Source organism: Hyaena hyaena, unplaced genomic scaffold, assembly GCF_003009895.1.
Source record: "Hyaena hyaena isolate Hyena2069 unplaced genomic scaffold, ASM300989v1 scaffold_284, whole genome shotgun sequence".
NCBI lineage: Eukaryota > Metazoa > Chordata > Mammalia > Carnivora > Hyaenidae > Hyaena > Hyaena hyaena.
The window spans coordinates 212379-354756 of NW_024080913.1; the positions used below are offsets into that span (position 1 = coordinate 212379).

Sequence of the window (142378 nt, forward strand, 5' to 3'; positions counted from 1 at the left end):
AGAGCCCCAATTCTACCACCTGACTGCATTGTTTACCAGATGTGTGACAACGGGCAAGCTACCTAACCTCTAAGTGTCTCTGCTTCCCCACTGGTAGAGCAAAAGTAATCAGTGTAGATAGGGTGCCTGGGTGGCTTAGTTGGTTAAGTGTCAGACCTCAGCTCAGGTCAGGGTCTTGTGGTTCATGGGTTCCAGCCCTGCATCGGGCTCTGCGCTGACAGCAAAGAGTCTGCTTTGGATCCTCTGTCCCCCTCTGTCTCTGCCCCTCCCCCGCTCACTGTCTCAAAACTAAACAAACATAAAAAAAAAAGTAATAGTAGGTACTTCATGGGGCTGTTGTAAAAATTAAAAGAGTTCATAAATGTAAACCATTTAGAACAGTACCTAGCACCAACATACATAGCAAGGGCATCCAAAAAATTCTCTGAACCAATTTTTCACTTCAAAAATAAACATCAGGAGGACGCCTGAGTGGCTCAGTCAGCTAGGTGTCTGACTCTTGATTTCGGCTGAGGTCATGATCTTGGTTACAGGACTGAGCACGCCAGGCTCTGCTGAGCACGGAGCCTGCTTGGAGATCTCTCCCTCCCTGTCTTTCTAACCCCTCTTCCTACTTGCGCTCTCTCTGTTTCTCTCAAAAATAAATAAATAAGCTTAAATAAATATATACATACATACATATATAAAAATAAACATTAGGTTTATCATATGACCTAGGAATTCCACTCCTGGATATACAGCAAACAGAAATGAATGTTTGCATGTGACAAAAGCATGTATGAGAATGTGGTTTATTCTTATACTGCCATATTATGCAACGATGAAAATGAGCACGTGACTGCCACACACACGGATGAATCTCACAGACAATGTTGACTGAAAGAAGACAAACACAAATGAATTCATGCTATGCGATTCTGTTTATATGAAGTCTTAAAATGGGCAAAACTAATCTAGGGTGATAGGAGTTAGAATAATGATTACCCATGGCGAGGTGGTATTGACATCCCTGAGGCTGGAAATTTTCTGTATCTTGATACGGGTGTATTCATACATAGAAGTAAACTGTACACTTAAGATTTCTAAATTCCTTATGTGCAAATTATACATCAATAAGCACAAATTAAGTTTTTCATGATCACAAATTGAAGTGATCATCATGGGGGGGAAATGAGTATTTTGTTAGACACCCCATCCTCATGTTACAAATTAGTGTTTATTGGCATTTTGTTTTGTTCTGTTTTGTTTTGCCTAATTACACCTGAGCTGGCCACCATAATCTTTTGATGTTCAAAGCCTCAAAGTCTCAATCTGGCCAAGACAAACCTTCACTAAATAGGAGATATAATTGTACAATGTTTTTATTAGAAACAAAGATGCTAGGGGCGCCTGGGTGGGTTGAGCATCCAACTTCGGCTCAGATCATGATTTCACTGTACCTGAGTTCGAGCCCCACGTTGGGATCTGTGCTGACAGCTCAGAGCCTGGAGCCTGTTTCGAATTCTGTGTTTCCCTCTCTGTCTCTGCCCCTTCGCCGCTCGCTCGTGTTCTGTCTCTCTTGAAAATGAATAAACATTAAAAAAAAACTTTACTAAATTTTAAAAAAAGAAACAAAGATGCTAAGCTTGCTCTATGGAGTTTGCAATTTACAAAGCTTTCATTTATTTTTGCAACAGAAATAATAATGACATCAGCCCTCTCTATTTGTACATTAGTTCACACATCCATCTGATACATTTAAGAACAGCAGGTATGCCAACGCTGAGCTTAACATAACACATTCAGAACATAATGAATACATTCCCTCTGCCCAGATCTCTCTTTCCTTGTGGTTAGTTCGCCCTAGTAATTCAGAGCTCTGATTAAATCATCTCCCTAGCAAGGCCTCTCCGACCACAGCCTCTGACATTCCCCATCAGTTACTGGATTAGCAAGTTGCAAAGTGCTGACCAAAAGCAAGTCATAGATTCCATCTTTTTAGCAGATTTCTGATCAATTTACTTCTCTCTAGCCCATCTCCTGCCTTCACTCAGATTGTCTTTCACCAGACTACTGCAAACGGCTTCTCTATCCTTCCTGTCCCTCTAATACAATCTTCACATGCTAGCTAAAGTGATTTAATAGAAAATTGGATTCTTTTTCACCATATACTCTCTCCTGAGGTGATTCCACCGCCCCTACCCACTTCCCCACCCACCCACCCCTGATGATCTCATTCCATCTTCAATAACTCCTGCTTCAGATATACTTCTCAGATGCTAAAATTAGTAGACAGAAGCTTAACGAGAAACAAGATAACACATAGACTCAAAGTATAACCCACAATTGCAAATGGAAAAAAGAATAATTTTACAATGGAGAAACTGAAAGATATCACTTAAAAAATGTTTTTAACATTTATTTATTGCTGAGAGACAGAGAGAGAGCATGAGCAAGGGAGGGGCAGAAAGGAAGGGAGACACAGAATCTGAAGCAGGCTCCAGGCTCTGAGCTGTCAGCACAGAGCCCAACATGGGGCTCAAACCCACGAATGAGATCCTGACCTGAGCCGAAGTTGGATGCCTAACTGACTGAGCCACCCAGGCGCCTCCAAAAGTTATCACTTTAATCAATGATCAGAATTATCATCAGCAATAGGACAAATCAAGTTAATGGCCACTGGTATGGTTCATGGAGAAGGACTCAATACCATTTGGCAGTATTCTTGCCAAAAATGCATATCCTAAATCTGAATCTTAGAGAAATATCAGACAAACCCAAATCAAGGGACGTTACAAAATATATGGCCTGGCCTCTCCAAAAATGTCAAAGTCATGAAAGGCAAAGACTAAGGAACTATTCCTGATTAATCAAGACCAAAGAGATCTCAGAACTGAATACAACATGTGATCCCAGATTGGATCCTGAACCAGAACATTTTTTTTTTTTATACAAAAGACACTAGTGGGAAAATTAACAAAGTTTGAGTAAGATATTAGATAACAGTACTGTGTCAGTGTGAATTTCCAGAGTTTGACAATTATTTTGTGGTTATGTGAGAAAATGTCTTTTTTTTTAAACTAAATACACTTTAGTAATATAAGAGTTTTCCAGAGAAACAAATACATAAGATATATATGGAGAGAGAGAGAGAGAAGGATTTATGATAAGGAATTGGCTCACATGACTATGCAGTCTGACGAGTCCCAAGATCTACCAGGTGAGCCAGCAAGCTGGAAACCAGGGAGAGCTGATGGTGTAGTTCCAGTCCAAGTTCAAAGGCCTGCAAACAAAGAGAAACAATGCTGCAATTCCAGGCTGCAGGCCAGCAAGCTGGAGACCCAGGAAGAGTCAATGTTTCAGTTTGAGTCCAAAGGCAGGGAAAAAGCCAGGGTCCAAGGTCAAAGACACCCAGGCAGGAAAGAACATTCTTTCTCAAAGATGGTCAGCCATTTATTTATTTATTTATTTATTTCTGCGAGAGAGGGAGAGACAGCGCAAGCAGGGGAGGGTTAGAGAGAGAGGGAGACATAGAATCTGAAACAGGCTCCAGGCTCTGAGCTGTCAGTACAGAACCTCATGCGGGGCTCGAACCCACAAACTGCGAGATCATGACCTGAGCCAAAGTCGGACGCTTAACTGACTGAGCTACCCAGGTGCCCCGATGGTCAGCCAATTTGTTCTGTTCAGGCCTCTGACCAATAAGGCCCACCCACATTAGGAAGGGCAATCTGATTTGCCAAGTTAAATGTTACTCTCATCCCCAAACACCCTTACAAAAAGACCCAGAATAATGTTTGGCCCAGTATCTGGGTACCCTATAGCCCAGTCAAGTTAAGACATGAAATTAGCCATCCCAACTACTTAGAGGTAAATGGGGCCTTCTCTCTGAAACTTATGCTCAAATGGTTCAGCAAAAAAATTATATATGTGTAGATATGTACATAGAAATAAAGCAAACCTGATGAAATGTTAACATTTGGATAATTTGTGTATCAGAATGGGGAACCTGTATTGGAAAAACTGAACTTTCCACGTGTGTCAGGGAAAACCTTACTTCAGTCTACATCCTGTGTGGTTCTTCCCTGTGAATCTCTTTCATTAGCCACACAAAACACTTCACTTCCAAATGTGTGGCTCTTCCCCACACCAAGCAATTTTCTGTAACATCAGCTGGGTGGCCTACAATTTTTTATAAGTTTATTTTTATTTATTTTTGAGAGATAGAGCACAAGTGAGCAAGAGCAGAGAGAGAGGGAGAGAGAATCCCACACAGGCTCTTGTACTGTCAGCACAAAGCCCATGCGGTGCTCGAACTCCCAAACTGTGAGATCATGACCTGAGCCAAAGTTGGGTGCTTAAACGACTGAGCCACCCAAACACCCCCGTGGCCTATAATTTAATTCAGTTCTGACACTATCTACCCAGAGACAGCATCAGATCCCATGGGTTAAAGGGCTCAGTCCCACAACACTGTGCCTGACCCACCCCAACACACACACACACACACACACACACACTTAAGATGCCAGCCACAAGCCCAAGTTTCCTGTCACCTGTGCTTTTGACCAACTGATTATAAATTGAGGTTCCACTGACCTCCTTTGGGTTCTATAAATTTGCTAGAGCAGCTCACAGAACTCAAGGTAATATCTTACTTACATTTACTTACATTATAATACCAGTTTATTATAAAAGGAAATGATAAAGGATACAGATAGAAGAGGCAGAGCAAGGTGTATGGGAAGGGGTCGCCAGCATGCCACTCTCCCAGAGCCTCCACGTGTTCACCCACCCAGAAGCTCTCCAAACTCCATACTTTTGGGATTTTATGGAAACTTCATCCTGCAGGCATGATTGATCATTAACTTCATTTTCAGCTCCTCTCCCTTCTCAGGAGAATAGGGGCAGAACTGAAAATTCCAAGCTTCTTTTTTAAAACAATGTTTAGTGTTTATTCTTGAGAAAGAATGAGCACTCACATGGAAGCCCACCAGGGGCATGAGCGAAGGCGAGGCAGAAAGGGGGGGTTGGGTGGCAGGGAGAATCCCAAGCAGGCTCTGCACTGTCAGCACAGAGCCCCACTCTGAGCTCTAACTCATCAACTGTGAGATCATGGCCTGAGCCAAAATCGAGAGTCAGACGCTTAACTGACTGAGCCACCCAGGTGTCCTGAAAATGCCAAGCTTCCAATCATGGCTTGGTCTTTCTGGTGACCGGCCCTCGTGCAGGAGCCCACAGAGAGTTGCTCTATTGGAACAAAAAACACTCCTATGATCCATCAGGCACTGGAGTCAAAGGCCAACATTAGAACAAGAGATGCTTCTAGTCTTCTAAACTTAGGATCTTACAAAGTTTTTAGGAGTTCTGGGGCACCTGGGTGGCTTAGTCGGTTAAGCGTCCAACTTTTGCTTAGGTCATGATCTCGCGGTTCGTGGGTTCAAGCCCCGCGTCGGGCTCTGTGCTGACTGCCAGCTCAGAGCCTGGAGCCTGTTTCGGAATCTGTGACTCCCTCTCTCTCTGACCCTCCCCTGCTCACGCTGTCTCTCTCTCTCTCTCCTAGAAATAAATAAAGCATTAAAAAAATTTAAAAAAAAGGCTTTAGGAGTTCTATGCCAGGAACCTGGGCCAGAGACCAGTATATATTTTCTATTATCTCATGGGGATATATAGAAATTATTTGTACTATTTTTGCCATTTCTATAGCTCCGAAAGTATTTCAGAACAAAAAGTTAATAATAAAATACATGCACACATAGAACCATATATCCAACTTGATATCTCTCCTAGGGTATCACCTAGACTCTTCAGACTCAAGCCCAAAACCGAATTGGGCACCTAATCTTCCCCTTTGCCACCCTTCCGAAGCTGATCTTCTTCCAGTAGTCCATATCTTTAAAAAAATTATTTTTAATGTTTATTTATTTTTGAGAGAGAGAGAGAGGCAGAGCATGAGCAGGGGAGGGGCAGAGAGAGAGGGGGACAGAATGTGAAGCAGGCTTCAGGCTCCAAGCTGTCAGCATAGAGCCCGACGGGGGGCTTGAACTCACAAACCGTGAGATCATGACTTGAGTCGGACACTCAATTGACCGAGCCACCCAGGCACCCCCCCAGTAGTCCAGATCTTATGGAATAAATGCTATCCATCCAGATGCACAAACATGATACCCATCCTTGACACTTCCCCTCCTGTAACTCATCTAATACCACATCCTATGAATTCCCTCCTAATATGTATCTTGTAGGCACAATTTCTCTCCACCTCCACCGCGGCCACCTTGATCCAGGCCATCATCATCTCTCACCTAGACTGCTACTCCCGGCTGGTCTCCCTGCTTGCCCTCTTACCTCTCTGACAATTCACACTGCAGCGAGTGATCTTTGCAAAATACAAATTTAAAGATGGCTTAATGCAATGCATGCATGATCCTTGATTGGCTTTCCAAAACTAAAAAGCTATAAAGAATGCTAATGAGACAACTAGGGGAATTTGACTGTCAACTTTTTTTAGACAATAGTATTATAGAAGATTAAATGTCTTGAATGTGGTAATGGTATTGTGATGATGCAGGAAAATGTACTTGTTCTCAGAAGATATATGCTGAAGTAGATAACGGTGCAATGTAAACATTTTTGCAACTAACTCCCAAATGATTCAGCAAAAATAACCACTATTTTATTATTGTTATTACATAAGTACAAATTGAAAGAGAGACAAAGCAAGTCAGGTGAAATGTCAGTGAATCTGGATGAAGGGTAAACAGGGTGCTCATTGTACTAACCTTGCAACTTTCCTGAAAGTTAAAAAATTTTTTTTTCTTTCTTTTTTTAATTTCTAGGAGAGAGAGAGAGAGAAAGACAGCGTGAGCAGGGGAGGGTCAGAGAGAGAGGGAGATACAGACTCTGAAATAGGCTCCAGGCTCTGAGCTGGCAGTCAGCACAGAGCCCGACGCGGGGCTTGAACCCACGAACCGCGAGATCATGACCTAAGCGAAAGTCGGACGCTTAACCGACTAAGCCACCCAGGCGTCCCCCCCAAAAATTTTTTTAAGGCTAGGGAAAACATATGTCATTATGTTAAATTACTTGAGTGTGATAAGTTTAATGTTTATTTATTTTTGAGACAGAGTACAAGCTGGGGAGGGGCAGACAGAGGGAGACAAAGAATCTAAAACAGGCTCTGTGCTGCCAGCTCAGAGCCCCATGCGGGGGATCGAACTCACAAGCTGTGAGATTATGGCCTGAGTGGAAGTTGGATGCTTAACCGACTGCGCCACCCAGGCGCCCCGAGTGTGATAAGTTTATTGTGGTTATACAGAACGTTCTTGTTCTTAGGATATATGCGTTGGAGTACCTAATGGTGAAATGTCTGTGCTATCTGTAACTTATTTTCAAATGTTCCAACCAAAAAAAGTATATAAATATATTTTTAAAAGTATATAGGCATATACAAAGTACTTAAACATATATGTATGTAAGTATATTATATACATAAATGTAAAAAATAGTGAAAGGTAGAAAGACGTTGCTTTGGTTTCAACTTTTCTGCAGCTTTGGCATTTTTCCCGAATTAGAAGGTGGGGGAAATACTTAGAAAACTGTGAAGATATAATCGATTAAAGATACAAAATAAAATACAAATTGAAAGCTTAGACATCATCTTGGAAAAAATCCCATCCTGTTACAGCTCTGCTTAAAATCTTCATTAATACTGCCCACTGCTCCCAGGATAAAGAGAAAGCCACCTAATAAGGCCTACAGGGCCGGGCCGGTCCAGCCCCTGCCTTCTCCCAAGCAGGCCTTCCTACTCACTTCCCATTATCATCATCTCTGACCCCTGGGCTCCAACTACCCCCGACTTCACCTAAAGTAACCACTCCCCCAAGGTTCCCTCTCCTGGCCTTTGCCTGTGCAGCTACCACAGCCTGACAACGGAGGGACTGAGATGGGCTTTCGTTCTGTCTCTTCTAGACTCTTACCCTAAAATCTCCTCTGAAGTTTTCTCTGCACCCCCAAGGCTGGGCGACAGGACTCCTCGGAATCCTGCTCTCTCAGTGCCATTGAAGAGCCAAAAGTTAAGTCCTCCATTAAGAGAAACCTCGGGCTGCACGTAGCCCCAGTTCCAGTCCCAGGAAAAGCCTCAGACTGGTCAAGGCTAAAGCCATCCTCAGACCGCCCTCAGTTCAGTTAACCAAAAAGAAAAAAAAAAAAGAAAGAAACAGTCCTATGGTCTGAGTCAAGGCTGGAAACTGCAGATACAAACTAGCCAATTTCTCACTCCTTGTCTGAACCCCACATGGGCCCTTTGAACTCACCTCACAATTGGTCATTTTCAAAGGATTCTCAAAAGTCATGATTGGGTCCCACCAAAAGTAATGAACACCTCACAGATACTGAATGGTCAAAGCTGTAATTGTAATTGGTGCTTATGTGATGATGCTACATGTACTGTAACACCCCCATCCCTTACTCCTTAAAAACCCTGTTCGCTAATGTTCTTCACTTCACCTTGCTGCCACGACACCGGTAGGCTGGTGAGCCCCTGCTCGAGCTTGTAATAAAGACCCTTTTGTACTTGCATTGGTGCCGGCTCCTTGGAGGTCTCTGGGACTCGCGATTCGGGCACAACATCATCACAGCACTTAGCACATGGTGTTGTAGTTGCCGCTTACGTGTTCATCTTCAGTGTTCTGTACGCTCCTTGAGGACAGGGCCTGCTTTATTCAGGACTGGTCTGTGCACAGTAATTCTGTATCCGTAAATGAAATGGGCTTCTATTTTCTTGTATATACAATAAAAGAATTCGAATAGATGACAATAAAATGCAACAAATAACAGCAGTCCCAACTGCGCGGGAATTCCCGGGGTGGTTTTTTTTGCATCACTCTGCTTCAAATCCTAAAAGCACCAGGGGGGCGGGGATCTCAGACTACAGTTCCCGTGAGACCTCGGGGCGTCACGTGGTGTCCGCCCATTCTCCTATCGCGTAGCCAGAACTCCATTTCCCAGCGTGCCTCACGACGCCGCGGCCTCGCTCCGCAGAGAACTTCAGGAGCCGGGTTTCTGACCGACGGCCGCGGGAGCCAAGGCTGAGCGGAAGGTAGAAAGGGCCCAGCCTGGGGTTCAGAGGGGACACGGGCTCCGCCACAAGCCCGGAGTCACACCTACCCTACGTTTGCAACCTCCTGCCCACTCTCTGCTAAACGTGCCTCTCGCGGGCCCTTTCCAGCCCCTCCCTTCCTCCCCCAGTCCCCTCCTGTCCCCTTCCTGTCTCCTCCCCTTCGTTCTTCTGCGGTCCGCGGTTGGGGGCCAAATCCCGCCCCCACCCCCATCCCCCGCCTCACACAGGGGAAAGGGGCGGTGTCTGGAGTCGCGGCGGGCACCCAGCGGGAGCCGGGTGTGGCTGTGGGCGGCCGGAGATGGGGGACTGGGCGCTCCGCAGGTGGAAGGCCCAGGTCCTCACTGTTCTGCGCCCTGTCTCTGCAGTAGCCGATGCTGAGGGTGCAGCTGGTCGGGCGCCTGTTCCCCATGGCCGGCCGCGTCTGTCTGTCCCGGAGCAGCGCCGGCTTGGGGACTGCCGGTCCCGTCGAGGCAGCCATTCGCACGAAGTTAGAGCAGGCCCTGAACCCCGAGGTGCTGGAGCTGCGCAACGAGAGCGGCGGCCATGCGGTCCCACCGGGCAGCGAGACGCATTTCCGCGTGGCGGTGGTGAGCTCTCGCTTTGAGGGACTGAGCCTCTTGCAGCGCCACCGGCTGGTCCACGCCGCCCTGTCTGAGGAGCTGGCCGGGCCGGTCCACGCATTGGCCATTCAGGCACGGACCCCCGCCCAGTGGAAGGAGAACCCGCAACTGGACACAAGCCCCCCTTGCCTGGGTGGGAGCAAGAAAACTCGGGGAACCTCCTGAGCCCGCAGAGAGGGGAGACCAGCATCCCGATGATTTGGAAATAAACCACGGGCTTTCTTCCCTTCAATACCGTCTGGTGCTTGTGAGGGAGGAGGCTCCTTGGGCCCCGTTCAGCCAGCACATGCGTCTTCCCTGGAGATAGCAGCTCATTTCTGATCAAAGCTTGTCTAAGGGCAGAGTGGAATCACTCACCTGCCCTTGCCTTGGACTATTTGGGAAAAGCTGCCTCTCGTTTTATGTTAAATTGGGACTAAGGAGACCTGATGAGTTGGAAATAGTCCTGTTTATCAAAAGATAAATTATCATAGGAGACACACTGCTTTGTGTTGTTCGTGGCCAGTTGAGGAGTGCTACGATGTTCTTGGGAGAAGATACCTGTAGCCTAGGGTAGGCATGAAGGGTTTCATTGTGGGGAGTGGTCTAATTGGATCTTTAAAGGAAAGCACAGAATTAAACCAGAAAGGAGAGGAAGGATGTTCCAGGGAGGGGCATAGAAACTGGACTGAGCAGCAATGAGTGGAGAGGCAGGAGTTATAAATACATTTGAATTTCATACTGGCGGCATGTTGGGCTTTCTATCAGCCTATCCATTTCCAAAAGGATTTGCATTTGTTTCTCAGAAAAATCCTTAATGCAGGGCGCCTGGGGTGGCTCAGTTGGTTAAGCACCTGACTCTTGATCTTGGCTCAGGTCGTGGTCGCATGGTTCGTGGGTTAGAGCCTGGCATGGGGCTCTGCAGTAATGATGCAGAGCCTGCTTGGGATTCTGTCTCTCCTCCCCGCCCTTCGCCTACTTGTGCTCTATCTCAAAATAAATAAACTTTGAAAAAGGAGAAAGAAAAATCCTTAACAAGACCAAATGAAAACCAAAACACACTAAGGCAGTGAAAAGATGACAACATGATGGAAAATAAGTATAGAAGATGGAGAAAACTTTGTATAGCCCCCCCTTTTTTTTTTTTTAATTATTTATTTCTGAGAGACAGAGCATGAGCAGGGGAGGGGCAGAGAGAGAGGAGAAACAGAATCTGAAGCACACTCCAGGCTCTGAGTCATCAGCACTGAGCCAGACGCAGGGCTCAAACTCCCAAACTGCGAGATCATGACCTGAGCCGAAGTTGGACGCTTAACCTACTGAGCCCTTTTTCTTAGGAGCCTTCTAGAGTCCTGTTTCTGATGGGAGCTCAGGTGATGTCTAGCTAAGCACCTTTGATGACCTTCATGTGGCAAGAGAATTCATACTAAAGAAAAAGATTAACATCCATCTTGAGCATTTTGAGCTCAAGGTTAGACTGCCAGGTTGGACAATAGGAAGTCATTGAGGAATGACATGCCAAAGAGCATTTGGGGGCAGATCCTTCTGGCAGTGATGTGTAAGGGGGTTGATAGGAGATTGGAGGCATAGAGAGCAACCAAGAGTGTAGACAGAACCCTGACTTCAAGGTGAGCAGTAGGAATGGAAAGGAAGGAGTTTTATTTCAGAGCTACCATAAAAAGTCAGAAAATACCTTGATGAGAACAGAAATGTGAGGGGAAGTCAAGGGTAATACCCAGGCGGTGCTTTCCAGATAGCCTAACAGATAAGAATTCCCACAGAAACTTGTTTCAAATGGGGATTCTAGGTCCCCTCTCTTTACGGGAAAAAAAAAAGATTCTGATTCCACAAGAACAGAATCTGGAATCTGTCTTTAAAAGACAAGCGAATTCAGAGGAAAGCTGGCTCTATCCTCAAGAAATATTCATAAAGGGGTTTTAAATTTTAGTTTTGTAAATTCTGTTTTATTATGGTAGTAACACTTAACATGACGTCTATTCTCAACCAGTTTTTAAGGATACAGTTCATTATCGTTGACTATAGGTCCAGAGTCATACACTCTAGGGCTTATTCCTCTTGCTTAACTGAAACTTCTGCTTTTTGATGAGTGACTCCCCGTCTCCTCCTCTCCCCTGCTGCTGGCAACCGTCATTCTACTCTTTGATTCTATGAACTTTGACTATTGTTAGATAACTATTGGAATTATTTGGTATTTGTCTTTCTGCGACTGGCTTATGTGACTTCATGTCCTCATGGTTGGCTCATGTTATCACATGAATTCTTCAAAAAGAATTTCCTTTTTAAAAGCTGAATAAGGCTCCCTTGTACATATATGCCACCGTGTCATCAGTTCTGCCAACGATCATTTAGGTTGTTTCCATGTCTTCGCTCTGGTGCATGGTGTTGCCAGGAACACGGGAGGGCTAATGTTGCCAAGGTCCTTGTTTCAGTTCTTTTTTTTTTTTTTAAACGTTTATTTATTTGTGAGAGAGAGACAGACAAAACGTGAGCAGGGGAGGGGCAGAGAGAGAGGGAGGCACAGAATCCAAAGCAGGTTCCAGGCTCTGAGTGAAGTGTCTCCTTGTGGTTTTGGTTTGCATTTCCCTGACCGGTAGTGGTGTTGAGCATTTTCCCATATACCTATTTGTGTGTCTTCTTTGGAGAAAGGTCTATTCAAGTCCTTAGCCCCCTTTTAAAATCAGGTTATTAGTTGCTTTTGCTATTGACTTGCAGGACATTACTCCTAAGTTTTCAAATCCCAGAGACTGGGAGGGCCCTCCACCTGCAGAAGCGAAAAGGTCAGGAGAGAGGGGCCAACTGAGGAAAGACACGTGGTGCATCCTATTATCCTGGCTTCCAGTTTGGGGAGAGAGGAATAGCATTTCCGTCTCTCCACCTTTCCCTCCAGGCAAGCAGAAGGTTGGTTGTAGGTGGAGAGGCAAAGAAGGCGATGTAGCCATTTTGGATTTTAAGGATTTGTTTCTTTTTTTTATTTTTCATCAATATTTTTCATTTCATTTTTCACAACAACAGAGTTGGGTGTAGGGTTCCCCAGGAGCACAAGAGAGATGGATGGGTCCCTCCGGGGTGGGTAGAAGGGAGAAGGCTGCGTCCAGCAAATGAAGGGTGAGGAAAGGGGGCACACACTCATACACTGGGCACAGGAGAGGGCAGTCCTTTGAGCACAGACACCAAAGAGTTAAACAGTCCCCACCTGGGTCAGTGTTACAAAATGGGGGGAGCGACTATAGGGTGAGGGCACCGGACGCAGCGCGAGGAAGGTGAATTTGGATTTTTTGTTGTTGTTTTCACTTTTTTTTTCCTTTTCACTTGTTTTTTTTTGTTAACATTTTACAAACAGCTAAAAACTACAACACATCACAGCTACAGTGGAGGGCAGTTGGGCACCAAAGAAAGCAGCCACACAGAGTGGGGTGGGGCAAGGGTAGCTTAACCTATGGGGGGTTCCGTGTAGAAAGGGTGAGATGGGGAAACTGAGGCTTCTGGTCCCACACTAGGGGTCCCCGGCTTATTGCCCAACCTCTTCCCACTAGAGAGGCGTTGCTGGGAGGGCCCCTGACTCCTGCCCCCACCCCAGCCCCTTGTGCTTTTTGATCTGCTGGTTTGACCATATGCCTGGTTTCTTTCCCTCCACTGCTACCCTGCGTGTGAGGGGACAGGCTGGGAGGGGGGGTGGCAGCTGTGCTTTCCCGGTCTGTGCTATAGTGGGTGGAGCCTCTCGCTCCAGGGGCCTGTGCTTCTTGAGAGGAGGGGATGTGATGGACCTTGTCGGGTGCCCTCAGGTCTCTCTGGACTGTGGGACTTTTATCCTAGCCTGGCCTGGGGCGCCTCCCTCCCAGACCTGGCACAGAAATAAGGTTAGGGGCGGTACTGTGGGAGGCAGGGTAGTGTGTGTGTCCACTGAGATTACCCTTGGCTGTATCTTAGGACAGTACAGTGACCCCCTGCCCCATGGCACATACACACACACACATAAGTGTTCCACATGCACTCACACACACAGGCCTGCTGAGCTGCCTCGGAACTTAATGTATAAGTAAATAAGGATCAGAACGCTAATTTCATAAAATTCAGGCTTCTTACTTCTAGCCCAAATTGAGGGGGAAGTGGAGGCCAGGGGGCTGAGGTTTATTGCTACTCCCCCAGCATCCAACTGGTGTGAGAGGGCGCCCGTGGCCCTTCCAGCTCTTAAGTTCTTTTGGTCCATGGACGACACCAAGCCCCAGACCCCGGCACAACCACAGGCCCATGGTTTCACCAGAGCATAGGTGGAGGGAATGGGGGAAGGGCGGGAAGCCTGTGCTGGGGCCCCTCACTAACACTGGGGGAGAAGGGTGTGCACGTCGGGGGGGTAGAGCTGCATCCCGAAACTGGGATGAAGGGGCCTTCCCTGTATCCCTGCCCACGGGGTCACACACATGCACACGCGCGCACACACGGCGAAGACACTGAACATGGGCGAGTGGGGAGTGGGGGCTCTGGGGCCAGGGCGGCAGGGCAGGGAGGGAGGAGAAGGGGCTGTCGGTCTCACAGTGTGCCTGCCACCCACAGCGCCCTGAGACCCTGTCACTGCAGCACCTGCCCCCGCGTCTCGGGCAGCTTCAGGGCCAGAGAGCTGCCGAGGGCAAGGGCAGCCGAGGCAAAGAGGATGGGGGCGGCCTTGGTGATCCCCACGAAGGACGTGAAGATGCTGATCCCCAGCACGGCTGCCAGCTTACAGAGGGCGTTCAGGAAGCCGAAGGCGGTGGTCCTGCTCGGCCGGAGGGGGGTGGGTCCATGCGGTGCAGAGGCAAGGAGGATTTGCGGGGGACAGGTGAGCGGGTGGGAAAAGTGAAGGAGAGACCGCAGGCCGTGTGCAGAAGGGAGATGACGACGGACAGAAAGATCAGAGAGGTGCGGGATGTACATGGGGGAATACAGACGGGGAGGTATAGGGAAAAGAAGACCAAAACATTAGGTGGATAGTTAAGACTTCAAGGAGTGAATACAAAATCTAGAAGCTCTTGGAGGGGAAACTCAATGGGGATATGTAGCCTTTTAACCCCGCAGATGGTTTCCCACTCAGCCTGCTTCCTCACCCCACTTTCCCGCCACCGCAGAGACCCTAAACCGGCTGCCCTGCCCCCACGACACTCCAGCTACCTCTTGTCTGAGGGGTAGAGTTCAACAGTCAGCACGTCCAGCGCGTTCCAGGATGCAATGCTGACCCCCCCAAAAAGGCAGAGCAGAGCGATCATGGCTGACTCGCTGTTCCCAAAAGACAGGAAGAAGCAGGAGACACAGGACATCACGCTGGAGCCGGCTAGAGCCAGGAGAGGAGGGAGCGGCTTGAACCCAGGCAGGTGGTGCCCACCCACAACCCGCCCTGTGCCGTCAACTAGGTGAGCGGAGCCCTGGAGGAGATTCTTCTAACCAGAGTACTCAAAAGGAAGGCTCTTCGCTCCTCCCCAGCCTGCCTTAGAACTGTATTTTTATGAATAATAGCCATAACCACCTCCTCAACGACAGCTATGGGCCAAGCAGCTTGACGCTTTACATGCATTGATCTAATAGGTCAACCCGGCGAGGGAGGTACTGGCCTCACCCCCACTTTGCAGATGACACAACTGGGCTCATCAAGTAACTTGCCCAAGGTCAGAAGTGAGCTGAGGTTCAGAACCCATAACCTCGAAGCCTGTGCATTGCTGTGCTGCCTACCTCCTTTCCCCCTCAGAGAAGCTTCCGTACGGGCCCCATCCCCCCATCTTGCAGCCAAGACCTAAGCGGAAGACAGGAGAGAACCTTCTCTAGCTGAGCTCCTCCTTCTCAATAAGGTAAGAAGCCTGTTGACAGCCTGGCCCTGCTCCCCAGGGCCCCCATTCGTGCTGACCCACCACCACCCACCCGCCCCCTTACCAAGCATCCGGAGCCGGCCAATCTTGTCCATGAGCAGGGCAGACACGATATTCCCAGGGAGTACAGCCAGCGTCCCCAGGAAACTGACAAAGTACACCATGTAGGCGCCTTCGCCAGTCCCGGTCACATCCAGGGGGCAGCCCTCCTTGTTGTGCAGGAACGTGCTGTTCACCAGACGGCTGTTCACGAACTTGTACTCAAACAGGTCTGCGGGCAAAGACCAAGGTAGGCAGGCAGTCTCGGCAAATGGGAGACAGAGGCTACGCCTCGGGGCTCTGCCTTTGGGGGATTTGTTGGAGGCCGGGGGGAGGGTGGGGGGAGGCTCCCAAAATTGCTCAGGGCCTTCACTGCAAAACGTCAAATCCTATCACCATAGGAACTAGAAATCTTTACAGCAGAAAATGACCACAGTCTATGAAACGAAACAGTGGGACTGGCTGTTTCCAAGCTTTCTCGTTAATAATCTTCACTTCTTAGTCATTCTTTTTGTCTGTCCTCGCTGACTATAAGCAGCAGTACCATGGGTTTAGGAGAAATCACTAAGTAAAGTATTAAAAATCATTAAAAGATCCTTCCCGTTATGTTTCCCTGCAAGTCAGGAAAAACTCACCAGGTGCTCCCTTAGAGGCAGGGCCTCAGTCTAGGTGGCGAAGCATTTTGGGTGCATGTCGTTTGAGAATCACTGTTTTAAAGACTGGACTAATGCGTTGATTCCCAGCCTTTTACCCACCAAATAGTCCTTTCATTGTTTTTTTTTTCCCCCTAAATACCCTGTTTGAATGAGTTTTGCCCTCTTCAAAAGTACACCGATAACAACACGGATTTGCTTTAATTCTAGCTCAAAGGTAAGGAAACGATGTTTTTGCCAGATATGCTTAAAGCCATGACAGAAACCTGTTCAGTTTCCATTCGGTTTCTGGAATTATTGGTGGCAGCTAAGAGTCCCCCACACCACCTTCCTACAGGGCCCCAGAGAGCTCAGCGGGTGAACCCCGAATAGGGAGTGAGGAACATTCCTTCTCCCCTCTTCAAGGTCCCCTCAACCCTTTGGTCCGACAGGCCCCAGCCTCAGTGCCTTACCGGTGTTATAGAACACAGTGTTGATGAATGTGCAGTTGCGGAAAAACGTGTTGCTCGAAGTGACATCCTCGAAATAACACTCCTCAAACAGGGAGTCTTCAAAGGACACTGACTTCAGACGGAGCCCAATGAACCTGCAAGGCCAGGACACTGAGAAGCACTTCCCCCTCATCTTCATACCCTCCCCCAAGACTCACTCCCTTGGAATCGAGGAGGAACCGCGGATATTTACTCCCACACACCCTGTCTCCGAACTCCCAGACTCACAAAAGAGGCAAGGGGTAGAAGGGACAGGGAAGAAGTGGAATGTAAAGGCCCCCACATACTTGTCATTGAAGTACTGCCCCCCTCTGTGGATCTGATTCTCCAGGGTGAAGTTAAAGGTCACATGCTCTACATGCTCCCCGAAGAATAGTTTGGTGCGGGCTTTGTAGTCCACCGCCTGCAGATGGCGGATCATGTCGGGAAACCAGACGGTCAGGCCGTAGTAGCTGAAGAGGCAAGCGCGATTGAATCAGCCAGGGCTCGGGGTTAGGACCGAAGGGTCCAGAACGAGGGGGTGGAAAGTCAGGACCTTGCCTCTCCAGTCTCACCCCTCACCACTCCTCCCTTCACCGAGGTCTGGGGTGACTGTTGGTCTGGGGGACTTCAGGTTCTTGTGCCCACCTACCATACCCACTCATCTCCCGGCCATTTGCTCCCCCGATGGCCCCACCTAGCCTCCCCGGCGCCCCAGCCCACCCCAGCCTGTGTAACCTCCATCCGTCCTGCAGGACGTACAGCCCACTGCCCCCACACAGCCCCTCACCTGAATGACATGGTGAACCACACACCCATCATCATCAGAGTGATGCGGCGATATTCCGGACCAAAACAGGAGAGGAAATTCCCCCAAACCTGGGTGGAACGAAAGAAAGTCAGCTGGCGGCTGCACTGACTCCCAACACTCCCAGCCCAAGCCCCTCATGTTCTTCCTTTACCCCTTCCCTTCAGTTCACCCGTCACCCCCCAACACACACAGGCTCACGCCCTGCCTGAGTCCCCGCCTCTCCCGTTCCCTCCTCTCTCTCCACCACGCCATCCTTCATTACCTGGCCCCCCAGGCTCAGGGCCCGGACCCCCCAGCGCTGGTACCAGGTCCCTGTGTCTGACTGGATCTCAATCAACTCATCCTCCTGGTGAATTGTCTTAATGTGGGTTACCTGGGGTCAGAGAAGGGGTTAGCAGTCACATAGTCTGTGTTTCCCAGCCCCATCCGGGTGCCTCAGTTTCAAACCAGTAGCCAAATGGGGGCAGGGTGTGGATGCGATGCCCTGAGAGAGGTCATTGAGGGAGAATGTGGTCGGGGATGCGGGGAAGGCAGGGGCTGGGTGGGGCTGGGCTGCAGGGCCTGGGAGGATGGAGGGGAGGGGCTCTGGCTCACCGAGAAGACTCGCTCAGGGTGTCCCTTAGCCCGCATGTTGGTGTCATGAACCTGCTTCAGCACCATCCAGGCCTCGTCGTGCTTCCCGTTCTAGAGCCACAGACACAATTCCCACCGCCAGGTCAGCTCCTCCCTGACCCGGGGCAACAGACCCCCTTCCTCCAGTGTGGCTTCTGCAGTCACAGGACACAAAAAGGCTCCCACCCCTGCCTCCCACCCACGGGCGCGTGCATCAACCCACAAGGAAAGAGCCCCAAGTAGGCGTTCGGCAAAGTCTAATTAGACTTGGGCAACCATACGGGGAGTCTGGGAGACAGATACAACTACAGGTCCTAGGGACCCCCTGGTCCAATGGAAAGGGAAGAACTGAAGACAAGGGAATTGCTGATGAGGGGCAGGCAGGTTGTCAGTAGGGGCAGCATCCTAACGCTGCTGGACCAAGATCCACTTGCAGGGGGGAGAAGTAGAGGGTGGGAACTTCTCCTGAGCGATAAAGTCGGGGGCAGGGCGCCTGCCTGCACGATCTCTGGCCACCCATGGTGGGCAGGTACCCTAGCTCCTCCACCCACACAGCCCCTCTGTAGGTGTGTTATAAGATGAAGGAAGCAACATAAAGTCCCCAGGAGTATGGGCCCCATGAGGGTCCCACAGATCAAACCCACCGCTAGCGTTTGAACACCGAGCCCCCTGACGCCCCTCCCCCCACCTAGCCCCAAACACCCTTCCTCCCCAGGAGCGGCCCCCCGGCCCCCGCAGGCCAGGCACGGGTGTCAGAGCCCGTGGCCCCCTCCCCCCACCTAGCCCCAACCCTATTCACCTCCAGGAAGAAGCGGGGGCTCTCAGGCTGTGTGGTCAGAGCCCCGATGGCAAACACAGAAGGGAAGGCGCAGACGAGGACAAAAACCCTCCAGCTGTGGAACTGGTAAGCGGACCCCATCTGAAAGCTCCACCCTGGCAGGGACAGTCACAGCATCAGCAGAAAGGCCAGTGGCTGGGGGCTCCCACTGCCAAGGCACCCGGGAAAAGAGGGGGAGAGTCTGGGGTGCGCTCCCCGGGGACTGCTCACCGTAGTGGGGGATGATGGCCCAGGCCATGGCCGCTGCATACACTCCACCAATCATCCAAAACATGCAGAGCCAGCTCAAGTGCTCCCCGCGCTTCTCCTGGGCCAGAAACTCCGAGAAGTAGGAGAAGACAATGGGGATGGACCCTCCGATCCTGGAGGGCATGGTAAGAATTCAGCATTGGAAAATGGCCCTATCTCCGATCCCCTGCCCCAGGGCTCGGGGTCCCCAAGTGCCTTTCATCTTCCTAGTCCTCATCAAAGAGACTTCTTCTCACACAGTGCCCTATACGCTCCCTCACCACCAGCCATTCGGCACCCATCCTCGGGACCCTGGGAAACAGCCAGGGAGGTCCGAGGCAAAGGGAAGGAACAAACGCTGAATCTTGACAGTGATACTGAGTGTCAGGAGAGGGAAGCTGATGACGGAAAAGCGGGGAAATCCCCGCAGGAAAAAGCTAGGCAGAGAGGTGTCTGGGAGCAGGCATGTGCGAGCAGGCCGGAAAAGAGCTGGCAGACAGCAAAGAATGCATGCAGGTGGCTCAGGGGGTGTGGGGGTGTGGCGGTCCACGCTCCAGATTTCTGGCAGTGGCGCGTGTTAACGGCAAGGTCTGTTGTCAAATGCAGGAAAGATGGCAACTCGGAAGGGTTCACAGGCACCCAGGGGTGAGGCTGAGACCCACCAGGCCTCTTCATGGAGCCAGGCTCAGAATGGAACTGGAGGGTGGGGTGGAGGACTCAGGAGTGGACGAGACATGGAATGGTGTTCTGGACAGGCGGTAGATGGGTCCAGGACAGGGGGTAGCAGGCCTGAAGATGGTAGGAGAAAGGAATTCGTTCATTCGGTGCATACATATTTGAGATGCATCTGGTGGGCCTGGCACCGTGCTGGGTTCTAGAAATCTAACAGTGACACGGGCACGGTCCTCCTTCACGCGTGCCTCCTGGGACTTAGGAGGTGGCCACTTACCCAACCCCAGAAAGGAGGCGGCAGAAGAGGAAAGTGCCATAACCCTGGACGAAAGATGAGAAAAAGGCGAAGATGCTGTTGACTGAGAGCGAGATGAGCAGACATTGCCTCCGACCCAGCCGATCAGCCAGACCTCCCCAGAGAAAGGCTCCCACCATCATGCCCAGGTAGACTATGAGGCCTGCAGGGAGGGAAACAGACAGCAGAGGTGTGAGCAGACACGCTTCCATCCTCTCACTTTTGGGGCATTAAATGAGCTAGAACTGCAGCAGAATGGATTGAGGAAGACTTCTAGAATAGGTAAGTCAACCCAGAGGTGAGAGCAAGTGAGAGTTCCGTCTTTGCTCACGGAGCATCATCGCTGCAGACTAGGGGTTCAAAGGCAGGAATGCAGACAGACATGGGGGACCCCCAGAATTCTTTGTCTCCTTCTCGCTCTCTTGCTTGCTGTTACCTCTCACTGTGTCTCTGTCTCCCTGTCCCTGTCTGTCTGTCTGTCTCTCTTTCTCTCTCTCACACACACATACCACCCCCATCTCTGGCTTGCCTAGATGGAGGAATGGATTTGCCCCAATTCCCAGACTTTCCCAGGGGCCCCTCTCCCCTTCCTGCCTTGACGTCCTCAAAGCAGCAGGAAACATCTCATGCGCGCCTGGAAGAGCAGCTCCGTTCCTTCAGTCCCCCCACAAAATCCCGCACACAGAACCCGTGCTTTACTCCTCCCAGCTCCAATGCTTCTGGTCCTGAGACTCTCCTGTTCTTATTTCCTTCCTACATTCAGAGCTAGAATGGTCCTAAGAATCATCTACTCTGAACTCTGCATTTTTACCCACCCTTCAGCCAAGCACCAACCAGTGGGGATCTCCCCACTCCTCATGGAGACGTGGGGGCAGTGCAAGACCAAGCGATCCTTTGTGGGTGAGTGCAGGCGGTTTCCTCCCCCAGGGTCCACACCAGGAAGAGCCACGAGAGACCACTTACTGGCCCTCGAACCTCCCAAGCCTTGCCAAGAGCAAGCGTGGCCAGTTTCTCTGGCTGAAGGCAGGCCTGGGATTCCCCGATGCCCACCCCGCTAAACTGACTCCTCATTTAAACCAGGGAGTCTGGAGACTGACTTCTTATTTCCCCAGTCAGGGAAAAGGGGCGAGATGACAGAAGGGAAGTCTCGGAAGAAACACCCAACAGGGGCCCCTCCCACCATGGCGACCGCCTGCAAAACTGATGGAGCAGACCACCCCCGGGCCACTGCCCTTCCCCAAGCCTCTCTTGCACGAACCACCTCACTGTGACTGAACCCCAAGAGGAGGGTTCGTGAAGGATGAGCACGTAGAGGAACTCCACGCCCTTTGGGGACATCTTGGGATCGGGGTCCCAGGGAGCCCGGCAGCAAGGACAGGGGTTCACGGGAGCAGAGTTTGGGGCGGGGCAGGGCTAGAGGGCCCCCCCGAGTGTGGCTTACCTAGCATGCCTTTGTTGGAGTCCGACAGGCACATGTCTTTCTCGGCGCTCGGCAGCACAAAGCCCACCACGAAGACCTCGACCCCGTCGGCCATCAGCGCCAGGCCGAGCACGAAATAGAGCGTCCACTGGAAACGGCCGTGGCCGCACTCCCGTAGGATGGCCTCATACTGCTGAGCCAGTTCTTCCCGTTCTTTCCGACGCTGCGCCTCCCCTCGGCCACCGGGGGGGCCCTCCCCATCGCCCACCCCCCCCCTCACTCCAGCCAGGGGAGCCCCATCCGCCATCCGCTCGCCCTTGCCCCCAGACTCGGCCCTGGGGATGCCCTGATATTCCCCCTCGTAGATCTCGTCATCCTCGTCATGGCCTTCGGTGGCATCACTCGAAGCACCGCCTTCTTCCTCATCCTGAGCCCCCTCCCCCCGGTAATAGCCATCGGCAGGGGCAGGGAAGTCATCATCGTCCTCCTCCTCCTCGAAGCGGGAGTAGGATCTGCGGGAATATTCGTCCTGGACTCTGTCCAGGCCCTTTACCACCTTCTTGGCCGCGTGCTTCTTGACTTCCTTGGCAATGTCTTTGGCCCCACGGATGAACGCTGCCCGGTCTCTGAAGCCTTCTTCCATGATGGCTCTTTGGGAATGCTTCGCTAGACCTCCTCCACTCCCTGCTTCTTATTTGGATTTTGCTCAAGGACTTTTGAAGTCAGAAAGACTCCTTCCCCCAGTTACTTAGATGGAGTGTGGCCACGTATCTCTGGACACAGAATAGGAGACAATGAGACGTGGCCAGTGAGTGTGTAGGAGGGGAAAGGAGGGAGAGGAGTTCTGGCCAGTTCAGTTGGATACATGGGTAGGGGAGAGGGGGAAGAGGGGACTGGGAATGGGGGTGGGAGCCAGGCTGTGGGAGCTAAGCTGGAGAGCCAGGATCACTCAGGAAAGGCCGCCTACTTCCCTTCAAGAAGCCTCTTGAGATCTAGAAAATATAAGAGGGGGAGAAAAGGAGGTGGTGAGGCCTAAAATGGTAGAGAAGGCCAATGCGGAGCTTCCATCAACCCAGAGCCCCACTGAGGCTATGTGACCTGGATGGTCTCCTTGCTTCAAGCCTGTACTCGGTTAAAAAGGGAAGACTACCTGGGCCAACTGTGGATCATTCCACATAAACCTCCTCACTTTGACCTTGGAATTCAAGCCTATGAGATTTGCTCCAGAGTCGCGCTCACCTACCTAGAGCCCTCCTTCTGCTCCCCTGCCCCGCATTAAGATCAGACCCCCAAACTGCGAAGAACAAACCAGGAAATATGAAAAACCGTAATTCTCTGATCTAGCCTGGTAGGCTTTCTTACTTGGGGCTGGGCTTGGGGAGAATGTGTAGAAGCAGGATCAAGGCCTCCAGCCTATTGACCTCAGTCCAATGACGGCCTCTCCGGTGGGGCTCTCGGGGTCCTTCCCTCAGGTTCCCACAAGGAAGGGTTTTCTCGGTGGGTGAAAATTCGTGTCCAGGGTCAGACAGACTTGGGTTTGACTCCTTGCTTCGTTTGGCACTTCCTAGCTAAGTGACCTTGGCCGTGTCTCTGAACATCCAGGCCTCGGTTTCCTCTTATTTAAGAAGGGGAAAGTAAGGATTAAGTGACATCGTGTGTGTAACTCCTTACCATGGTACCTGGCACATAAAAAGTGATCAAGAAACGTTGGTTATTCCTCTCCGTGATGATAATCATACAATGCGATCTCCTCTAGTCCCTCACAAGATCCCAGACCAAAAGCCACCTCTCGACGCTCATGACGATAAGGAGCAGAAAGGGATACTGGCAAGGAGAACGCTGGCTCGGTGCAAAGCACATGACAGATATGTGACCTAAGTTGAAATCCCGACCCTGCCAGTCACTTGCCAACGGCTCTTGGGCAGATCATTTAATTTCCCTAAACCTTGGTGTCCTTGTGTTTAAACTGGGGATATTAAACTTTATTCTTCCGAGCCCACAAGAGAATTCAACCTCACAGCAGATAGGCTATAAATAAGTGTCCTTCCTTCTTATTAGACTGAAAAACTGTGAGAGAAACAGGAAGCAGCAAGGGAAGAGCAGGGAGTCATTCTCAGATATCCTCCCAAAACAAGAGTCCCCAGGCCTCCTGTGTTCAAATTAATTCCAGCAGATGGGCCCACACCGTCTCCCTCCAGACAAAGAAGGGAAGACTCAAAAACAAGGGAAACCTGGAACCGAGGTCATGGAGAAGAGGTGATGTCTGGCTGCTGCCACCTTCTTTCAGGACATCACCCACGAGCCCCTTCCCTGGTGGGGGCGGGAATAGAAATGGCCGATCGAATACATACTTCTCCAGTATGGGGGGCTAAGGCCTATAGCTGCACCTCCTTTCTCCAGGGCCTTCCTTCCTAATCCCTCTTAATCCTTTCTGCTCCTCCTCCAGGAGTCAAGGAAAAAGGAGCCCACGAATACCGCACTGCGTAGGAGACCAGTATAGAATGAAGGGGGCCTTGGGCCCCCCCAAGACATCCTTCAGAGGGGAAACATAGGAGAACCCCCCTACCTTCCTTCAGAGAAGCAGAAGAAGTAGGACTAGATTCTGATCATAGATCATTCCCCTAAATATATCCTGCCTCCTCTTCCCACCCATCCAGGGCCTTCATTAAATGTCACACGCGCACACGGTAGCCCTGGTGGAAGGGGGTAAGTGACGCGACGTGGCTCACAGAGAAGCGCTGGCAAGCAGGGCCTTGGCCCCTCGGGCCAGATGTAAGCAGTGGACCACGATGACCAAAACCAGTGACCCCTATGTCACCTTCTTTTCTTTATGGTTCAAGGCCGAACCAACCCCTATGCAAGGGAGGAAACGACCCCCCTCACTGCGTGGCCATTTGCTTTCCTCTCCTTTCCTTCCCGTCTAAGGTCTCCCCCCTGCTCCCCAACCCCTGAAGGACACAGTTGGGCCCATCAGGAACCACATCCTGTGTTTATCTACACTGTTTACCCCTGAGAGGTGCGTGGAGGGCAGAGAAGGCTCCCAGAGCCACAGCAGGAGCCGATGTCTCAACAGCCAGCTCCCCCAGGGCCGATGAGCCCAGGAGGTCAGAAGGGAGAGAAAGAAGACAAATTCTTTGAGTTGGTGAGGAAGTGGTGCTATTTTTAGCCCCCGAAGCAGCACTGGGTGGCTAAGCCTGTGGGAGAGAGATGGGGCTTGGAGAGGTGGAGGTTACAGGAGATAAGATTCAGGGTTACAGGGCCCTTTAAGGTTGGCTGGCTCCACCTGACCGGAAAAAATGTGCCCAGGAGATGTTCCTGCAGAAGGGGGGAGGGGGCTCCTGAGCAAATGCTTCCCTTCTGGACGAAGGCCCCGGATTATAGGAGGGTCCAGAAGCCCCCACCCCCAATCAAAGCCCCGGATTCCCCAGCCCTCCCTAACCCAGGTGACAAGGTCATTAAGAAGCAGTTATCAAAACAGCCACCAAGGGAGAGGTGTGGGCATGTGGAGCAGCCGTCCCTGCCGGGTGACCGAGCCTTAGCCCCCCACCCAGGGCGCCCAGGGCTGCACCTCCCCTCCCTACATCCTACTGCAAGGGTGAGGAAGATGGAGCACTCGCAGTTCTGAGGGGAAAAGAAGACGAAGGTGCCCGCCGAGAAGGCACACAGCAGAGGAACACAGAGAGGCAGGGGCGCGGGGAGAGACCTCCACAAGCAAAGGCATGGAGACCGCCCCCCCCCCCCCGGGCCGGCATTTGCAGCGGCAGCCCCTCAGCACCCCCCACCCCATCTCGCCTCTGCTCTGGCATAACAGGAGCCCCTAGAATTGACCGAGCCCATTCTCCCAGTGCCTCCCCACTCCCCTTAGTCCTGCCTGTGGGCAAGTGCCCACCATCACTCAACGCCCCTTCCCCCCCACCCGGGAGCAACTGCCCAGGTTCCCCCCCCACCCTGACCCCACCCCCCGCCTCTGGCTCTGTGCCCCCACCCCTGGTCGTTTCCCATCCCTCTACCCAGCATTTCCATTCTTCCTTTCCCTTCCCTCCCTCCTTCACCTGCCCTTCCTCCACTGCCCCCCCCCCCCAACCCAAGTGCAGGGAGCAGACTGAGGCAGCATCCATTCTCTGGCCCCAGCCAAGGTCACTTATCATGGGGGTGGGTGCAAGGTGAGGAGGGCATTGGACTTCGAGGGAACCCTACCTCACCTAAACCCTCGCCCCCAATCCTGTCAAAATCTGAGAGCGTCCTGGGGACTTGGCTAAGGTAGAGAAAAACACCCTTACTCCATATATACATTCTGATCGGCACAGCAACTGCATTAAAAGTCCTTTCTGACCACCAGCAGCCCCCTCACCCCTGACGCGGGGACGGTCACCCTCCCCACACGCAAAGCATCGGAGGAGAAAATGGCTGCAAGGCGAGGCGAGGATGCTCCTGCCCCGGGCGGGTGGGGGTAAGAGACTGAGAGCGGGGTCTCACCTGGGCTGGCGCCCCGGGCAAGGCAGTCGCGGGCGAGGGCGGGGGTCCCGGCCGCGGGGCTGGCGGCAGCGGCGACTGCTCCGGGTACCAGGGGAAGCGGCAATGCAGACCTGCCCCCCCCCTCCACACACGCTCCGGCCCCGCCTCCGCCCGCCTCCTCCGTCCCCCCAACCCCCCAGCGCCACCGAGCACCGGGAGAGACCATTGTTGGAGGGGGTGGGGAGCGGCAGAAGAAAAGAGGATGGGGAGGGCCTCGGGGCACCAGGGAGCACCGATGGAGGAGCGGAGGGGACTGTCACGGGCACAGCTGGAGATGCCACACAGCCCTTCCCAGCCCATTCCTAACAACAGATGAAAGGAGCTAAGGCTTGAACAGCGATGTCAGGATGACCGTGGGAAGGCAGGAAGGGAGAGAGGGAAAGGCAGACCCTTTCTCAGCGCCCCAACCCTAGGACGGCAGGACTCAGAATTTCAGGGGTTCTCTCTGCCTCCAAAGCACCCCCCTGCTTCCCTGCCTCCTCTGCTCCCAGCCAGACCTCTTTCCCACAAGCCTCTCCCCAGTCCAGAGGGCTCAGAACCCAAGTTTACCTGGCCATTTTAGAGAAAGCAGGAATAACAAAGTTTTCAATCCTGAACCGTCAGAGGTGAGACCCCCCCCCCCCACCATCCCAGTCGTCCTTTGCCAGCAACAGAAAGTGTCCTGATCCCTTATTTCCAGGGCAGACCTCCCATCCTCCATTCAGTTGGTAGCTGCAGAGGTGAGCAGGGGAAGGAGTGAGAGGGATTTATAGGCCTGACCTCCTTCTATTCATTTGCTCCAGTGGCTCAAAAAGGGACTCCCTCAATGCTCTATCCAATTTCTTTTACTACACACACACACACACACTTCTGCTTCCGGGGCAGGAAGGAGTGAACTGGTTACAGTTCTTTGCTTTGCCCCTGTTCTGGTAACCTGGGTTGGAGATCTAGGACAGCCCATTAGGACAGGACTCTGCTTCAGAGGCGAGGGGCCCCGGGGGGGTTGGGAATATACATACTGGATGTGTCTCTCCCTGGTAGGGAAGGGTCTGGGATATTCTGGATGGTGCGCCGACCAGAGGCTCTGACCTGGGTTCTTGCTTCTATAAGCAAGCCATGAGCTCAAGTTCTCTGCCTCTCTGAACCTCAGTTTTCGCATCTGGAAAATGATGGGCTTGGACTAGAGGCTGCATCAGCTCCCTGAACTTCAGATCCAATCGTGTGTGATTCTACTTTGCCAAACGTAGGGGTTTGGAATTCTGGAATATGCTACGTGAAGAGAGCTCACAGGTGGCGTTCGCGGTGTTGAATTTACCATGGACAGGAATGTCTGTCTAAAAACAAGAAACTCGTTCAAAAGGCAAAGTGTTTATTTCACATCGAAGAATTGCAATTCAGGGCACATAGTTTAGGTTGAAACCCCAAATTGTGTCCCAATTACAAGAAATGGACTCAGGGAGGGGAGGAAAAAGAGGAAAATTAGCTAAGTATTTTAGAAAGAAGTTCATTGGTGCTGATGAGCTGGCCTTGATCTGTACTTCCTTGACTGGTCGGGAGAGGCGGTCACCAGGCGAAAGTTCCCTTTTCTCAGGTTCTTTCAAAGAGGATTTTCTCATCCTGGCATACTAGCGATTTGGCCCAGGTTCAAAGGTTTAGAAATAAGACGTGCAAGGAACTTCCTCTGAGATGGCCGACCTGCCTCGATTTAACAAAATGGCCGTACTTAGGTCACGTCTCACAGGGACATGGGTTTCACAGTCTTCAAAGCTGCCTCCTGGAAAGACCTGCTCGTGCCCACGAAGTTTCCGATTTACTGAAATGTAAAGCCACACCTGGTACGTATTAATTTACCACGAGAAACCTGACTGTCGCTTGGACTCACGTCCAGCACATTCTCTTCTTTAAGCCAAATCAGAATCGGAATGTCAACATATAAATGCACGATGACATAACCGAACAGGAATATTTTTATCTCTAGTGGCATCTGGCCATCCCCAGTAAGGAGCCATGCCAATGGGTTCAGAAAACTCTTCTTGGCTACAGTCCTCCACCCCCATCTCTAGGTACGGACAGCCTTGCCAATCCTTGGGCTACTCTCATTCTGTTGGCTGAAGCACTCTTTCCAGGATAGCGCTTGGGGAGGCTGTGCCTGTGTGGGGCTCAGGGACTCTCCCTTCGCTAGGCTTCCATGGCTGGCCCCTCTTCAGGTTGATACATTCTTTATTTAGATATGTTAATATTTTCAATTAGGTTACAGCGCAGCCTTGCTGGCAGGGAGCTGCATTTTCTCTGTAAGGTGACTTTGCATACTCTCCACATATCCATTACTGGCTAAAATAGAAATCTTAGAATCTTAGAGAGAAAGGCTGCATATGTTTTTCCAGCGGCGAGGAAAGACGTCATCATGTTCCCAGGAACTGCAGACACTTGTACCTCACCAGATACTCCTTCACGGTCCCCTTTGCTGGGTCCATTGACACACAAGTTCCAAGGTGATCAGTCCTGGCCCCTTGTCCCCTTCCACTTACTCTATTCTCACTTGTCACCGCAGGCAGTCCCCTGACTTTCGTCCTGTCTACATGCTGATGATTCCCCCATTTATGTCTCCAGTGCAGACCTGCCTACCAAGCCCACACTCAACATCTCCATTTATGAACTCGGTATCGCCACACGAGTATCTCCTAAGCATCTCAGACGTAACAGCCACAAACAAACTTCAGATCAAAGTCTTCCTCAACACTTCCCCAAGGTGTTCAGGCCGGAAACCTGGCAGTTATCTTCGTTTCCTTTCTTTCTCTGATCCAACCTTGGCAGCCCTACTTCAAAATATGTTCTTAATCTACCACTTGTCCACTACTGTCCCCTAGTCTCAGCCACCATCATCTCTGTCCTTTTTTTTTTTTTTAAATGTTTTATTTATTTCTAGGAGAGAGCGAGAGAGAGCGTGAGCAGGGGAGGGTCAGAGAGAGAGGGAGTCACAGACTGAAACAGGCTCCAGGCTCTGAGCTGGCAGTCAGCACAGAGCCCGACGCGGGGCTCGAACCCACGAACCGCGAGATCATAACCTAAGCGAAAATCGGACGCTTAACCGACTAACCCACCCAGGCGCCCCACTATTTGACAAATTTTTAAGAGACTGAACTATTATATGCAACAGGATAAAAAGATCTCACTAACAAAATATTGAGCCTAAGAAGCTGGACCAAAAGGAGTACCTACTATACGAACCCACTTATATAAAATGCAAGGGAAAAGCAAATTTGTCCACAGTGATGGAGAAGATAAAGGCTACCACCAGGAGGTGGCACATGACTGTGAAGGGGCACAAGGCAGCCCTCTGGGTGCTGGAAGTGTGTCTTCCAAATTCCTAATCAAGGCCTTGTGGGATCTGGCCCGGCCTGCCTCCCCGACCCTGCTCCCGTTCTCTCCTTCGGCCTCACTCGCTGGTCCCAGTGCAAATCCATCAGAGGCCCCTGCACCTGCGGTCCTGCTGCCCAGAACTCCCTTCTCCCAGACCTTTGCCTCACCGTTCAGGTCTTCACCCAAAAGTCACCCTTCAGATGACCCTCCCCACGCCCCAGCCACGAACCTGTCACCCTGCCTTATTTTTTTTCCTACCAGAGATCCCTACCTAAAATGATTGTTATTTGTTCCCCTTTTTATTTTTTTTCTCCTCCTGCTTAGATTGTCATTTCTAAGGGAGCAAGGACCTCATCTGACATATTTACTGCTATATCCCCAATATCCGTTAGGTAAACACTTAATGAAAGATTTTTCCAAAGAAGTTAAATATCATTACCTTTAGTGTATGTGATAAATTTGTTTACTCCCACTAAATATGACTGTTGGATAATAGGTAAAGAATTTAAGAATATAACTTAATTGCCTACTGAGAGTTGCCCCATTTTTAGTCTAGAATTGTTCCTATCCCTAGATGCAGGTCTTCACCACAATGGCTTATATTAGGTGGGGAAATAAGACTATGGCCCAGGAGGTGATAAGTGGTATATGGTAATGATGGTGAACCTTGTTAGAGCATCTACCTGACTTGGGCACTGTTCTCACTACTTTAACATTGATGAACTCACCCCGCCTCCCCCTTAGCCCTGTGAGATAACCATTTACAGAGGATGAGACTGAGGTACTGGGTGCTTAAGTAATTTGATATGATCACGCAACTCAGAAGTGGCAAAACTCAAAATGGAACCCAGGTAATTTGGATTCGGAGACCTAATGCTTTTTAAATGCATCCATTTAAAGTATGCAGTTCTAGGGCACCTGGGTGGCTCTGTCGGTTAAGCCTCTGACTCGGGTTCCGGCTCAGGTTGTGATCTTGCGGTTCCTGAGATGGAGCCCCAAGTCAGGCTCTGTGCTGGCAGCACTGATCCTGCTTGGGATTCTCTCTCTCCTCTCTCTCTGCCCCTCCCCTGCTTGAGCTTTCTCTCTCTCTCTCTCAAAAATAAATAAATATTTTAGGGGCACCTGGGTGGCTCCGTCAGTTACACGGCTCAGGTCATGATCTCACGGTTTGTGGGTTCGAGCCCGCGTCGGGCTCTGTGTTGACAGTTCAGAGCCTGGAGCCGGCTTTGGATTCTGTCTCCTTCTCTCTCTGCCCCTCCCCACTCTCATTCTCTCTCTCTCAAAAATAAACATTAAAAAAATTTTTTTAAATAATAATAAATATTTTTAAAAATTAAAATAAAAAATAAAGTATACAGTTCTGAGTTTTAACAAAAGGATACACCTATGTAAGTACCTCCTTGATCAAGGTAAAGAACATTTCCTTTGTCCCCCAAATTCCCTAGCCCCTGCGGTCAATATCCCCATCCCTGGCAAGTACTGATCTCCTTTGGGTCACCATACATTAGATTTGTTTTTTCTAGCGGCGCCTGGGCGTGCTCAGTCAGTTAAGCATCTGACTTCAGCTCAGGTCATGAGCTCGAGGTTCGTGGGTTCAAGCCCCACGTCGGGCTCTGTGCTGACAGTTCAGAGCCTGGAGGCTGCTTCGGATTCTGTGTCTCCCTCTCTCTCTGCCCCTCCTCAGCTTGTGCTCTGTCTCTCCTTCTCTCTCTCTCTCAAAAATAAACATACAAAAGTTAAATTCATCTTTTCTAGAGTTTCATATAAGTAGATTGATACAGTTCATAGGTCTCTGGCTTCTAGAGCTTTCCAGGTTTTTTTAACCACTGCCTTATAAAGCTTCCGGGTGTAGCTTCATTGCCCAGTTAGCTATCTAGTTGGCTACTTAACATCGCCACCCCCCTGTATTCCATCACTGCTTCTACCCACCAGACTCTAAGCACAGGAGATTGTCAGGATGGGGAAGTCAGAGGGACAAAACAGGGTCAATGACACTATGATACCATAAAGCTCCAGCGAGAGATACTAACAAATGAAGCACAAAAAGCACAAAAAAAGCTCCGGTCCTTTAGGAGTTTATAACCCGGTTAAAGAGGAAAGATCGTAAAAGAAAACATTCATTCATTCAACAAGTATCTAGTCAGTAAATATAATATAGGATAACATGACTACGCAATTGGCTCCAGGTTCAGGCAGATCTTGGCTTAGTTATTCCATCTATCATTTCTTAGCATGTGACCTTGGGCAAGTAACTTAATATCCATTTCCAGATCTTAAAATGGGGGTAATAGCAAAACCCATCTCAGGGGGTTGTTAGAAGGATTAACTGAGAAAAACACTTAGTACAGTACTTGGCATATTAGCAAGAGTTCGGTAAATATTAGCGGTTGCTATTTTTACAATTATTATATATGCCAGGCATCTTTCAGTCCTCTCGGGAGACAGACTAATAGAATGAGATTCCTTCAGGGTTCTTGGAGAGATTCAGTGTAATCCAGGCATACTTAGATTGGGATCTATGAGCCTTATGTAATTTTTGCTTCAGGGTATTGGAAATATAGGCATAAATGTATTTTTCTTGGATAGGGTCCATAGGTTTTGTCATGTTCTCAAAGGACTGTCTGGGGCCCACAAAACATTAAGGACCCATGGTCCCATGCATTCTCAATGGGGGTGGTATCACCTCCCCCAAAGGGGTCAATAACTGGTTTGGAGCAGCAGGAATCTTAGATATTACAATGGTTTGTGTCCTTCAAAGGGCCCTAATACATAAAAAGATATACAGCATAGGAGCACCTGGGTGGCTCAGTCAGTTAAGCATCCAGTTTCAGCTCAAGTCATGATCTCACCTTTCGTGAGTTCAAGCCCCGCATCGGCCTCTGTGCTGAAAGCTCAGAGCCGGGAGCTTGCTTCAGATTCTGTGTCTCCCTCTCTCTCTTTCCCTAACCCGCTCGCACTCTATCCTCTCTCCCCAAAATAAATAAAAATTAATAAGATATACAGCATATCTGTGATTTAAAATTTTATGCACGAGGATGGGGCGCCTGGGTGGCTTAGTCGGTTAAGCGTCCAACTTTCACTTAGGTCATGGTCTCGCAGTTCGTGGGTTCGAGCCCCGCGTCGGGCTCTGTGCTGACTGCCAGCTCAGAGCCTGGAGCCTGTTTCAGAGTCTGTCACTCCCTCTCTCTCTGACCCTCCCCTGCTCTCGCTCTCTCTCTCTCTCTCTCTCCTAGAAATAAATAAAACATTAAAAAATAAATAAAAAAATAAAATTTTATGCACGAGGAGAGGGCACTTTGAGAACAATGCCTCCTGGCGATGGTGGTAGGGTGGCAATGATTAAAATTTAAAAAAATTAAAAAAAGGGAAAAACCTCGATTTAGTGAATAGCAAACAAATGTGTAAACTGACATAATAAAATGTACGAGCAATACAGGCTCTGCCCCAGGACTGAGGCAACAGCGACTGCAACCGCGGGGGGCCGCAGAGCTAGAGAAGAGACTGGGGGAGTCAAACCCATTGACTGGAGGAGGCAACTCAAACATTCCAGTCGAATGAATGAAAGCTCAGAGATGCCGAGAATGAACGCCTGAGGAAACAGTGGTTCAGCAAAGGCACTAATTTACTCTGGGATGGTGTGAATTCATCAACATGCTATCAGATAAGAGCTAAAAATACCACTCAGGAGCTTATATGGAAATAACGAGCTAGAAACCATCGGCATCAGGGTTATGGGCCTTGAAGTCTTCACCAAAGATCAGTGAGAAGTCAGTATATGTGATAGAGGCCACGGAGGCAGAAAGGACACAGAGGCCGAGACAAAGCCTGCCACCACCCGGGCCGCTGGAGCTCTGGCCTCAGGCGCCTGGGCCAGGAGCCAGCTGCTGGCTACTATCAGCTCAGGACCACATCAAAGCAAAGACAGTTAATCCCATTACGATTTAGAAGCCTGGCATCCTTGGCCATTCATGGGGTGGAACAAGCAGGTGGAACATTCCCCAAGTTTTGACGAACACCCGCTAGAAGGACCTCACTTGCCTGTGCCACGATTCACCTGCACGTCCACACCGTCCACACTGCATTTCCCATTTCTATTCCAGCCCTGGAAAATTCCTCCCGCTGCCTGCTCTCCTCCAGACTTCACTCTCCTCTTCGTTCACTACATCCAATCTGACACTGCGACCTACTGCTGTGCCTTCTAAAGTGCGTCGCGGTGTGCCCCCTCCCCTCCCGGACCCTACCCCAGCCCTCACTGCTGGCTTCGTCCTCTCTCACTGGATTATTGCCAAATGCCCGGCTTGGCCCCTTGCCCGGTCTTCCCCCTCAAGTCTTTTCTCCCCACTACATGGTTCTAAAAGGCAAGTCTGTCACCGGCTGGCTCCAGTCCTCACCGGGGCTCCCCCCTTGTGGAGAGGAGCTTCCCAACCTGGGTGACCTGACAGCGGTGCCCAGGGCGGGGGGAGGAATTCGCCCAGCACTTCGGCCCAAGTGGAGCCCGCGGCGACCAGGACTCCGGAGCCAAGAGCTTCCAGCCCGAAGCTGCCTTGACCTCAGAGTGCGGTTGCCAATGGTTCTGCGCCGTGAGAAATGGCAGAGATGCACTGATCCAGGGGAGCTCCCCAGCCACCCCCACGCCACGCAGCTTCCGTGCATGATCTGTCGCACTATCCCTTCTGCTCAGAAGCGCCCCGTTTCCACGTGGAGCGAGCTTCCCCCTCTTCACCTGGGGAACGTCTACCCTGCCTTTAAGATTACAGCCAAACATAGCACTTTTCTTCTGGGAGGTTTCTCGGATCGTCATGTCATGTTAAATACCCTTCCTCGTGCTCCCAGAGCATTCTGCGTCATGACCATTGCATGTGTCGGCCTACTGCCTTGGTGGCCTGCTCAACTCTGTTCTGTTCAGCTGCCCCCGGGGCATGTAGGCACCGCGCCATGTGGGTAATCGTGCAAGAGAACAGGGCGGCGCGTGCCTTTTCGTGTCTAGATGTCAGCAAAGCCCATGGTCACAGAGCCCAGAAAGAGCTTCACGAAAGGGGTGATACAAGAGGATTAATTAAACGCAGCAAATAGAAAGGGGCCATTGGATTTGGTCTAGTTACTCAAAGTCTGAAGACAGGTTCCAAGGGGATGGAAGTCAGGTCTGGAAGGACTGAGGAGAACAGAAGAGGAGTGAGATCCAAACTCCTCATTCATGACGTCTGAAGGGAACGCATGGGGGGAAATGTACTTTACCGAGTTCCGGTTCCAACGATTTTGGAATTACGTAAGACATTTATGTATCTGCTGTCCAAATAAACCAACTTTAACAGCGTGTGCTTGGAGACAGCTCGCTTCCCTCCTCACCCCGTGGTAAGCATGCTCATTCATTTTGGGTTTATCTGTTTTTTAAAATATAAACAAACACACGTGTTACGTACCCCCTGTTAGATCAGAAAGGATACTATACATTGTCCGGCGTCTTACTTTCTTCACTGAATGTATGCTGGATACATTCTCCAAATCAGCAGGTAGAGTCTTCTCTCACTCCTTTCTACCGCTGCTACGTCGAAGTTCCAGTTTATCCAACCAGTCCCAGAGCAGTGGAGGAGAGCGGTTTTCAACCTACGACCGTTACAAACGGGGCCACGCCGCTGGCTCCGGGCGCGTCAGCCCAGGAACTTCACTTCCGTCCTCGCCTACTGCTCCCATGCCGCAGGCACTGCGCTTCCGGCTGCTAAGCTGAATGCAAGCCTTTTAAACACAGAATAAGCACCCTCCCTCCGACCTTACTGTTCTTCTCCCAATATACCGATGTCTCTTCTGAGAGAAACGAGAGAGGGTACTTTGCAGAGGAAAAAGAGCACAAAGAATAAACAAGGAGTTTAGTTTTATTTTCTCTGCGCATTTGCAAAATGCTTAGGACTGATATAAAAAAAAGAATAAAACCTCCTGTGAAGAAAAACGACACTAAAAAAAAAAAAAAAAGGCCTGAGAGGGATTAGCGCCTTAGCCCTAAGGAGCTACAGCAACTCTGATTGGTCCAAGGACTTGAAAACATATTAGGAACATAGAACAGGAGGCGAGAAAATGAGAAATTACTGCGGAAGAGGGCCTCGCAGTGGGCCACGAGGGGGCACAGGAGGCCGGGGGGTGGGTCTGGGCGGAGGGAGGGGCCCCCGCTGGTAGCCGTAGGGGGGAGGTCGTGGAGGCCCGGTGTAGCCGTGGGGAGGCATCAGCGGCGGAGGCCCGCGCATCCCATGTGGAGGCATAGGTCCCGGGTGACCTGCACACAAGAAATGGAAAGTTGACTGACTTGGTAATCGCTGGCGAAGAGGCAATAGCTGATGTTGGGAAAATGGACAGAGAAGGCCAGCGGGAGACCGTGAGCAGGAATGTGAATGAAAGGAAGGGCGGGGGACAGGAGTGTGACAAAGGAAGCTGCAAGGGTAGGCTATTCAAGGATGAGGGGGGGCGGCTGGAGCCTACTCACCCATGGGAGATCCAAACGGAGGCCCTCGAGGGGGCATGCCCATTGGAGGGGGTCCGGGGTGAGGCATCCCAGGTGGCGGTCGAGGGGGAGGCTGCCCCCCGGAGCCTGGGGGCCCGGCATGGGGGTGTCCTAAGCCGTGAGGGCCATGGTGGGCCAGCTGCATCTGGGACATCCCTATGAGAAAAAAACAGACACAAAGAAAAAGGAGACAAAAGGCATACCAAGGGCAAAGAAAATGGAAGGAAAGAAAAAGAGAGCAAAACAGAGAAAGAAGTGACGTCAGGAAAAGAAGAGTGTGGAAAACAGGGCTGGTACAAAGTGCCCTTATCCTCAACCCCATTCCAAGGTCACAAACAAATCAGCCACCCACTTCACTTGCGCCGTCCACGACCGAGACGCCGTAACGGTGCTGCAAGAGTATGGAACAGACGGAGCGATGACTCCAAGGACAGGATTTGGGAAGGGAGCAAAGACCCTGTCCGAGCAAAGATCGGATTCTAAAGAGTAAGTACAGATCTTTCAAGTGAACAAAGAAGTGGAACAGAACATTCCAGGCAGCGAACATTAACTAGCAGCTGCAAATCACAGGGGCATCCAACAACATAGGGTGTTTGCGGAAAACCAGTAACTCAGACAACTACACAGCAGCGGACAGTCAAGGGAGCAATGAACGGGCACCGAGTCACGAAAAGCTTAGAATGCCATGGTGACAAGTGTTGAGTTTTACTCTTCAGGTAAAAGGGAGCAACAGAAGAATTCTGAGCGAGGGTGTGTGAACACCCGTGTTGTAGAATGACTCCGTGCAAGTGGATCAGAGATAGAGAAAATGGAGTCAAAGCATGAGAAAACTACTCCGGTAAGTCAGGTGTGACATAGTATGAGGGGGCTGACCTAGGGCGCTGGCGGTGGGGGCCAACTTCAGAGATATTCATGAGACTTGGCATCTAGAGTGAGGCGATAGGAACCAGTTTAAAATAGCTCTCAGGGGCGCCTGGGTGGCTCAGTCGGTTAAGCGGCGGCCAGCTTCAGCTCAGGTCATGATCTCACGGTTCGTGGGTTTGAGCCCTGCGTTGGGCTCTGTGCTGACAGCCAGCTCAGAGCCTGGAGCCTGTTTCAGATTCTGTGTCTCCCTCTCTCTCTGACCCTCCCCTGCTCACGCTGTCTTTCTCTCCCAGAAATAAACAAAAAACATTAAAAAAAAATAAAATAATATAGCTCTCAGATTTCTCAATGAAGCACCTGAGAACAAAGATACTGGAGGAGGGGCAGGTTTGAAGGGGAGGGTGGCAAAGTGGAGCAGCCCGTCACACAGCAGGATTAAGAGTTACAGACCAGAGACACTGATCTAGGAGGCATCCATGTGCAAGTACTGGGCCTATGCAGAGAAGAGAGGCAAATATAAAAACCCAGCTCCATGGAGAGATAAAGAAGCCATGAAGGCGGCTGAGACTGAGGAGTCAAGGGATCGATGAAGAATCCAGTAAAACCGACAGACAAGCATTTCAAACAGGACAACATATGGCCAATTTCACATATACCAAAGGGCAAACCAGGTAAGGAATGGAAGTGTCCCCTAGATTTGGCAAGTAGGTCACTGCTTTAGGGTAGAAGTCAGAGAAGAAAAACGAAGTAAGTTAAAGGGAGGGGGCAACTGGGTGGCTGTCGGTTAAGCGTCCGACTTTGGCTCAGGTCATGAGCTTGCTGTTCCTGAGTTTGAGCCCCTCGTCTGACTCTGTGCTGACAGCTCAGAGCCTGGAGCCTGAGACTCTGTGTCTCCCTCTCTCTCTCTCTCTGCCCCTCCCCCACTCATACTCTTGTCTCTCTCTCAAAAATAAATAAAACATTAAAAAAAGTTTTTTTAAGTTAAAGGGGGAAAAAAAGCAAGTACAGTTATACTCTCTAGAAAAACAGAAGAATGTGGAAACGGGGTGGTAGCCGTTAAAGTTTACTTCAACACAAAGAACACAAAGAACAGTACTTTGTGTTTGTTTTTATGAAAAAAGGTCTGAAGGAAAGCTGAGCTCTGGGACTCTATTATCATTGGTGAGGGACAAGGGCAGCAGCACAAGCGGCCACAGAGCTCCTCCGCCAAGCTCCTCCCTCCCCTTCCCAGCAAAGAACACCCACCTGGATGGGGCAGCCCACCGGGTGGGAACGGGTGAGGATGTGAGTGTCCGTGTCCAGGGTGTCCGGCCCCCGGGGTTCCTGCTGACGGTGGGCCATGTCCTCCAGCCCCAGGGGGCATGGGTGGGGGGGGCATGGCTGGGGGTATTCCAGGTGGAAGGGCTCCGGGAGGCGGCACTGGGGGTGGGAAGGACCCAGGCGGAGGCATGCCTATGGGGGAAATGGAAGAAAAGTTAAGGACAGGGAAAGAGCATGTCTTTAAAGAGCCTGTTTGATCCGGCCTCGTCAGGCAGGACAAGCTCTCACCCCTCCTCCTGGCTCCCCCAAATCAGAAGCAACACCGGGCCCCTCAGGACAACAACTTCAGCCTCCTCGAGAAAGCCAACAACCTTCTTCCCCACCACAGCTCTCACCCCTCAATCCCTTTCTCATCACCTACGGACTCCATGTCCCCCTGCATCGGGTCCTTTTTCCTTCTTCCTGCCCCCCCACCCCCCACCCCAAACCCAAGGCAAAAGTGTTCTGCATAAAAGCTTTACCTGGTGGAGGCAGCCCGGAGCCCAGGGAGGATACCACAGGATTGGGGGCTGAGGGCGGAGGGGGCGCATCGGCAAACAGCTGGTGAGGCCGGTCGGCCTGGGAGAGCGGGTTCTGGGCGGCCAGCAGTCGTTCAGCTGCAGAACCATGGCGCTCACCCTTGGAGTCCTTCTTGAAGGCATAGGACACGGTAATAGGGCGGTTACAGAGATACTGCCCATTCATGGCCTCGATAGCTGCATCCGAGGCATCAAACGAAGCAAAATTAATAAAGGCGTAACCTTTGGAGTTGCCTGTGTCTGGGTCCCGCATGATCTTGGGGGTTTGTAAGATGACCCCAAAGGCGCTGAAAGTATCGTAGAGCAGCTTCTCATCAATCTCTGGATCCAGATTGCCAATGAAAATGTTGGCCCCCACGTCCAGGTTCTTGTTGTGAGCAGACGCTTTGTTCACGCGTATTGGCTTCCCATAGAGTTTGATCATGTTCATAATCTTAATGGCATAGTCGGCGTCTTCCTCACTCAAAAATTCCACGAAGCCATAGCCTGGGGAGTAAAAGAGCGCAGATGAACAACGTCAGCGATTCAAAACGGGGTATAACTCATTCACCTTCCAAAACACGAGGAACGAGAAATAACTTCAATTCAGTTGGGAATGGTTCCAGAAACCGGCAGGGGGGCCTACGCTTAAAAGAATCTGCAAGGGCTCCTGGGTGGCTCAGTGGGTGAAGCATCCAAGTCTTGATTTCCGCTCAGGTCACGGATCTCAAGATTCATGAGTGGAAGCTCCACATCAGGCTCTGCGTGGACAATGTGGAGCCTGCTTAGGACTCTCCTTCTCTCTCTGCCCCTCCCCTGTTCATGCTCTCTTTCTCTTTCTCTCTCCGAACAAAATTAAAAGAAGAAAAAGAACCTGCAGGTAATTCATTCCAAAAACATCAGGAGCCTTCCAACAACGGTTTGTCCCTTCAATACAGAAAGGCACCCCTTGTCATGTACTCACCTTGGTGCTGACCTGTGACTCTATCTTTCGGCATGTGGGTGTTGACTACTGGCCCTGCCTGGAGAAAAAGCTCCCACAGCAATGGTTCGCTAACTTTCTCGTCCAGGCCTCCGACGTAGACAGTGGCATCTAGAGGATGGGAGATTAGGACAAGGACGAAATAATGGCAGGAAAGGAGGTGACAGGCGGGGGAGGTGAGAGCGGAGAGGGAATACAGGTGCAAAGAGAAAACAAGAAAATTCAGTTAAACCCTTATACCTCCCTCTTTCCAGGAACTAAAGAGCCCTCCGAAATCTAAAGGTTCTGCTGCAAATTCTCTTGGTGAATTATTCAGTTTTTGGTTTCGGCTTTTGTTTTCTGCGGGGTTCTTTGGTTTGTTTTTTGAATGGGAAGGCAGAAAGGATTGGGCCCAGAGAGCACCACACCTATAGGCCTCAGCCTAACGCTCGGCCCCCCCCGCCTCCGGCAGGCACCGGGGCCGGGCTCGCGCCCTCCGGGGGGCCCGATCTCTCGCCCAGGCGAAAACACTGCCAGCCCCAGTCGAGGCCTCCCAGCTAACCCCGGGCCTATTCCGGGCTCATCCTCTCCAATCACCCTGATTCCGCTCGGAGATCGGCCCGGCAGCCATGGCGAAAGAGCTCCCGCCGTCTCCAGGCAGCAGTCCCGCCCTCTGAACCCAGGCATACTTCCGCTTCCGGGGCGAACGCGGCCGTGAGGGCGGGAGGCGGGGCCGCGGCGGGGGAGGAACCGGAAGCGGCCGCGGCCATCTTAGGATCTGCGGAGACTGGATGCGACGGGTGTGTGAGAACTTGCTCCTGCGGGCGGTGCGAGGCTCCGACGAAGGCGGGGTGGGAATGCTTAGCCCCTCATAAGACCATGCTGGACGTTAGAGCTCCCAAAGATGTAAATTCAGGAACTGAAGGAACAGAACTTTACTTTTTTATATTTTGTTGCCAAACGATCCTTTTGCTCCCCAGCGAAGGCTGTGCTGAGGAAACGCCCCCACCTCAAGGATTCTGCCGTCTTGAGACGCGGGGGCGGCTCTCCACCCCGGTCCACAGCGCCCGGGCGGCGGTGGCCTCGGCCCCAGCCTGGGCTTGAGGCCTTTCGTTTTCCCTCAGGGGAGAGGACCGCTGACTGTTAGCTCACCTAGTCTTTATTGCTCGTGGTGGCTGTGAGGGCGGCTAACGGGAACTTGGGGTTCAGAAATGGAGAGTGACCAGAGCTGAAGGGTAGTTGACACTGAAGCCGAGAGGCCTCAGTTTCAACCTTCAGAACACGCTGGGCCCGGCAACAACGTCTTTCGCCCCATCTGCTCCTTAAAAGAGAACTCAATTGCGGGTGGACTTCCCCTGACCTATCCCCTGATTTCCTTAAGGATGATCTGATGGGTGCCATCCTCTCCCTGTTCACACCCATCACTTTCCTACCTAGGATCTTTTTAATGTTTGTTTTTGAAAGAGATCGAGAATCCCAAGTTGCTGTCAGCGCAGAGCCAGATGCGGACCTCAGACACCAAAGCCATGAGCTCATGACTTGAGCCGAAATCAAGAGTCAGATGCTTAAATGACGACTGAGCCACCCAGCCACCCTTTACCTAGGATCTTTTATTCAGACACAAGAGAGAATGCCAGCAATGTGTGTATAAATATGGTGCTTTAATGAACTCCTTAAATAGAAATGTCAGTATATAAAATATACACTCGGAAGAGACAGTGCCTCACACACCCACTGCATACTCAGGGAAGAAACAGAAATTGGGGTTAAGGAAGCAACAAGAGGAGGTGAGAATGAGGTCTGTAGGCCATTGTGTTAAGACTGATGAATAGCATTTCTCATCTCACAATTTTAACAGTTGGATATCCAAGGAGATGAAACTGCCCTGAAAAAAAGGTAATGTTCTAGGTTGCTTTCGTTTCTTAATTCTTCAAACCACAAGAAACCTATCTTGGGGAACCAAACAGGACAGGGCCAGCATTAGGGAAGGTTAGCACCACCCATCTGCAACAGAAAGTCAGGTCAGTGAGCCTATTGAGCGCTGGAATGTCAAAAGCTGAGACAGCAAGACCAGATAAGAAAAATCGGAAGATAGACAGAAGGCTCCCTCACCCTGGACTGCCCTCTGCCGTGCCCATAAGAAAGACAGTAATTTCAATGGGACTGGGAGAGAATGGTATTTGGGTCTCTTTTCTTGGAGTGATCCTCAGGAGATGTTCTTGGTGTCCATTTCCTTAAAAGCTCCTGGAGACGGGATAGCTCATCCTGGAGGCCGGAGACTGTGGGAGCCGAGAGGCCTTTCTGGGGAGGGGGTGAAGAGAGGCAGAGAGGAATATTATTGTAGCTCTAGCTCCCTGTTTCTGAGATCTGTCCACTACTAGCATCTTTTTTTTTTCTTTAAAGGATAATTAACATACAACATCCTGTTAGTTTCAGGTGCATATTCTAGTGATTTGATATTTTTACACATTACAAAGTGATCCCCATGACAAGTCTAGTTACCATCACCGCTGGCATCTTTCTCTTTTCCCCCTCCAACTGTTCTACTTGATCTGAGCGACAAGCTGTCTGCATTCCCATCATGTACACACTCTCAGACCTATCCACTTGGATACCAACAGGAATAGTACTTCACTTCTCTATCTCCCCAGCCCCTTGCTTTTCCAGCTCCTAGAAACGTTTGGTTTCTCCCAAAACATCTGGTTTAGTAGTCAAACCCATTCTCCTACTCCCAATCCCGGTCTCCCCTCCTCACCTGGACCTCAGGCCTTCCCCTCAAGTAGCAGCGTCTCCACAGCCTGATCTGGGGTCCCAAATATCCAGGCAACAGCAACCCCGGGGGTAAGGGGCAAGCCCCCCAATGTGAGGGGAGCCCCCACTCCTGATCAGCCAGGCTTTCAGAGGAGACAGCTGGTCGAGGGAGCCAACGAGAAGAGACTGCCAGCAGGGAGGGACTGTCGCGCCAAGGACAGAGCTGATTCAGGGGAGTCAGGGCCCCTCTGGAGAAGAGCCACACAGAACTGGGGGGTCCAGGAACCATGAAGCTTGGCTAAAGGGAAAAGAGAAATTCAACTGGCAACCTAGAAACCAGATGACCCCACTTTCCCCAAAATGGGTCAGGAAGGAAATGTCTGTCTGCCACCTACTCACACTGCCTTAGTGATTGAACCACAGGCCTCCCCCAGAGAACTCTCTTAATAGGCTTCAAGCTAGGCCTTAGGTCTCATTAAAGTCAATTTTAGGGAAACTTGTAAAAGGTGTGTAAGAGAAAAACTAATAAAGATGAGAACAAGAAGGATGCCCTCTGTGCTATTCTAGGATTTCTGCCTTGCTGGGGACAGTCAGGAATGTGATGGTGTCAGGAACCCTGGCACTGTCATAAAGAGCAAGACATGTGACAGCTACAGAGGAAGTGTGGGGCCGCTTTCCCTGGGGAACTCAGGCACTGTGTCTTTCCACTTCTCCCTATCTAGTAGGATTAGCCTGTGAGAAAGGCAAGGGAATTTAGGAAGTGTAGACTTCTCACCTGCTGTCTAGGAAGCCACGAATCTGGGCAGTGTTCTGGGTCATAGCCAGGATTATGGAATTGTAGCATCTGTTCACTGCTGTAGCGTAACTCCCAGTCCCAGACAGACAGCTGTGAGTTAACAGAGTTCCCAGCAGGGGGTGGGCAGTACCCTGGGGTATAGGTTTGTGTATAGGAGTTGAACTGGACAGAAAAAACAAGAAAAACGATGGTTAAACAGAAAAATAATCCTTTTCCCGAGTCTGTATAGAAATCATGAAAACGCTCACCTCTTCCTCTGGGAATCAGATGTAGGGTGAAAGTCCAGTCATGAGAATGAGCACCAACCTCCCCCCTTCCCATCCGCAGACCTCACTTCCCATAAATTAAGACTAAACTTCAGAGGGTGCTTCTCCAGGAAAAGAAAAGACCAATCAAAAATGGAAGTCACTGACCTGTCCGCCTTGCTTTCCACGCTCCCAGGGAGTATCTGTCAGGAATGTGAGGGTGTCAGGAACCCTGGCACTGTCATGAAGAGCAAGAAGGAAAAACTCTGAGAATTCAAACTCAGCTGGAAACTGCTGGAGGATCTGCCAGACGCAGTCAAGGAAGAGGAGAAACACTGGAGCCTGAGGAGGGAAATTACGAGGTTAGGAGCGATTGTGGGCACCTAATAGAGGAGGAGGATGGTGATGAGGGACAAGAGACATGACAGGGCCCCTAAGGTCAGGGAATGGAAATCTGGATTGAGGTTAGTAGGGGGTTGTGGTGCTTCATTCATCTAGGTCTCCCTTCAAGCTCAGCCTAATCTCAGGAACCTTCTAACCCAGTTTCACCTCCAGTGAAGTACACTATATAGTTTTCTCATCCTCTTACATCTTTGGTAATACCTCCCCCCAGTACTCTCCCAAAATGATCTCACCTCTTCACTGGCTCTAGTTACCCCAAGTCGGGTCCGGAAGGGATGTCCAGCTGCCACCCACTCTCGCTGCACTAGTGACTGGAAGCCAAGCAGTGTTCGGGCTTCAGGGGCTGAAAGCAGCTGGACGAGTGAAGAGAGGAGGCCATTGAAATCACGATCACCGCGCTCTGGGTGATAAAGAGGGAGAAGGGACAAAGAAGAGGGGCCAAGAAACTAGGGCAGAAGAAAATGAGAAAAGGAAATGTGGCAAGAAGAAGAGAGAGGCATAGAGGGTTAAAGTTTTGGGTAGGTAGTGTTGAGAGGGCAAACAGAAGAGAAAATTAAGACCTTGAATGATTCAGTCCGTAGACTCCACCTGGATCGAAATACCCAGCTTCATGTGCAGGAGGTAGAATCATAAATCTCAGACCAGCTTCTACATTGTCCTTCCCATCCCAACCCCAGTCACCATCCATTGATGGAAGGACGAGAACAGAAGGTGAAGAGCCCTACTGTTAGGGACCACAAGCGATAATAGCACTACAGCTAGTAGGAGTAGTACTACTATGAGGCACAGGTAGCACTGAAGAATGAGTTAGGGCCCGTGGGTAGTTCCTAGTAACAGGAGAAGATACTAGCACTAGAAGAGGGCAAGGAAGACTTACAGGTTTCCCTCCCAGTTGAGTGGATAAAGGAAAAAGGAAGGAATGGAGTACGTTAACCCAAGAAACTCACCTTGTAGTACTACAGAGCGAACCCTGGATGTCACTAGGACCGAGATGTCACTGGCCTTTCGAAGACAAGACCTAGTGGGGCAGATGAGAAAAAGGAGAGAAGAATGCTAAGCCTGGAGGAAGGGAGTGATAGGTCATGGGATGGAATAGAGGCCGACTCCAAAATTCTGCCCCTTCTCCTAAGGAGCAGCAAAAGAGTCTTCTTGGGAAAGAGAAGAATTAGTGCTAGGCCATTTAGGAGTTCAAGTTAACAGAAGGTTGGGGAGGGTTGAATTCTAAATCGTGGCTAGAAAATGAGACAGTACCTGACATAATCCAACCATCGTGTTCCTTCCAGGGCTGAGAGCCATTTCTCCTCAGCTGCAGAGGAATCTGAGAGAGAGTAGAGGGGTCAGAAGGACAGAGATTGGGAGAATTCGGGATGCATGATTCAGGATCTGCCCATGAAGTTACTAAAATTAAATTATACATAGTTGTACAACCTTGGAAATGTACTAAAATTCACCAAACAAGATGGGTGAAGGGTGGGTTTTATGGTATGTAAGTTATATCTCAAAGCTGTTAAAAGACTACTTTGAGGTCAGGTAGACGAGAAATCTGAATCTGTGGGAGGTGGGAGTTGAATAGAAAATGAAGGATTGGGCTGAAGGGTTACCCATCTGTAACAGGCAAAAGGGTATAAACCAGGTTAGGGTCAGCAGACCTAGGGATGGGGTAGGGGTCAGAGGTTATCTCACCAGGCAGGCAAAGAGCCCTGAGCTTCAAGTGAGCAAGCTGGACATCTGCAAGACTAGGCAGCTCATCCACCGTGTCTGCCAGGACAACATCCGAATGCCCGGCCTGGAGCATTGACTCCACTGCTCTGGAGGGGAGGGAGTCACAATGTAAGGGAACGAGTCTGCCCTGAACCTCCAACCCTTGATTCTGCTCATCAAACCTCCCCTCACCTGATATCCTCCTTGTTAGGGTCGTTGGCTGTGTAGAAGCCACCACAGCGGAGAAGATCACTGCCCCCAGGGTGATGCCAGGACAGGCGCTTTAGATGGCGGGAGGTTAGGATCGCCATGGAGAAACTCCTAGCCCCACCCCTGCCACCACACTGACCTCCCTCCACACTGACCTCCCTGACCCCCACCCCCCATAACCAGCTCATCCCAAACCATCACCCTGGTGCTTATTACTGACCGGTCCACGGCCCTGATGGAAGTGTCCAAATGCCCTCCTGACTTCACTGTCCAGAGTTCGCTTAGGGACCCAGAAGTAACGGGGGAGGCTGTGAAATTGAGAGTGTGTCACAGCTTGCCTCAGTGACCTCATTATAATGCAAACCTGTCATTACAAGGAAGTTGCTTAGGAGGGGATTATTCCAAGGAACCTCAAGTTTAGAGATCTAGGCGGTAAGGGGGAAAGCTTTGAGGCTGGAGCTTGAGGGAAGTCCTAGCTTTAGAGGGTCCAAGAACTGGGGGAAGATGGGGAGGGCAGCAGCGGTCGGAGTGGACTTGAGGCTCACCTGGTGGCTATGTCGAACCTCTCATTGACGGTGCTGACCCTCCAGCCCCTGGCCCCCTGCTTTTTCCGCTCGGTCTCCCAGTCGTCTGATGTCTCCAGGAGGGGAATAGGTGGTTGTTTGGTCCCCGAACTCTGGCCTAGGACAGCAGTGAGGCACAGGAAAGAAGGAAGAGGAACCAGAGAGCCTCTCAGCTCTTTTGTCTTCAGCCAGCCTCTCCTCTCTCCGATTCTTTACCGTTCCCTCCCCTGAAGCACCCTCACTCACCAGCCTTGCTCAGGGGTATGCCTGCATACTGCTGGGCTTGACTGTTCTGAGCTCTGGCTTTGACAATGGCCATGGTCACCTGTGGAGGAAAGCGCATCCCAGCCTTTTGGCTCAGACTGAAGAAGTGTCGAGGATGATATGGGGCCCATGTGTTGCTCAACTGTCTTTGCCACCAGCAGAGACATGGGAGAACAGCAAAGATAATCGCCGAGGAAGGGAGCTTCCATGGGTCACGGGGACTGGGTTCCGGAAAACACATCCAGAATCACAGAAGCACAGGATGTGAATTCTCAGGAACAATCTCCTCCAGCCCTCCCTGTTTTTCAAAGGAAGAAGTTTGCCCGCTGTCACACTGCTGATAACTGGCAGCCCGGGACTAGAATTCAGGCCCCTTACTCTCTTGCTATCATTTACCCCAGGCTTTTAGCCTCTCCTTGAGGAGAGAAGCAGGCAGAATTGATGAGAGGGGTCTAGGAGACTGGGGGAGGGGGGGTGCGTGGGAATGCCAGGGAAAGGATCCCAAGGCTCTCAAGAGGAGTCCTTGGGTTGAAGGTCTCTTACCTGAAAGGCCTGAGGCTCTAGTCCTCCAGCCTCAAAAGCAACTCTGAGCAGCCGGAAGTCTCGGCCATGAATGAGAATCTCTTCAGGGATAAATTTAAGTGGGGACCCTGGGCGGAGGAGCTGGACTCTGGACAGGCCATTCACTGAAGCCAAGAGGTAGAAAGCAGCTCAGTCACGGATTAGAGTCTCTCTATGAGACATCTCCCGGCCTGTCCCATTCCATCCCTGTTGCCCTCTGAGAATAGAGGAAGGGTGAGCCCCCAGTGAGACCCTACACAAACACCCCAGCCCCCGCTTACCAGCCTCTAATCGCCCGATGTTGACCAGGGCAAAATCGTATTCCCTGCTCAAGGGAGTCTCCTAGAGGAAGCACAGGACTGGTGCTGAAGACATCTGGAATCTTGCTCACTGTCCTACCTTGGCAACCCCTAACCTCCCTGGAGATCATCCCGACTGACTATCCCTGATACATTCAAAAGACAGCCCTTAAGCATCATTCTCCCTGTCTCACTTGTCTAAATCCTTCTAGACTCCCCTATCCATTTCTCACTAACCATACTTTCCATCGCCCTGTCCCTCTCACCTGACTCCGCTGCCATCCGCGGGGCTGGAAGGTGACCCTCAAGTTGGTGCAGATCAGGGTTCCAGGCAGTTCAGGCTCCAGTCCCTTTCTCACCCCTGGGGCCCATGCTAGGATCTGCTCCCCTACAGGGGAAGAAGGAAAGCCAGGTTATGACTCTTCCCAGTGTCGCCCACACTGGTGTACACCGACTCCTCGGAGACAGGAGGAACTAAAGAGGGAAGATTAAGATCCTCCCCTAACCCCTTATAATGAAAGCCTAGGAGGAGATCACTTGTATTCTTTTATACAGAGGAGGCACTCATGCTATTGAATAAGGAAATGAGATAGAGTCACAGAGTCAAGACAACAGGGATCATCGAGGTCCATGTTCCTAGTCAGCTCTGGACAGAGAAAAGAGCAAGCCTCAGGCAGAAGCACTCTGTGCAGAGGAATACAGAGGTATCTCTGGTGAAGGCTGAAGCGAGACTTGAGCAGGATGAAACGTGGAAGAGTCTTTGCAGGTTGGAAGTATTGAAAGGGAAGCTACTACCTGGGAGGCATCCAGAGGCCACGTGACCGTCAAGCTGCCGACTCCTGGGCTCCAGCATCCCGGTCCGCCCGACACACTTTGGCCCAGAGAGCTGCAAAGGGCGTGGGCTTAATCCCGGACCTCCCCAACCCTGGGGTCTGGGCTCAGCTCAGCAGCCACCAGTAGAGGCCTGCACTCAGGCCTTCGGTGGTGGGGGGTGGGGGTTCAGTGGCTGTCAGGGAGCTTAGGACCCAGTTGGCAGACAGCAAAGGGAGGGGCTGGTTAATGGATAATGAGACAATGAACTTGAGACTGTGAAAAAGACAGACCGAGGTCCATCAACCGAAGTTGATATGGGACACACCATCCTCCTCTTCTAGATCTTTTTCTTACCCCCCTTTTATCTCCAAATCCTCCTCGTTCACACCCTCCTGCCCACGGTCCCCTTCCCTCCCAGGCCCAAGTTTCCTCTCCTTACCCCCATCTCTGGCTCCTCCTTCTGGGGGGCGATGTTGAAACTCTGGCCCCGGCCCCCCCACCACATTTCTCTGGCTCCATCCGGGGACAGAGCCGTGAAGGGTGGGAAACGTTTAGGATGCTCCAGCCCCTTGGGGAGAGGCTGAATCTTGTAGCTGAGAAGAGGGAGGTCAGGGAGAGGGGCAGGGGGACAGCACTATGGGAAAGAGCCCTTTGTGGTGCATGGAGCTCGACTAGGGGTCTTCGAAAGGTGTGTCCAACCCAGCTAGGAGGCTCCTCGGAAACTTCAGTCGACTCTGCAGAGGGCGGGAGAGATGCCCAGCCCCTTAAAGGGGAATGCACACAGTTTTGGAAAAGTGGAGAGAAAGTGGAGGAGCCTGGAAAAGGTGAGGGAAAAAATGGGTGACTGGGGGAAAAAAACCCAGATTCGTTACCCGAGTCCCAGATCCTATGCCTTTTCTGTTGAGGAGGATTGGAAACTATTTGAGGGGAGCAGTAATGCTGAATATTAACCTGGGATATTTGGACTTAGTTTTTTGTCTTCTTGAAGGGGGTGGAGTGGTGGGAGGAAGGCAAAAGCAGTTCAAGCCTCCTTGCTGCCGCCCCTGACACACCCGGGAAAGGTGGTAGGAAATTGGACCTGGGGGGATTTTTGCCTGGAGAAGCCCAAGAAGTGAGGGGAGTTGAGTTAAAAGCATTTTGTATGTCCTTCTCCAGAGAGCATTGAACATACCTAGTGTGGAGGGCGCGGTGACAGTATTGGGGAGAGAAACAGAAGTATCTCCAGGACGCAGATACAGTACAGGTGTTTATGTGCAAGTGCTGGGGTTGGGGGAGGCCAAGGAAAAGTTCTTACCACTCTCACACACACACACACACACTCTCTCTCTTTCTCTCTCACCAGTGGGAAACTAGAGCCCATTCTAGGTACATGACCCCTCCCTGCAACTCAGACACCAGATCTGCAAATTAATGATTCATGTTCAGGCCCTTGAAAGTTGAGGGCTAGAAACCTCTAGCAGTTGTGGCCCCACCCCCACTCTCCCCCCCTGTAACTAGAGAAGCAGAGGTGGGTGGGGAGGACCTTAGGAGGGAAGTAAAGGAACTGCAGCTGATGGATGGTGCCTCGGTAGGAAGCAAAAATTGGCATTTAGATGCGAAAAAGACAGGAAATGGAATACAAAGTAAGGGTTAACGAGCTGCTGTTTATGGCTTTTGAGTCTGTACTGAGGCAGTAGTCCTTAGGTGGGGGCCCCAGTTTTCCAAAGCGACACTCCGCTCTCCTCCCCTCAGCACACACACCCTTCCGGCCTCAGCTTTGAAAGGTCCCTGTCTTGGCTGCTACTCTGGAAAGAGTGAAGATGTTGTGAGACAGGAAGTTAATTGGGAACAAAGAGGCATACACCTGCTAGGAAGGTGGCCCAGAAGCCTTACTCTAGAAGTCCTAAAAGCTGCCAAGCACCCCCAACCCCACCTACTTTCCACGCGCCTCAATCGTTTGGGGAAGAAATCCTTCCCAAGGTCTCTTGCAGCGGCAAGAGCGGTGTGCCACCGTTTGTAATGCCCATCGTCCGCTTTCCTTCTGCCCACCACCCCTCGTTCAAGAGCCTCATTCTATTCTCTAATATTTTTGAGGTACAGCAGCAGCAGCGGAATCCAGAGAAAAACATCAAGGGAATGGGAGGCGGTGGAAGGCAGGCAGAAGCGGGTGGCTCGCATCGGCACAGGGAACGCACAGGGGCAGCAGCTGAGGGCGAACACACCGGTGGAGGTTTTGGTGGATGCAGGGAAGGACGGAGACGCAAGGGGCTGTATCCCATTTTTCCATTTTCAGAATCCTGGTCTGGTTGCAGGTTCGTGCCAAGAGTGAAGGCTGCTGGGAGGGGCAGCTGGAGGAGGGAGGTGGAGCTGAGTGACTCACAGGATGAGTCACAGATCCAGTTATAAGCACAGAAAGAGGCCAAGGTCTTCCCCACCCCCCACTGGTCCGCACGTTGCGGGCGGCCAGCTTCCGTTCCTCTATTCCACCGCCCCGCCCCTTACCCACGTGGCCAGCGAAGGGCGGTGGCCTGGAGAGTACGTGAGCGGCTACGTCATAATAAATATTTTGTTCATCCACTTGACGTACGGGGACAAGACACTACGACCTGCGGGCCGGTATCCGCAGTGAGAGACATAAGAGTGCCTGGATGACTCACTGAATCTACAGCTGAAGAGCCTTTGGCGGACGGGGGGAGGGGGGCGGGTAAAAGTCTGGGGTGCAGGTGATGCAGGCCAGGAAAGGGCTTCTAATCCCGTCTTCTCACGTGTGTCTGGGGCCCTGACTGCTTGGAGAAAGAAGAGGACAGAGTCCAGAGTAACTAGTGCCCAAGTAACTCAGGGACAAGCCTCTTGGAGTCTCCTTTACCGGCAAAGACGGAACGTGCCTGGAAGCTCGGCTGTGTGGTTGTTGAGGAACGAGCGAGACCGGCGAAAGCTAGGTTCTCCGAGATTATTCCGGGCAGCGCCGGACCCCTCCCAAGTTCACAATACGGAGTCACTGCCGATTTTTGTTTTATTGGCCTGTGAGCTTCAGTTTCACTTGGGAGAAACTGAGCCAACCGGAGAGGGTGCGCCCTTCGGCTCCCTCCGGGCTCTGTGCACCGCCGGCCAGGATTAACGCCGTCCCCACCCCACACAGAGATGGACTCTTTTCACAAAAACGGTTTTATATAATCTTTTTATTTTGTTGATAGACTCCTGTATGAGGGGAAAACTTCTGATTAAACCTTTTAACTTTCAACAAAATGAGCACATTTAAGGTAGGAATCTGGAGGCCGCCCCTCTAGTATACGTGCTCCATCAGGGACAGGGTGGAGAATGCAGGGTGGAGGGGGAGCGCTGTCTTAAAGGGGGGAAAAAATAACCCCAAATTATCTCCCCTCTCCAGTAAAAACCTCAGGAAATACCCCAGTGCCCTGAAGCAAAGGAACTAAGTGCACTTAACGTAAGCCTGAGAGATCCCATCCCACAGCCAGGGTTCCAGGGGCTGCCTCCCACCACCCGCATCCCCTTCCTTGGACCCACCCGTTCCTGCCCACATGGGGGTTCAGGCCTCTACCCCTCTTCTCCCTTCTCCCCAGCACAGTAATTGCATGGGCTCGCCTCTCCCACCCCCTCAGATTCCCCAAATACCACAAACCAACCACAGCCTGTTGCCATTTCCCAGGCATTATTCCTCGCCCTCCATCCCACACACCCCCCTCAAAAGAATAAAGCACAACAGTCCATGCGGCCCCACAGCAAAACGTCCCTGGACTCAGGGCCCCTCATCCTTAGGATGGAGAATTTTTCTTAATGCCTCAATAAATAGTTACCTTCCCAAATTAAACAAAAATAATTTATTTCTGAATAAAAGGCCTTGGGGCCTAAATAAAGCCGTTTTATCATACGCCTAGGACACCCCCAGAATTTCCACCATTTTTATTTGAGAAGAGGTCAAAAGGAATTGGGATTGGTTAGTTTATAAATCAAAACAAAAACAAACATGACATGAGGTTTCTGTTTTTGTTCATTTGTCCTCAGTTTTTAAAAACAAAAGTATCAACTAGAATCTAGTAACAAATCAAATCCAAACACAGCAGTCCAGTGGAGAATCACAACTTTCCTGGTTTTATTCTCTGGGAAAACCCCTGGTCCAGGCCAGAACCCTACGCTGCAGACGGGTGTCTCTGGGAAAGCAGGGTGAGTGTGCCAGGTGCCAGCCCCCTGTCGTTCCCGTGCACTTAGGGGACAGGGGACAGTGGTTCCGGAGGCGGTAGTCTCACCCGTGTGTGTGGTTCTAACCCCAGAGACGGGGTGAGGTGAGCAAGGCATTCACTCCCAGCACAAAATGTAAGGGGTCCTCCAAACTCAGTAACCAGCGTACTATTTTCATGCAGTATTCTGTGACAAAACCAATGTAGAAAGTCCACAGTGAACTAAGTATCAAAGTTTTAAAGACGGGATTCAGCCTGCTCAATTCAGCTTGCTTCCCTCACCCTAATCTCAGTCCTGTTGGATCTGTCTTTAAGATTTTGGTATTTTATTCATTATGGATTTTTTTGCAGTATTTTTGAAATACTGCCTTAAAACATCATCTGAATTACTGAGTGTTTCGATCCCCCTTATATTTTGTACCCAAGGGGAGTACTCATCTCCTGCCCAGCCCTGCCCAGAAATACATTCAGCCCCTCCTTTGACCTCATTGCTTCCTGAAAACCATCCTATTTTCAAATAAAAGCCTAAGAGTTAACAGCCACAGGAAATTTTTAAATCAACAGACTTATCAGATTTGAAAAATAAGTGACTTTCAGGTGTGCTGAGGAGAGTGACCTTTCTAAACTGTGAGCGGTTCCAATGAAGAGGATGGTCTTGACGGGCTGTTACTGAGGGGGACTACAGGGTGACAACCTTCCTGACTGTTCCAGGTCCCCGACACACGCATTTGGCCCCCGGCTGACTTAGAGCAGATGTGGGGATTACATTCCATGAGCAGAGTTGGGAGTACATCTCTCAAAAGAGAAATCCACTTACAGAAAAACAGCCCCAGTTAACACTCCGGACACTTAAGTACCCTTACTCCCCGTCCTCACATGCACCCAGGGGTTTAGACAATTGCATAGTTGGTTTTTCTTTCCCCAGGAAAAAAAAAAAAAGAAAAAGGAAAATTGGCCCAGGATAGGTCCTCCAGTTTAAAGCTCTTAGAAATGGTGCTGGCCAGAGTGAAGGCTGTCCAGACTTGTGCTTTGTGCAAAATGCAAAGAAGCCACCCCCCCTCATTCTGTGTCCACAGGTCCACTCCACCCCCTGGGGAACAGGGCTGAGTCAGGGACAGGGGGAAACCCAAGAACAGATCAGCTCATCGGGAGTAATCTGTGATCTGTGGTTACAGTTCACTAAAATATATTTCTCTAACTACCTTTTTTATAAATTGCCCCTAACCCCTAACCCCGAGTTTTAATATCAATCCTATTATCAAAAATATGTCTTCTTACAAAGTATGTTTTTAATTATCTTAATAAACTAACCACAGATTAAGGTCAGCTATGGCTTAACAAAAGAAGCCGGGATGTTAAGTTCATTCTCCACAAGTAGAGGAAGGAGAAAGAATCACTTAAATAGGAAGAAAAAAAATCATTTTTCAAAACATTTTTGCTCACTGGGGTCTTTGTTTCTTTTCCCTAAAATAAAAAGTCAAAATAAGTTGCTTTCTACGGAAATGCAGCAGCAGAAGATGGTAGTGCTCTATTTAGGTTTTTGGTTTTGTTTAAAACAGTCTGGCCAAGAGTCTGTCCTGCCCCCGGCCCTCGCGGGGTGCGCTCCCCCCAGTGTGTGGTTATTGCTAAGTAACAAAAGGGCCACGTGCGCCCGCTCACCGGGAGAAGATCCTGCCCCACAGCTGCTCTTCCCAGCCCTCTCCCCTTCCCCAGAGGGAACTATTTTTCTTTTTTTAATAAACTTAAAGTCGTTTTAAAAACATCACAACCTTAACTTAGCTGAGCTCAGTCCTCACAAAGGATGAGGAAAAGATAGCGGCGCAATCAGCAGTCTCCTCACTGACTAGAACAGATGACCGAGGACTTGTTTAGAAGGAAGTAAAACTCGAGACAAAAAGGATTCCCTGTTTAAGGTCTTCCCTCTCCCATCTCAAAAAACCAATTTAAACCAAGCCCCTCCTAACAAGCCCCGGTGAGCACACATTACTGCCTAGTCTTTCCAGATCCTTCAGGAGGAAGAACTTAACCAACCCTAATTTCTACCTTAATTCAAATCAAGAGCAAATTTATCTAATTTCCCTCCACGCCCCAACTCCACGGTCATGTGCTTTTGTCCAGCCTACAAGAACTTTGGTCTGTTTTGTCTTTTATTGACTGGGAGCCTCCTTTGCCTGCTCCTCCCCCCGACTTCTGCCCACCTCCCCACTCCCACACACTAAACCGTCCCCTCTCTCCCCTTAGCCCTGGGGGGGACCCAAGCAGTCATGAGACAGAATCACCATCTCCCCCCACCCCCCACCCCCGTACCTCCTCAGTCCCACCAAGACCTGCAAAGGCCCAGGTAAAGGCCCAGTGCAGCCCTCCGGCCTCCGGGCCGGCCGACCCTGCCCCGCTCTCGCCAGCCTGCGGCTCCCCGGGGCGCACACACCTCAAAGTTCCTAGCAGGGCTCCCACCGACCTTACCGCATTTGCCCCATTTGCGTGGGGGCTGCATCTCGATGAGCCAGTTAGTTGAGCTTAACTCTCTTTGTTCAGCCCCCTTGCCCTCCGGGGCGCCCCCCTCAGAACCTGTGCACCAGCAGCTCCCCGCCCGGCTCCCGCTCCCTCCTCCTCAGTTCTTCCCTGTAACAGCAGGAGCAGAAGTTGTTGGTCTCGGGGTGTCCATAGAAGCTGCAGTTCGGTTGTTTGCACTTGGTCTGGGCCGGAGGGAGGCCCCGGGGGCCCCCGGCCCAGCCATCTGGCTCGGGCGGGTCTCTGTAGCCATTGCTGTAGGAATCGGCCACGCGGAAGGGGGGTGGCAGCAGCGCGGCCCTGTGGCCGCCGTCCTTGCAGTGGCTGCCTGGCTCCAGGGATGGGACGCAGTCCTGCTGGGGGTAGGGGCGCCCTGGAGGGCACTGTCTGGGGAAGGTGGCGTACGGTGGCAGGCCTCCCCCACAGGGCCCACCCGCCAGCTGCCTGCGGGGCTCCTGGCAGTGCACGCCCGCCCCGGTAGGCCGCGGGATGGTGAAGGCCCCGGGGCAGCTGGCAGAGAAGGCCTTGGACTCCGTCGGGGCGGCTGGCGGCAGCTCCTCCCCGCCGTCGGGCTCTGGCTTCTTGGCTGGAGGAGGCCCGCCGCCACCGGCCCCTCCGTTCAGGAGCCTCCTCTCTGCGTCCTTCTGCTTCTGCTCTGCCAGGAACCTGTCCTCGGCATCGGAGAGGTAGCGCTGGATCATCTCCTCCTGGTACTGGTGCCGGTGCCCCATCTTCAGGGCACCCACAAAAATGAACTTGCCCTCCCCTTGCATGGCCATCCGCAGGATGCTCAGGCTTCGCATCACGTCCTGGCCGTACTTGCCGCCGCCGTCAGCGGCCGACTCGGTCGCCGGCTTCTCGGCCCCGGCCCCGTCCCCGGCCGCCTCCTCCTTGCCGCCCTTCCAGCCCTTCAGGGAGCTCTTCTTCTTCTTCTCCAGGGTGTCAGCGCCCCCGGCCTTGGGGCCCTTGCCAGGCATCAGGCCTCCCATGTTCTTCTTGAGCTTGCTGCCCAGGGTCTTGCCAAAGCTGCCCAGCTTGTTCGCCACGGAGTCTGCGCGCTTCTTGTCTTTCTCCCGGCCGCGCTTGGCCTTCTCCTTCCGCTTGCCGCCCTCGTTGCTCGTGGAGCTGCTGCCCACGGACTCTTTGTCCGACTCCCCAGACTCGGGAGTGGAGCGGGGCTCGTCCCCGGCTGAGGCCGTGGGGGACTCGGGCTGGGCCAGGGGGGCCTGGGCAGAGAGAAGAACAGGGTTGACGGCCGTCCGGCTGGCCAGGCTGAGGGAAGTCCCCAGGGACCTCTGGCTCGCGGTAGCGGCGCCATGGGGACTAGCCAGGTGGTGAAGGGCTGCTGACCCCCCTCCACCCCATCCTGCAGCGCCTGCCCCGGTCCAGAGAAGGGCTGCTGTCTTGGAGGGGAAGGGGTTCCCAGGAGGGATTCTAACTCCGACCTCGGCCCCTGCCACCCGACCCCCTCGGCAGTAAGGACAGATCTGAGCGAAGCCTGACTGACGCCCCTGTGCGGCGGCGCGGGCCTCTCCACCGGACCTCTGGGTAGGAACAGCCGGCCGTACTACGGTCCTCGGTGATAATCCCTCCTGCCACACGCTGCCCGAGGTGAGGCTCGAGGACTGGCCAGAGCCAGGGCCGACCATCCCGCACCCCCCAGAGTCTGTCTACACGTTCAGCACCGGAGTCCATCAGTCTGCGAGTCTGTCAGTCTGCCCTAGTTCCTGTGCTGCTGCTCTGGGGGTAATGAAGACCTCCTCCGAACCTACTGGACAGGGATCTCGTTAAGCTATTCTGCCTCCTCTGGCGCCCACCTCAGAGGTCCACATATACAAGGTTTGAGACACAGTAACGACCATCTCGAGTTCACCTAAAAGTCTAGAAGACTTTTCTTGAGGAATGCGCTGTAGTATCACAAGGAAGAGCTTGGCAGGAGAGGGCTGTGGAAAACGGAAGGCACCAACAGGTAGAAAGGCAGAAAAAGTGTCTTCTGAAATGTACCCAGTTATTCCTAACCCTGAATTACAAGCTACCATTCGGAAGCGATTCGGGAGACCACCACCAGGCCTCCTAAGTCTCTGTTTGCCGGAAATGAGGGGGGAGAAGTCCTCACCTGAGCATCAGAGGACACCGGGATCCACTTCACATTCATGTAGCCATGCAGCAGATGCAATTTGACCTCCAGGGACAGGATTACACTGTGGGGAAGGAGGAGAAGAATTAAGAACATACAGTGACCTTCAGAAAGGAAAGCAGGGCGAGGCAGGCAGGCAGGAGGCAGGATGGGAGAGCCTCCCAGGCTCTTGGGGCTCTCTGGGCCTGAGGAGGTTGGGCTTGAACTACACCAATTAGTGTTGTTATGACCTGGAGGCAAGTCCCTCCACCCTCCCTAACACTCAGGGTTGATAATGGGTGTAGATAATATCTACCCTGTAGGCTTGTTGTAAGGATTAAAACAGTACTTGGAAAGGACCCGGGATAACTTCTATAATACAGGAAATACGTACTGCCCAGTAGCCATTATTATTGTTGCTAGTATAAATATTAAGAGGGAGCTTTTGATATGTAGGTAAGAACATACTTTAAAAGCCATAAACTCAAGAGTTTTTGACTCTCTCAATTGGATCCCCCAGAGAAGGAACCACTGCGCAAGAGGGCAGGGGGGCGCTTTCATATCCATACACTCTTCGCTGGAGGCTGTGGGGGCTCTGGCAGAGACCAAACCCGCTGGGAGGCTCAGGGAGGGGCAGGGGCAGGGAGGACATTTTTCTTGCTATTTCAATTCCAGAAAGGCAACAGTCCAGAGCAAACTACTTCCGTCAATTATTTAAAAGCCCCCCCTTCCTGGGGAACCGGGGTGGCTCCATCTGTACAGCTCAAGACTCTTGATCTCAGGGTTGTGAATCTGAGCCCTATGTTAGGTGTAGAGATTACTTAAAGGATCAAATCTTTAGGGGCATCTGGGTGGCTGAGTTAGTTGAGGGTCCAACTCTTGATTTCAGCTCAGGTCATGATCTTGTGGTTCCTGAGATCAAACCCCTGCATTGGGCTCTTTGCTGACAGCGCGGGGCCTGCTTGGAACTCTCTCTCGCCCTCCCTCTCTTGCCCCTCCCACACTCCTGTGCAGGCACACGCTCGCTCGCTCTCACAAAATAAATAACCTAAAAAAATTTTTTTAATAAATAAACACCCTCTCACTTGGAATGGAAGAAAAAGTGTGATTTGATTTTTTTTTTAATGTTTGCTTATTTTTGAGATAGAGACAGGTGCGAGCAGGGGAGGGGCAGAGAGAGGGAAACACAGAATCCGAAGTAGGTTCCAGGCTCTGAGCTGTCAGCACAGAGCCCGACGTGGGGCTTGAACTCATGGACCGCGAGATCATGACCTGAGCCAAAGTCAGATGCTTAACTGACTGAGCTCCCCAGGTGCCCCGTGATTTGACAATCTGATTTTCTGCTTGCTGTGGGGAGATTCTGGGAGCTGGCAGTAGAAGGACACCCCTCATAGTGTAAGGGAAGACCCAGCTGAGATCCCGGATTCCCAGCTCCCCTGCAGGGACATGAAGCAGCTGCGCGTTGCAAGAATCCTGGTGCCCAACCTGCCCCTGTGTCTCCATCTTCCCCCAAAACCCTGGAGTTACTTAGGGTGTAACTGGCTTCCAAGCTGAGGAAAAGTCCCAGGGAAATGGATGTTTTGTCCACCTGGCGGGTGGGAAGGCGAGGCCTGCCTCACCTGGCCAATCGGACGTTGTCATTGTCGTCTTTGCCCCACTCCCAGGCCTTCCCGGGGTCCACGGCAAAGTGCAAGGGCAGCAGCTTATGCTCCGAATCCGTAAGTGGGATCACAGCTGGGGAGGAAGAAGCATGTCAGCGAGGAGTCTCCCTGAGGAGAGAGGGAGGCAACTGCGCACACACGGGCTGCGTTCGAAAGGAGGCTGAATCCTGCCACAGGTCTCCGAGCCCACGTCCCCGTTCTCACTAGTGAATCACCTTGGCATTAAAAACCAACAGGCTGGCTTTCCCTCACCAGCCAGCGCACAATTTAGGCCACTAATCTCCATGACGCCCCAACAGTCAGTCAAGGGACACTCACGATGTTCTTGCCAGTCAACGTGGATTCGAGGAATTCAAAGTCAGTATCAAGGCAAATACAGCAAAGCATCACTTGGAAGGTTCTATGACCTTAATACATATGCTCTTTACTGCAGAACAAGGAGCAGCAAATACAGGCAGGTGACTGTGTTTTTCCCAAAGCTGCTTCTAAAAACAGGATTTCTGTTTCATTTAAAAACCCCGCTTTATGTTTAGCTTTGTAACACAGGGTCCGGGCTCGCATGTCACTTAACTCTGTCCTCCTACGTTCTCTCCCACTTCGGTCGTTCCAAGTGACAAGAAAGCAGACTGAGACCCCACAGCCACCAACACCGCCTCCAGCACCTTGTTCCTTGCCGTTCTCCTTCTGCTCCATGGACACAAGTGCGGAGAAGTGGGCCTGGTCGTAGGCAAGCACCAGTGGGGAGCGGTGGCACTGGCTGGCCGGGACCTCCAGCGGCAGGTAGATCCCCCCGAAGGGTATAGGGGCGAACGCTGCAGCAAACCGCAAAGGCCGTTACCCAGGAAGGGTTCCCGCACCCACTCGACCAAGTCCGTCCCCGCATTCATTAGTTCCAGGCCCTCGTTAGTTAATCATTCTTTCCTAAGAATTCACCAATTCATCCCAACCACTTAGCTCTCAACCCCGAGAAGCTGGCCGTGAGCTAGCGGGTCCCTTGCTTCTCCCCAGGGGGCTGTGGCGCCCCTTCCCCCCACCGCCCTTGCCTAGCCAAGGCTCTGCAAACACAAGGCGCTCAGGGCAGCAACAACGGCCGACTCACCTTCCCCACCGGAGTCCCTCAGCATGGTGTCGGCCACCACAACGATGGGCCTCCTAAGCACGTGGGCGAGGACAAAGACGTGGAATTCTTCTAGGCTCTCGTATACAGGCTCCTCCGAACTCTCCACCCTAGAGTTGCAGGAGAGGAGATTGTGGGGGGGAAGGGGAGAGAACACAAGACGCCCCTGAAGACCAGTTCCGCAAAGACGAAAAGAGGAACGTCCAGTCCTGGTTTTCTCATCTTAAGGCTGCTGCGAACACCGCTGATAACGTTACACTATCTCTGTGCCCATTTCACAGATGGGGACATCCAAGAAAAGAGATTTGAAGGCCCTCCGGTTAAAGTAGAATTAGGAATCGGGAGGTAATCCCTCTGCTAAAACCAAGCTTGGTCAACAGCCTTCCCCAATCCACTTTACGCTACGGCTCGGCACACGGTTGTGTAGCCTCACTTTGCCTACCACAATCACCCACATACCGCACACACCATGTCCTACATGCACAAAAGAAACAAAACTTCCTCTCTGTACGCTCCCTTACGTGAAGAATGGCAAGTCACCTCACCATCTACCTCATGGCCTGATCAGACATCTGTGACAGATTTACTCTTCCTTACCTCGCACCTTCAATTAACTGCCCGCCTCAACCAGCTCCACCTCTTCTGTGTCTCTTGTACCTTGTCCTCTGGCCTGTCTGTGCCCCACTGCTCATAGTCACACCCATGGCCCTCTCCCCACGTTACCACAGCCGCCCCATCTCACTGCCGCCACCTCATCACCCACTCTGCTGGCAGTGCGTTCTGACACCCGTCACTCGCCTGAAACAATGTTATGGGGCGCTGGGTGCTCAGCTCCGATGTGGACCTCCGGGCCTGAGCTCAGTCCCATGCCGCGGGACTTCCTTAGAGTGCCCGTCCCCGAGTCTGCATCTTAACAAGCCTCCCAGATTATCCTTACACACAATGAAGTTCGGGATGGGTTATAAGTTTTAACTTTGTGTTACAGAAAGTTTCAAAATTTTAACACATTCAAAACTAGAAAGAATATTACACCTAGACTTTCATGTGTCCCTCACCCAGCCTCAACAGTTACAATACAGATGGTCAATGTCATGCTCACCTAGACCTTGATCTGTTACCTCCCACCCCCATGCCACTCCACCAGATTATTTTAAATCAAATTCTAGACGTATCATTTCATCCACAAATTTTTCAGTTTCTATCTCTAAAAAATAAGAATTTAACAACAATGAAACATGTAGACATTGTTCACATTTCACCAACTGTCATAAATGTCCATATGTTCCCACTTGTTGATTCGTCTAAGTGTCTTTAACCTTACATTCCCTGTTCCTTTTTATTTTCCTTGCAGTGGATTTACTGAGGAAACGTAGTTAGTTGTCCTAAAGTTTCTCTGGATAGGATATGGTTTTAATTCCGTAACGTGGTACAGCAGAAGCCTCAGCAGAGCACCCGGAACTCCGGCCACCCAGCCTAGTCGATCGCTCCATACTGCGTGCTCTGTGTTCCAGCAATGCTGAACGGCGTGTAGCTCTCGGAACATACCATGTTATATTGCCTTTGCGAGGGCCCCTCTCTTTCCTTCTAACAGCCTCTTAGCATCAAGTTCTTTGGACACGGAGGACTCAGTGACGAGTATTCCCCACTCCCCGTCTCAGCCATACTTACCCACCACAGTTGGCTCCGTTGGTACCTAGGTGCATGCGGGGTTCACTTGAGGCCAGCTTGATCAGCTCGTTCCATTCCTTCTGCCACTCATCCTCTGTGTAAACCAGCCCCGACTGTGTGAAAGGGAGGCAGGAGAGATGGAGCAGTTAGAGGCTCAGTTCTCAAGGCAGTAGCTATTCAACTCAGCCACACTGTCCCACTCCCTCTTCTCTTGGTCTTGGCTTGTAGCCTGTACTACAAAGTCACAGCTCTTCTCCCCTTCCTACAGGATCCACAGAAGTTTATGATCTCTCACACTTTTTCCATTCTTTCCTAGCCCGTTGCAGTCTAGCTTCTGTTTCTGTCCTCAGCCTACACCCCTTACCCCATTTACACCACTTCACCCAATTGACTCCGGCAAGGACAATGACCTTCTAATTCTCAAATTCAGTGGACTCTTTGGCTCTCGTCTTTCTTAGCAGTTCACATAGCATTTCAACTCCTTGTTAAATCCTTTTCCTTTAGCTTCCACAATCCTACTTTCTCCTATCTCTCTCAACCCTGTCCACCCTAGCAATATTGGTGTTGGGTCAACAATATTAGTGGCCTTGGTTCCTTCTGGGTAATTTTTCCTACTGCCATAGTCTCATCTACTGCCATCTATATGCTCAGGACTCTGAAGCCTCCCTCTCCAGCCCAGATGTCCTCTTAATTTCTATATTTAGATCTAGCTGCCTACTGAAGACAGCCACCTGCCATTGACTGTCTCAAACTCTGCAGTCAAACTGAACTCCTACCTCTTCCAAGACCCACTCTTCTTCCTGTATTCCTGTCTTAGCGATAGGGCAGAGTAACACCCAACACCCAAGCTAGAAACCACGGAGTCACTGAAGACTCCTCTCCTTTGATCCACTCCACACCTGGATTCCTTAGCCAACGATTATAAAGCATGAACTACTGCAATGGACCCTTAAATGATATTACTACCCCAGTATACGTTCTTCTGATCCGTCTCCTGCAATGGTAACAAAAAGAGTTTTCTAAAATTGAATCTGATGTTTGCGTCCTGCTACAAATTCTTTTAAGAACCTTCGTTACCTACTAGATATAGCTCAAACTCCGTAAGTGTAGCATACAAAGCCCACTTCCTGGCCCCTACCCACCTCTCCAATACGTTATTTAATTGGCTGTAGTTCCTCGAAAGCACCGTGTTACCTTATACTTAAGCTTGTCTAGCTTGTTCCTTCTGTCTTGAGCAGCCCACTCCCTAACCATCTGGCGAACAATTTCTCAACTGACAGGAGAGAACTCAAGTAATTTCTTCTCTGCCGTCTCTCCTAAATCTCCCTGATAGACTCACTCCTCTGTGGCCTCCCTCCTTCATCACAGAAATCATAACTTGTTACCCTGGTACAATTATGGATTTACACGTCCGTCTCCTCCTACTCCTCTTACATGTTTTATGCATGTTTTATGCAATATGCTAGTGCCTATGATGCGATCGGTAATCAAGAAATGCATGCTGAATGAAACTGTAATTTTTAGCAAAAGAATGGAGAAGTGATACAAGCAAATTAAAAATATCGTTTGGCTTTAGGATATACATGATAATTTGGGAGACAAGCCTGTGTGGTTAATTGTATTTGGCTTACATTCGTATTTAAGTGAGCTTATATTGCTTAAACACACATTGACGAAGTGGAAAAAAATCACACTGGGGGCGCCTGGGAGGCTCAGTTGGTTAAGTGTCCAACTTCGGCTCAGGTCATGATCTCACCGTTTGTGGGTTTGAGCCCTGCGTCGGGCTCTGTGCTGACAGCTAGCTCAGAGCCTGGAGCCTGCTTCGGATTCTGTATCTTCCTCTCTCTGACCCTCCCCTGCTCACACTGCCTCTCTCTCAGAAATGAATAAAACATTTTAAAAAATTAAAAAAGAAAAAGAAAAACGCACAGGAGATATATCCTCAGTGCTCTGGTCACCTGCCCTCTCCCTGGCACCTAGTTCAGCTTCCTGTTTCTATACATACAGCCACTAGGTGGCGCACTCTTCTAGCCTGAAAATGAACTTAACTGGTTTGATTTTTTTTTTTTTTAAGTTTATTATTTAAACAATCTCTATACCCAACGTGGGGTTCAAACTCGCAGCCCTGAGATCAAGAGCCACTTGCTCTACAGACTGAGCCGGCCAGGCGCCCCATCCTTATTGGGTGTGACCACCAATTTCAACAAAACAAGAAGCCTTGGGAAATCAAAACCAATTCAGTTGTGTGGTGTTTGGTCCTGACGACCCCAGTCCCTCATACCTCCCTCCATTCCCATGTCCAAGGTGCAGGATAATGCTATAAATGGCCTCAACCAAAACAATTTTCCTAAGCTACATTTCCAGTAGCGAGCTTTTAATGTGCTGGCCAAAAAGGAGCAAAATCATTTCTCCCTCAAGAGCCACTATTCTCTATGCATGTATTTCCACTGGGAACTTTGAGGGGAACAGGCGGCTGACCAAGAATGGAACTGGGGTATTTCTGGGTCTCCCAGCTAAACACGTCATAATGTAACCCCACCTTTACCATAATAACTAGAATAGCTTAATAGCTGGAATTGGGCACACCTCTGCCCGTTGTTATCACTTCTACTTAATAGCCAAACGTGTTAATTTGGCCTTTTCTGGACTCTGGAGTAGTCAAATGGAAGGTTCAGGTATGGTGTGAAGTCAGTAGTGAAGAAGGCACACTCGAGGCACGAGGTCTGTCTCAGCTCACCGGGGAGCCATGGGCTTGGGTAGTACTGAAGAGTGCCTGCCATCTACTTGGCCTTGCCCCTATGCATCTACCTCCCCTCAGGAATCCTCTGGGGCAGCCTGGGTGATTAAAGACAGCATTCTGATCATAACACCATCCTAATTTTAATGACTTCGTTAAGACCGGGTGCTTTGTTTTTAAGAAAGAAACATGACACATTCTACCTTCATATTTTAATCTTCAGGACATCAAATTCTAGTAACTGAGAACTAGTTCTATACAATGGCCAGTTACGACAGAGCAATAAAAGGTGACAAGAAAGAAGATGGAAAGGAAAGGGAAAGTTTCTGAAAAGACAGTCCCATGTTTATGCCAGAGCACCCAGCCATGAAAATGGCCGCAAAAAAAAAAAAAAAAAAACAACAAAAACAACACACAAAGAGCACAAGATAAACACAGAAGACAGACAGAACCAGGGGAAAAGGAAAGAGGGAGAACTGCTCTCTTTATGGAAATGTACGGTACCATCATTATATTAAAGCGAGGGGTCGGCAAACTTTCACTGCTGTCATAACTGCCAGACAGTAAATCGTTCAGGCTTTGTGAGCCGTGTGCAACTACTCTATTCTGCTGCTGTTCTACTCTACGTAAGGAGGGCACTTAACATAAACACGCATATGTGTGAATGGGCACGGCTGTGTTCCAATAATTTTTTTTTTTAATAAAACTGTTGGTGGGATTTGCCCCACAGGCCATAGTTTGCCCAACCCCTGTACTGGGGGGCAGAAAGTACACGGAAAACAGAAATAGTCCGTTGTTACTTTCTTAGCCAAAAGCAGCCTCGACATCTGCTGGACCCCTGAGAAGTAAAATTCAAACTCCATTTAATAGGCATGTTTTTAAGATTTTTCAGAGTATATGCAAAGCAAATACTCTATTTGCCAACAACATTTTTAAGTATTTACGTTTCTATCAGGGATGAAAACACAAAAGTCCTTAAAACTTGGTCTAGCCTTACTGTGAGCAAAAAAAACCAAAACAATACAAAAATCCTGTGGACCTGTCATATCTTATTTTGCAAAAGGTTGCCACTGATGGCTTCCTGAGCGCCTGGCGGAGGAGGAGCACAGCATCGGCGCCCTCCTCTCTGGGGCTCGGCTTCCCCATGCTGGCCCTCAGGGCTGCATCGGACACGCACTCGCCCTACGGTGTCATCTGCATTCTCTCCAATGTCCAGGGTCGCAGGGGGAGTACCAACTGATGAAACGCCAGCGGATGCTGCCTGCTCGGAAGCGCCAGGCATTTGCCACGGCGAGCTCTGGGGGGCACGGCGCTCCCGCCCCAGCTCCTTCACCTCCTTATTCTGCTGTGTCTGCTGCCACCTCCAGCGCCGTTTCAGTGCCTCCTTCTCGGCTCCTTTCTCCATCAGCGCGTACAACGCTTTCCGCAACATCAGGTCCCGGTCGTGGAAACCCCACATGCCTGTGGCAGGGACACATATCAGCAGGACACCTTACCTCTACTTCGCTCCACTTATTAATTATGCTGTGCATACCCTAGCATGAAGGGGATCAGGCCGAGGGCCGGGTTCAAAGAAACCCCTGTGGCTTAGGGCAGAGGTACTTAATCGCGAAAGAAAAGCTGTTCCCACTCTGGACGTTCAGGAACATTCTAGTTCAGGAACTCTTGAGAACTTACAAGTGTACACCACACCCTACAAACTCCTGATAGAAAGCCCCTTCCTCCTGATGGAAGTCCAACAAACTCAAATACAGGGGAGCGGCAGGTAAGGTGGGGCTGGCACAAGGCAATTGGCATCAAAGCTGGAGGGTGGTTGAAAAATGGAGACTTTTTAAAGATCTAAGGCAAACCACACTGAATTATAAATAAGCGTTATAATTAAAGCAAATATCACAAAAACTGATGAAAACGTATCTTCTTTATATACCCAAAGCATAAATATTAAGCAGAGTGACACACCCAGCTCCATACGGCTTGGGAACTTGCTGCTCAGCACTTCTGGGCAGCAGCTCTCGGAGTGGGACCCAGGCTAAATCCTGGGTTCTCCGTAGGTTCTCTGAACAAGACCGAACGTCCAGGGCAGAGCTCTCCTCCACCCCCTCCTGCACGGCCACGTGCACATGCGCGCACACCGCATCATCACTTCTGCCTAAGATCAAGGTGCAACTCTATTGCTTTCTGAGGGTGTGGAGCCCCACTGTCAAGACTCACCCAGAGAGGCTGCATGTAGGAGGCAGTTTCCATCCCCAGTAGTGGCCAGAGGAAGAAGCCTCTGGCAGGTGGGGTCCACGCTCACCCACCAGTTCAGACGCCCTATAAAAGCAGGAGGCAAAGGAGAGGAGCAGGTTATCCACGAAGCCCTCCCCACCCACCTTGCTCTAAAACAGACTCCAAACTTGCCTCCACCCAAACATGGGCCGGAAGCCTACCCAGAATAAAACCATCTCTGCGTCTCCTTATATCTTCCTCACGTACACCCAGTCAATCAGAATCCAGAGAGCATGATTGGTTAGATCGGCAGTTCTTATGTGGGGACCGCTGATCTAACCCATATCCACGGGGACATTCAGCACTATCTGGAAGTGTTGTTCTCACAATGGGTGATGCTACTGGCATCTAGTGGGTAGACGCCAGGGAGATTGCTGAGCATTATATAACGTGCCAGGCAGCTCACAGGACAAAGAATTATCTGGTCCTAAATGTCAAAAGTGCTCAGATTGAGCAACTCTGGGTTAGATGATGAGGCCACAGTCGAAGGTTGAAATCCATGTTGGCTATCCGGTCAGGCTCTGACTCCCTCCCTCTGCCCAGGAGACCAGTGAATACTGTCCCAATGACTCTCAGCACCAATCCATCATCAGTAAAAGAAAAACGACCAAAGCGTGTACTCCAAGTGTCATGTAGATATCATCCGCATATGCGACAGCGTGTCAGCTTGCGGGTGGTGGGGCTTTAAAAGCATGAGTGACAGAGGTACCTGGAGGGCTCAGTCAGTTGGGCGGCCAACTTTGGCTCAGGTCATGATCTCACAGTTCGTGAGTTCGACCCCTGCGTCGGGCTCTGTGCTGACAGCCAGCTCAGAGCCTGAAGCCTGCTTCAGATTATGGGTCTCCCTCTCTCTCTGACCCTCCCCTGCTCACGCTGTCTAATAAATAAAATGTTAAAAAATAAAATAAAAGCATGAGCGACAAGCAAAGTACATGAAACACCTAAGAAAATGAGTCTCCATTCTGTACAGTCACCCACTATTGCCTATCCGTTACTCATATGAGGAAAATATTCTATGCATCATGCTTAGAAGGTGTCTCAAATTACTGAAAAGTCTGCAGAAAGAAAAACTGCCTATAATGTCACTAAGCCAGATAACTTGCTAACTTTTTTAAAAAGTATAAATAGATGCACATTGTTCCTATAGAAGGAGGGTACGGAGGAAAAATGAAAGCTTCTTACCCACGTCCCAACCCCCCAGCCCCAGTCTTTCTTCCAAGGGAGTTTTTTAGTACCCGACTAGCTTTTCCCAGAATTCCTGACAGCCCCACCCAATCATATTAACTATTTTTTTTTTTTTAAATTTATTTCTAGGAGAGAGAGAGAGACAGCGTGAGCAGGGGAGGGTCAGAGAGAGAGGGAGTCACAGACNCAGGGGAGGGTCAGAGAGTGAGGGAGTCACAGACTCTGAAACAGGCTCCAGGCTCTGAGCTGGCAGTGAGCACAGAGCCCGACGCGGGGCTCGAACCCACGAACCGCGAGATCATGACCTAAGCGAAAGTCGGACGCTTAACCGACTAAGCCACCCAGGCGCCCCTTAACTAATTTTATTTTTTATTTTTTAACTGTAACGTTTTATTTCTGAGAGAGAGAGAGAGAGAGAGAGAGAGAGAGCGAGCGCGTAAGTACCGGGGAGGGTCAGAGAGAGAGGGAGATACAGAATCTGAAACAGGCTCCAGGCTCTGAGCTAGCTGTGGCTCGAACCCACGAATCGCGAGATCATGACCTGAGCCCAAGCCGGATGCTCAACCAACTGAGCCACCCAGGCACCCCCATATTAACTAATTTTAACAACAATTTAAGACAAACACAATTGTAAAGGTAAATAAATGTTTCGGGAATGCTCCATGAAAACAAATGGAACTTTTAAACGAACCGCCATGCACGTCACCCACAGTCTGGGTCTCTCTGGTCACTAGGGTGTTCCAGAGCCGACTGTAATTCATATGTGCTTCTCCCCGGGTTTGCATGTTTAGGCACGGAGTACTGGGCCTCTCAGGTGCATATCCGGTTTCCCTCCCATCAAACAGGAAACTTCCAGAGGAAAGTGTCTAATTTGTGTCCTGAGAAGCAGCACCTAGGTCGGCACATGTTTCTCTGACTGACTCTGAACTCGGACTGCAGTCAGATCCCACAAGGAGACTGGAGGCTACCGGTCAAGGACAGCACCTCCACGTGGCTGCCTCCAGGGGAAGCAGAGGGAGGAGCCTGGGAAGAGCGGCGCCCACTGACCTGCCTGCTCCAAGGCAACCAACATGGACTGTTCAATGAGGTCTCTCTCTATGAAGCTGCGGAAGTCTTCGTTGTACACGGTGAGATCGGGAAGCTGGAAGGCACAGATGGGCATTTCCAGGGGGTGCTCACTGCTCCCGCCACCGCCCCCATTGGAGGAGACATGCGACCGGGCCAGGGAAACAATGCTGGAGCTGGCATGGGAGATGCCCCTAGACAGGCGTTTTTCTGCAACGAGAAACAGAGTCACCTTAGAACATACATCAGGCCAGAGAACTCTCCACCTGCCTGGTAACGGTTACCTCTTGACAAGGGTTACTACCTCTTCCAGTCAGGAGACAGCTGACTCTAACTGGCTACCACATCTCCCAACCCTCTTTCTCAAGCCAAATACAACTGGAGAAATCTAGAAAGCTGTATTTTTGCAAGCGCTTCTATTAGCACCAAACACACATTCCTCTTTCTACCCTTTTCACGAGAAGTTGCCTCAACTCCCCGCCCATGACTCTATCTTCTCTCATTTCCACTTCCCAATGTAAATAGGGACTCACTCATTTGGCAACTTGTCATTGGTTGGTAGGAAAAGGGGGGAACAGGGGAAGTGTGGTTTTCGTTTGGCCAGACTGAATCAAGTAATCCCTCTGATAATCCCCACTGTTTGGGGAATACAGGAAAGAAGTTCCATTATAGAAAATGATCGACAAACCTTACACATCCAGGAACTTTCTTATCTACCATCGAGATCATTTACTTATATTATTTACTACAACTTTTCTTGATACTCATATTTATCAGAAATCTATAGGTTCAGCCATTCTTACTTAACATGTGACAGAGAAAGACAATAATATAGGTAGTGCCCCAAATCATTTCATTTGTGTAGGTTCCAGGGGACTTGAGTTCCCCAGCAGATATTCTATGATCATAATCTGCTCAGTGTCATATCACAGTTCATTGGCATGACTTGAGTTACATCACAATTGTCAAAATCGCTAAAAATTGTGTCGGGAAGTAGTTCTTAATATAATACTTGCCAGAAATGACGCACAAAGTCAGTCAAGAGTTGGCTAAAGTCACTTTATCGTGATGTTCTTTTTTAAGCTATTTTTTTTCAGTATTTAAAAAGGACCATAAGCCCATGGTAAAAAATCAAAATACCATCAAGAGGTGTAAAGTATTACAAAGAAATCTCCCTCGTATTCAAAATTTCTGATCCCTTTCCCCGAAGCAAACTTTTGGATTCTTCTAGAATTTCTGATGCGCACAGAAGCACATATAACTTTTAAAATCGTTTTTAAAAACAAACAAGAACATACTATATAAACGCTACCGCATCTTACCTTTTTCTCAATAGGTTTCAGAGATGTTTCAAAAACAGCACATCAAGTCCTATTTAAATATTTCCAGTGGCCGCAGTGTCCTCCACAGCATAGAAGACTTTAATCTATTTTCCTGCTCCTCTATTAGTGGGCATTAAAGGTTGTTTTCAAGCTTTAACTTTTCCTTTTTTTTCCAAGCTTTAACTTCCCAGCTTTACGCTACATACGTGTATGTGTCTATTTACATATACGTGTATATATTTACTGAAAGGACGTGCACATATGCATATATGATACATGTCTGGAAATCAAACTGCTGAGTCAGAGTGAACACGCATTTTCAAATCTGGCTAGGTACTGACCAATATTCACCAAGAATGGCAGTGAGCCTTTGAAGTTTACCTTCACGTCTATTAGCACAACCACCAGATTGGTCTTCCTCTGTTTCTCTGCCAGTACCTACACAAGGCCTTGGCACAGATAACACTCCAGACGCAGTGAGGCAGTGCAGCGCCTGCATGAGGGTCATTCCCAGGACGCACCGGGACGCCCTGAGGCCAGCTCTGGTCAGTCTGGCAGGGGAGCAGGGGAAGAAGAGGCTCATCTCCAAAGGGTGACTCCACTCAGCGTCCCCTCTCTTCCCTCCCACTCCACCGATGGCAACACCCCTGAGTGAGCCCAGTACCTTGAACGATGTCATCCTGCCTCTGGAGGGCGGGCCGGGGGGGGCGGGCACACTCTCGATCAGAAAACCCTTTCTCGGGGGTCCTGGGGCCACTGCTCCCTTCGCTAAAGGGAGGCAGGTTCCCAGCATGGACTTGACGTAGCTGTTCAAAATCGCTGAGGGCGGCACTCACGTCCCAGTTCTTTCCTGGCAGGACACAAAGCAACAGGTACAGGGAAACTGAGGCAGGACACAGGACGGTCACTCAAACCACCGTCTCGAAACTAGCAGGCGTGTACTCACGAGCGCCTGTCACCCACCCTCCTGCTCTAACGTTCTTCATGAACACGTCGGTGCGCAGTCCCACAATTTCTTTTTTTTTTTAATATTTTATTTATTTATTTTATTTTTTTTTTAATTTTTTTTATTTATTTCTGAGAGAGAGAGAGACAGCGTGAGCAGGGGAGGGTCAGAGAGAGAGGGAGACACAGAATCTGAAACAGGCTCCAGGCTCTGAGCTGGCAGTCAGCACAGAGCCCGACGCGGGGCTCGAACCCACGAACCGCGAGATCATGACCTAAGCGAAAGTCGGACTCTTAACCGACTAAGCCACCCAGGCGCCCCAATATTTTATTTATTTTTGAGAGAGAGAGAGCGTGAGCAGGGGAGGGTCAGAGAGAGGGGGAGACACAGAATCCGAAGACAGGCTCCAGGCTCTGAGCTGTCAGCACAGAGCCTGACGTGGGGCTCGAACCCACGAACCGCGAGATCATAACCTGATCCGAAGTCAGACGCTTAACCGACTAAGCCCGCTGGGCGCCCCTCACAATTTCTTATTTACTTGTTGTCTATTGCCTAAGTCAGCTCTGTGAGCACTGACTTTGTCCCTGGACCGAAGGGGCCCACACAGACCTAATGACCTTGTTTTACGGATAAAACAGAGGAAGCGTAAAGAAAGAATGACCTGCCCAAATGCACAGCTAGTTTGCACCAGGGACAAGTATGACGAAAGCCCAGGTCTCAGTTCCGGAACTCAGAGAGTTCTTAGCCGAGCTGTGCTGTGCGATGTCCTAAGCCATCTGAAACTGTATACAAAGGTACAGGGACATGCGTTCTTCTACAGAAAGAGCTGGCAGCTGCCATCAGATTATCAGAAGGAATTGTTAACGGCCCTCAAATGTAAGAATCACTACTCTACTGAAGAAAAGATCCTACATGGTAGATTTATCATAAGATTTTTCTGTTACTTTCTCCAGTTATGTTACTCAATAAATCACGTTACAGCATAATCGTTCACACTTCTTTCTCTTCTATTCCATCTGCTACCTGCTTAATTCAATTTCTATCACCCAGTGTCCCACCAATCCACTCTAAAGTATCCCGTGAGATTAATCTTTTTATTTAAAAAACTTTTTTTAATGTTTTATTTATTTTTGAGAGACACATAGAGACAGCGTGAGCAGGGGAGGGTCAGAGAGAGAGGGAGACACAGAATCCGAAGACAGCTTCCAGAACAGAGCCTGACGCAGGGCTCGAACCCATGAACCATGAGATCATGACTTGAGCTGAAGTCAGATACCCAACTGACTGAGCCACACAGGTGCCCTAGATTAATCTTTTTAAAGCACAGTTCTTTTTTTGTTGTTGAGAGAGAGTGCAAGTGAGCAAGGGGCAGGAGGGGAAGGGGAGACAGAGAAAAAGAGGGAGAGGGGGAGAGAGGGGAGGAGTAGGGGAGAGAGAGAGAGAACCAGGGCTCATCTGAAGTGGGGCTCATGTTCACCTGTTGCGAGGCACAAGCTCACCCAATGTGGGATTTGAACTCACGAACTGTGAGATCATGACCTAAGCCAAAGTCAGATGCTTAACAAATGAGCCACCCAGGTGCCCTAAAGCACAGTTCTGATCATTTCAATTCCACAATCAAAATCGCTAATTGCTTGCCACTGCCTACAGAATAAATGCTAGACTCCTGTGTCTGACATTCAAGGCTTTCTATGACCTGGTCTACTTTTTTTTTTTTTTTTTTTTTTTTTTTTACATTTATTTATTTTTGAAAGACAGAGTGAGACAGAGTGCAAGTGGGGGGAAGGGCAGAGAGAGTAGGAGACACAGAATCCAAATCAGGCTCCAGGCTCTGTCTGACCAAGCTGTTGTGGGGTTCGAACCCACAAACCACCGAGATCATGACCTGAACCAAAGTCGGACACTTAACCGACTGAGCCACCCAGGCGCCCCTATGACCTGGCCTACTTTTCCAGGCTTTTCTCTGTGCTTCAATTTCCCTGGCTATGAAAATGGAGATGATTCCATGCAGGGTTGTTACGGAGACAAATGAATTAAAAGCCCTGATTCACAGAAAGCTTCATATATGTCTTTATTGCTTGGTGCTGTGATGTCTTGATATTATAATTCTCCGGTTAAGCTGCCTGAATCATTAATGCCTAATGAATTTACTTCTGAACCATTACATTCACGTCTTCCAACTCCCTTTGCTCACACTGCTTCGGTCATTCGGCCCCTTTGCCGTACCCACAAACATGCTAACACGGCTCCTGCCTTTACATTTCCCACACCTATCCCACTGCCGGGGGGCTCCTTCCCCAATTTATCTACATGGACCACGCCTCGTCTTCTTCAGGTATCTGTTCAAATGTCACAGTCCTAATTAGGCCAGCCTTGACCACCCAAGTAAAAGTCACGAGCTATCTCACCATTTCCCTTCCCACTTCCCACAGCACTTTGTCCCCCGTGACATACTTTACACTGACGTGGTTGTCGTGTTTATTACCCGGTGACTGTCTTTCCTGCCAGCATGTTAAGGCCGGCAATTTTTGTTTGCTTTGTTTTATTCAAGCACCTAGAACCTGGTACACGGCAGGCATTTCATAAATATTTGTTGGAGGATGGAGGACTTTTTTCCTGGCTCAACAGATGAACGAATGAACGGTTGCCACACGGCTGGAAATAGAGAATGCCGCACGGAACCCTGGCTCTGTGTTTCCATCTGGGCGGTAAGCTCCTCCAGTCAGGCCCTCCCAACAACCAACTTGTCCAAAACTGAATGCCCGTCAGCCTCCTTCCTAAGACCTGCTTCGTCTCCTGCTACATTCCCCAAATTGGTAATGGCATCACAAGTCCTCCAGGCCAGAAACTTCCATCGTCTTCAGCTCCTCAGCTCCTCGCTACTCAACTAGACACCTGCTCTTCCCTTACTACCTAGTCAGGACCCACCTCTCAAATCTGTTCTTTCCTGTCCGTGTCTATTGTCACCTCTCAAATCTGTTCTTTATGCTACAACCAAAGCCAGCTTTGAAAGAAAAAGCAAGAGAGAAAGACAGAGGCAGGGGGGAAAAATGAGGATCAGGCCCTCTGATTTCCCTTCTAAATTCTATCTTTAAAAAAATTTAATGTTTTATTTATTTCTGAGAGAGAGAGAGAGACAGCGTGAGCAGGGGAGGGTCAGAGAGGGAGGGAGACAGAATCCGAAGCAGGCTTCAGGCTCTGAGCTAGCTGTCAGCACAGAGTCTGATGTGGGGCTCGAACTCACGAACCATGAGATCATGACCTGAGCCAAAGTCAGACACTTAACTGACTGAGCCACCCAGGCGGCCCCTAAATCCTATCTCCAATCCGTCCACTTCTCTCTCTGCTGCCCCAGCACCACTGCCATCGCTCACCTCCGCTGTGGCAACTTAACTGGGTTGACTGCTTCCCTAGCCACGTTCCAGTCTGTTCTATATCCTTCAACCGAAGCCCAAGTCCAACCACGTCACTCCCCTGACTACAACCCTTCCCCAGCGTCCTACTGAACACAGAATGCAATTTAAACTCCCCCCCCCCCAGCACCGTCTACAAAGACCCCATAGTCTGCTTGCTGCCGCTCCACCCATTTCCTACCACTCTCGCCCCACTCCTCCTCCTCGTGCCCAACTCCCTTCTACCTTGGGGTCCTTGCAGAAGCTTCTGTGTCAACACTCTCATCTCCGTCCTTTGTCTTGCTACTCCCACGCGCCCTGTCGGGCTCAGCTCAAATGCCACTTTCTCAGAAAGCCCTTTCTGTATCCTATATCTAAATTAGGTTTCTCTCTTATACTTCCAACTCAACTTTTCCTTCATAACACAGAAGTGTGGGGGTGTGTGCACGCGCGCGAGAGAGAGCGAGAGTGAATGGGAGGAGAGAGAGTAGATAAATATTCATTGTAACGGGATTGTTAAGAGTCAGCCTCTGAAACCAGATTGCCTGAGTTCAAGCCCTACTTAACCTCCCGGAACCGCAGTTTTTAAACCTGTAAAAGTGGGATAATAAAACCTATAATACAGAGTAACCACAAGAATAAAGCGATGTCACCTCAAGGACCTCACACATACTGAATACATACAGCATTCGACACATGCTACAAGAGGAAGAGGAAGCATGTGAGCTGAAGCCTGAAGGATGAGGAGAATTCTGGGAGGCTAGGGAAGGAAGAGACACCGCAGGCTTCGAAAACAATGTGACCAGGGAAAGGTGACAAGTTGGACTGGGCCGAAACATACAAAAGTGGCAGGAAGTAAAAGGGAAAGTGCCAGCCAAGGGCAGAGTCATCCTGAATTAGCACACTGGGGTTTGAACCTGGACCTTCCACTTCCTAACTAACAGGGAGAAGCAAATGTCAAATGGCCGCATGTCACTAAGGGCTAACAGTCTAAAACATCAGACTGGATGCTAAGAACCTGCTGCTGCCCCACCAACCTACCCACGTGTAGCATTATCTACTTCCATCATCAAAAAACATCTGTTAATTATGACTCCAAACAAAGAATCCTACTGACATGATTCCAAGCCTTGAGGATCTTAAAGTTTAGAATGTCCACACTTAGGTGTACACGCAGATATGAGTAAACAAAGGCAGCAAAATGAGAACGTTAACTGAACTCACTCTACAAAGAACCATCTAGACAAATTAGGGAGGGAAAGAAACAAAACTGTATGATTACAAACACGAAAACCCAAAAGTCATTTTTATAAAGAGGAAGGCTTACAGACCTAGAATTATGCTTTTCGTAGACAAACACAAAATTTCACTTGCCTTAACACAGCACAAATTGACACTTGAGAAAGCTACCCCAAACATTCAAGGTAAAGAGGGAACTTTGCATTTTAAAACATTTGTCACACACAGAAAGTTTTTAGAAGCAACTTCAATGGAAGGCCTGCTGTACACGAAGTATCTTTCTGATCAACCTTAATGTTCCAAGTCATCCTTATAGCATATTATTTATTTTTTTAATTTTTCATAATGTTTATGTATTTTTGAGAGAGCGAGCACATGTGCGCAAGCACAAGCGGGGGAGGGGTAGAGAGAGAGGGAGACAGAATCCAACGCAGGCCCCAGGCTCTGAGCTGTCAGCAGAGAACCCGATGTGGGGCTCGAACTCCCAAACCACGAGATCATGACCTGAGCCGAAGTCGGATGCCTAACTGTCTGAGCCCCCCGGGGTGCCCCAACTAGAGCCCTTGCCTTTCCCTCTTCTCATGCTCCCCCTCACAACTCCTTACCTTCCAGGAGGTCTCGGGCCAGCCCAGGCTCTGCGCCTGTGGAACGGACAAAATCCGACAGGACAGCATCCATGTCCAGGGTCATGTGATCATTAAGTACTTTCAGGCAGCTGAGATAGGGTGGACATAGATCAAAACTCAGCCCTCCACCTGAGGAGGAAATAGACACAGAAGGCTCACATTACGCTGGGACAGGATGATCCCGGCCCGGTTTCGGCAGCTTCCTAACCAAATGGGGAGCCTATCCTGCCTCCTTCATTTCATTTGAATTCATTACAAAGAGCAACATTTACTTTCCTAATTCCTCATTAATTTCTTAACTACTAAATTAATCATGGAACTCAATGTCACTTTCGAGGCTTTTCTTCTACCTTTCTGGAGTACTCCATCTGCCTCCATCGGTCTGTTCATCCAAACTCCTAGTGGGAAACAGCAGGCTACCACCCTGAAGAGACCCCCACCTTGTTTATTTCCTTCCTGGCTTTCGATGCACCCTGAAATAATTTTAGTTAGTTGCTGTCTCGTCTCCTGCTCTAATATTTAAGTTTCTTGAAAGCTGAGTGCCTGTGTGTCTTGTTCACTAGTATGTCCTCCACATGTATCGCCTGGCATGGTGCCTGGCATACAGGCCCTCATTAATATTTGCTGGACGAACGGAGGAGCAACGAATGAATACTATACACTGAATCACTTCAGAGCGCACTAGGGTTCCAAGGCGGGCTGAGGACACGGAAGGAGCAAACAGACCACTAAAACTACTCAAAATGAAACAATAAGCTATTATGCAAGGCAGAGTAGAGATCCCAGAGGTACACAGAAGTCCGTTTTTGTCCATTAACTTCATGAACCCAGGAAACATGCCTCTCTCCACCCAGGACAAATGAACTGAATACGTTCACCTGAAAAAGATCTCCTCTTGCAGACTTGACTTTGGCAGAAATTCTGTCCCTGACCTGATAACCTGGCACTGATCCACGTTCCTCTGAAGTTAGCAGACTCAGCCGAGGAAGCAAGAGCAAAGCGAAGAACAACCTCTAGCCAAATGCCGCCACATGAGACAGGTTTACACTCCTCTAGAGAAGATGGCTTGCTCCCGAGGAACCGTAACACATGTTTTACTCATAGTTGTAACCCCAACACTCAACGTACCATCTACAAATATTGAGGCAGTCGATAAATGCCTGAGTAAAAGGTTAAAAGATGAAGTGGACCTCCGCACCAGCCGCCACCAAACCAACCAGTTTTCGGCTCAACTTAGCAGATGAGAAATTCCAGGGTCCCTCACACTTCATATAATCCCTCTATTTCTAGATGGTCCCAGTCCATCTTCCCAAGTTTCAGACACTCTACCTTCTGAAGAGACATCATCTGTACCGTCACTACTTCCACCACCTCTGTATCGGAGGATTTTCACCCACACCTGTATACGCTGGCTGGGTGGCTTCGGCCAAATCACTTTTGGGGTTTCAGTTGCCTAGGTCTGCATTTGATGACCTCCAAGATCCTTCCGGGTTTAAAAAATAATGAACCGCTAGAGCCTGACATGATCCTGACACTCTCCTTTAGTCTACACACTACCAACGTCTAACTTCCTTCCATTTCACTATCGCGATGGTCAGAAAAGGCTGCCGATGCATACGGAACTTTTGGCCCGACTTCCCTCACATTCAAACTGTCAAGTTAGAAATTCATTTCTTACCATTTATACTGGAGAGTTAAATTCCTTCAGGATTCATACATGAACGAGTGGCTTCCCCCTCCCCCGAGACAGACGAGAATTTCTTCTCCGAGCCCATTTGGTCCCTGTTTTTGAGGCCACAGGAGATGGTTGTAGCCAAAGTGTGACTAATGCCCAGCCAAGGGCAGAGCTGCAAAATGAATTTCAATCTTCTCTCTTTGGAAAAAAATATATGAAGGAACTTAGGACGGCCACTTGAATATCCTGAAAGAATGCGGGAGACACATGATAATCATGCACATAGCAGCCAGCAGTCCAATGCTTGGCAGAGGAGAGGTGACTAAGTCACACACGAGTCGGCAATTTCCCAGCCAGACATGGGCGCCCGGGACTAAGGCACCAGTGAAAACCATCTCTGCCATCCCATGGCATCAGAGACCTCGTCTGCCAACAGAGTAGGTCATTCTTTTCAAAAATTAGTTCTGAAACATAATCCAGAGGCCCAACATTACCTAGAATGACTGGCTAAAAAATTCAAATTGCTAAACCAAACGTTCTTGGCAGCACATTCTTCTGCTTGCTGCCTCCAGGTGCAGCCCCCGACTCCACCCAAACCCCACCTGCCAGGAGAGGACAGTGGCTTTTGTTACATCACCACCAAAGCAGCCTTGAGCTTCCCAAATTCCAAGTAGGAAATACCCGTGACACAGGTGAAGACACATAGTCCTCAGCAATGTGGTGCACATGAAGCAAGTAAAGTAAACGCTGGCTTTCAAACTTTCCCACAAAGCAGAGGAGGCACTCAAACGTTTGTTGATTGAATGGTGTTTAGACAAATCTCAACTGGAATCAAAACCCTCCAATCCTCCAAGTGCACAGACTTTAGAGATTATGTAATCCAGTGTCTGTCCCTGTTGCGGGAACCCTTCTATTGCATCTCTGACAGAGAAATCACCGGACACCACGCAGATGCAAGCTCTGATGGAGAACTCGTTCCTCCGCCACCGTGTGTGCCACGTGTCCGTCTTCTTGCTGGACAGCTCTAATTGGTTATGACGTGCTTTTCTGAACTAAATCACCAGCCCACCTCCCTCTGTAATCTTCACATAATGGCCTTTGTTCTCTTCTCTGGAAGAATAAAATCTACTCCCAAGAATGATGGCATTTTCACAGAAAAGGATTAGAGAAAGCGTTTCTTCACACACACATGGGTTGTTTACAAACAAGGAACAAATAAGGCTTGAAAAGTCAGGTGGGTCGCCCAAAGTTTGAACCCAGATATTTTGGACACAGGCTCTCTCTACCGCACCACACTGCCCCCCTCCAAGGCACTATGGCGTTACTGAACCCCAAACAATGCTGATTCTTACCCACTGAATTCTTTCACCATAGGAAAGGGTGGAGCCTATCTCTCATATTTATTAAAGGCCTATACTCCTGCCTTCTATTGCCCTCACTTTATATCCTATCATTTTCCTTGGCAACTTCAACTCCCATCCAACAATCCATCCAACTGTTTCTGCCAGAAGAGTTTCATAGTCTCATCAAACGCTAAGACCTTCAGCTCCACCCCAACACCTCAGTCCTGGGCCCTGCCATCTCCTAAAAGGACTCTACCTCTATGTCTTCAACCTCCCACGCCTTACTTTGGCTACAACCTTGTCTTCCTTCCAGCCTTCCCTCTCTACTACTAAACCTGCTCTCTTAATTCAAGATAACCTCACCTCAGACTAAGACGTTCAATTTTTTTTTTTTTTTTACAAATAGTTTATTGTCAAATTAGTTTCTACATAACACTCAGTGAGACGTTCAATTCTTTAACCACCTTATTCACAAATTCAACAAAAATTATGGAGTGCCTACTATGTGCACTGTGGTCAGGATTAGAAAGGCAACAATGAACTAGATAAGATACAATCTTTATCCTCACAAAGATTCCAGTCTGGAGGGGGGAAAACCCCATAAAATTGTACAGAATATCATAACAAAGAAATGCTCGAGAAATGGGTGTTATCTCCTACGGGGAGTCAGAAAACGCTTTCCCAAGGAAGTGATTTTACACCTAAGGACCAAAGAATGAGTAAAAATTGGGGCACTTGGGTGGCTTAGTCGGGTAAGCGTCCAACTTTCGCTTAGGTCATGATCTCGCGGTTCGTGGGTTCGAGCCCCTCATCGGGCTCTGTGCTGACTGCCAGCTCAGAGCCTGGAGCCTATTTCAGAGTCTGTATCTCCCACTCTCTCTGACCCTCCCCTGCTCACGCTGTCTCTCTCTCTCTCTCCTAGAAATAAATATTAAAAAAAAAAAGAATGAGTAAAAATTAGAGACAAAATGGGAAAGAAAGAATACTCCAGAGAAAAACTGGCTCAACGTTCTGCGGCAGGAAGAAACACAGAGGTGAGAATGGTATGAAATGAGGATTAGGAGGGGCCTAGTGACCCTGTTAAAGATTGAGATTTTATCCTAGAAGTAATGAGAAGCCACTGAAGGGACGTTAGTAGGGACAGGACATGATAAGATTTGAAATATCAAAAGATCCACCTGGCTGTAGTGGGAAGAAGACTGTGGAAGGAGCACATGGCTCTAAGGAGAGTTGGCTGGGAAATTATCGCAAAGACATGATGGTGAGCTGGACTAGGATGACGGCAGTGACAAATGAGAAAAATGGAGAGATGTCACTTTGTCCCTTCTTGCCTAACTGCATATGAACCCAAAGACTGGTCACTAATTTTCCTGTAAAAGCCTAGCTCTGCTCTCCGTCTAGCCCATCGGCCCAACCTGGACGGCTCCCACATTCCACTTCTCTGCTCTCTGAGGCTACTGAGTGAGACAAGATCACATAACCACGCAGGGCCACCCAACTGCAAAAAAATGCTATCCAGTCTCATTACTTTCAATGAAACCCCGCTGTCTTCTGCTTGCTTCTGACCAATCTTCCCAGCTACTAACACCACCTCCACCATTCTCCTACCCAATCCTTACCGCCTCCCGGACTCCTGACACGCGACCTTGCCTCCGACTTCACAGAAAAAAATTATGAAACGAGGCAAGAGGAATTCCTTCAGGTTCCCCCACCCCCCACCCCCATGCCCCTGCCTGCCGGTGGCTTTTCTCCCTCATCCTGCAAAACTCCTTAAAACTGACTACATCCATCGATGCTACTTTCTCACCTTGGCGGAGTGCTCATCCTACCAAAATGTACTTCCGTTGAAGGAGAGCGGCACTGACTTACAGTAAGATCGTCACAATTCTCCTCCCTGCTTATCTGAAGTGTTCTCTTGTAGCACTCGATACTGCTCACTCTTCCTGCCTCTCTGGCTCTGTGTCCTGGCCCCCTTCGCGGACTCCTCTTCCTGTGCCTGCACCAAAGGTTAGTAGTGCACCCCAGGCTCTACCTCAGGCCTCATCTTCTTTTCAATCACCTCCACGAGAAACTTCATTTGTCTCCCTGAGCACTCAAATGCCGATGACCCCAAATGTATTCACAGCCCCACACTCTCCGCCTCGCCTGGGAAGCCCACATGCACTTTGAACTCAACACATAAGAACATGAGCTCATTCTCTCAGCTCTGTCCTTCCCCCTTTCAAACTACCCTCTTCCAGTATGCCAGTGCTAGCAAAGGGAACCCGCGGGGCCCCCATCTCCAATCACAAAAGCCTGGGAGCCACTGGACTGCGCTCTTAACTTATCCTCATTCACAACAGTCCTTGAGGACCTTCTACTCATTTTACCTTTAGAATTTCTCAAATCCGTCCCACACTTTCCATAAGCTCCAACTCTTTTATTCTCTCTCAGGTTTTCATAACCTGGACTCCAGAAGTAACTTCCTAGTTTCTCCCTCCTCCTCTCTCCAGTCATCGACTGCTTATGGGGGAGGGGGGGTGGTGATCAATCTAAAACGCAGTATATATTGGGGCGCCTGGGTGGCTTAGTCGGGTAAGCGTCCGACTTTCGCTTAGGTCATGACCTCGCGGTTCGTGGGTTCGAGCCCCGCATCGGGCTCTGTGCTGACTGCCAGCTCAGAGCCTGGAGCCTGTTTCAGAGTCTGTCACTCCCTCTCTCTCTGACCCTCCCCTGCTCACGCTGTCTCTCTCTCCCTCCTAGAAATAAATAAAAAACATTAAAAAAAATTTTAAAACGCAGTATGTATTATATCTCATGGCTCTAACTTCTTCAACGCCTAACGCTAAGACTCCTTCACTATGCGGCTCTCCCTAACCCCCCTGCCTAATTCACCTGCTGCCATTCCCCTTTCTGTCCTGGTAGTTCCCCAAGTACACCTTGTGCTCACGTTTCAGTCCCTTTGCCCACGGTACCCCTGTGCCTGGAACGACTTATAGTCTAGCAGGTGAATTCTTATCTCTTCTATAAGACTAACTTGAGCTAGTCATTTGCAAAACATTCTCTGGCTTCCCAACCTAAATTGCCCACTGCCTCCCTCCTTGCTGCTCCACCTGGTACTCTACTGCTATTATATTTTTTATCATACCAGAGTACTTGTGTTTATTTACATGTTTGTCTCCAACACACACACACACACACACACACACACACACACCTATGGAGGATAACCAGATAATGAGTGTTGTAAACAGGCAAGTCTAAAACAGTGGTCATTGTAAAGACATGTGCTTGCTATACAATCTTATTTGCAACAAATTTCTCTTCCTAAATACCATTTAACTCGGACTAATATTACACTCTGTCGGCATGTTCTGAGTGCCCAACCACTCAGAACAGAGAAAAATGACCCCAAATTAAATACCGATTATAGATAACAGAGTTATGTTAAAATGCCTGAGAAACTACTGACCCTACATTTTCTCGTCTCCCGCATTCCCCCCGAAGTGTCCGCACTCTCACATTATCCCCCTCTCCCAGTTCCTGGGATGCTCTATAGCTGTGTCTGAGACCCCTCCAAGTCCTCCCAAAACTCACTGGAAAACCACAACATTCAAGACTGTCAATAATTTTCAAAGGTCAGAGCCTCCTCCATGTCTGTGATGTCAGTCCCCAGGAATTCAGACAAGGAGAAAGAGGAGGGACAAAAAGCCTTAGAAATGTCACCCAATTCTTGATTAGGTGGGAGGGAAAATGAAAGACTCTGTTGGCGGATTGTTTTTAATTAATATGGATCCCTCCAAGTGAAAGAGACAAAATATAACCTTCTTAGAAAAAAAGAGAACATTCCATACTAAAGAGACATACTATGTAGACCTATGTTACAACCCAGAAATGATAGTAAGATGCATCTAAAAGGAAAAAAAGGAAGTGAAAGGAAGTAATATGCGTTAAAGCTTCAGACATTATGTCACTTTAACTTCCGAGAGACACTAAGAGGTGTATTTGTACCTTGAACCCTACGTTATAGGTGAAGTTGCTAACGCTCACAAAGGTTAGGGAGTCCGTTCAAAATTACCCAGGTAAGAAGCGGCAGGACCAGGGTCCTCATGAACCCAGCCTACGGGACACAGCAACAGACCCTGCATCACAGCACACCCGGTCGCGGGCGGAGGACAGAGAAAGCACGTGCCCTTCACCCACATGCAAGTCCACCCTCCCTGTTTCGACTCCTTTCAACACCACGCTGGGAGAGAAATGGCTCTGGATTCAGACAGATCTAGTTCAAACCCCAGTCTGCTAGTAAGGGCTATGTTAGCATGGGTAAGTAAGGTAACCATTCTGTGCCTCCATTTCTTCATGTATAAAACAGGGAAAGATCTGTGTCTCGGACCACTTGGCAGGATTAAATAACTGCAGATACGTTAGGGCAGTGCCAAACACACACAGTAAGTCCTCAAAAAAGGTCAGCTGCCTTCCTCCTGCCTCAGTTCCCCCCCATACTCTGCCTCACTCCACCGCTGCCCAATTCAGCCCCTGGGAGTTTTCCCCCGAAAGCTCTCGCTGCTCCTCCCAAACCCCCCCCCCCCCCCGGCCCTGGGTCCCACAGCCATTTCCAAGGCACAGTCACCACACGGCACACAGGACCGAGTTTGTCATTCCCATGCTGGTGTCTTTCAACGCCTTGAGCCTCAAAGAAAACATCACAAAGGGACTCCTTCGGTTGTACCTTCCATCAGGTGGTCTCTCAAAAGTAACCACAAAAGAAAACTACCTGTCCTCTCCTAGACACACACACAGCTGAACAGTTCATTTATTCCCAAATTTTCAGCAAATTCACACATCATCACAAAACCCTGATGTCTTAATCTACCAGTCCATCCTTCCCCCACCTTTCCCCCTTACTACTCTACTCCTTCTGGATTCAAAGAGTTTAGAATATTCTCTTAATTTCATGCATGTTTTCTATTTTTCAGGGGGAAAAATATGTTTACATCTCTTCCTCCTCACCTGGCACAATTCCGGGCGGTTTTCCTCGCCCACTACAGTGTGCCCCCAAGGAATCTTCACTTTCTCTCCCTTAATCCAACTTAAAGAGAAAAAACCCGACCCCCAAAAAACTCTATCATATCATTTACCATCCCAAACAATGTATTAGTTCACCAGATGCTACTGTGGACACAGCCCTGTAAGGCCTCAAGAATTGGCCCCACGGCTTTACACTTCAGAACAAGATCTAACTATTTTTTGAAGAGTTTCTAGATTGGGGGTGGGGGGGCACCTGGGTGGCTCAGTCAGTTAAATGTCCAACTCTTGATCTCAGCTCAGGTCTTGAGCTCAGGGTCGTGAGTTCAAGCCCCACATTGGGTTCTGCGCTGGGCATGAAGCCTGCTTTTAAAAAAAAGTCTCTAGCTTTTTAAATCAGGCCCACAAATAGCAAAAATAAATCTCTAAGAGACAAATCTAGTAACAGCCAAATGCTCATATAAAGCCTGAGAAGAAGTTCACAGAGAACTCCTTATGAACTGGCATTTCTCTTTTTAGTGTCACTGATAAAAAGGCTCTTTGGATTACAGTTATTTGGGAAATTTAAAAATTCAGAAGACTTGTACAAAGGAAGTGACCTTTACAAGAATAAGGGCAGAGACAGTCATAAAATTGGCACAACAACAGAAACTTGAATAGAAACAGAAATCATGATAATGTTTATTTTCTTAGATCCAAACCACTATTTCTATTTACCACACACAACGGATTTTTTCTTCTCCCTTTCAGCTAGGGTCAACGATAGTTCAAGGTTTGAGTCTCATTAGATTCAACTATTATTATTATTATTTTTTTAACATTTATTCATTTTTGAGAGACAGAGAGCCAGAGCATGAGCAGGGGAGGGGCAGAGAGAGAGGGAGACACAGAATCTGAAGCAGGCTCCAGGCTCTGGGCTGTCAGGACAGAGCCCGACGCAGGACTTGAACCCACGGACCGCGAGATCATGACCTGAGCCGAAGTCGGACGCTTAACCGACTGAGCCACCCAGGTGCCCTTAGATTCAACTTTTAAAAGAACAGTCTGTAAAAATAAAAGTTCTCCTTAAGCCCTTAAAGATTCTGATTACTACACTTTTGACAAGAGGGAAAAAAATAAATACTAGAAATCAACAGAGGCTGCTGGTCTCACAGTAAAACACATTCTTTCTCTAGGATCAACCCACAAACATTCAGTAGCTAACAATCTTCTCTCCCCTTCTTGATTCCTAACTATTGGTCATTTCACTGTCAACTGCAGAACATCGATTCAAGGAGAGAAATAGCAGAAGGAAAAAATTCTAATTACTGAGTACCTATAATTAGTTATCCACAGGAAAGTTATTCATTTTGTAAACTCCTGGTAAATTAACTTCCTTCAGCACACAACTACTAATTTTCTAAAAGCCCCAAACAATTAGAAAAAGAAACTTATCTTTTACAAAATTATAGAACTCCATTCAAAGGAAGATACTTTTTATCACTATGATTATGCTTAAAATTCTCCACCTGCAGGTTCCATAGTCCTGCCTGCCCCGGCCAGATCTAGGCCTCATCTGAACTCCGGCAGGGCCAGAATGTGTAACATTCACTGGCCCTTGCTGTTATCAAATCCTGCCTTGTAGTATTACTTCCTGATACACCTTCTCTCTCAATTTGACTATCATTCCGTCATTCAATCAGAAGTTCCCAAGTTGGGGCGGCCAAGTACCCCAAGTACCAGGCACTGCCCTAGGGCTTCTGGAGATACCAACGAAGAGAAGCTAGAGTCCTACCTTCAGGGCACTCCAGTCTCCTGGGAGAAATCTAAACACGCTACTTGTGCCCAATGGGGGAGGAAGAGGTGTAAGAACATCTAGTTTACCTGGATGGCTTAGGAAGTTTCTCCAACTGGGTTTTTAGAATGTGTAAGAGATCATCAGGCTGGAAAACAAGGGACGTTCTAGATAGAATTAAGATCCTCAACGCTGGCACCTTTCTTTTATACTTTAGAGAATTCTAGGGGCACCTGGGTGGCTCAATTGGTTAAGCCTCCAACTCCGGATATCGGCTTAGATCATGACCTCGCGGTCATGGGACAGGGCCCCGCAGCGAGCTCCATGCCTAACAGAGCCTGCATGGGATTCTCTCCCTCCCTCTTTCTCTGCCCTCCCCGCCCCAAACCCATGCATGCTCATGCATTCTCTCTCTCAAAATGATAAACTTTGAAAACAAAAATTCTAAACGTGCCTAAAAAATTGCTTAGATGACCAACACATATTTGTGGTTCTAAATTATTCATGCTAGTCCATCCCTGTGTCTGGATGACTGAGAGCTAATCTATATATGAAACAGGCCTGTGAATTATTTACTGGTTCCAAATGTCATCTTTCACCCCGCAGATAAATATGATCAAGGTCTATACAACAAACATATTACACCTGTAATACAGCTGGCTGTAATTTTTGTTTTTAAAGCACTTTCACGGGGCGCCTGGGTGGCTTAGTCGGTTAAGCGTCCGACTTTCGCTTAGGTCATGATCTCGCGGTTCGTGGGTTCGAGCCCCGCGTCGGGCTCTGTGCTGACTGCCAGCTCAGAGCCTGGAGCCTGTTTCAGTCTGTGACTCCCTCTCTCTCTGACCCTCCCCTGCTCACGTTGTCTCTCTCTCTCCTAGAAATAAATAAAACATTTAAAAAAAAAATAAAGCACTTTCACAAATATGGCCTCATTTAATAAAAATTTTAAATATTAAATATTCTTTGAGATTTTTAATCCCCTCCTCTTGATGGAAAATACAAACATACAGAGAAGCTTACAAAGCTTAAACGATACCCAGAAGGCAAGGAGCTTGGACCTAGGTATTCAGAATTTGAATACAAGGTTCATTATCAGTTCTACAGGGGTTTATGGCAAAATCAAATCGGTCATAAGCTCATGGTTGGTGGGCTGGAGCCCAGCGTCAGGCTCTGTGCTAACAGCTCTGGCTGAAGCCTCCTGTGTCTCCATCTCTCTGCCCCCTCCCCTGCTTATGCTCTTTCTCTTTCAAAAATAAGCATTAAAAAAAATTTTTTTTAAATACTATCCACATTCGTCCACACTACTAGCCACCACCATCCTCCCCACTCCCCACCAACTCTACCAATACACACATATTTCTATTTCTAGGTTGGAATTAAGAAGCAGAAACTCCAGGGGCACCTGGGTGGCTCAGTCAGTTAAGCGCCCAACTTCAGCTCAGGTCATGATCTCACGGTTCATGAATTCAAGCCCTGTGCATTGGGCTCTGCACTGACCATTCAGAGCCTGGACCCTGCTTTGGATTCCCTGTCTCCCTCTCTCTGTCCCTCTCCAACTTGTGCTCTCTCTCTCTCAAAAGTAAATAATAAACATTAACAAGTAGAAACTCCAAGACATTATTTGGGTCTCTTTCATTTGTATAGATCATACCTTTTGTGATAATAATTTTTCTTATTTTTAATTTTTTTTAATGTTTTATTTTTGAGAGAGAGACAGAGCGCAACCACAAGAGAGACAGAGACAGAGGGAGACACAGAATCTGAAGCAGGCTCCAGGTTCCAAACTGTCAGCACAGAGCCCGACGCGGGGCTCGAACCCATAAACCATGAGATCATGACCTGAGCTGAAGTTGGTCGCTTAACCGACTGAGCCACCCAGGTGCCCCATAATTTTTCTTTTAAAAGCAACCAAGCCCCTCTCTGACCCTCCCCTGTTCACGCTGTCTCTCTCTCTCCTAGAAATAAATAAAAAAAACAAAAACAAAAACAAAAATTAAATAAAAGCAACCAAGCGCCTTATATTTAAGCACATAAAATTAGTTAGAAGCATGTAATACAATCTGACAATTCTAATTCTAGTCTACTCAGGCATATAGACTATACACTTCTATTTTCACATAATTAACCCCTCACATTTTGGTCTACTGTGAAAGAAGCCTGGTGGTGACGTACAAAAAGTGTTTTCTTTGTTTGGCACTTTGGAATTATCGACTTTAAAACCAGGACCTCAGAGATCACTTCATTCCAAACCCTCAAATTGCAGAGGAAGGTATAAGAACCAGGTGAGTGGGATTACGTGACCTGCTCAAAGTCACAGAGCTAACTAGTGCTGTGTATGGAAATATAAACCCACTGACTCCTATACTAGCCATCTGTACCTGGCCTCACATATACCAATGACTTTCCATACTCCGTGTGATCCCTTTGAGGATTTATCTATGAAAACTTCCTTGCCTCCTGCCACCCAGCTAAACTCTCATGTCTACAGATGTGTACCACAGAAAAAGATGCATAATCAGGAAATCTGATCACTTAAGCAAGCCATATTAATGGCAATCATCTAGATTAGGCAATCAGCAAGGCATGCTAAAATCAAATCATCATTTTTGTTTTGCTCATCACCGCCAAAGATATAAACTGGATTTGAAAATATTCTTCTAGCACTATATCCCTGAAGCCTGAAAGTTTGTGGCAAGAAGGTAGGATAAAATTAAGTGTGACAAAGAGATAGATCTTTTTTTTTTCCTACAGATTGTTTGAAGTTGTAACATAAGAACTCACAGGCTGTTAAGAAATCACAGCAATAACTAAAGTTTGAACAGAATAAAACATAAAATAAAAACAGAGAGAGAAATAAAGCATCAACTTTTAACACATTTGTCCTTGTCCGAAAGAATAAAATGCTGGGAAGCAGCAGAGCAATCGCTTTCCTCACATTCTCTCGGATTCACGTTGACTTGTGGGAAAGCTCGATTTCTTCTTCCGCTTAGCAAGGGCCGCCATCAGCACAACAGCACCCGGTCACTGCAATTCTCCCGTAATGAAAACCTTACCTCCCAACAAAATCGTTCAATAAACACTTAACCAGGACCCGCTCTGTGCCAGGCTGTATGCTAAGTTAAAGAGATGCATAAACCAGTAAGCCATCGGCCTAGACGTTCATCCCGTTGGCTGGTTCCAGAGAAACCTCAAGATAGGTATCTGCTAACTTTCTATACGCAACAAAGATCTACTGAGTTCCAGGCCCCACAGATAGAAAAAGACATAAACTTTTAAAGTAAGTCTTTTCAGGGTGGCTCAGTCGGTTAAGCATCCGACTTCAGCTCAAGTCATGATCTCACAGTTTGTGTGTTCGAGCCCCGTGTCGGGCTCTGTGCTGACTGCTAGCTCAGAGCCTGGAGCCTGTTTCAGATTCTGCGTCTCCCTCTCTCTCTGACCCTTCCCTGATCACGCTGTCTCTCTCTCTCTCTCCAAAATAAATAAAACATTAAAAACATTTTAAATAAATAAAGAGTCTTTTCACACTTACTAAACAACCTGCTCTTGTGAATTAAAATCACATGTTCCTCTCCAAGAAAGACAATCAACAGAAGTCAACCGTAAAGGCTTTTGATGGTTAACATCTAGCCAGATAATTTGGTCAAAGGTACTGTTTTCTTAATCTTACCACCTTGGGAGGCCATACTGTCCTGGACAGAGACATTTATCAGTACAGGACCCATCACGGAATGTGGTTGACCTTCCCAATGGACGAGGATGAACTGTCTCCTATGCAGGTGGGTCCTTCCAGGAGAATGTACTATAAGCCTTTAAAGTCAAACATATGACAAATCCTATTTACCTTTCTTGCCACCGTAGAGTATGTCTACGGCGTACAGCAACCCTTCGCGGTGACATAGCCCCAGGCCAAGTTTGCAGGGTGAGAGGTCTCCACTTTTCTTACTCCTTCCACAAAAAGTACACACGGTATGAGTTAGTACACAAGTCACTTGGCAACTATCCCATTGTCCTGAGTTTTCCTCCTTGAAATTCATCCAGGAAATCACCCCTTGTTAGCCGGGGTCCTGTCCCATTAATATTTTTAGCATTACTGGTGGTAGCAGTGGTGGTGGTGGCCACTGCTAGCTTCGCAGTTCACAAAATCCCTTCAAATATATTACTTCGCTCACTGGGGAAAAAAAATGGGCAGAATAAAAGGGAACATCATAGGCAACTATCTCAAATAGCAAAAATCAAACCCAGTGTAACTGGAACTGAGAAGCAAGCATTTTCAACTCTGCCACAGGACCAAGAAGCTATTTCTATCAAAAAAGCACAGGATTGACTCTAGCAAAGCAAAATCACACATCTCCCCTGAAATTATGCCCCTAAATGCTAGGCCTAATTGATTCGATTTGTACATGTTAAGACTGCAGTTTCAGCAAGAACCTGATATAAATCTCCAATCCCCCAATCCCCCAACGTTTTACCCGCAGTGAAAGGATCGATAAATAGTTTCCTCAAGAAGGAACACTGATGAGGCAGCTGCTCCAGAAAGACAAACTGACAACGCTCCCCATTCAAGTATCTTTAAAGATTTAACAAATATTTACTGGGCACTAGGTTAGACACATCCACATAAATCATCTCGCTGATCTTACAGGTCCTGCACAGATGTTCCTAAATCCCAGTACTTCACTGACTTGGGTCCTCGAAACTACTCCTAACACCGGCCACCTTGACACTACCTCATTAACCCCTAGAACTTGGCTGGAACACCACTTCTCTCTCACACACCTAACCATTTTTTAATGCCCCCCACCTACTAGGGGACGCCTACCACAAAACCTGTGTGCCTGCTTTGAAGCTCCTAACTCCAGAACAAATACCAGTTAGCCTAGATATGGCACCTGGTGATCTTGGCCTTGATCTAAAACAAGCACTCTCTCGGACCACACTAGCTAAAGAATGCTCACAAAACCGAATTCGAGCTGGGCAGGAGATGCTGGGTTTTAATAGCCTTCCCAACCCTGAGACTATGTCCTAGTCCTCCAAAAACAGAAAGCCTTCTCTGTTTGAATGAACTGCAGAAGGCAAGTTTGACCTGAGAGTCCCCACTCACATACTCAACAGAGAGAACTGGGGGGTGGGGGGTGGGGGATGGAATTCCAACTGGTATGACCACATTACAACATTAACGACGTATTACTCACCATCATGCTACAAGAAAGTACTTGCAAGTGGGCAAGGAACATTCAGGAAGCCAAGGAAACAAACAAAACTCTCCCGGTCCTCAAAACACAAACACCTCCAAATGCCAAAGCAGGTGGCATTGTCCGGCTTATACCCAGGTATGAGTGGGTGGAGAGGGAGGAGGAAGAGGGGAGGAGAAGAGAGGAAGAGCATTACTGGGCAGGTGTGCCTGTCGGCACCAAGGCAGATTTCTTTCTTGGGTTCATGGAGAACCTTTTTAAACCAAGAAATATTAGAAGTCCCACATGTCTTTATGACTTAAGCAATCACGGGGACATGCAATATATGTAAGTGGCAGCATGTTACAGTGGTTGCATACCTTCCCTTTGGAACCCGCCAGATCTATATGTACATCCTAGCTCTGTCCCTTTCTTACTATGTCACCTTGGGCAAGTTATTCAACTTCCCCGTGCCATAGCAGGGACCTCATCTGATAGCCACCGTCCTAACCTCAGCACCTTAAACGTTACCTGAGTATCTTGGCTGAATTACTAAATGTTTTATTAACACAGTAATAAATATATAAGTAAACAAAATATTTTAGATGAGTCCATCTGTAAATAGGTATAAAAATACTATCTTATGGAACGGTTATGAGTATTAAGTAAGGTGATATATAAAGTACTTAAAGTCACAGTATTAAATAGTAGTTTTCTTCCCTTTACTTCCCAGCCAGGTCAGAAGTTATAACAGATGAGCCAGAGCAAAGATTAAAATAGGGTAAGAATCGGGGCACCCGGGTCCGACTCTTGATTTCAGCTCAGGTCATGATCTTTCAGTTTTTGAGTTCAGGCCACATCCAGCTTCGCACCGGCCATGCAGAACCTGCTTGGGATTCTCTCTCTCCCCTTCTCGCTGCCCCTCCCCCTCAAAGTAAATAAGTAGAATACAAAATGCAGAAGCCAAGCGTTGGAAAATGTTTATTACTAGGGCCCTAGTTATAAAATCCAGGAATATTTCATCTTAGCAGATGAAATTAAATAATACACCCTTGTGGGGCGCCTGGATGGCTCAGTTGCTTAAGCATCTGCCTTTGGCTCAGGTCATGACCTCACGGTTCATGAGTTCGAGCCCCACTTCAGACTGTCTGCTGTGTGCACAGAGCTGGCTTCAGATCCTCTGTCCCCATCTCTCTGCCCCTCCCCCCGCTGTGCACTCCCTCTTGCCTTCTCTCAAAAATAAAAAAAAAAAACTTTTAAAACAAACTTAAAAAAATAATAAAATTTTATAAATAACAGACCCGTGTAGTAGGTACATAATAAATATTAGTTGATCCAAAAAATGCTATTGTGAGTCTTCAGGTATCAGACAGCCTGGCAGAATAGGAAAAGGGAAGCGAAAGGGAAGGAAAAGAAGCATGACTGAGTCACATCTTAAATACACCAGACTATATATTTAAAAAGACCAACTGTAAAGGATTTTTTTGAAGGCTATTCAGTTCTCTTAAAACTTCATATTAGCGAAAACACTATTGATTCACAGTATTTACTGACCTTTTTAGGTAATAAGAGTCATGTAAGTAAATTGTTGTTAATTGCTGACGGGGTAAATATGCTTAAAAGATTTGGGTACAAAACTCTCCTCCTCCCTCTGCTCCAAAAAGACTGATGGGGCCTTTGAGGTCACCTCGCCTAGAGCCTGTAAGCAGAGCATCCTATCTACATGCAAAGGAAAAGAGATTTCATCTTCAAAATGAGGAGTCAGAGAGTACACGCAATTAAATCCAAAATCTGGAGGAATCTTCTTCCTTGACCATGAAGAATGCTGTGGGTCACTGTCACATCGGGAGCCCAACATTTAGCATCTGAAGAGAAGGAAAACCTATGCAGAACTGAAAAGGCTTGTGGTTAAACCTCATCAAAATGTGGTCTTCGACTTCCCATTTCACTTCCCAGGCATCCCCTCTGTTTTTAACCACTTGAGCCACCTCTTCTGAAGGAACAGAACAGAGGAGAAAGAGCACTGAACAACAGTCAAGAGAATGGGCCCTGAGCCAAGTTCTACTAACTTAGGATGTCTGCGAACTTAAAAACCGGGCACTTAAACTACATATTCAGTGCTAACTGAGAATATTGGCCTAGACTCCGTCCTCTCCCAAGGCTCCCACCAAGGCACCCCTTTGGAGAGGAGACGTATCAGAGAGCAACCAAACCCGGCTCCTCTACTGCTGTGACCCAGGCCCACATGCACCATTACCTACCCTTCCTATAAAAGCGGTTGCCAACTTCCATTTTTTTCTTCAAATCACTCGAATCGCTTCCCTCTCTCCATCACCATCACCCGTGCAGACACAGACTCCTTTCCCCAGGACTGTTACTGTGACAGCCTCTACCTGCCTCTCGTCTTCCATGTTACACCGCATAACCGAAATCTATTTTCCTAAAATAGCCATTTACACATCCATTCTGTACATGGGGGGTTTTCACTGTAAGTACAAACCAAATCCCCCGCCTGAGAGTTGAGGCCCTCTCCAACCCTGTTTATCTTGTGGCTCATCGACTTGCTCTGTCCTCAAGACCAGGTGGGCTCAGTTCACTGTTCCATGCCTTAAATGCCTCCTGAATGCGCCCTGCTCTCATGCCTTCCCCTCTACATTGCCCGTTTCTCTCTTCTCTAAGGTCTAGATGACCCTAGGTGTAAAATCTCCCCCTGCCTACTCCCTCTAAACTTGTATATAATTCTGGGGGTGCCTGGCTGGCTCAGTCGGTAGACTATGTGACTCTTGACCTGGGGGTTGTGAGTTCAAGCCCCAGGTTGGGCACAGAGCTTACGTTAAAAATAAAAAAATTCCATACAATTCTGCATAACGGTACTCCTGGATTGACACTTAGCACCCAAGACTTTGTGTTACTATTTATATTTTTATGCAAATATTCAAGTCTTCACAGCTACTTATTATTCTTGATTGACTTTAACTCTTTCCTTACAGAGGCCTTACTTCTCAGAGGGCAAATACTCAATAAAATGTTTGCTGTTAATGGTAACTACTACCTTGGACAAGTCAAAGTTTCTGGACCGCATATTCCCTACCTAGAAAATGACAGTATGTAAATTTCCTTTAAGTTCCAAAATGCTGTGTGATGTTTACTTACTACTCTGCAGTTGTATTAGTTTCCCATGTTTCTTTTCCTTCTCTATATGTATTTATGTATACATAACTATTTCCCACTTAACACGGGACATAAGTTCCCGAGGGGCTGATTCTCCTACTATGTGTTTATTTACAGGGTAAACACTTCCTTGGCATCTCCTTAGAGCATGCTGTCCAAATTCCAGCACACAGCAGGTATTCGGTAGAAAGGAATTTATAGTCTCAACCTGGCAGCTAACCTCAAGAGAAATATGTGTAGATGATTTTTTTTCATCTTAATTTCCATAACGAGCTGGCGTATTACAAAAAACTTTGATGATGTGAGAGAAAAGGAATTTAATGTTAAAATGAGAGGTCACCTTGTGCCAAATAGCTAGGAATTTATTTTAGGCGACCAAAGAAACCAGGATGCAGCAAATATTAAGTCTAACTTTCGAATTCTATTTTCAGAATTCTGAGGAGTATGGGAAGTCTCTATCCCCAGGCAGTAAACACGACCAAGTATTCTTCATGTCAGCTAATTCTGTCCTTAGTACTGATGGAAAATTTCAGAAAATGAATGAACAGCCTAACACTGGGCCAGGTGAGCTCTTAATTCAAAGAAGATGTAAGCCAATACTCACAAAGGAATTCATAAGAGCAGGGAAGGTTTCAAAACAGATGAGAACTTGCTGTTCTCATTTTTTGTTTAACATTTGTTTTAACATTTGTTAACATTTTAACATTTTTAACGTTTTTGTTAGCAGCGTGATACCTGACCATCGTCTTCCTCAGTTCCTCACTTGAGATTATCTTCATGTAAAGACCAAGACCGACGAATACTAAAGGCTCAGAGGAATGTTCTTTTCCTTCAATGTCATTTATTAACGATTCAAAAGACAATAGCAGACCAACTCATTTAAAATGACCCTGACTTCCCAAAGAACCATTTTAGAACACAAAACCAATAGTTTCAAAGCTGAATTCTATAGATGATGTCTTCCAAGTAGGGCTCATACCCTCGTCCCTGTTAAGTCTCCAAGTAAAATCAAGGGCCACAGGTAATTTTCTCTTCCATGGTCTTCCCCACCACCAGCTCTCCCTTATCAAGACTAGAGAGGCGACATGGGGTGGCAGGGAGTGCGGGAAGCGGCCATTTATAAAGAAACTGTGTGCTCATTGAAGCCAACTCGATCACCTCTATGTAACTATTGAGACCAAAAGCTTTCATCTCAGGCTTACTTCCCACATACAACCCACAACCTTCCCAAATACACTAAATGCGTGCTGAAAACTACAAACATTTTATTAAAAATTGAGCTTAAGGGGAGCCTGGGTGGCTCAGTCTGTTCAGCATCTGACTCGATTTTGGCTCAGATCATGAGCTCAAGGTTCGTGGGATCAAACCCTGTCAGGGTCAGTGCAGAGCCTGCTTGACATTCTCTCTCTCTCTGTGTCCCTCCCCCCAACCCTCAAAATAAATAAACTTAAAAAAATAATAAACATTAAAAAATTTGAGCTGAACATAACCACAAAAGAAAAAGTGGTTATAAATTAAAGTTCAGAAATGCATTTTAAGATTATCAATGGACTTGGGATAATCCACTTCAAAAAGGCCCACGATAATGCTCCACAGGACGCCAAGAGAAAATTGAAACTGGATGTCTAAGGTTTGACCATAAAAAATTGCCAATATTTGACTGCTTTTACCTAAAAATCGCAATTTCATATAGTTCCACTTAATATTTAATTTCTTCTTGGCAGGGGAAGGAAGAACTTCCATGAGGCCAAAACAATGTTATACTGGGAATATACCTTCAGAATTAAAAGCTTCAAAATAATCCGCTGAGATACAATCTGGCTTCAGTAAAAAAGGGAGGTGTTGAACGTATAGGTACGAATGTATGTATCAGGGTTTCTTCATCAGAGGCCAGAGAATTCCCGGTTCTCCGCAGGGTTTACGAAGTGAACAGAGAGGCTGCTTTTATCCCACCTCCAGTGAGGATGCCAAGTCCTTGGTTGACAACAGCAGAATTTGATAGCTAGTGAAATGAGTCTGGCCACAGGAGCACACTGCCTCACAAATGCCATCAGGATCAATTCCCAGGAGTTTCCTCATTGCATGGTATCACCGATCAATTTCCATTTCATTTCTCAGGGAATGTCTGCTCTCATCTCCTGCAGGAAGTCAGTCCTGACTACGCTCGCCAATTATGTGCATGTTAGATCATTTTCAGGGCTGAAAGTTTCTTTACAAGCTCTATTTTCCATGGGGGCCACTCTTGCGCTCCTAATTAAACTAACAGCTCATCAACGCAAAGGACTGCCTTTATTTGTTTGTTCTTTGTTCATTAATTAACCATTTAGTCACGAAGGGTTACTACACACCTAATGTGTAAGTTGCTGTGGCAAGCCCCAGGAAACATACAAAGATCAGAGACACTTCCCTGGTGTCGAGGAGCTCACAGTGTAGTCGAAGTGGCATGCCAATGGCACAAATAGGCATAAGTACAAAAATATACAACTACTACCAGACGGGTATGGATAAAATGACGGGGAAATTCAGAAGTGGGGATTTGTCTGTTTGAGGAAAAAAAAATCAGGAAAGTTTTCATGGAACATATGGTTGAAACTGGGATATTTTTTAACAGGACAAGTGAAAAGAGCAATGGAGGAAAGAGGCTTAAAGATTAGGTGATTAAATAAATTAGATCTACACGCAGACACATGAAAAACAATGCTGAGAGAGAAATTTGCAAAGGGATACATACAGTTCAATTCTATTTTATGTAAGATTTCAAAACAAAACCATATGTTGTCTGTGTATGTATAATACATTAAAAAAGTAAACTATAAAACATGAAATTGAATGATACATGGCAAATCAGGTCGGTAATCAGTTCCCAAGAAGAAAAAAGGGGAAAGGATGCTTAGCTATGCCCACCATTATCTTAAAAGAGAGTAAGAGATCTAAGACAAATAGGGCAAAATGTTAATTAATATCCATTCAATTTGGGTGATGGGCTCAAAAATGTGTTGGGTTTTCCCCCCTGGACTTCTCTAAATATTCAAAATATCTCATTACTCAAATGTTTAAAGTTAAGAAAGGGCCATGTGACCAGAAGAATACTGGAGTCATTCACCCAAAAGTAAGAGCTGGGAGCAATATGGTCTCCCTACACATTCAGGGAACACTCGATCAGTTCAGCTCTCAACTGAACAGGATCCTTAAAATCCCTCAGTGTGCACGAAAGGCTCTCAGAACAGGGTGGGGTGGAAGCTGACAGATATGGACGAGGAGGTTTTTATGACCATCCTAAATCAGGTATATGAGGGAAGTGACAACCACGCTCCCACACCACATAAATGCCAGTGTACTCTCCCCCAAAACAAAGCCAAGAAAACTTCCAGTTACATGGGAATTCAGATAAAGACCCACTGTGAGTAGTCATTCTGTGCCTCCTCTCTCCCTTCCTCTCCCCCAAATACTCACAGACGAAAACAGAATGTACCCTTGCCCACTTGGGAAAGAATTAAGAATTGGCAGCTCTGCCGAGGTGGATGGTTTCCAAACCAAGACCCATCTCCGGAGAAGATGCAGGCAGAGCCCTCAGAAAAGAGCAAAGAAATTGCAACTCAGTTAAGTTTTGAGGAAGACTTACCCATGGAAGGTACCCATCCTTCCACATCACCGAGTCCCGACTTCCCCCGAGGGAAAGTAAGGACCTCTAAGATATCCTTCTATCCTGTTCTGTTCTGCTCCAGCAACGATGACCGCAATACAGAACCCTGACACTCACTTAGTCCGTTAAATCCATACAATTTCCTTTCACAAAAACCCCATTGAAAGGGTACCTGGCTGGCTCAGTCAGTAGACTTTTGATCTGTGAGTCATGAGTTCAATCCCCACACTCGGCCTAGAGCCTACTTTAAAAAAAATTATAAAAACCCAATGAAATTAAAAACACAAGAAAGGAAGATTTAGAATACAAGTATAATGTCAAATATTGTTGTTCTTGTTGTTGTTGTTTTCAGATAAATATACTTTTTGTGGGTAACGAATTTATCAGAGCCCATTTCTTCTACCGAAGTTTCACTGGCACAATTTAAAATTAAGTATAAAAGAAAACAACTTGAAGGGAACTTAGCAAGAGAGACAATTACATCTGCACACTCAATAAAACAAATACCCTGACATTCTTCTCCATCTGAATCATTACAGATGAATAATCCTAACACCCAATTCACTCCGCTCCAGGGCATCCAACTGCCCAGGTCAAAAGTCTCTATTCTGCCAGGTACTCTCAGGGCAGACTTCCTCCGTCAGACCTGGGGAAATACCCAGGTTCACCCTGGACTGAGAGAAACAATGGACTAGAACATCCTCTAGCACAATGCGGGGTGGCAGGACTGCGCAAACACTGGAGTGGGGGCGAGAGGGAACTGGAGAGGTGAAGTGACATTTATAAATCACCAGCCGCATTATAGCCCCTGAAGACTGAATTCCAGAACGAGCTATCACAAAACCACTTGTGTGATCCTGAGCAAATCTCGAGTATTCCCTTTGAAAGGGAACGAGAAATAGTTCCTGCAGCTCTCGGATTCTATGGATCTGCAAACAGGGTCCCTCAGGAACAAATGTGTTTCTATCAAGCCTAATAAAGGTATTTAGAAGGTCTTTTGCTTTGTTCCTCTCCAACGCGCCCCCTACACCACAGACAAAATGATCTTTCTAGAACATGAAACTCTATCACCCGATGCTTAAAAACCCTGAAAAGCTCCTCACTTACTGTGGCACAAGCTGACGCTGTCAGAAGTTACCTGCAAAAGCCTGGCTGTTTCGTGCCTTCGAGCTTTTGTTCATGCTGTTCTCTGGCCTGGAGTGTACTTCTCCCCGGCTTCCGGAGGGTATGCCCTCAACTCGGCTTTCAAGACTCAGCTCAAATGTCATCTCCTGCGGGAAGCACTTTCCAGCCTCTGCATGCCCTGGGCAGAACTGACCTGTAGGCCCCTACGATGCCCTCTGCCTACTTCGATCACAGCCACGAGCACACTTCTCTACACCTATGTATTTAAGCGTCTGTCTCCTCCCCCTAGACCCATAAACTCCTTGTGGGTAGAGAGCTGGTCTGACTCATCTGTTTCCTCGGTGCCTAAGACGGTGCTCGCAAGGTAAGAGACATTCGAGGGATGTTTGCTGGAGTCGGGACAAAGGAAAGGACAAGGAAGAAGTCGATGAAAATGGCCTAAAGACTACAGAATAGCATTTCATTATCACCATCTCTGGCCTTCTGCTCCTTCCCGAAACTCTAGTCTTCAGGGCGCTTATTCATCCCCTTGGCTACGGCCACCAACCTCCAAGCTGATGCCCCACAGAACCAGGCTTCCAAATGTATGTGCCTCGGCCTCCACTCTCCACCAGGTCAGGCACATCTCTAGTAACTGGAATGGCTTCCACCTGGGACATTCCAATACCATTATATCTGACACCTCTCCAGCCAGACTGGTTTTTCCCTAAAAACCGAGGAAACCTTCCTACCTCCCTGTCTCAGAACCCAGGCTCAAAGAGGTCACGGTGTTACCTGATGGCTCACTCTCCTTCATCTGCCACATCCAGTCCCCACAGACTTCAGGTTCTCCTTCACAGTCTCCTTCTTCCCCTTTTGTCTCCTGCTCCCCACTTCTACAGCTCTGGCTCGGGTCTCATCAGCTCACCCGCCCCGGGTGCCAATCTCCCCTCCCTCCCAGCCAACCTACTTCCTCCTATCATCATATAGTATCGTCCTCAAAAATTCACAGTGCTTCACTATTTTCGATGACTGGAAATCTCCACTGACAAGCCCGTCTTATAAGCCCACTATAAAACACAGCTCCAAGCCACCGTCAACACCTTATTTCCCTACCATCCACCACCACTCAGGCCAGGCTCCTCACTGTCCCGAGCACAGCCAACCCTGGGCCCTCTCAGCTCCCAAATGAAATGGTTTTGTCGTTGTTGTTATTTGCTTCACCTTTACCCCTCGGTACTGATAAAATTTTGTTTGTTTGTTTGTTTTTAAGATCTGGAATAAGTCGCAATTCCTCTGTAGTATTCATAACTACCTGAGTGCTCTTCTCCCCAAACATGTTCTATGGTGTGAGGTCTGTCCTACGCAGTCAATAATATAATTTCACGTTTTCTTCATTTTATTTGTCTGCTGTAACAGCGGCTCGGCAAGGAGTCACTTCTTCTCATACCCCTGCCTTCCAGCTGGATGGCAGCATCTCCGAGGGCACAACAACGTCGTGAGCTTTCCTAAACCTCTGTAGTACCTACCATAAAACGAAACTCAAAGCACGTCACTAAAAATAATAGCTTGGTAATGTTTCCTATCCAAAATGATTTCTCAGAGGAAATAAAAAGAGGAGACGTAATCCTAAAAACCACAATTGACAATAATCCTGGACTAAAATGTATAAAGATTCCTGACTTCCACCTCTGAGTTGCACTCAGAAATACTACCATCTCCTGACTCAGGAGGCCAATAATGATCCTGTGCTCGTGACATCATAAGCGCATAGTTTGGTAATGACTGTGAGAAGGTAGAGGCCAGGCAGGGGTGAAGGAGAGCAAGTCAACTGAAAGTAGAGGTTACAAGAGCAGCCGTGTGACTTTTTTGTTTATTAAACGTGGAGACACTGCTCTCTGTATCTTTTTTTTTCTTTTTAATTGGCCACAGTTTCAAACAAGTTTACTTCAGGAGGAAAAACCTGACAGATGATCAGCATAGCAATATCTGGAAGGGCTTCTGCAAAGCCCAGTTACTTTGAAAAAGCTATCTTCACTCATCTTCAACAATGCGATATAACGCAAGAGGATTCCTGCAGTTACGGTGAGTGAAGACTCATTCTGGCCACATCACAGGCATCACCTAGAAGTCACTTTTAGGCAGAAGGGAGACGGCCCAGGTGGCCACACTGGACTTGCACAGATTTTGAAAGGAAATTAGTCTTCATTATCATACCCAGTATAGTCTAGTCTTAACTATCCACAAATGGATTATCTATTTTAAAGGATTTCTGAGGAAAACAGTCCACCTGTTCTTTGCCATCAATATACTCTCCTCCCCTCAGGGACTATAGGCTCAGAAACACAAATTCATTCTCAATATCAGTATGATCCTCAAAAATATTAAGATAAATCTGATTTATGGGGCGCCTGGGTGACTTAGTCGGTAAGTATCCAACTCTTGATTTCGTCTCAGGTCGTGATCTCATGGTTCCTGAAATCGAGCCCCACACTGGGCTCCACGCTGTTAGCACGGAGCCTGCTTAGGATTTTCGTTCTCCCTCTCTCTGCCCCTCCCCAGTTCTCACACACTTTCTCTCATGCTCTCTCTCTGAAAATAAATAAACTTTAAAAATTAATAAAATAAATCTGGTTTTAAAAAATAGTGCATTTTCAAACAAAGAAATTTCCATATGAAGTTCTGAATTGCATATACCAGTGTGCCCTACAATAGCAGAGACGACAGAAAGTTACGTGCGCCTGAAACATGACACAGTCCTTACCATAAGCTCTTGAGGAGAATCCAGCCGTAACCCACAAGCTGGGAGAACAGGAGACAGGCACACGCCAAGCTCAGCCTAGTGAGGAAGGTGTGTGGACACAAAAACATCTATAAGGAATCCTATGTCTCCTGGATGGCCCCTCTAGACCAAGAGGGTCCAGGAGAGAAACCGAGGAGTTACAACGTACCGGTGGTGCCGGACTCCTCGTCCCTGCGTTCCTGGACTAGGAGGCTCAATACTTCTCACTAAATCCATCCTTTGTTCCAAGGACCTACAATGACTCTATTGACCCTTCCATCAACACCCAACAGAGTCTGGCCTCTGAGTCCCCTCCACCCTCTTGCCTGCTTTACCCATGACATGACCACCCACATTCTCTCCAGCCCCTCATTTATTCCCGCAACAAACACAGCTCAGTCATTCACACCATCACTTCACACTGTACTTTCTATACTTTCTGCCTGGAAGATCTTTTATTTTCTTTTCCTCCTACCACAGAGCAGCTATTTCATTTACTTGAATACTCACACATATTTCACAGATAAGGATGGACAATTGTCCCAAGATTACAGAGTCAAGATTCTAACCCAAGTTCCAGCTAATTCCATTGGCCACCCATGCATCTTTAGGGCTCTAACCCACAGCCTCCAAATCCATTTCAGATTTTGCTGATTCAGGGGGCGCCTGGGGGGCTCAGTCGGTTAAACGTCCGACTTCGGCTCAGGTCATGAATGCGTGGTTCGAGGTCCACGTTGGGCTCTGTGCTGACAGCTCAGAGCCTGGAGCCTGTTTTGGTTTCTGTGCCTCCCTCTCTCTGCCTCTCCCCCACTCACACTCTGTCTCTGTCTCTCTCTTCTCAGAAATAAACATTAAAGGAAAATTTTTTTTTTTTAATTTTGCTGATTCAGAAATCTTCCCTAATTGATCTCACAGACTCTTACTTTGTTACTTCAAGTTTTCTAGCCTCTACATACTCCATTGATAGCACACTGAACTTGCTTTTGTTTATATGTTGTGTCCTAAATGTTAAAGCTTATTAACAGTGTGCCTTCCTTTTTTATATCCCTGTCACAACCCCATCCCTGTCCCAAGGGCAAGGACACCTGCCTTTGTATCTTTTCTACATTCCCAAAGCCAGTCACTGGAGTTTGGAGACAGCTTTATCCACAAGAGTGCTCAATCGTTATTCGGCAAGTATTTCTTACTTAAAAACAAAACAAAACAAACAAAAAACAACTTTCTTGTATCATACTAAAAAAAATCAACTGAATTCAGGCATTCATAAAACTGCCCTGCATGTATATTCCAGTTACACATATTATAATTCTCGGAATTAATTGGCGGCCGTTGAGAAGATTTCACATCTAAGTTCCCACAGAGAAGACAGTGCTGAAGCCACACTTCAAAGCCCTGGCTCAGGATTTTCCCTCGGTGGGATAAATGTTCGGGGGAAGAAGAGGAGGTGCTCCTCACACAAAATCTTACAAGGATCTGCAGGACCCATTGCATGCTTAAGCATGCTTGAGAAGCTCTAAAACTTTCAAGAGTGCCACTTACTACCCCCATAACAGTCTGAACATTTTCTTTTTAATATACTGTTATTCCATCAGAATTCCCTTAGTTGCACATACTGAATCTCAAAAACCCACACAATGCCTTCTGCGAAATGGGAATCGTGCAAGGCTATGAGGCCGCCCTATGCTTATTCCCAGGTTTATTCAACTGCTTCAGTCCCCAGTCCATCCCACCAGCCACAGAATAATCAATGTAGAAGTTGATATAAATAGATAGAAACATACTTTCTGCCTGGAAGCTCTTTTCTCTTCGTGTACTTCTAATAAAGAATAACCACTTCATTTGCCTGAAGGCTCATACATACTTTATAAATAAGGATGGGGAAGTAAATTGTCCAAGGCCACATAGTAAAAACTGTAATCAAGATTTGAACCAAGTTCTATCTAACGCCACAGGTCAAGCCTCTTTAGGACTCTAATCCATAGCCTCCAGTTCCATTTCAAATTTTGCTGATTCAGAAATCTTCCCTATTACCTTATTGATATAAATAGAATTTCCCAGACATCGCAAATACCAACCCACAAATTAAAACAATTATTAAGAGTCCACAGACTCTAAGAGGGTGTGTGTGGTTTTTAAAAATGTGATTTTACCCTCCAAATTAAATCTTTTTTCAATAGGGGTCCCCAAAGAAGGAGCTTAAGGAAATAAAGCTTCAGGAATATTTCCAAGTTGTTGGTGACATAACTACCGAGTCCAACTAACAATTACCATTCAGTACTGTTCAGCCTGCCTTATACAAGCCAACAGACAGCCCTTTCTTTGGCAAAGGTTTACTTTTTTTTTTCCACAAGGGAGTCTTTGGCATTAAATGAAAGGGATAAGTCAAGTGAGGCAACAACAACAACAAATTGGTAATAGTTTGGGAATTATCTTCCTTCCATCTTACCTTCCCGCTTGAATGCTCAGTGCCCAACATGGATATCTGTTCAATCCTAAATTATTTACGTTCATGGATAATTCTCGGCAGAAAAGGTGCTGATAATCCAAAAGGGAATAAAATCGAAAAATAATCTATTTCAGTTTCGGAAGATCTTTTCAGCTATTTACTTTCTCAATTATTCCTAGCATGAGCTAATATTTGTATTCATTTGTGATTGCTAAGTACATAGTAACTGGCCACTTACTCAGGGAGGTACTCTGAGAAAGCTAGTGGAAATTAGAACAAGACTGGTATTTAGACTCCCGATGAGCAACATTCATTTCATTTATTTTCCAGTTCTGTTCAGCCTTCAACGTATCAACAGACTAGCACTGCAGGTTGGTTACTGGACTTTAAAAGAACCATGCAGAAAAACAATGAGGACAAAGAGTGTAATGTACTCGTTTGTAAATTATGCACAGCAGATGTTTAATTACAAGTCCGATTCGCCCAAGTCACCCAGCATAAGGAAGTCTCTGTCTTCTCACCCCACCAGGAAGGCAGTCTCATTCACTAGGAAGGAAATTTCCTACATGTTGTTTTTAAATGTAGGATTTGCTATCTCTTTTGGACTGGCCTTACTTATTATCACTACTTCTTCTTGTCCTTTCCCACTTTAGAAGTAGATGCTGAGAGACAAAAGGATCCAGCCTCCTCTAAGACCTCCTCAATATACTGTATGACGAGCCAAAGACTGAAAAAGTTATCAGCATCTGATTTTTCTAAAAAGCGTTTTGTACGCACCGTTCTAAAACTAGGACGAAAATAAAAGTCAAAGTCCTGCTAATCCTTGCCTTTGCATTTCACGAAAAGGAACCCCCATGAGTGTGGGGAGACTTTCCTACATACTTCACCAGTTCGCCTCTTCCCACGTAATTTCTAGATCTGTACAGTGCCCAAAGGAACCACCTCGGTGAGACGGACTCCCTAGGCGGAGAGGGAGGGCGGCAGGGAGGGAAAGAGACTCGGAGAGCGCAGAGCTCCGGTCCTTGTGAGCCGACAAGCTAAAAATACGCCGGCCCAGTAAACAAATCCCATTCCATCCCGACCGGAGCCACACCGTTAACCTAGTAATTATGAGAAGAGGAGTGAGATCACGCAGCCCACGGCTTACTCATCATCAGCTTCTAAAGTTTCCATCGGCTCAGAGCAACTTTTCTTTTTTCTAAAGTTCATAAGCCTGCCCTAGAATCAATCCATCCATCCTCCTCTCCCTCGCTCTCGCTCTCACACTCGCACACTTTTCGCTCCCTTCCCTCCATTACTGGACGCACCTCAGTTGGCTCTCTACGGGGAAGCACAGGCTCGTTTTCTTGTCGTGGTACTTTTTATACGGAGACTTGTACCATGAACTTTACCTACTGTGCGGGTAGGATCGGGGGTAGCCTGCACTCTAAACAGCCTTAAAACTCCACCATCCCTTCCCGAAAAGTCTCGCTGACAAGGGGGCACCGTCCGCAAGAGCTCGGGGAGGGAGGCCGGGAACCGGGCTCGGGGCTGGGAACGCGGGGAGCAGGTGAAAGGGAGGAGGACAGGGGAGCGGGGTGGGTGGAAGGTTGGGACCAAGCAGGGAAGAGTCAGGGCGAGGAGGGGGTGCCGGGAGGCGGTGGCTCCGGGTGAAGAAATATCACCAGAAAGGAGAAGGGGGACAGTGGAGACCGGAGGGTCAGAGTTCGGGTGTCCTGAGGAGGCGGGAGGGGAGGGGGCGGACGGGGGAAGGTGACGAGGCAGGGGTCTCCGTTACCCTCGCGGCTCCCGGGGCAAGGCCCTAGGCCGGGGCGGAGAGCGGGGCCCGGCCGCCGCTCCTCATTCCTCGGCTGTGACCCCGGGGTCCGGCTGGCCCCTCCCCCGACGACGACGGAGGCGGCGGCGGCGGCGGAGACGGCGACCGCGGCTGTCGCTCCGCACGGGACCGGGAGCCGGAGCCAGACGGCGCTGCTGGGGACCGGCCTCCCCCAGTGGCTCTTTGCCTGCTCCACACCCCGTCGCCTCTACGGCTCGGGCCGCCGGTTCGGGATCGGTGGCTTTCGGCCGTCCGGCCGGAAACTAGCGCCAGTTTCCGGCCGGAGCGGGTTGGCGGTGACACCCAAGCCGCCCCCAGGCCTCCTCCCGCCCCGCCCCGCCCCGCCCCGTAGCGGCCCCGCCTTCAGCGCCGCTCCCCCAGCCGCGGCCAGTTCGGCGCCTGCCCCGCGTGTGACCCCGTGTTTTCCTGGCCCGCGTTCTTAAGGCCTCGGGTCCGGAGAGTTCTTGACCCGGAGCCGGAGGGGTCCAGGGTGGGCTCTGGAGTCTTTGAATTAGAGTCCGTTGGCGACAGCCCTTGGGGAAGCAGCAGAAAGGGGCGGGTGGTTCTGGAAAGGTGAGAGGGGGTGAGAATACTTTCGAACGAGAAGACTGAAGTTGTGGTGACCCGGCGCGGTCGTTCTGGACCGACTGGAGGAACGTTAACTATACTTCTGCCACACCGGTCTCCGCCCGGTTTTGCGGTCTTCCCGAATTGTGAAGCGAACATCTCCTTCCCGGCGGACGCGTCTGCCCGACTGTTAGCCCAATGGAAAGGAGTCAAGGATCGCTGTTGTTGGTCGTGCCTTTTAACGGCCTTCCAGCGTAATCCGACTCAACGAATACTTACGAGTCCCTACTTTGGGCAAGATACTGTGCTTGTTGATATTGGGGACACGAAAATGAATACCAAGACCTAATTCCAGGGGCATCTGGGTGGCTCAGTCGGTTAGGCATGGCGTCGGACTTCGGCTCAGGTCATGATCTCACTGTTTGTTAGTTTGGGCCCCCGCGTGGGGCTGTGTGCTGATAGCTCAGAGCCTGGAGCCTGCTTTGAAATCTGTGTCCCTCTCGTGCGCGCGCTGTCTGTGCCTCCCCTGCTCATGCTCTCTCTCTCTCAAAAATAAACATTAAAAAATGTTTTTAAAGAAGACACATTTCCAGGCATCAAGGATCTTAGACTTTAGTAAAATACATGCAACTGTGTTGTATTATATAAACCAGAAGTCACGGGTGTGCTCTGTGAGTTACAATGGGCTGTGGCCATGAGAACCTAAGCTTTGTTTTTCAAAATATAGAAGCCCACCTTCCATGTTTGTTGAGTGAATAAATAAATAGTAGTAGAGCAGAGCCATGGAATCAATACCTCTTAATGACGAACACAAAACGAGGCCCGCCCACGGCTCTAATCTGACCAAAGAAATCCTGAATTTTAATTAGGATTCCTAACATTGTGGCCCCTGATCTGCGTTATTCAAAATGGTTATTGTCTATACTGGGCCCAGGGGGTCTATTTAAAAACGAATATTGTGTTACATGCACTCTGCTTTTCCCCTCAGTACTTCCTTAAGTCCTCAGTTTCTAAATGAGAGGGCGGAGCCTAGACTTGTTGGGATTATCCAGCTCAGGACTAGAAAATGGGCATGGGGAAACAGGAAACTGCCCAGACAGGCAGCTCTATCTCCTGGGGACACCCAGGGTTTAGAGTTGATTTAGGGCTGGGCCTACGGCCATACCAAGGCCAAGCAGGTCAGAGTGCCTTACGGGAGGCACACCCTGGCCAACAGTACGAGCCCAGCCATTTGGCCTGGGCTTCAAGCATGCAGGGACTATGAATTTGGGCTACTGTTAAGTGGCAGATTTGAGGAGGAGGGTAGGATGAGACTTGGTCATCTAAGTGGATTCTAAACCAAAATCCACTGGTCACAGCCACCCGTTGCTAGCTAAATCCGAGGGAGAACAGAGTCACAGATGAGCAGCATCAACATTCTAAAGCAGTCTTGTTTCACCAAAGCCCTCCCAGGGCGACGTTATGCTCATCTGTTAACTATTTCTTTCCAGTCTTAATTCCACTAGCACCGCCTTATGAGAACCAGGTATGGAGTTCAAAGGCACTCTCCACCCCCATTACAAGGCAGGCTTTTACTTTTGGCAGTGACCACAAAAAGTTTCCAAATTGGAAAGCTGGGCCAAACTCAATTAAGTAACCACACTTTTTCCAGGCTTGCCTGGAAATTTAGGGGCCAGGAAGTGATGGGGCTGCAGTTGCTTTGTGCCTGTTTCTCGCTCTGACCATCCATCACTCATTGTTGTTTGTGCAATTGCTCAATGGGCTGCTTGTTTTGGGCCAGCCCAGGCGGTGTGGGTAGCCGTGTGGTCAGCCAGGCTGAGAGCCAAGCCACCTGGGTTGTGGTCCCAGCTCCGCCAGCCCCGAAGCTATGAAGGGAGTCCCTTCCTATTCCTGTGTCTCAGGTTCTCTGCCTAGACGGGGGACTTCTTCTAGAAGTGACATGCAGCCGTTTGGGCTGTCCCCACGCTGAATATTCAGAAGCCACTGTCCGACGTCACTGTCAGCTGCCAGAACACGGCCCATTATTTTTCACCACCACGTAGAACAGTAAAAAGATGAAAGTCAAAGTGGCCGAGAAAATCCCACCAGCGTACTAGCCAACACATCCTCACCGCCATTTAGCACCGAGCCCTCTTCCATCCTAAGGGCCTGTTTTTATTTACTCGTCTTAGCAATTCGCAGGGCTGCTCCAAGGAGTTCACCGAGCTTTCATTTCACTGTAAGCAAGAACTGAGAAAATAGAGTTTTGCATTTCACTGGAGAAACTAAAAGGAGAGACTATTTCAACACTGTGGCTAATGGATGGGGGGGGGGGGAGTTCAGAGAAAGCTATTTTGCAGCTAACCAGGAAAAAAAAAACCACAGCAATTGTTTGCATTCATGTGCTTTTGTGGTGGAACAGAAAACCAAACCAAAATAACTTCCTTCCCACTACCACCGCTGTAATTTAGACCAGTAGTTGTGTGGAGTTTCAAAACAACGCACTATATACGCCCAGGAACCTCAGACAGACTAAGTCAGAATTCTGGGGACTGAAAACCATGAAACTAAATGTTTTTAAAATATCCACAGTTCTTTTTTTTCTTTCCTTTCTTTTTTTCTTTTTTTTAGATATAATTGTCATACAACATTATACCAGCTTCGGTTGTCCACCGTAACGATTGGATATTTGTGTATGTTGTAAAATGATCATCTTAAGTCTATAAACGTCCTCAATACACAGTTACCTTTTTTTTTCTTGTGATGAGAACTTTGAAGATTTACCCTCTTAGCAACTTTCAAATATGCAATACGGTATTATTAACTGCAGTTGCCATTTTACAAACATCGGCCTGAGTTCTTTTTTAACTGAAAGTTTGTACTTTTTGACCTCCTTCGCCCATTTCGGCCTCCTCTCCAACACACTCCTCTCCTCTGGCAACCACCAATCTAGTCTCTGTATCTATGGGCTCAACTTTTTTCTTTCTTTGCTTTGTTTTATTTGTTTGCCTTGGTGGTTTTTTCGTGGGTTTTTTTTTTTTTGGATTCCACATATAAGTGAAATCATATGGTATTTGTCTTGTCTCTGTCCGACTTATTTCACTTAACATAATCCCCTCAAGTCCACCTATGTTGTCACAAATGGAAAGATTCCATTTTTTTATGGCTGAGTAATGTTCCAATATATATTATATATTTAACATAGGTTTGTGTATATGTACATGTAGGTATGTATGTATGTATACCACATTTTTTTGTTTTATTTTTTAAATGCTTATTTGCTTTTGAGAGAGAGAGAAAGCGCACAAGCAGGGAAGGGACAGAGAGAGAAGGGGACAGAGGATCTGAAGTGGGCTCTGCATTGACACCAGAGAGCCCAATGGTAGATGAATGGATAAAGAAATTACGGTATACGGGATGCTAGGGTAATTCAGTCGGTTAAGCGTCTGACTTCGGCTCAGGTCGCGCTCTTAAGGTTTGCATCTCCTTCAATTTCTCTCATCAGTGTCTTATAGTTTTAAGGGTACAGGTGTTTCACGTCCTTGGTTAAATTCATTCCTAGTATTTTGTTCTTCTTGATGTGATTGTAAATGGGAGCGTTTTCTTAATTTCTCTTTCTGATAGTTCATGGTTAATATGTAGAAATGCAACAGATTTTTGAATAGTGATTTTGTATCTTGCAACTTTACTGAATTCATTTTGTTAGTTCTAACATTCATCATTCTTATAAAGCTAACCACCTTTCTACCCTATTATCGAGCAATTCTACTGGGTATTTGCCCAATGGAAATTAAGACATATATCCCTCAAAAGCTTATACGTGCATATTCAAAACCACATTATTCATAACAGATCCAAACCAGAAACATCTCAAATGTCTACCAACAGAAAAATAGGCAAATGAATTGATCAAACAATGGAACACAAGTTTCAAAAATGAACTCCCTTTAAACACAACAACACAGATAAAGCTCAAAATCATTTGTTGACCAAAAAAAAGCCATTTATATGAAATTTGAGAACAGGCAAAAGCAATAGATGATAATAGAAATAATACCATGATAATAGAAATAATCGAAACCAAACCATGCCTGCCTTTGTGGGAGTGTGAGGATTGAAAAGAAAGAGGACACAGAGGAACTTTCTCGGATAATGGAAATGCTCTCTATCTTGATGGAGTAGTTGTTAGGCGTGTACGTCAAATTGTGTATTTAAAATCTGTGAATTTTATCTCAATTTTAAAAAGAGAAAACAAATATCCTGGCTTCCTTTGTAACACTTAACCAAGTTACACATTTACATTTGCTTGTGGATTATTTTGTTGATAATTGCTTCGTCCATTAGATTGTGAAGCTTTCTAAGTTCGCCATTTTGTCTTAGTACGTAGCACAGTGCTTGACCCATGGTGGCCATTCATTAAATATTGAGTGAATGAATGAATGAATGGACAGTTGGGAACCACTGCTTTGGGAGCACATATCAGCCTCCTTTGATAGAGTCACATCCAGACTATTCCTGGGCCCTCTATCCGTGCACCATTGCTAGATTATGCTTTTTAAAATATTTCATTGATATATTCCTTCCCCCGTTTCCCTCCCTACTTATGGAACCCTGATTAAGTTCAAGTAGCCACCCTTCTGTACATAACCATGGGCTTCAAGGTGAGATGGGCTCCAGTGGAGGGCTAGAGGCTGAGCAGGTAGGAGATGAGGAGACACTGCTAATCTAAGCCAATTCTGAGGTACCACGCCCCTTGTCAATGTTTTGGGTCAGCCTGTGTTAAAGTTCTGACCAATGTGAGATTCAAGGAAATGTGCTTGACCTTCTTGATCTTAAAAAGAGACCCAGGGAACTAAGAAAAGATTCTCTTCAGCTGCTGAATGTTGTTGGATGTGGAATGGCTGTTCTGGTGAAGGGACAAGCTGACCTATTAAGGATGGCTGAGCAAAACGAAGAAAAGAATTTGGGTCTCGGGAGAACTACTGATTTAGCCAATCCTGAGTGGTCCTCCTTGAAATTCTTATTATATGAGATAATAGGTCTTCCTTCTTGATTAAGCCATTTTGAATGTAGTTTTTCTATCACTTGTAACCAAAAGCATCTCAACTAATAAAAACCCATCAACAGCTCCTCAATAGCTATAGGATAAAGTCAAATTCCTTAGTCAGCCCTGTAGGATCCTACACATTCTGACCCCAGACTAGTCCTAACTCCAGAGTATGGTTTGCTAATTTCCATCTCTACATTCGTGTTCTGCATCCTTTACCACCCGTGGTGTGCCGGTAAATACTAACAACCAGCTTGCCAGGAGGAAAAAAAATGCTGAGTTAGAACATTTACCAGTTTCCATGGTGTAAATATTCCTACCCCTGACAATTTCCATGCTATGAATGTGATGTCGCTGCACACAGAATTGGAAAAGGGGGCACCTGGGTGGCTCAGTCAGTTAAGTGTCAGACTGTGGCTCAGGTCATGATCTCACAGTTCATGAGTTAGAGTCCCGTGTCGGGCTCTGTGCTGACAGCTAAGAGCCTGGAACCTGCTTTGGATTCTGTGTCTCCCTCTCTCTCTGCCCCTCCCCCAATCGCTCTCTGTCTCGTTCTCTCAAAAATAAATAAACATTAAAAATTAAAAAAAAAAAGAATTGGAAAAGACATGTGTGATCAAGTGCAAGCCAGTAAGAATGCACAACCATGTTACCACTCAACTTTCTCTCTTCCATCCATAAACATTCTCCCCAAAATTCAAAGCCCAACCTGTATCATCTCCTTTTACAGACTTCCTATAAAATCCCAAGCTATGAATGTCTTTACCAATTGGAATCTGAGAGTTGCACTGAATTGTTAGTTTTCCACAGACATTTTCCAGTATGTCAACTATGTAATCAATTAATGAAAATACCTAGAAATAATAAAATAGTCAGAGAGAAGAGTTCAATGACACTGTTTTTAAAGGGTTCCTAGGCATTAGGGGAACTCTCTGGTAAAAAGTCCCTGTGGCCAGGCCCTGAGAGCACCAAAGATCACTGGAGGTACTTTGTTGTAAATAGAACTTATCAGCTCTCAATTATTGCAAGTGCTGGTTCCCAGGAGAGCTGTGTTAGGACATTATCTAAGGGGCTCTTGGCAAGATTGGATGTGTTCCTATTCTGGTCCTGACAAATCCCCTGAGGATGTAAGAATGGGCTTCTCTGGCCATCGGAGGCCCTACCAATAGGTAGGCAAGGAAGAGAAGCCAGTTCCTGAGGCTTTGAATAGAGCAAAGGCAACCTTACCTGATCGGAACGCCAGCCAGGTGGGTCAGCTTCAGCTCCACTTCACATGTGACACACCCTCAGTTTAGGAGGAAAAGCAAATAATTAGACTGCCAAAACATTGGCTGAAGCAATGAGGAGAGGCCGGGGAATGGAGTGACTAAGTCACTGTGTCCCCTGACTAGGTCAGCACTGGGACGCAGGCCAAATTCAGGCTACTGGAAACTGACAGAGCTTCCAGGGGATAGAAGATGTGAAACTGCACCAAACTGCCTCTTTTTATGTGACTAATAGTGCGTGTTGAGCTCTTTAGGTACTGCGTGCTAAAAATGTTTTCTAAATTATAAATATGTGTTTTTATTCCTGCATTAGAGAGCTCTGGGGTTGAATGACTGTATCTGATTGGCATCTGTGAGGATCTTTCTCAGTGACGAGCCCTCTATCACTCTCCAGGTCACCAAACTGATCGACATTTGTTCCCATGTTACTTATGATCTGTGAACAAGCCTGCAGATCATAGCAACTCCCCATAGAGAAGTAAACAGATGGTAGTATTTTCAGCTGGGAAAGAGTCTGGAATTGAAAAGTGTCACCCCTACTTAGGTTACCTTGGGTTACACTTTACCCTCGTGTGTTAGGGAACCTTCCCCATTGAGGAAGAGATGAAACCCTGAATTCAGAAAAAAATTGGTAGAACAAGACCAAGAACTCAGGAGGGATCTATACATGAGTAGAATACTATAGGAGCCCCCAAGAGAAAAATGTTAGGACGTGAGGGACATTTAAAAAGAAAGCATTGGCCTTGGGAAGAGAAAGGAAGGCAAACTGAAGGGCCAAATAACGAGACCCTGCTAGACAAAGGTCACAAGCCCTCATCAGGAATGCTGGCCCTGCCACAATTTCTAAGTGGGCCAGCTCCCCACAGATGATGTCCTTCTACCCCTCCCCTGGGCCAGAGGTCACATGCAATGGGCGCTCTGCTCTTACTTGCCAATAAAGGGTATCGAATACAGCACCAGACCGACAAAAGCTCAACAAGATGAGAATTAATACAATCCCGGGAATTCTGTTGATATTTTTAAGTGGCCACCATCTGTAAGGCATACAGAGATACAATCATCGGCCCTTAGGGAGCTCTCATGAGCAAGACTAGGCATTAGTGATCCAAATCCTTCTCTGCTTGACACACGTCCTTTACCTTATACAGGAAGAAAGATGGAAGGTGATGTAGACTATAAAAAGACAATGTGACCTTTGACTACAGCCATTCATTCCTGAAAGAAGCTGAAAGGGCCAATTATTACTGCCCATACAGAACACTTTGCCATTGATTTCCTGCTTCCTACCAGACTTTTCTTTTTAAAAATTTTTCTTAATGTTTTATTTATTTCTGAGAGAGAGAGAGAGACAGCGTGAGCAGGGGAGGGTCAGAAAGAGAGGGAGATAGAGAATCTGAAACCGGCTCCATGCTCTGAGCTGGCTGTCAGCACAGAGCCCTTTGCACGGCTTGAACCCACAAACCGTGAGATACATGACCTGAGCCAAAGTCGGATGCCCAACTGCCTGAGCCACCCAGGCGCCCCCAGACTTTCTTTTTGATCGTTAGTTTCTTCCTCCCCTCCTTCACTAGATGAATAGTATTTACAGGCCCTTATGCAGCAAATAGCTTCTAACTCTCAGAAGGTATGATAGTTCCTTAACACAGAAGCACAGCCCAGTGGGTTGGCATTGCTCTGGCCTATTCCGGTGGGTGCCCCCACCACTGGCCAAAGAACAAAACTACAGTTTATTACAATGCAGACTCAGCTCATAACTAGTGTCTCTGCTTAAACCCAGGCTAGGTGAAGGGGCACCTGGGTGGCTCAATCGGTTCAACATCCGACTTCGACTCGCGAGGTCATGATCTCGCAGATCGTGGGTTCGAACCCTGCATCAAGCTCTGTGCTGACAGCTCAGAGCCTGGAGCCTGCTTCGGATTCTCTGTCTCCCTCTCTCTCTGTCCCTCCCCCATCGTGCTCTGTCTCCCTCTCTCAAAAATAAATAAACATTAAAAAAAACTAGGCTGGGTGTTTTTTCTTTTTTAATGTTTGAATTCATTCGTCAATACCTCTATGTTGAGTTATTACATCTATTCTCCACAACCACAGTCTTAGCTCATTACCTCTGACCGAAAGTTCTGTAAAATAACTCCACAACTGTTCTCTTGCCTTTAATCTCTCTCTTACCACCCTTCAGGCCCTGCCTGAAACTAAGGTCTGGTCAGTCATTCCCTTGCTCAAAGGCTTTCAGCTGTCCTTGGAGAAAAATTTATCTACTGCTAAGAATAATAATTATTGTATGGGGCGCCTGGGTGGCTTAGTCGGTTAAGCATCCGACTTTCGCTTAGGCCATGATCTCGCGGTTCATGGGTTCGAGCCCCGCGTCGGGCTCTGTGCTGACTGCCAGCTCAGAGCCTGGAGCCTATTTCAGAGTCTGTGTCTCCCTCTCTCTCTGACCCTGCCCTGCTCACACTGTCTCTCTCTCTCTCTCCTAGAAATAAATAAAAATATAAAAAAAAAAAATTAAAAGAAAAAAGAATAATAATTATTGTAATAATTATTACTATTAGAAGTTCCTGATAATATAAAATAAAATATTATATAATTATAATTACACTTACGTATTTTAATATGTTCATGGTAATAAGTATTATTATTATTATTATTTTAAATGTCGTTGGTACTAAACACTCCTGAGGGACTAAAAGAATTTAGAGAGATTATAGATTCCTTTGAGACCATTGTGTAAACTGAGAAAGAAAATATTGTCATTTAAAACCCAAACTGGGGAGCCTGGGTGGCTCAGTCAGTTAAGCGTCCGACTTCGGCTCAGGTCATGATCTCACAGTCCATGAATTCAAGCCCCGCATCATGCTCTGTGCTGACAGCTCAGATCCTGGAGCCTGTGTTCTGTGTCTTCCTCTCTCTCTGTCCCTCCCCTGCTCACACTCTGTTGGTCTCTCTCTCTCAAAAATAAACATTAAAAAAAAAACCCAAAAACATTAAACCCAAACTGACCATACATACTGCCTTTTAAAGGATATGATGTAATTCATACAGCAAAGGAAACATTCCTCACACTGCCTCCTTCCCCTGACAGAATTGGAAGAAGGGAGTGGTGGCCACTGTGAGACTCTGTCAGTTCTTCCAAGGCTCAGGATGGGAACTAAAACATGATCTATAACACAGAGGACACATTAGTGAGTCCTTGGCTATGAAACAATAAGGAAAATCAAATTGTAAATCAAATTATAAAAGGGAAGCCCCATGGTCAGGAAAATGAGGAGTCTTTAACAGAAGAGAAAGGACCAAGTAATACAGCAATATAAAACTTCCTGAGGACAAGTGGGTGGCTCAGTCGGTTAAGCATCTGATTCTTGATTTCAGCTCAGGTCATGATCCCACAGTTTGTGAGATCGAGCACTTGCATCGGGCTGTGTGCAGAGCTTGCCTGAGATTCTCTCTCTCCTCCTCTCTCTGTCCTTCCCATTTCTGCCCGCGTGCGCACACACACACACACACACACTCTCTCTCTCTCTCTCTCAAAATAAATAAACATTTAAAACTTCCCCATTGCCTCCAAGTTTTCAGCGATGCCTAACACATACACTGATATCCTGTGTGAGGAATGTTTTCTGGGGAAAATGAAAGAAGTTGATTTACATCTTGGGACAATGTGATGTCAAACAACCACAGCACACTAGACACAGTGAAGTGACACATGCATTGAAGTCATCAGTCACAAGGAAAAGCATAAGGCACACCCCCAGCCCCAGAATCCCTGGAGTGGAGAAGGAGGCTCTTAACCCTACTGGAGAATGGCCATTAGGCAGTTTCCTTTGAATTTAAAAAAAAAAATTTTTTTTTTATGTTTTATTTATTTCTAGGAGAGAGAGAGAGAGAGAGAGACAGCGTGAGCAGGGGAGGGTCAGAGAGAGAGGGAGTCACAGACTGAAACAGGCTCCAGGCTCCGAGCTGGCAGTCAGCACAGAGCCCGACGCGGGGCTTGAACCCACGAACCGCGAGATCATGACCTAAGCGAAAGTCGGACGCCTAACCGACTAAGCCACCCAGGCGCCCCAAAAAAATTTTTAAAAAATAAAACAAACGGTCTTCCCAGAGGCCCAGTCCATCATGCACCTTCCGGTCCTCCAGGTGTGGCTGGCTAGGAACGTTCTCCTTTTCCTGTGTGAATGCTGCTGGGACCTCTGTCCTTCTACCCAAGGATGGAATCTGCCACAAACCCTGAGAACAGTGCCGGAGGCCTTCTCCTCAGTAAAAAGAAAACACCATGTCACTGCCCAAGACTTATTACCACGCACGGTCTTTCTTCCGTGACAGTCCTCCCGTGGGTAAACTTGGCTAATGAGAAAGGTCCCAGATAATTAGTAGAGGGAGTTGGAATCAAACAGAGAAGTAATGGAAGACACCATCCTTGTGTCCTATTTTGTAAAAACTAGTATCTGAGCAGAAGAGGTAACTTCTGTGTGTTCTAAAGGGAGACGGTAGGCAAGAAAAGGGGCAAAAGGCAAGGGCAGGGTACTAGTCATAGAGCAGAAATGATAAAGGGTGATTCCCAGGTGACAAATCATACCACCCTCAGGCCCACACAAGGGGCCTCTCTGCTCCGAGCCCTGAACTTGAAAAGGCATCGTTCTGACCTTCCCTGGCCATATGTCTTTCAATAGGTTGAGAAGTCTATAGAATCTGGAGACAGATACATGTGGAGGCCAAGAACCCTTCCTAAGCAGCACCCTCTGGGTGCCTGGGAGTCTGGAATCCTCAGTCCAGATGTTCTGAGCCAGCTTCTGGGACCTGTGGTGGCCTCCTCCCTGGGTCCAGATTCCTGAGGGCGAATATTATTAGTGATGGGCCCACTCCCCTCACGCTGCCATCTTCCTGGCCATAACCCCAGGGCGTCTGGGTGGCTCAGACAGTCAAACATCCAACTCTTGATTTCGGCTTGGTCACGATCACAAAGTTCATGAGTTCGAGCCCTGCATCAGGCTCTATACCGACAGCTTGAAGCCTGCTTGGGATTCTCCCTCTCTTTGTTCCTCCCCCACTCACACTTTCTCTCTCTCATAATAAATAAACACACTTACAGAAAAAACCATTTTATCTGACAACTTGTTAGTTTTTTTAAATATTTAGATATATGGTATATGGGTCTCTGCTTGTACTCTTGCCCCAGGTCCCCCAAATGTCAGAGGCGGGCCTCTTTAAAATAGAAAGTGCTTGGGTTTAGAGAACTATATATTTAAGGGAAAATATGTTGGAAATCCCCTCTACTTGCTGATGGGACGCTGCTCAATTCGTGAATCACTTAATAAAACCAATTCAACTTTCAAATTAAAAAAAAAAAAATGGATGTGCCTGGGTGGCTCAGTAGGTTAAGCATCTGACATCGGCTCAGGTCATGATCTCATGATTCGTGGGCGCGAGCCTCGCATCGGGCTCTGTGCTGATGGCTCAGAGCCTGGAGCCTGCTTCAGATCCTGTGTCTCCCTCTCCCTCTGCCCCTCCCCCACTCACACTCTTTCTGTCTCTCAAAAACGAATAAATGTTTAAAAAAAATTTTTTTTAATATGACAAGGGCACCTGGGTGGTTCAGTCAGTTAAGCGTCTGACTCTTGATTTCGGCTCAGGTCATGATCTCTCATGGTCGTGAGACTGAGTCCCATGTTGGGCTCTGCACAGACGGTACAAAGTCTGTTTGGGACTCTCTCTCTCTCCCTCTCTCTGTTCCTCCCTCGTCCTCCTCCTCTCTCTCTTTCAAAATAAATAAATACACATTTAAAAAAAATTCTTCTCTGCTGTTGATTAAAAGCCTTGACTACAAACCTAGATTTTTATCTACAGCTACTGACTTACCTAGAAAATTTTTTCTAAAACCAAGTAGACCCCTGTCAAATAATGATCTGTAGCTAAAGATCGCACGTTTCCTAAAAATGTTTGGTGTAGCAAAATAGCTATTGGCTCTTGTTGATTTCCTAGTTTCCAAACAAGGGTGTGGATGCTGGCCTCTAGCTGCCTTGTCTAGCAAAGCTCTGGTCTCTCCTGGGCCTCAGCTTGGCCTCGACTTGGCCTCTACCCCCCTCCTCCCATTTCCATTAGCCAGCCTTCTAGAAAGCCAAAAGTAACATCATTTTTAAGTACATCGTTTAAAAGATGTTTTACTCAATAGCAAATGAATTGACCCTTCTATTTCTTCTCTCAAAAGAAAAAAAAAAAACAAAACCTCATCATTTGTTTTAAGTGACTCAGATTTTCCCCCTCTTTTGGGTCATATACTTTAATAGGAAATATGCTCCATTATGCTCTATCAAATAGTGTATTGTTAAGGCTTTTAACGTCTGATTTTTTTTTTTTCCCTAGTAGGGGTGAGGAGGAAGGCGGGCCGGGCTCAGGCAGGGTCCTGGGGCAGGGAAGACCCAAGTAAGGTATATACTCCCTGCAGCTGGCAGGGAATGAAGCCAAGGGGTGAGTGTAAAACTATATTCGGGGGAGGGGTTAAGTATTAATCTGGAGAAGGAAAATCATGTCATCAAGTCCAAGGGTCAAATTCAGAGCCAAAAATAGAAGATGACATCGGAGGTCAGGAACTCCGTCTATTTCATTCTGTAGCACTGGACCCTTTCACCTCATACCTGCCTTAGTCATAGCACTGAGGTTTACTGAGTCCCAGAGGCCCTTTTATGGGATGAGCAAACATGGGCTAAGCCCACTAACCTTTCAGGTTTAGTGAAAGAGCACATGACGGAAGCAGCCTGGTGCAATTCAGTCTCTGGTGCTCAACAAATACTTTTCAGATGATGAAATCAACCTATTAATTAGTCGACAATATTAATGAAAAACATGTAAGACTTATTAAAATATGCATACTGCCAGCAAACTCAGGTTTCCTCAAGAGAAGCAGAAGGGAAAGACATTCAAAATTTAATTTAAATGCAGACGTTTAAAATTCCCCAACTCTACAGACACAAGTGGTTCCTCTTGACTTTCTCTTGCCACCAAATACACCATCTAACACAGTCATTCAGCACCGAGCACGGTTTCGTACTCAAAAATGAAGAAAAATCTAACCCTTCTCTCTCCCCGCCCCCCCCACCCCACTTCTCTCTTTTATTCTTCCTGCTTCCCAGCCTGAGTCCGGAGCTCAGAATGGAAGTAATGAGTCAGGGTTGGTCCACAGTCTTCCCCTGTGACAAATCCTATAAAATCATATGCATGAGTCTGAAAAACAACTGATCTGGCCAAGGGAACAATTTCAGCCCTTGGTGCCTAGGATGGTCCAGAAGGGCGGCATCCACGTGGGCTCACATGAGCAGAGCACGTACTTCATGTGGTTCTCAGACCGGTAACAGTACGTCACCTTGAAGCTCGCTGGAAATGCGGACAGTAGACTTGTGGGCATGAAGAAACACCACAGGCCATACAATGACATCTTATCACCAGCGTTCTAGAACAGACTCTGCAAACCACTAAGGACGAATAGGAGTCTATCTGCTGGGCAAGTCAGGGTCCCTCTCCATTTACCCTCAGTTTTTTGCTTTTGTTTTTTTAAATGTTTATTTATTTATTTTTGAGAGAGAGACAGAGCATGAGTGGGGGAAGGGGCAGAGAGAGAGGGAGACAGAGACTCTGAAGCAGGCTCCAGGCTCTGAACTGTCAGCACAGAGCCCGGCGCAGGGCTCGAACCCACGATCCGTGAGATCCCGATCCAAGCCGAAGCTGGACGCCCAACCGACTGAGCCACCCAGGCGCCCCACGAAAGCACTTTTTGAGCAATGGACTAAATATTCCATTCTACAAGTTAAATCTAGTCCTTGCTTAGTTTTTCTAAGAACCTGAGCCCCCTCCGTTAGAGCCATTTTCATTTTTGTTGTTAAGGATGAGACCAGGGCAGGGGCATATGGGCGGCTCAGTGGCTAAGTGCCTGACTTCGGTTCAGGTCATGATCTCACGGTTCGTGAGTTTGAGCCCCATGTCGGGCTCTGTAGTGACAGCTCAGAGCCTGGAGCCTGCTTCAGATTCTGTGTCTCCCTCTCTCTCCACCCTTCCCCTGCTCACTCTGTGTCTGTCTGTCTCTCTCAAAAATAGACATTAGGGGCGCCTGGGTGGCTTAGTCGGTTAGGCGTCCGACTTTCGCTTAGGTCATGATCTCGCGGTTCGTGGGTTCAAGCCCCGCGTCGGGCTCTGTGCTGACTGCCAGCTCGGAGCCTGGAGCCTGTTTCAGTCTGTGACTCCCTCTCTCTCTGACCCTCCCCTGCTCACGCTGTCTCTCTCTCTCTCTCCTAGAAATAAATAAAAATGTTAAAAAAAATAGACATTAAAAAAATTAAAAAGAAATAAAAAGAAAAGGACAAGACCAGGGCAAATTATAATGCCTGAGGTAAGGGTTTTTCTGGCAGGAACTTGTCCCTGATTATTGTCTCTGCACTCCAGGGAATAAAGGATCTCACAGGCTTATGAGGGGACATTAGCTTAAATAGGAAGAGAAGGATAAAGAGGATAAGGGATTTGAGTACAAGGTGATAAACAGGTGGCCTGATGAAGAACACTAACGAGGGTTAAAGACATTGACCCTACATGCTGTTTTCTGTGGTCTTCCACCAAAGCTATAAAAATGATTCTCGATCTTTTAGGAGTTTAGCTTGAATGACATTCTATGACAAGAGTTGTAAAAACATAAATGTTGAGAACAAATTTCTGTAAGACAGGGATCCAAATCTGTTCTTATGAGTGACCCCAGGAAGAAGGGACTGGCTGAAACCAAGGACTGAAATGTTTCCAGAATTCTCCCCAGGCTTCCTCATGACTTTTGTCTACTTTTGAGCTTTATTCTCACACAGTCCAGACCGGCTTCTTTCACACAAGAGGTGATAACAACTCCAGAGCCTCAGGTCTCACAATGCTCTCCACCAGAGAACCCCTGAGGCCAGCGTTCCACCTCCAAGTTAAAAACCTGGAGGAAGAGCTCTGATTGGACCATGTTGGGTCAGGTGACCATTGCCCGACTAGCACATTAAGTCTGGTGTGGGGGATGGTGAAATATTATGTTTAGGTCAGGTGCCCATGCCTAGACCAACCACTGTGCTGGGAAATAGAGTTATCTAAAAACATGGAAGTCTCGGGGCACCTGGGTGGCTTAGTCGGTTAAGCGTCCGACTCTCGCTTAGGTCATGATCTCGTGGTTCGTGGGTTCGAGCCCCACGTCGGGCTCTGTGCTGACTGCCAGCTCAGAGCCTGGAGCCTGTTTCAGTCTGTGATTCCCTCTCTCTCTGACCCTCCCCTGCTCACGCTGTCTTTCTCTCTCTCTCTCCTAGAAATAAATAAAACATTAAAAAAAAAACAACCATGGAAGTCTCCGTAAAAATTACATCGTTGGAGAAGATGTGGTCAAGGGCTTGTGTTCATACTTGGGACAAAACAGTAGAAGGGAAGCAGAGCCAGGAGAGTCTAATTATAGGACTGCAAAGGGATCTGGAGGGCTCTGAAGCAAGAATGGCCTTGAGGGAGGCCTCGAGTAAGAGCCTTCCAGGGCTCTTCAAAGGGAAAAAGAAGGAGTGAAGAAGTACACGTTCCTTCCTTTTGGGACATTCCCTTGAAGTCGCACACGTTTCTGTTTTTCATCATTGACCAGAACTTGGTCGCATGGCTGCATCCAGCCACAAAGAAAGAAAGCTTATATGTGGATTATTTATTCTGGGCGGCCATTTGCCAAGTTAAAATGAGAGATTATTTTGCTAAGGAAGAAAAGCAGAGCAAATAGTAGAAGAAAACTGGAAATCTATGTTGTAGGCCATGCAACGAGTATTTATTGTTTTGTCTGATTATAACAGTACTTGTTTCCTTTGGGGGAAATTTCTCTTTCCCCCTGCAAGCCTGTGATTTGGAAGGGGCTTGCCAATAACCATGTTCTACTTCCCAGGTCACCGAGATGAGCTCCTGACCCAGGTGGTTCCAGACGTAATACCTCACCTACCTTGACCTCAGTGATTCATGCAAAGATGACACGTAACCCAAATTTGACCTATCGGAGCCCCTTCCTGGGATTTTCTAACTGGATGTCTCTCAGGTTATGAGCTCAGAGCTGCGTAAGGCTATGGCTGAAATATGTTCGTAGCAACTTAAAAGATTAAAGCCAACACAGAGACAAGCAGAGGTGAGAAGTGAAGAGAAAGAAATGATACCAAAATTCTTGGAGCCAGTGGTCTGTGAGAACGACTTTACTACTGCCCTTTCCAAAGTTTGGCATAAGAGCCAATATATCTCCCTTTTTTGCTTATATTCATTCCATTGGGATTTCTCTAATTTTTTAAAGCCTATTTATTTATTTTGAGACAGCGAGAGCAGGGGAGGGGCAGAAGAGAGAGGGAGAGAGAGAGACAGAGAGGGAGAAAGAGAGAGAGAGAGAATCCTAAGCAGGCTCTGCACCCTCAGCACAGAGCCCCATGCAGGGCTCCACCTCGTGAACTGTGAGAGCATGATCTGAGTTAAAAGTAAGAGTCAGATGTTTACCCGACTGAGTCCCCGGGGCGCCCATGGATTTCTGTAATTTGTAATCAAAAGTATATTTATCCTTGAAATTTTTTATTTAAGATATTAACATTTTTAAATTTCTAAATTATATTATTTTTTCAAAGCTATAACTGTATGCATAACCAATGCATGCCATTCATCACATCACGTGCTCCTGCTTAAATAATCTGTGACTTTCAGGCTTCAGATAACGTAAATCAAATGTATTGCACATCAAATGTACTGTACTGTATCATATTGAATGCTTTTTATTTGTGATAGGCACCCCATTCGCTAGGATCTAGGGGTTCGGGTTTAGGTCATTATTGATGAGGGAGCTTAAGGCAGGCTGAGGGCAAAGTACAAGCTACACCCACCCCCCCCCCCCCCGCCCCAGGTGGGATGTGTGTGACATTCCTCAGACGCTCGTGGCTGCCCAAAAACAAAAGAAAGGAAAGAAAACAAATGGTTAACTGACAGAGATCACAGTCACACAGCACATGAGTCTCCATCAGTTTACAAATATTTCAGTAAATTGGAAGGAAAAGGCAATCTTATCAGTAGCCTAATCTCCGGAAACCTAGAGACTCAGTTTCCTGGAGCCCCTAATTTCACCCTCCCCTCCATAGTGATGTGGGAACAAAGGTAGAAGCAAATGGCAGGTAAAATTCAACTTCCTTATAACCTGCAGCCCATTGACAAATAGAGACAGAGTAAGACATATCCTCAGGAATTCCCTACTGTCTTAATGCTAATGTTTTGCTAGAGGGAAAACAACCTTAGCTTGACAATAGCAAGGCCTTGTATCTTGTGAGTCTTCTTTACCATATGAAAATCTTTTTGGAAACTTCTTGTTTGCCTTCACTTCCCCAACTGCCTGGTATATAACCAGTCATCCTTCACAACCCCAGTGCAGCTCTTTCTGCCCACAGGTCCTGTCCTCGTGCTTTAATAAAATCACCTTTTTGCTCCAAAGATATCTTCAAGACTTCTTTCTTGGCCGTCAGCTCCAAAGCCTACCATCACCACAAAACCTCATCAGTTATCCCTAACTTTAAGGTGCTTATCCTCTGAAGGCGAGGCAGAAAGGAAATGAATAATTACACTACCACAGAGATACATAATAGGGAAGCCATGGCACAACTGTAGAGTAATCGGCTCGACATTACCTACTTCATTTACCACAGAAGTTTCCTTATAATAATTGGCTATTCCACTAGTATTCTTTAGTGCAAACAGGAAAATCAGTGCCAAGAAAGTGTGCATTTTGTTAAAATTCCAAATTGGAAAGGCTTCTTTTCTTTATTACTTCCCTATGAAATAAATAAATTTGATTCTCTCATGGAAGATTTCAAGTAGAAAAGCAAAGAAACTTCTTCAACTAATTTGGTGATTTCAGATTATTAAGATGATTAACCAGCTAAGACCAAAAGACTTTCTCAGACACATTTCCATACAACTTCCTGTATGGAAAGAAAATACTAGGGGAAAAAAAAACCTTTCTAAAGCAGCCAAAGTAAGAGATCAATACCCAAATCACAAAACCATAACTTGAGGGGCGCCTGGGTGGCTCAGTTGGTTAAGGGTCCGACTGCTGCTCAGGTCATGATCTCACAGTTCGTGGGTTCGAGCCCCGCGTCGGTCTCTGTGCTGACTGCTAGCTCAGAGCCTGGAGCCTGTTTCAGATTCTGCATCTCCCTCTCTCTCTGACCCTCCCCTGCTCACACTATCTCTCTCTGTCTCTCAGAAATAAATAAAACATTTTAGAAAAAAAAAAACAGACAAAAAAACAAAACCATAACTTGACATTGAATTCCTTTATATAGAAAAATCTATTAACTTATTAGATAGTAGGTAATATTCAAGAGCATTCATGTTTTCACTAAATCAACTGTACATAACCATTCTTCCCCCAAAGAGTTAATTGGTTTAAATCAAACAGGTTTGGCAAGGATACAATTGTCAATAGTATCACAATAGACACCATAAAACAAAGCACACGGAGCCTAACCACTGGATTAAATTCTACCAAGATTATTTGGCCCAATACAAGGTCCTGTGATTCCCAGGAGAACCTGGGCAAAGCCAGATTAGGAGAAAACACTAGGTAAAAGAAAAATTAAGGAGGCACCTGGGTGGCTCAGTTGGTTAAGCATCTGACTTCGGCTCAGGTCATGATCTCACCACTCATGGGTTCAAGCCTCGTGTCAGACTCTGTACTGACGGCTCAGTACAGAGCCTGGAGCCTGCTTCAGACTCTGTGTGTGTGTCTCTCTCTCTGCCCCTCCCCCACTCACGTTCTGTCAGTCTGTCTCTCTCTCTAAAAAGTAAATAAACATTAAAAAAAATCTTTTTTAATTTATTTCTAGGAGAGAGAGAGAGAGAGAGAGACAGCGTGAACAGGGGAGGGTCAGAGAGGGAGTGACAGACTCTGAAACAGGCTCCAGGCTCTGAGCTGGCAGTCAGCACAGAGCCCAACGTGGGGCTCGAACCCACGAACCGCGAGATCATGACCTAAGCGAAAGTCAGATGCTTAACCGACTAAGCCACCCAGGCGCCCCTAAAAAAATTTTTTTTAAGAAAATTTAAAGGCTGTATTGTTTTTATGAGTTAAAATGATGTGTTAGTAATCTCTCATATCAGGTTGAGTCAATAAATACAATGAATAACTAATGATGAGTTAGGAAACTCAACTTTCTTCCCAAGTCTCCTCAAGATAAGAGGGAATGTATTTGTTTAAGCAGATCATCAAATCATCATTGTTATCAAAATTGTAACGAGTTGAATAAGCTTTTATGGATAAAATGAATTTGATGGCACATTGAGAGTGTGACCATCCACTCACAGACTGCCGATTGGTTGATTAAACAAACCCATTGCCACGAGTTCTGACACTGGGAGGCTCTGGAATGCTAATCATTATGTCTACACTTGCGTTGTGACTTGAGTGAGGTTATTCTCAAAATTCTAAAGACTTATTTCCTGCACATAAGTAAATGCAACAAATGACGGCAGATATGATCCTACAACTCAAGGTTTGTTTAGATGAGCACTACCAATAGCTCAAGAATGAACTTACTGAAGATTCCAGAAGTTTTGGGAGTTTAAGCCAAAGCAAATCTAGAAGCATATTTCTTTGCAGCCGCCTACAGCAGAGGTTGATCATTCTTTCCGGCTGCACAGTCTCTGGGGACAAGCGATTTGGCCGTAGCATTCTTTTGCCTCCCCATTTTTCATGTAAGGAAACAGAGGGTCACAGAGATTTGAGTAACTTCTAAACCACACAGCAAGGAAGCCGCAATGGGTTCTCCAAAGCTTATGCTCTTTTTACTACGCCACATGGTCGTCCCTGAGTCTTAAAGTCTAATAATCCTGAAGCTATCTCTCATCCCTCCAGCCATCGCACCCCCATGCTCTTCACACCTGTCCTTTGCCACCAGAGCCACCTCACATTCTACACGTCTTCATCTGCTCTGAGTCCATTTGAACATTCTTATTTTTTAAAAATGTTTTATTTATTTCTGAAAGAGAGGCAATGTGAGCAAGGGAGGGTCAGAGAGAGAAGGAGACACAGAATCCGAAGCAGGCTCCAGGTTTTGAGCCAGCTGTCAGCACAGAGCCCGACGTGGGGCTCGAACCCACGAACCATGAGATCATGACCTGAGCCGAAGTCGGACGCTTAACCGACTGAGCCACCCAGGCGCCCCTGCATTTGAATATTCTTGGCAACACTTTCTTTCCAGGGAGCCTGGGTCCCCTCATGAAACCAATGGTGCCTTGGCCCCCTCTTAACCTTATTTTATATGTGATCCCTAAACGCTAGTTTATCTACTACTACATTCTAAACACAACGGGAGAAAAATACACCTGTGCATCCGACTTCAGCTCAGGTCATGATCTCACAGTTCATGAGTTCAAGTCCCACATCGGGCTCTCTGCCGTCAGCACAGAACCCATTTCGGATCCTCTGTCTCCCAATCTCTACCCCTCCCCTGCTTGTGCACGCTCTCTTGGGTGCATTCTCTCTCTCAAAAATGAATAAACATTAAAAAAAGAAAAAGAAAATGACACCTGTGGGCCATATAAAGATTTAAGTATCAGCTTAAAATTTAGAACTCTTCTCTGATCCCTTCAGTTACTATGCCTAACACTCACCACCATCTTCCCTTTATAACCATCACCTTGCTCCTTCTCTGAAGACGACCAAACGGCCCACTTCACGGAGAAAACTGAGGCCTTGGTGTGAGTGGAAGGCGTTTCCCTAATCTCCAGACCCTGCACTCACAAACCACCATACAGCTGGATACATCCTCGTTTTAGACAAGTTCCTGGTTAAAAGCCTTTCCCTCTGGGCTTAAAGGAAATGCCCCTTCTATTCAAGGTTAATCCCCCTAATCCCCGCCCCCGTTTGGTACAGAGTCCCATCCCCTGCGGCCTCCTCAGGGAACATTTGTCATTAGTATCCATGTCTCTTCTTTCTTCTGTAGTTTTCATCACTCTGTCTCTTCTGGATTCTTCCTTTCAGCCCATATCACCCTCATCTAAAAGCAAACAGAACCAAAGTCAGCCCCATAAAATATTCACTGGACCCTGCGTCTCCCTGACAGGCAAGCCTCTCAAAGTGTACACCTTGTCTCTTGTTCTCTCCTTCTTCAACTTCCATTCACCTGCACCCCACTTGAATTGGCCTTCCATTCCCACAGGTACATGGGAACCGATCTTGCGAAAGACCGCCTAGACCTGTGGTGTCTATAATTGTCAACCTTTTGATGCTAACTCTAACTAATTTATGTGGGTTTTTAAAATTCTTTAATGTTTTATTTATTCGTGAGAGAGAGAGAGTGAGAGAGAGACAAAGCATGGGCGGGGAGGGGCAGAGCGAGAGAGGGACACAGAATCTGAAGCAGGCTCCAGGCTCCCAGATGCCCTGTTCATTTAATTATCAAATTATGTAGATTTAGAATATTAGATTGGATTGTTATATTATACTTTTTAATAGCTGGTGTGGAAGGAATTTTTTTTACTATTTCATTTTCAAAGTGGCTGCTACTGGTATAGAGAAACATTGTCTTTGTACACTGATCTTGTCAGCCTGTTCTGATTGGTTTCAATAGTTTGCCCATTTATTTTCTTTTCTATGTAGATCATCATGTCGTCTTCAGATAAAGACATTTTCTTTTTTCCAGTCTGTACACCTCTTATTGTTCTCACATTATTGCATTGGTTTGATTTCTAATAAATGTTGAATAGTAGTGATGAATTTCATGGTTTGGAAATTCTTCTAAAGTTGCACCGTTAAGTATTATGTCTGAGTAGAGATTAAAAACTCATATCAAGTTAAAGAATTTTCTATTTCTGGGGCGCCTGGGTGGTTCAGTCGGTTAAGCGTCTGACTTCAGTTCAGGTCATGATCTCACGGTGTATGAGTTTGAGTCTTGCTCAGAGCCTGTGTGTTTGTGTGTGTGTCTCTCTCTCTGCCCCTCTCTTCTCTCAAAAATAAATAAACATGAAAAAAAAATTTTTAAAGAAATTTTCTATTTCTTTTTTGCTAAAAAATTCTATTATTTATTCAGGAAGGGCATTGCATTTTATCAAATCTTTTTTTAACCATCTCTTAAAATGATCTTTCTCTCTTTCGTATATTAATCTACCGAATTCTATGTATAGACTTTCTAATATTGAAACATTCTATAAACTAGGAATAAGTCCTGCTTGGTCTTTTAATATACTACTGGGTTTCTTTGCTAATATTTCATGTTTTGCACATGTATTCGTAAGTTAAGAATGCCCTATAATGTTCTTTTCTGGGGCTAATTAGTATGGTGTTTGGTATCTTGGCTTTGCCAGATTATAATCTGAACTGGAACATTTTCTTTCTTTTTCTGTGCCTTTACGCGAGACTGTATTATAATTACTTCTCTGTCTTCAACGTTGGAATGTAAACAAGAGACTGAGTTTGGCTCACCATTTGCTAACCTCCAGGTACCTAGAACAGTAATTAACACCTTTTATCCAAAACCTTTTGGATAAATGAAGTTCTTCCTGGGGATCTAATGTATAAATCATGTAATATATCATGGCGACTATAATCAACAATACTGTATTATACAGTTGAAAGCTGTCAAGAGGGTAGATCTTAAATATTTTCACCACACACACATACAAATGGTAATTGTGTAAGGTGACAGAAATGTTAACTAGCCCTACGATGGTAAACATTTTGCAACATACATGTATATCAAGTCATCACCTGGTACACCTTAAATTTACACATAAGTTACAGGTTCCTTATATGATTTTTCATTGCATGTTTGTTTGTGCCTAGCAAGGAGAGATCTAATGAATATTTATTAAATACGTTAAAGGGGCGCCTGGGTGGCTTAGTCGGTTAAGCGTCCGACTTTCGCTAAGGTCATGATCTCGCGGTTCGTGGGTTCGAGCCCCGCGTCGGGCTCTGTGCTGACTGCCAGCTCAGAGCCTGGAGCCTATTTCAGAGTCTGTATCTCCCTCTCTCTCTGACCCTCCCCTGCTCACGCTGTCTCTCTCTCTCTCTCTCTCTCTCTCCTAGAAATAAATAAAAAATATTAAAAAAAATAAAAAATAAATAAATAAATACGTTAAAGAAAATGTTAAGTGACATTGAAAGTGATACATCAAATAATATTACCATATTTTAAATGAGGTATAGGGCCAGGTCCAAACAAAACTCATCTGCAGGGAGAGACACACGCGTTGCACTCATTAACCTAGTCTTGCTGTTTCCAGCTCAATGCTCTTGGGCTGTTAACTGATGTGATCTTCCTTCCACCTGCATCAAATGTATCTGTCCCATTTTTTTTTTATTTCCTCAGGGCCTAAGATATCAGGTAGCAAATCCGACAAACTAATTTTCATTAATAGAGAACAGTAATTGGAGAGGCCAAAGGGAACACAAGCTTAAGCAATAAGTGTACACTTTTCCTAAAACATGGTGCTTTTTCTGATTTTAAAATACATGATTGTTACAGAAAAAAATTAACCACCAAAAAAACCATAAAGAAAATAAAAACCGTATCTCCTCCCCCCAAAAAAAACCCACCTCAAACAAGTCGAACTCTTTTGGTTTTAACATAGCATAGGAGTTAAGAGCTCAGACCCTACTGCCTCAGTTTGAATCCCACCTCTACTACTTTCAAGCTGTGTGGCCTTGGGCAAATTACTTAACCTCTCTGTGTCTCGGCGTTAGCATCTGTAAAATGGGAGTAGGGATAGTGTCTATTATTGCTCTGAGGATTAAATGAGTTACCATGTGTAAGGTGCTTAAAATAATCCCTGGCAGGTAGTAAGGTCTATGTAAGCGTCTGCTATTATTGTTTTGACAAATAAACTTCCAGATAGATAAGACAGACCAACCAACAGACAGGAAAGGGACATGACTATAAACACACATAGTTTAAAAATATTGAAAATCATGCTTTCCCTGTCCTTTTCTTATTTGCTTTTATCACTTAGAAGCATACCATGTATATTTTCCCACATTTTAATATTCACCACCAGTAGATGTTTCAAACTGGTAAGCCTGTGGGCAGATTTCAGACTTGGCCTTGTGTCAAGCAGAAGAGTGTTGTTTTATCATTTGAATTTTGATGCCTTCAGGTGAAGCAAAAACTGTCCAGCTAAACACAGGCCACTCACTAGTGGTGTTAGATGCATTGCACATTTAGTTTGCTGGCTAAGCACCTGAGGATGTTTGAGGGTTTTGTTTTTTTGTTTTTTTTTTTTACCTCTGCTATGACTGTTAGTAGTTGCATATATCTTCATTCTATGACTAGGCCATATTTTACTTAGACAATTTCTATTATTACACATTTAACTTGTTGTTTCTATCTCACTATTATAAATAATGCTGTGAAGAAGGTCCAGAAACACAAGTTTGCGTTTTCCACCCACTCATTTCCTTAAACAGTTACTGATACTGGCACACAGTTACGTTAGTTTTAGGTGTACAACGGTGATTTGACATGTTCATATGCGGGGCACCTGGGTGGATCAGTCGGTTACGTGTCCAACTCTTGATTTCAGCTCAGGTCATGATCTCAGTCGTGAGATCCAGCCCGGTGCCCGGCTATGCACCGGGCATGAAGCCTGCTTAAGATTCTCCCTCTCGGTCTATTACCTTTTATTTTTATTTTTAATAATTTTTTTCTTGTTTATTTATTTTTGAGACAGAGAGAGACAGAGCATGATCAGGGGAGGGGCAGAGAGAGGGAGACACAGAATCTGAAACAGGCTCCAGGCTCTGAGCTGCCAGCACAGAACCCGACGCGGGGTTCGAACCCATGAACTGTGAGATCATGACCTGAGCTGAAGTCGAATGCTTAATGGACTGAGCCACCCGGGTGCCTCGGCCTATCACCTTTTAACTTTTGCCCAGAGAATTTCTACTAATCAATAATACACGTATTTTAAATAGGGCCTTTTTGAGGACAAACTATTTTTTCCTCCAGCCATCAAACCTCATTCTTTTCCCTGCTCTGGACAAGCAAGTGAAATAGTAGAGGGAAGATAAGAATCCTAGCTATGTCCTCAAAGGATACTCAGTATTCCCCCACATGGCTCTATGCCTCAAAGAACTTGCTCGTGGTGAATAACAGGGCAGGATATATGATTTCTTTAGTCTCTGCTAACCTCTATCATTAAGGTATAAAATTAACATTAGTGTAATTCTTATTGTAGCTGTTGACAACAGAACACCTTACTACGGTTAGGCACACTTATTATGTAATAAGCACTTTCCTTCATTAATCCTCACAGTAGCCCGTGAGATAAATAGTATTATATATATTATAATGGACAAAACTGAGGGTTAGGCAGGCTAAAGAAACTGGATTCAAGTTACATGATCCTCCATGGCAAAGCCAGAATTTAAGCCTTGATCAGTCTAACTCCAAAACCACAATACCAAGATGTCTCTAAGCATATTATTATTATTATTTTTTAATGTTTTATTTACTTTTTTGAGAGAGAGATAGAGACAGCGTGAGCAGGGGAGGGTCAGAAAGAGAAGGAGTCACAGAATCCGAAGACAGGGTCCAGGCTCTGAGCTAGCTGTCAGCACAGAGCCCGACGTGTGGCTCGAACCCACGAACTGTGAGATCATGACCTGAGCCGAAGTCGGACGCTTAACCGACTGAGCCACCCAGGCACCCCTCTAAGCATATTATTATTAATAATGAATCTTTCACTTAACACTCTTCGTTTCTCAAAAGGTTTTCACGTACATAGTGTGGCGCTGACAATCGTATGTCTATGGGATTTGATCAATTCACAGATGAGGTAATCGAAGCAGTCTGTTGACATATGATAATAAACACAAAATCTTTCATTTCCTTTGCTGTCCACTAAGGTCATAGCCCATACCATACTTGCAGTTAGAACTGAAAAATTACTCACATAAGCACTTTGAGTTTGATGTAGATGACAACCCTATAGATCTCCCCACACTTAGTCTCCTCCGAGCTGCAGCAGAAATGCCAGGTGGAGAATTAAGACAGGAATTCTGGCCTACTCCAACCCATCCTCATTCAGCAAGTTTGTCCTTTTTCTGTTCTTCAGCTGACAGAGCTACTTTAAAAAAAGAAATCATTTCTGCAAACATTTGAAGCGGCTCATCCCTCTGGCACTTAGCATAATTGGACTCCGTCAGAATAATCTAGAAATCTGTTTTCCAATGCTTGAATGCAACTTCTTGGGTTTTTTTTTTTTTTTTTAATGTTTTATGGGGTTGTTACGGCGTTAGATCAGGCCAAAAATATAAATGTAGGCTTTGACTTGTCTGAAATCGCGTATTTTGAATAGTGCAGTTTCATTGTTTTATATTAGCTGCCTTTAAAAAAATGTCAGCATGATTTAAAGTACTAATAATGTTCATTACATAATTGATTTTAGTGACTTTCGTCATAAGATCAACATGCGAGGGTGCCTGGGTGGCTGTCAGTTGAGTGTCTGACTCTTGATTTTGGCTCAGGTCATGATCTCATGGTTTATGAATTTGAGCCCCTGCATCAGGATGCCTGCATCAGGGGCCTGCTTGGGATTTTCTCTCATCCCCTCTCTCTCTGCCCCTCCCCCACTCACTCTTGCGCTCTCTCTTTCTTTCTCTCTCTCTCAAAAATAAAAAAACTTACTTCTTTTGTAAAGTTGACCTTACTTTAAAACGTAAGGTCAACATGCAATAAAATGTCATAATAACCCTCTGTTTAGGCGGTTCTTGGGGCGCCTGGGTGGCTTAGTCGGTTAAGCGTCCGACTTTCGCTTAGGTCATGATCTCGTGGTTCGTGGGTTTGAGCCCGGCGTTGGGCTCTTTGTGCTGACTGCCAGTTCAGCGCCTGGAGCCTATTTCAAGAGTCTGTATCTCCCTCTCTCTCTGACCCTCCCCTGCTCATGCTCTCTCTCTCTCCTAGAAATTAAAAAAAAAAGACTTTATAGGCGGTTCTTAATCTTTTTGATCTCAGGACCACTTTACGTTAAAAAATTATTGAGGACCCCGGGGTGCCTGGGTGGCTCAGTCAGTTGAGCGTCCAACTCAGGATGTCGCAGCTCAGGTCATGATCTCAGGATTTGTGAGTTTGACCCTCGCACATCGGGCTCCGCCATGAAAGTGGGGCACCTGCTTGGTATTCTCTCTCTCTCTCCCTTTCTCTCTGCCCCTCTCCTTTTCTCTCTCTCTCTCTCTCTCTCTCAAAATAAATAAATAATTAAAAAAAAATTACCGAGGGGGCCCCTGGGTGGCTCAGTCGGTTAAGCATCCGACTTCGGCTCGGGTCATGATCTCATAGTTCCTGGTTTCGAGCCCCGTGTGGGGCTCTGTGCTGACAGCTCAGACTGTGGAGCCTGTTACAGATTCTGTACCTCCCTCTCTCTCTGACCCTGCCATGCTCACGCTGTCTCTCTCTCTCCCTCTCTCTCTCAGAAGTAAATAAAACATTAAAAATATGTTTTTAATTATTGAGAACCCCAAAGAGTTTTTGATTATGTGGGTTATAACTACTAATATTTACCATATTAAAAATTAAAACTGAGATGTTTTAAAACTATTAATTCATTTAAAAATAAATTCATTATATGTTAACATAGATAACATTAAAAAATTTTTAATGTTTAATTTTGAGAGAGAGAGAGAGTATGAGTGGGGAAGGGGCTGAGATAGAGGGAGACACAGAATCCAAATCAGGCTCCAGGCTCCGAGCTATCAGCACAGAGCCCAATGCAGGGCATGAATTCACAAACTGTAAGATCATGACCTGAGCCAAGTTGGGCGCTTAACTGACTAAGCCACCCAGTAGCCCAAAATAGATAACATATTTTAGGAAAAATAACTATACTTTCCAAAATAAAAAATTAGTGAGAGGATGGCATTATTTTACATTTTTGCAAATCTCTTTAATACATGGCTTAACAAACAATATCTGGATTCTCTCTCATGTCCATTTCTACAATAAATTTGTTGTGATATGTTGTTTGAAAAGGTTGAAATATTTTAAGAAAATCCAGTCTCACGAAAATATGTAGTTAAAAAAAGGAGAAATATTTCAATGGTCTTTTCAAATAATTGTGAATACTCTCCTTTGATGCCACCCCAAAACTTAACAAGTAGTTGTTTTTATTTATTTCTGAGAGAGAGAGAGACAGTGTGAGCAGGGGAGGGTCAGAGAGAGAGGGAGACACAGAATCTGAAACAGGCTCCAGGCTCTGAGCTAGCTGTCAGCACAGAGCCCAGCACGGGACTCAAACCGTGAGATCATGACCTGAGCTGAAGTCGGACACTTAACTGAATTAGCCACCCAGGCACCCCTCAAGTAGTAGTTTTTAAAATGTTAGTTGCAATGTGGAATCTGAAAGCATATATAATGACTTTTCACACTCTTCCATTAAAACCCATGAGTCCAGGGGCACCTGGGTGGCTTAGTCGGTTAAGCGTCCGACTTTCGCTTGGGTCATGATCTCGCGGTTCGTGGGTTCGAGCCCCGCGTCGGGCTCTGTGCTGACTGCCAGCTCAGAGCCTGGAGCCTATTTCAGAATATGAATCACACTCTCTCTCTGACCCTCCCCTGCTCACGCTGTCTCTCTCTCTCTCCTAGAAATAAAAAAGAAAAACCAAAAAAAAACCCCATGAGTCCATCTTGCTCTTTGAATATAGATCTTTTAGCTGTGCTTATTTTGTAACATCATGCATTGGTCCTTTCAAAAATATTGGGTCGCTGAATTATGCAGATTTTCCAAATGTTCACACATTTCATTGTATAAAATCAAGATACTCATTTATGAATATGATCTGATTAGAAAATCTTTAAGTGCAGGGCGCCTGGGTGGCTTAGCCGGTTAAGCATCCGACTTTCACTTAGGTCATGATCTTGCGGTTCGTGGGTTCGAGCCCCGCGTCAAGCTCTGTGCTGACTGCCAGCTCAGAGCCTGGAGCCTATTTCAGAGTCTGTGTCTCCCTCTCTCTCTGACCCTCCCCTGCTCACGCTGTCTCTATCTCTCTCTCAAAAATAAATAAAACATTAAAAAATATTTTAAAAAAAGGAAGAAAAACTTTAAGTGTTAGGAACTTCTCAAGTTAACAATGCTAGATAGAATTTTTCCAAAATTCTTTGGAATTTTGTTTGTTCAAATATTTGTTTAAAAGCCCAGATTTTAACACTGGCAACTGATTTGGTCAGTTGTTTACCCTGAAGCGATAGGCCCACTCTGTGCATTTTCAAGAAAACATCCACCATATTCCTGTCTCAGCCATAGTCCCATCTCATGTTTTTTCAGGTAAAAATGGCATCCATGGCCAAATGTTTTGGCTCATAATGCAAGCAATTGCACAAATGCTCTTCCATAAGACAATCTTCACACTTTGGTACACAGCAGAGGTGTTTGTGTTCTGGTTTCATTCCCCAGAATGTCAACAACACATCTACCTCAAGGGTCAACATGTAATAAAATAGTTTTTCCTGCTTCATCAAGATCAATCTTATGTGAAACTGGCCTTTCTTTCATTTTCTTCCTTCCTTCTTCCCTTCTTTCTTTCCTCCTTTCTCTTTCTTCTTTCTTTTCTTCCTTCCTTCTTTGTTTCTCCTCCTCCCCCTTTCTTTCTGCAAATGCCTGGCAGTAAAGAATACAATGACCACTGCATAGTATAGTTTGGTGTCGCTGCTTGATTCGTGCTAACAGACTAGCAGTTTTACCTACCATTGCTTTTGCACTGTCAGTGTGATATCAACAGAGAGGAGGAAAAGGCATATCATGTCCAAAAGTTTTTTGGTGTTTTTTTGTTTTTCTTCCAAATTTTTATTTAAATTCGAGTTAGTTAACATCTAGTGTAATATTGTTTTCAGGAGTAGAATGTTAGTGATTCATCACTTACATAGAACATCCAGTGCTCAACATCCATCACCCATTTAATCCATCCCCCACCCACTTTAAAACTTTTTTGAAAATAATTTTTAACCTTGTAACTCTCCTTAAAGGGTCTCAAGGACCATTGCCCCAATTTACTGCTAGTTCAAAAGGATTTTGCTTAAGAAATCACACACTAACTCAACACATACTAACTTTTTGGTTGTCATCAGAACTATTTTACCAGAATCAGTCATTCTTAAAATTTTTTCTAATAACTGGAATATTTTCCTTAAAAAGCCACTTTTAAAAATATAAGAATATTGTTTTAAGCACCCCTCTGATCCCGCTTACATTGTTCAATCTCTCTCTTGACCCTCTCTTCAATCTCTTTTATCCTCTTTTAAGGACCCTTGTGATGACATAGGGCCCACCCAGAGAGTATTCTTGCTATCTCTTTTTAACTACAAAAATTCTATTTTTTGGGGCACCTGGGTGGCTTAGTCGGTTAAGCGTCCGACTTTCGCTTAGGTCATGATCTCGAGGTTCGTGGGTTCGAGCCCGGTGTCGGGCTCTGTGCTGACTGCGGCTCAGAGCCTGGAGCCTGTTTCAATCTGTGACTCCCTCTCTCTCTGACCCTCCCCTGCTCACGCTGTCTCTCTCTCTCTCCTAGAAATAAATAAAACATTTAAAAAAATTTTTTTAAAAGTTTAAAAAAAATTGTATTTTTACTTTTTCCAATTTTGTTGATATAGTTGACAGACAACATTGTATTAGTTCAAGGTGTACAACATAGTGATCTGATATACATATCATATATATACATGTATACATATTATGTATGTATAATATACATACATATTATAAAATGATTACCACAATATAAATCAACTAGTAAATTTAGTTAACATCCATCACCTCATATAGTTACATTTTATTCTTGTAATAAGAACTTTTAGGATCTACTATTTAGCAACTTTCAAATATATAATACAGTATTATTAACTATAGTCATGGTACTCTTTTTTATCTTAAGTTCAGCTGATTAGCAACCTTAATTGCATCTGCAATCTTAATTCTCCTCTGCCTTCTAACACAACATATTTGTAGGTTCGAAGGATCCCAATCCTAATGTAAACGACATCTTGCCGGAGGGGGGGCATCGTTCTGCTTATCAAAGGGAGCTTTACCGTTGAGTTACTATGCCAAAATTAATTCCCAAGTTCACTCCTATAAGAACTTCATGTGCTTTGTAATTTGCCTGTTCTTTGTAACTCCCTATAGTGGTTTATAATAATATTCGTAAGGGCACCTGGGTGGCTCAGTTGTTAAATATCTGACTTGGGCTCAGGTCATGATCTCACAGTTCATGAGTTCGAGTCCCACATGGGGTGAGCTCAAGCCTTGTATCAAGTGAGTTCAAGCCCCCGCATTGGGTGAGCCCCATTTCTCTCTCTTCCTCTCTCCCTCGCTCACTTGCACCCTCTATCTTAAAAAAATTTCTTGGGGCACCTGGGTGGTTCAGTCGGTTAAGCACCCGGCTAAGGCTCAGGTCATGATCTCGCAATTCGTGGGTTCGAGCCCTGCATCAGGTTCTGTGCTGACAGCTCTGAGCCTGCCTATTTCAGATTCTGTGTCTCCCTCTCTCTCTGCCCCTCCCCCACTCATGCTCTGTCTCTCTCTGTCTCAAAATTAAATAAATAAAACCAAAAAAAATTTTTTTAATTCTTAAAATGAAAAAAGCCCGGGAGGAATGAGCAATCAGGGACACAGTATTCCAGTCCAAAGCTAGGCTTGGGAGAGATGGAGCCCAAAGATGCAGCATCTGGGGAGAAAAAGCCAACCTGAGTCTCTGAGGCGTGAGCCTCAGAGAGAACATGGTGTGCAAGTGGGCACCCTCACTTACAAAATATAGCGACATTTAGCAGAACATCTAATATCCTCTAACATAGAACTGTTAGCCGACAGGGCTCCAGTTTATAGAAAAGAGAAAAACCACATGCCAACTATACCCTTAGCACTGGGGCTACCATATGTGTATTTTTCTACTGTCTTCCTTTAAGGTTTAAGTCAGCTTTATGGTTGCAAAAGTGGTAGGTGCTCAATTAATGTGCCTTGTGTGTCAGGGACTGCTCTAGGTAGAGGGTAATTCACATCCTCACAACAAACTTGCAGAATAGCCAACAATATACCCATTGGACAGATGGGGACACTAAAGTCTAGGGAAGCAAGCCACACAATTGGAGCAAGAATAAAACTGAGATTGAGACCTTGGTTGCTTTGGGTTCAAAGTATCTTTTCATGACATCATGCTGCCTCCCCCAGAAATATCTTTGCCTGATACTTGGTCATCTATTTTTCTCTTGCGAGACTTTACCTTGTTTCTATGTTCTTGCTCATGATAACCCTTGAGACTGTTCAATAGTCTCAGGGATGAAGCCATCATTATGTAATCAATCATCCTGTATTGCCGACATTTTTATGATCCTAAAAAAAGCTGTGGTGAATATAAGAAAAATTGCTTTAATGGAATGATTCATGGGGGAGTGAACCCAGAAGGAAAAATTATGAAATTAAGATGTGCTCAAAGTGACTTTCGTATTGATTAAAATCGTTAACTCATCTTACTTAACAGATATTTGTCCCACAACAATTTAACAATATCCACAGAACTGAAGAATTTGAGCTAATATGTCTTTAATTCCTTCCTAAAATTGACTTATTCATTAGGTAAGATTTAAACAGAAGCAACATAACACTGCTGTCCAGGACTTTAAGAATAATAGTGAGCTGAGGCACCTGGGTGACTCAGTTGGTTAAGTGTCTAACTTGGGCTCAGGCCATGACCTCATGGTCGTGGGTTCAAGCTGAAGCCTGCAGCCTGCCTCAGATTCTGGGTCCCCTCTCTGCCCCTTCCCCACTCACCCTCTGTCTCTCTCAAAAATAAACATGAAAAAGTTTTAAAAAATAATAGTGAACTACTTTTCTACTGCTCATATCCATCCTATAGACTTAAAATACAACAGTTTTTAAATATGGTATTTTCTTTATTTATGGCTGTTTTCAAGCATATGTGAGAAAATAAGGGCTAGCAAAAATTAGACCAGACCTGACCCAGTCACCTCAACATGTTAATTAATGAAAATAATACAATTCCTAAGAAAGTATGCTAGCTGTCTCTGCTAGAAGAGCTCTCAAAATATTCAAGAAGTAGCACTAAACGCCAACCCCTCTTTTTTTTTTAAATAAAAGGTGTTTATCTTAAGTTCATTCCTTAATCTGAAGAAAAGGACTGTTTATAGATGGTGCGTTGGGCACAGTGTTTAGCTTGTGTAAACTCCACTAACGTGGCAATAAGGCATATGTTTCGGAAAACAAATACAATGGGAGAAGTAGCAGCAACAAAATTTGAAAGTTGGATAATAGGGGCGCCTGGGTGGCTCAGGCAGTTAAGTATACGACTCTTGATTTCCGCTCAGGTCGTGATCTCCTGGTTGGTGAGACTGAGCCCCACAATGGACTCTGTGTCAACAGCAGAGCCTGCTTGGGATTCTCTCCTCTCGCTCTTTCTCTGCCCCTCCCCTGCTTGATCCCACCTCCCCCTGCCCCCTGCACTCTATAAACAAACAAACAAATAAAATGTTAAAAATAAAGAAAGTGGGTTAATAAATATCTGTTTTAGCAGACCTGACACCTTATCACACAGATTTCAAACCTCATCATAAATTTTCCTTTTTTAAAAAAAGCACATGAGTATTGGCTAATTACAAAAAACTCAATGTGCTGGGGATAATCTGGACAGTATAGAGTTCTGACAGTGTTCTTGTACTCCGCCTGAAGTCTGCATCTGCTTCCCTTTTGTAAGCCCGCTAACATTATTGCCTCATAGTTAAGGAAAATGGTAGTTGACCTAAGTGTTGCTCGTAAATCAGATATTTCCCATCCTGAGCCAACTAAACTAAGCATGGGACTCTACACCTTTTGCCGTTTAAAATTTTACCTGTTTCATAAGGCACTTTAGGGATCCTGAACACTAACCCTTCCAGATTTAAAGCTCGTGCACACACATGCGCACGCGCGCATGCACACACACACACACACACACACACACACACACACACACAAACACACACAGCCCACCCTAGATGCTCTAAGCAGACTCAAGCCTGGAGTCTGCTTCAGGTTCTGTGTCTCCCTCTTTTTCTGCCCCTCACCTGCTCATGCACGCACTCTCTCTCAAGAATAAACATTAAAAATTTTTAATAAAATAAATAAAATATAACCTTTATCATAGAGTATCTTTCCATTTAAATATGGGTCTGTTTCTGTGCATTCTATTCTATTCCAATCTATTCATTTTGCCTTTGGCATTACCAAACTATCTTAATTACTCTTGACAGTCTGATATTTGACACAGAAAGTCCTGGTAAGCTTCATCTGCTACCTATTGCCCTCTTAAAGAAAATAACTTTTTCTGAATTATCTATTCCCTCTTCATATGTCAAACCCTTACCCCCCAAAAAATCCCCATCAAGGCTTTGATTGAGGTTACATTGAATATAGAGATTAATAGGAGAGATTGACATCACTGTAATATTGAATTTTCCCATCCAAGATTATATTATCCCTTTATTAATTCAAAACGTCTTAAATTCTCTTTCAGAAAATATTTACAATATTTTGCATAGAAGTCATATAATTCTTATTGGGTTTATACTCTCTTTATTCTTATAAATGGGATTTTTTCCCGTTACATTTTTTCATTATTTATCGCTGGCATACAGGAAGATGTTGATTTGTTTATCTCATATGGAGCCATTTCATTGCACTCTTATTAATTCTAATTAGTGTTTCATTAGTTGCCTGAGATTATCTAAATAGGCAGTCGAATTGCCTGCATATAATAATTTTTGTCTCCTCCTTTCTAGCGCTTATTTCTTTTGTTCATTTTCTTTTACATTGGCTAAGACCTCTAGATCACTGTTGAATGCAGAGGGTATGACGGCCATTCTCGTCTTATTCATGAAAGGCTCCTAATGTTTTATAATAAAGTGCGATGTTTAATTAAGCTTCTTAACAGATGGCCCTCAGTTAAGGCAGTTTCCTTTTCCTAGCTTAGAAGAGCTTTTATCAGGAATGGAAGTTGAGATTTAGCAAAAGAATTTTCAGCATCTTACAAGATTATCTTTTTATTCTTCATTTCTTTCAGTGTAATGAACATATTCCCTAATGTCATCCGCACCATCCACATTGCTTGCATTCCTGGAACTAAACTTATTTGATTAACTCAATTCATTCAATTCAACAAAAATGTATATACCTAAAACATGCCAAGCAGTTGGCATGTATTAGGGACCCGGCAATGATTCCTCACAGAGCTTATGGTCTAGCAGATGTCCATGACCTATTTTTCTTTTAACCCACTGCTGAATTCAAATTGCTTATATTTGATTTAGAATTTTTATTTTTATAAGTGAGGTTGACATTAGTTTTTCTTTGTTGTGCTGTACTTTTC

General features: G+C 47.1%; 5 protein-coding genes across 9 annotated transcripts; 1 reads left to right on the plus strand and 4 right to left on the minus strand.

The window, feature by feature from the left end:
* The first annotated feature begins 8968 nt into the window (after positions 1–8968).
* Positions 8969–10201, plus strand: BOLA1 (bolA family member 1). Its single transcript, XM_039246219.1, has 2 exons — positions 8969–9079; positions 9466–10201. The coding sequence occupies exon 2, from the start codon at positions 9472–9474 to the stop codon at positions 9883–9885; it is 414 nt and encodes a 137-aa protein (XP_039102150.1). The 5' UTR covers positions 8969–9079; positions 9466–9471; the 3' UTR covers positions 9886–10201.
* Positions 10202–13022: 2821 nt separating this feature from the next.
* SV2A (synaptic vesicle glycoprotein 2A) lies at positions 13023–26130 on the minus strand. Its single transcript, XM_039246192.1, has 13 exons — positions 26066–26130; positions 21611–22581; positions 20152–20332; positions 19185–19336; positions 18936–19069; positions 18119–18208; positions 17787–17897; positions 17504–17592; positions 17022–17186; positions 16696–16829; positions 15616–15822; positions 14863–15022; positions 13023–14470 (listed from the first exon to the last, which is right to left on the minus strand). Exons 2-13 carry the CDS (start codon positions 22230–22232, stop codon positions 14287–14289), a joined length of 2229 nt encoding a protein of 742 aa, XP_039102123.1. The 5' UTR covers positions 22233–22581; positions 26066–26130; the 3' UTR covers positions 13023–14286.
* A 9165-nt stretch (positions 26131–35295) lies between these two features.
* Positions 35296–40252, minus strand: SF3B4 (splicing factor 3b subunit 4). The gene is made up of 6 exons (XM_039246368.1): positions 40173–40252; positions 39579–39707; positions 38579–39121; positions 38043–38249; positions 35916–36089; positions 35296–35708 (listed from the first exon to the last, which is right to left on the minus strand). Exons 1-6 carry the CDS (start codon positions 40204–40206, stop codon positions 35521–35523), a joined length of 1275 nt encoding a protein of 424 aa, XP_039102299.1. The 5' UTR covers positions 40207–40252; the 3' UTR covers positions 35296–35520.
* An 891-nt stretch (positions 40253–41143) lies between these two features.
* Positions 41144–50491, minus strand: MTMR11 (myotubularin related protein 11). Its single transcript, XM_039246304.1, is given in 19 exon segments — positions 41144–41740; positions 41742–41876; positions 42331–42624; positions 43102–43284; positions 43536–43709; positions 44003–44169; positions 44717–44787; positions 45021–45087; positions 45453–45577; positions 45663–45751; positions 45901–45988; positions 46226–46361; positions 46490–46568; positions 47051–47193; positions 47350–47410; positions 47634–47755; positions 48163–48253; positions 48620–48995; positions 50382–50491. Coding segments are annotated over 18 exon segments (2148 nt in total). The 5' UTR covers positions 48686–48995; positions 50382–50491; the 3' UTR covers positions 41144–41683.
* A 4375-nt stretch (positions 50492–54866) lies between these two features.
* On the minus strand, positions 54867–106329 carry OTUD7B (OTU deubiquitinase 7B). 5 transcript variants are annotated; one of them, XM_039246301.1, is made up of 12 exons: positions 106099–106329; positions 76188–76337; positions 70670–70855; positions 68666–68893; positions 66377–66478; positions 65499–65626; positions 61429–61541; positions 59743–59870; positions 59306–59455; positions 58602–58716; positions 56983–57067; positions 54867–56092 (listed from the first exon to the last, which is right to left on the minus strand). In XM_039246301.1, exons 2-12 carry the CDS (start codon positions 76270–76272, stop codon positions 54917–54919), a joined length of 2496 nt encoding a protein of 831 aa, XP_039102232.1. In that variant the 5' UTR covers positions 76273–76337; positions 106099–106329; the 3' UTR covers positions 54867–54916. The 5 variants fall into 5 exon arrangements, with proteins under 5 accessions (XP_039102232.1, XP_039102230.1, XP_039102233.1 ...); XM_039246299.1 differs by lacking the exon at positions 106099–106329 and adding an exon at positions 100409–100469; XM_039246302.1 differs by lacking the exon at positions 106099–106329 and adding an exon at positions 89846–89899.
* Between the last annotated feature and the right edge of the window lie 36049 nt (positions 106330–142378).

Excerpts from the sequence above, each read along its gene's own strand:
- BOLA1 (XM_039246219.1), top strand. The coding sequence starts at position 9,472 with ATGCTGAGGGTGCAGCTGGTCGGGCGCCTGTTCCCCATGGCCGGCCGC.
- SV2A (XM_039246192.1), bottom strand. The coding sequence starts at position 22,232 with ATGGAAGAAGGCTTCAGAGACCGGGCAGCGTTCATCCGTGGGGCCAAA. Across the intron at positions 18,209-18,935 it reads GCCCCCGCTTCTTCCTGGAG|AACGGGAAGCACGACGAGGC; the intron begins GTGAATAGGGTT and ends CTGTGGCTCTAG. Across the intron at positions 17,187-17,503 it reads TGGTTCACCATGTCATTCAG|CTACTACGGCCTGACCGTCT; the intron begins GTGAGGGGCTGT and ends TTGCCTCTTCAG.
- SF3B4 (XM_039246368.1), bottom strand. The coding sequence starts at position 40,206 with ATGGCTGCCGGGCCGATCTCCGAGCGGAATCAGG. Across the intron at positions 39,708-40,172 it reads GATCTCCGAGCGGAATCAGG|ATGCCACTGTCTACGTCGGA; the intron begins GTGATTGGAGAG and ends CCCATCCTCTAG. Across the intron at positions 35,709-35,915 it reads TCCGTTTGGATCTCCCATGG|GTCACCCGGGACCTATGCCT; the intron begins GTGAGTAGGCTC and ends TCTTGTGTGCAG.
- OTUD7B (XM_039246298.1), bottom strand. Across the intron at positions 68,894-70,669 it reads GCAGGATGACATCGTTCAAG|AAAAACGCCTGTCTAGGGGC; the intron begins GTACTGGGCTCA and ends TTCTCGTTGCAG. Across the intron at positions 58,717-59,305 it reads GGAGAACGGCAAGGAACAAG|CTGTGATCCCACTTACGGAT; the intron begins GTGCTGGAGGCG and ends CTTCCTCCCCAG.